The sequence below is a fragment of the Bemisia tabaci genome, chromosome 3 (assembly GCF_918797505.1).
Source record: "Bemisia tabaci chromosome 3, PGI_BMITA_v3".
In the NCBI taxonomy this organism is placed as follows: domain Eukaryota; kingdom Metazoa; phylum Arthropoda; class Insecta; order Hemiptera; family Aleyrodidae; genus Bemisia; species Bemisia tabaci.
Window position 1 is genome coordinate 7,742,266 of NC_092795.1, and position 121,026 is coordinate 7,863,291.

The following is a 121,026-nucleotide window of genomic DNA, read 5'->3' on the forward strand; positions in this document are numbered from 1 at the left end:
TCAAGTATTATCACCGAAAATTATCCTATCCACGAATTTACGATCATTGTTAGAACGTTCAAGCAGCTATAGGTAAATTAACATTTGGTTGGATTTTGTTCAACGGGACAACGGACAACAATCAAAGGGCAAGTGTACCTGAAACTCGATGCATGTTTAAATATCAAAATTGTATGTACAGAGCCTTCAGAAATATAACACCGTTCAGCAAGCTCGAAACGACCATTTTCGAGACTTTTGCCCGCACTTCTTCCACGTGACAAATGTTAGTTGCCGTTGATGGTCGATTCCCATGCTCCTCATCTTCAACGAACTCCTGACCAGTTTTGAATCGTTTAACCCACTCAAAATAGTGAGAACAACTCATATAATGATCTTGGTAGACTTTACTTAGCATACCAAAAGTTTCGGTACAAGGTATACCGAGCTTTAAACAAAATTTAATGTTAAATCTTTGCTCTGTCAGTGATCGCATGATGAAAATCGCAGAACCCACCTGACTTCATCGTATTCAAGATGACACAGAATAAACACAGATCAAAATAAACAAAATTTGTGAACGTAGCGTTCTTTAATACGTTATCAGCTATCAGAAAAGTCCAAGAAAACCTAATTCGGACGCACATTAAGCTAGTTATGACCAAAATCCGGTTTCTAATCTAACAGACCTCGTAGTTGCAAAATGCAGTCCCATGCAAGTCTCTGCAGAGTGGAGAGTAATTCCCGAAAGTGTCGTGCTTTCACTCGGAAGTTTACGATTGTTACGCTACTCTAAAAGATCGGCCCTTTACTTGCCACTTTCCCCCGCTCCTCCTCTTTTCCAGTTGGAACGTGGTGTCAATGCCTTCCAAGTTTCCACTTTTAGAATTTCAGTAGAATCTTAATGAGATATGTTACCCCACTTCTTATATTTTCAAGAGAAATTTTAAATTTAAATTAAGATCCGCTTCTTTTTTCGCCCATTTTTTTATAGAATGGATTTAAACTTGTTATTCTGCCACGCTACGGCAGAACGCAATATGAGCACTCGAATGCTGCCTAACTTCCTCTCAGAAAATATTTATTTTTGAAGAAAGTCATGAAAATTTTTCCAAGAAATTTTTAGACTCTTTAGATCAAATTACGAACAGAATTCTCCGAAAAATCTGAAGAAAAATCCCTACAAATTTACTGAAAATTCGAGATTTTTCGAAGAAAATTTAGCAACGTCTAAGGACTCATATATCGTTCTTCCTTAGCACAGCAGTATCGGGGGCTATATTAGTGTTTGGGTCCAATTTGTGACGCCACACAATAGCTGCCGTTGAACGTACTTTACTTCTAAAAAATAAACAGCTCGATTCGAGTCACACCATAGATTTAAATAATCTATTAAAATGCAAATTTTTTTTTTTTTAAAAAAAATTTGCATTTTTTTCAGCGTCTGGCTGAAAGTCCAGCGTTCACGTGACGCGCGGTTTAAACCAGTGGCGGGGCGTGAATGATCGATTATCGATATCGCCCCGTTTGAAGCTGATGTAAAAAATCGATTATTAAGGTGTTTACCGCAAACACCTAGTTTACCGATCCTTTTCCATCATTTTAAATGGCAGATCAATCGATAAGTTGCAAAGCAGCCTTTTCCCCGGCTTCGCGGCGCGCGGCGGTGGCTTCAGCGCGGTGCGGCGCGCTCAAGGTTTTCCAAACCCGATCGAACTTCCTGTGTGTTTATTTTATTTCCACGCGACTTTTACGTATAAAACGCTCGGCGTGTTAATTGATGCAGAGTTCAGCACTCGCCACGATCAGAAAAACATCCTCGTCTCCCTTTACTTTTCACTTTCAGTGCGGTCCGTTTTTCCAACCCTTTCGCGATGTCCGAATCTACGCGGCACTACGGGCAAATAGCCCTTATCATTTTAGGTTACGTTTTGTGTTCCTGTGTCCCTGCCGATGCGGCCGTCTCAAAATACAGTGAGTACACCCTTGCATTATTTTCGTGAAGGAAAAAATCGAAAGTTAAAGTCAAAGAAAATGTTTGTCGGTTGGCATGTCTCTAAATCCCCGCTGTTGCTTTTCATTTTTTCAAAGAAAAATCAATGAGCATCATTTTTTTAAAAAAATTTCAGTGAATATGCCGCATAACGTGTACCTCGGTTGAAATGTGTCAGAATATCCACTATTCTCGTAGTTTTTTGTATGGTTTAAAAAAAAAAAAAAAAAAAAATCGATAGGAATCTTTGTTTAAAAATCTCACAAAATATTCTTTGCAAGACAAACAAAATTCAGTAAATATTACGGATAACAAGTAACTTGATTGCTACGTCTAAATACCTCCAATGTTTTTTCTCTTCCTTTTTTGTAAAAAAATACCGATGAAATTTCTTTTTAGAATTATCATAGAGTATCTCACATAATATGAAAAACACTTAACGAATATGCCAAGAAATGGGGGTCGTCGGTTTTCTTTTGAAAAATAAATGTTGTAAACAAAGCCGCAAAGTCACAAATCGAGATGCCTGTTTCGCCTTTTTTCCCATCAAAATGTATACCCGTCCTCAGAAACAGAGACATGCGAAGCCTGCGGAAAACGAAATTTTCAGTGGTAATTTTTGGCGCTCATCAGAATTCGAGAATTTGATGGAAGACTTTGACATTTCTATGCTAAATTGAACTATGTAAACATTAAATTTGATTAAAATTTAAAGAAACAATGAACGACGCAAATCCTATGCACATAGTTCTTTATGATCTAATCCATGTTCAAATAGTGCCTTTTGGCATAAATATGTCCATTTAGTTACGAGTGGTTTAGTCTTTTTGTGTGGCAATATGGGACAAACAATTATTGAGGGGCTTGGAGGACGAGGCACATGAGTGCAGTTTTTGCTCTTTCGAGAAATACGTGTCTAAAGTTTCGAAATTTCATGGATCCTTGTGGCGAAAAGAAAGTTCAAACTGACTTTTTGATGCTAAAAATTTGGAATTTGGAAGCAAATTTTTCACAGAATATGCATTCTGACTAGTTTTACTTGAAATCTTTACGATCTGAAATTTTTCAAAAACTGCACTCATCCGCCTTTTCCTCCACACCCCTCAATTGCAATGTAATTGGACTATTCCGAACTTTCTAATAACACAGTTTCTATAACCAAACTACCTAACCCTTGCATTTATCAAAAATACTTTGTATCTGCTTGCTTTGCGGTTAAAAAGAAGGCTAAAATTCTTATTCTAAACGCCACATGGAGCTAATACCAAATAAATTTTGCTTTTGAATCCGAAAACGACCTCTTTTAATTTACTTTAAACTGACCACGGGTTCTTTAGAGACTCAAATTTTTCAAAAAACGTTTTTTCCGGAAAGGACCCTTGAGAGTTTTTAGGGGCGTCGAGACCTCTATATGTTGACGAAATGCAAAATCTTTCTACAGCGTTTGCTTTTAAATAATTTGTACCGTTTTGGTGGAAGGCCTCCTTAATTTCGAACTACATCAGTTTTGTTTATTGAATTTAGACGCGCCCTTTAAGGCTTACCTAACAATGACCTAACGTATATTTTCTTTTTTTTCAGGCGAGTACATTGCTCCATGTCCCGTAAACGACCAGGCCTTCGGGCAATGTGTCAAATCCGCATGGCAACAAATTTTCAACCTGATGAGGACAGGTAAATACGTAACACAGCCTTTTACTGGAAGAAGATTCCTAATAATTAATTTAAAAGTGAAGAGAAAAACACACACACACTCACCCTATCTTATTCAAGTAGACTTTCAAAAACTGTTGTCCCTTTTTTACCATCTTCGGGTGGAAAGATAGCTGAAGATGGAACAAAAAATTTGCTAAGATTTACGAGAGAAAAAATGATCATGTACCTGTAACCATGACTTTCATGTAACAGTTCGCGATGTTTTTTTAGCTTGAGAGAAAAATTGATGAATGAAGTCTGGTTTGAGCGAGCGAGAGATCATAAAAAAGGAGCTAAAAAAATTATGGTCACCCAAGCAAGCTCGCCTGGCACAATTGAAGAGTGACAAAGCTTTTTAGTCGGACACGAACCTCGAAAAAAATTATCTTTTTTGTTTCTTTTGTTATGCAAATGATGAATTTTGACGGTATTGTGCGGTACTTTTTTATCTGAATCCCTCTAAAGATCAAATCATATCGTCAAAATTATTTTCCGATCGAGTGTGAACTTCTTATCGATAAAAACACAAAGACAATTTTTGGTAAAACCACACTCACTTGCGTAAAAAATTGTTTTCAAAATAACGGGACGCGTTCCGCTCAGTCGCGGCTGATTATGAGAGCTAAGGCCCCGAAACGCGTCCCGTTATTTTAAAAACAATTTTTTATGCATGTGAGTGTGGTTTTACCAAAAATTGTCTTTGTGTCTTCAAGGAACTTTAACTTGTGTAGGCCCCTAACGGTATTCAAAGTTCTTGTCGATAATCTCACTCTTAGAACCTTTAAGAACTCTTAGAAGCTCCTCAGAAAAATTAATCGTTTTTCACAGGCGAGCCTTGCTTAAAATATATGTAGATTTGCTCCTACTGATGCTATGCATTTTGAAATCATTGATTCATCATAGATTCTTCTCCAAAATTAAAGTGGGATTGTGACAATTTTTTTGCGAAACTTGTTACGTTTGATCTATTCTTTACTTTCAGGAGAGTTAATCAACCTGCTAAGATTGTTTAGCTTTAAATGTGAAATATTTTCAGTAAACCAAGTGAATGAGAGCATTCATGAGAGGTACAAGAGTAAGTTACAAGAATTAGCATACATCCTACGTTCTCAGCGAAGAAATTTAAATTTGAAATACAATTTTTCGGTGTGGCATTGATTAGGTCTAGTATAAAAGGTTTTTTAATTTTGACTCTGTGTTTTTTCCAATTGAAAATAAACTAAAAAGTTAATTTTTTTAAACAACAATCGCAGTCATTAAAAACATAAGCTAATTATATGACTTTTCTTAATTTTAGGAGTCAAAGAAGTAGGTATTACTAAAATTGACCCGATGTACGTTGAAAAAATGACCATGAATCAGGGCAGAGACGGTGATGCAATGTCCCTGAGACTCACTTTAATCAACGCCACTCACACAGGAATGAGTTACGCCAAAGTTACCAATGTTGAGTAAGTAGTTTTACTGCATTGCATGTAGATTTCCATTTTTAAAAGAACTTAAAAACGGTCTTAAGCCTTCTCCGACCATGACGATACTTACATCGTGATAAAAAAAAAAAAAAAATATTAAAATTATGCTCACAACAAATTCATTGATCGGTAATGAAATTGTAGGTAACCGAAGGCTTCTATTTGGTTTTACCATATGTTATAAGGGAGATACTTCTATGTAATAGATAATAAACATGGTCGAATGGTGTCTTAAAGCTTTCGGTCGCTGAAAACTTGCCATTTTCCTATTCTAATTTGGTGATCCCTGCAAAACTTGTTGAAGGAAGCGTAAGACTTCATTTCATAATTGAAGGTGCTATGTAATATCTACGTTAAAAGTAACCTAAAAAAGACCAAAAAAAAAAAAAAAACTCATCCTTTTTGACGCTTCATAAGTACAAGCGTCATTATAGACGTTGTATCGCGTAGTAAGTTAACTCAGAGACAGCCCTTTCCTGGACACATCAAAACGCCTTCAAACTTCTGTTTATGCAACAAATACAATCGCTGAGCACGAATAGTTGCATTCGACTATTTGGACTATTGTTTACATTAAGAAAACTAATCCTTTTTTTCTATAATCCACATAGAATGGTTTTCATACCCCCTTAAAATTACGAGACTTTAACGTAAAAATTCTTGTAGCTAAAAACGCAAAAATATGCAGGTTTTTAAAAAATTGCAAATTGAGAAATGCATTTTTTTTCATCCGCAATCGACACCGTTTGATCAGCTTAACTAACTTTCTTCTCTCATTTACACGATGATTAAAGAGTGAATTTCACTTATATTACAGTGTGGTTCCTGAGAAGTACAAGTTCAACATAACTTTCACCATCCCGCATTACGAAATCGATGGGCAGTACGATGTGAACGGTAAAATTGTCATGATTCCGGTCATGGGTAAAGGTCACGGACATGCTAATCTGAGTAAGTTGCTTTGCTCGTTGAATACCCACCTAACAGGAGGGCTCATGTCTTAAGACACCCAAATTTGTTTCAAGTGTCATGTTTAAATATAACTTTAAATGAATAAATCTATCTGTAAACGTTTTGAATGACGGATGGGGTTACAAATCAGAGTTTTATGAGTAATTATGCTATAGATTGATACGTGCGATACATATTTCGCTGTCTTAAATGAAAATATAAAGGTGATATGTATGATATATCATGCTGAAATCTCAGTATGTGAGCAAACACACTGACAAAGATGTTAACAATCTGAACCAGTAGTATGGCTTTCTCCATCCAGATCAAATCGACGTTATACACAACTAGTTGGTACTTTTCATTTACGTAAACCTCGCCAATTATTGTTGATGGCTTGGTGATAGTTGATGTACAGCATCAACTGAGGTTATATAGCTAGGTCAATATTTCACCTCATACAGCATCCTTACCTCGGTTCTAATATCAGCTCTGAACTTGGGTATGGGTTTGAAATAATTTGATTTAGAGAGACTTGATCATATCGATAACTGCAATGATTCGTACCTCGGTTTATAGCGTTGCAAACTTCCTGTCATCCTTCATTTCATGAAATCCCCCAAACATTACTTCTTGAAAACTTTGAGGATCAGAAGAACATTCTGTGACAAGTCTAAGTCATGATGTCGGTTGGGTCTACATTTTTTTAAAACTTAGAACGAAGATTTTGAAACACAGGAAACGAGATACGCATTTTGCAGCTTCACCGTCGATCTGAAGTTCATATGCGTCATTACTGAGAAAGATTTATCATCATCCCCTCTTAGCCGACGCTAATACATGTCAGTTTTCATTTACAAATTGAATGCATTATTTACAATTCATTTGTTAAGTTTGTTTATAATTTAAAATTGAGCCAATTTTATGAAAACTGCACAACGCTTTTGATTAAACTGACCGCTTCGCAGTCACCTCTCGAAGCGCTTCGCGCTTCACGCGTTATGCGTTATGCGTTATATTATAGAATGGACCACTAGACAAGGTACGAATTTAAGCATTCTGATACATGTATTTTAACCAGAATTTCACGTAGAACACGATTCGCGCAACGAAAATTACTGAGACCAACTCCTAACGAAGCTATTAACATTTTTTTTCACATTGGTTACGAGGAATTTGAACTGCCCGCTCTCAAGAAACTCAAAGCTCTACGTGAGTCAAATCGCGCACTACAACGGTTTCAGCAATCTTCTCAATCGAGCAATGTTCATTTCCCACCATGTGTTTTTCAAACTCTAAGCAATTTGCTATAGCTGAGCCAAAGCGTCAAGTTTGAGGTTGCCAGATGTTTTCATCGCAGAGATGTTCATGATAACGTTTGCGAGCGATGTGAATCACGTAGAGCATTGAGTTTTCATGAGCGGGTGGTTTGAATTCACGCACCAAGAATCGTTAATAACTTTGGAAGGAATTGATTTCGGTAATATTCGTTGTGCGCATCGTGTTCTACGTGAAATTTTGGTGAAGAAACATGTATCAGAATGTTGAAATTCGTACCTTGTCTAGTGGTCCATTGGATATTTGTATTTATTGTTTTGTGGAGGCTGCAATTCCTAAATTTGCTCTCTTCTTTGGTTACATTTTAGCTGATGTCAAAGTCACCTGGAGGATTCAAGGCGAAAAGGCAGTCGACAAGGTAGGCAACCGATTCCTGAAATTGACCAAATTCGGGATGGATCTTAAGCCCCGTAGACTTCACTTCCAGTTTGACAACTTATTCAATGGAAACAAGGAACTTGGTGAGTTTGAAAACATAAGAACCTCTAAGTTTATGCTCCAAAATTGGACGTATTTCTACTAAACGGAACCGGAGACAGGTGGGAAACATGGGGTGTGCTCGTGGTGAGCTGCATAAGAAACAATGTAAAAGTGGGCGAGATTCCCTTTGGGGAAATGGAAAAGCGGGATTTTACATTAAGTCAAATGGTACTAAGCGCCAACTGTATGCTAACTCATGAGCCACGGTCATGTCCCAACAGCGTTGTGGACAGGGCTCATGAGTTAAAGAGCCCCGATCTCGATCCCGACGATCTCCTCGTCGCCGCTGACGTCACTGGCGCATTGTAGTTCCCATTCACTCCTACGACCTTCAACTAACGAGCACACCCCTGCTTTCCCACATGTCTCCGGTTCCGTGTAGCAGAATTACGTCATATTGAGAACTTTCTCGCGTATCTAACACGTACTTAGATTGGTCTTCCGGTCATTTTTAAAGATTTGATTTGCTTTGATTGCAAAACTGGAGTCTTCATACATTTGATTGAAATTGAGGAAAGTAGAAGGTGAGGAAAAACAAGTTAAAAAAGCTAAATAGATAAAGGAGGTTACAAAGTTTAGTTTTTCGGGAACCACAGGGGAACAATAACACTCTCCTCATCGTTGTCCTGGAGTAATGTCATGGCACCATCACTGCCGTGCTAAGGAAGAGCGCCGTAAGAGCCATAAGCCGTTGCCTTTTCATTCATAAAATATGAATTTTCAGAAAAAATTCACGTTTACTTTTCTCCTAATTTTTCAGATTATTTTATTGGCGATCATATCTTAAGTATCTGTTAATTTCAGGAGAAACTATTCATACATACAATTTCTTTCAAAGAAACATTTTATCGGAGGAGATTTGGCAACTCTCGAATGTTTATACGGCGTTTTTCCTTAGCACGGTAGACCTCTCGTGCAGATCGGTGTCCGCCTTCCATTGACTGTTTCGCAAAAAATAGATCATACGCGTCAAAGGAATGGAACCAGTGCCGTGGCGTGAATGATCGATCATCGATATATTTGAAGCTATGGTGAAGAATCGATTATTAAGGTGTTCGCTGCGAACACCCTGTTTATCGATTCTTTTCCATAGGTTTGAATGACGGATCCATCGATATATCGCAAAGCACGCCACGCCACTGAATGAAGGACCTGAAAGTCACCGTAACCACTGTAAGAGCAATGACTATTCTCTCTCTGTGGCTGTCTGTTGGTCCACTGTCTCGTCTCTGCAGATTGACAGGCACGCTTTACTCGCCGTGTTTTGGAGAGCAGTTGCTTCCGTCAGATTTATTTCAAGGGATATCTTTGTAATTAGATATCGAACCGCAGCAAGTAGAAGATCTTTCTCATAATGATAATGATTAATGGTAATCAATGATTGATGGGAGGAGGGGGGGGGGGGGGGGGCTAAGTATGCCCTTTGAAGAAACGTAAGCAGGAAAATTGGCGACAACCGCGCAATCAATCAACCGACGACATCGCGTCAAGTCAGGACTGTCAAGTAAACGCATTAAACTAGAAACAATCTAACTACATTAGACATTGCCAAATTTTTTCTCATCTTTCATTTTTTCCCTGAGCGAAGACCAAACAACAAACTTAATTACATTTTTGTGTCTATTTTCTCTAAAATCCGAGGTAAATTCATCAAAAGTTTCAATGCAGCATTTTGTTCAATTTATTGCCCCAAAAAATATAAAAAGGGATTAGGTGGTAAAAAATGGACTACATTTTGCGATGAGGAACTTCTATTTCGGGCTTATTCGAGAAACACCACATGCACCATTGGTTTCTCTATGCAGATAAGTGCCTTTATGTTTGAGCCAGAAATGGTCCAAAATTTAGTCCAAATGTAATTAGGCTGTCTTGAATCAATCCAAATGTTGTTAGAGACTTTTTCCTAGTACTATGCCTTACGAACTCAAATTGACAGTACACGTTCGTTAGTCGTGCATGCTTCAGTTTAAGTGAAAAAAAAATTGCGAATTAACTTTGACTTGACAACATTTTCCTCGTCTATAATCAAACTAGAGTGAATTGTCTCATGTATGCAACAAATTGACGAGGGGGTAAATTACTTAGATGATTTTCCTCGTTTGATTTCGATCTACTTTTTCATCCATCAAAGTTTTCACAGATTTCCTCTTGCGTTTAATATTTCTGGTTCTTGCTCGTGCGTTAAAGCCAATCTATCACTGCGTCTCATTTCCAGTTGCAGAGTAATATTTAAATTAATGGGCCTGTTGCAAACTTTTGCTAGAGCAAAAATGGACTGAGTTAAGCAGAAAGGAACCAACCCACATTTTGGAAAAAATTGAGTTATGAGTGGTTTTGAACTCAACCACTGCTCTACTATCTATCGCCAAAAATTCAAAGTTTTTGTTGGAGCAAATTTTGCAGAAATTGAACTTGAAGTTTAACTTTTACATTGAGTCTTATGCAGGAGCTAAACTTTAAGCCTCTTTTTCTCGGTTCGATCCCGATGTGGCTTGGTTCCTTTCTGTTTAACTCCGTCCAAATATGAGTTGTTTCTTATATAGATAATGCCTCAAAAATCACGATGAGCGCATCGGCAAAGTCTGAAATGCACTCATAACTTCACAATCTGCGTAAGAAATTTGCGTTTTTTTAAGCTTCCCGCTTCAAAAACGATACTACGGCACAGGTGAACATTTTGTTAGAGGAGTCGCTCCATCGTCGGCGATATTCATCATGGCCGACACTTGCGCGCAGTTCCGCGCGTAATTCGAGGAGAGTTCAAGGTCAATCAATTCGGGCGTGGAAAACATGAACGTTAAAACACGCCGATTGTTATCTGGTCCAACCCAGTTCAGGTATTATCTCGTCCCATCACACGTGTTTTGGCGGATTGGCGTCGGCCATGATGAGTATTGCCGACGATGGAACGACTCCTCTTACAAAATGTTCACCTGTGCCGTAGTATCGCTTTTGAAGCGGGAAGCTCAAAAAACCGCAAATTTCTTACGCAGACTGTGAAGTTATGAGTGCATTTCAGACTTTGCCGATGCGCTCATCGTGATTTTTGAGGCATTATCTATAAGAAACAACTCTTATTTTAGCTCTAGCAAAAGTTTGCAACAGGCCCATTTACTCTCTTCTCAAAAATGTTTCACACTTCATTCGGAACGGTAACAAAGAAGTCTTGCGATATTTAGACTGATCTGCCATTTGGAAAAGGATCGATAAACAGGGTGTTCGCAACGGACACTTAAATAATCGATTATTTACCACAGCTTCAAATGGAAACTTATCGATAATCGATCATTCACGCCTCGCCACTGAGAGGTAATCCTTCAAATCTTAGGTGTCATGCAAATGTAATGCAAGATAATTTCGTTAGGTACCCACAATAGGCACTCGGTTCTACTTTGAAAATTGCAGGACGAAATTTTCAATGCGACCAAAACTCATTGATATGACGTGACTTACCACAACATTGTTGTATTTAAAAATATAAAACGGAAAAATTCATAATTTTCATTTGTAAAGTAAGTATTCCAATTTAAAAAGCCTCCAAACTAATAACAAAATAAGCCAGTCTAAAACAAATAAGTCTGATAAGCGAAATATTACTAAAGTTCGGCGTTTCCCTCGCAAAAGAACGTAACTTTATCTGAGTATTGCCAAACTTCCTCTTGCAAACTGCATATTTACCAGGAGATTCTTGGGAATTTCCAACTGAAAATTTTACTGATTTTTATTTCAATTTCATGTAAAAAAACAAAACAAAATGGAACAAAAATTGCACAAGTAGGTATATTCTTGTAAAATATTGTATTGTTTGCGTCAATTTTGCAGCCTTGGAATTAATTTACGTTATTTCCTTCGGGGAACGAAGAGTTATAAACCATAATGATTGATAATGCCTCCTATTCAGAAAATCGCTAAACTTCATGAAATATTGCTTAAGGACGTATAATAAAAACTTATTTACAACAAAATAAAAATTCCCATCGGAACTAAGAGCCCGCATCGTATTGGTAGAAAATAAGTTCCATAGTGCTCCACACGCTTTATGACTGGATTTCCGGAAATCACGTTTGACGTTCAATCCACGATCAGGGAGAGGTTTTGTACTCCTCGGAAAAAAAATCAGTAGGGAAGTTCACACGTGGAATGAGAGATACTATCAAGCGGGCGTGAATGTTTTATGGAATATTCACGAATCCAGCAAGGAATTAAAGTGACCAGAGAGGAGGATTGAGGGTGCTGCCCGGAACAAAGCTTAGAGCATGGGTTCAAGTTCCGGAATGCCACCAGATAGCGCAGATTGCTTCCGGCTTGTAGCGCCGCAGCTTCTGAAGCTGGATTCCCTGCGGCAAGATTCCGGTATTGGTCGGAAACGTTTCCATCGACCACGATCATATTGGCGCCGGGTTCTATTCAGTGCAGTGTTGCCGCATTGACTTATATGATGAACGCGATGTGAGGAAATCAGCGCCCATTAACATAATTTTACAGAGAGGAAAATTATCCATTGATTGGATTTTGTTCTATTATTCTAATTACTGTTAAACTATGCGAGTATATTATTGATACGAATCAAGATAAATCAGCTCAAATGTGGATAAATTGCATCCAAAGAGAGATGAAGAGATGCCAGCATCTGGGAAATCTCTACCTTGACAGATTCCGGTGGCGGTTAAGTGTTGCAGAGCGCCCTAGTGCTCTTTAAAAGCGACTAAACTCGAAGTATCCGTTCGAAGCAACAGACGATCCCTATCCAAAAAAAAGAAGAAAAAAAATAGATTCAAATGATTTTATTTTGTTTCTTCTATCGTTCTGAAAATTCTACTTTCTTTCTGTCACGACAAAAATGGTATGGATTTTGGTCCAGGAATTTTTTTCAAAGCATTAGCTGAAAAGGTAATCATATCCCTCTAAACGGATTACTTAATGCACCATGAACAATTCAAAAATTTTCTTGTAAGTTTTTGTTTTCGTACGTAATCTATTTTCCGAGTTTTCAGATTACGAGTTTTCTCTAGCATTTCACTTGAAAATTTTCGTTACATATATTCTGCAAAAAATGTGACGAAGTCCTTAATAGCAGGTGTCGCTGTGTGCACAGATTTCAAGTGAAAATTTTCCAATTATTTTTTTCTCTTCCTTTTCTTTTGCGTTAATTTACTGATTAAGCTGAACAATAGAAAAACTCGTTGAGAAGCTCGTCTAAGAAGTAAGAACATTCCCTTCTAAAATACCCAAAATATCCGAATTTGAACAGAATCTGACAACCCGGCTGGGGAGGCTGGATGCAGCACGAGATTTCAAGGTTTACCTCGTGAGCTTCATTGAGCAAGTTTATTGCACTTAACTGCTCTTTGCAAGTATCTTCAGCATGGATTTCGTCGGTGAGACCGAAAAATCAACATCCACAAATTCTTAAACTTCCCCCTTCCCGGGAAGTCCTGAGAAGCTCATGAGGAAGTTCTCAAGAGTTCATAAAAAGTTTTGAGGAATGCTGAGTCCGTTCGCCGGTGACTAGTAAAAAAAAACATGAATATGGAGCAAAAAATTTTCAAATCCAGATAAAACGGAACTTTTTCTTTGCTAAGCCTTATATACTCCTGCGGGCTGATTATTCATATTGGTAGTCAAAGAGGACAAAGGGAGTACTAAGCGATGCTATTGGATGAAACGAGTGCTTCTTACAGACTAAAGGGGAAAATGATGGACCAACCGTAGGGTCTCTTGACAGTTGCCGATAGTTAGTCTATTACTTTCCTCCTTTGTCCATTGCAACTATCTGCCTCCACCAATGGGATCCCTCCATATCCATTCTTTCTTCTTTGTCTATAGCTTTGTCTATAAATTGTAATAATCAGCCCGCAGCAGATAACACGAAGACGTAAGCTTGGATTAAAACGCTCCGAAAGAAATGCAAGTAGTCTAAATATACGTTCTCTTGCGCTTCACTTTAATATTGACATTAGGGAAAACGCGTAAATTTAGCCGAAAGAGGAATAAAAAATAAAAAAAACCCATTTATTCTTTAAATCTATTCGCACTTCTACAAAAAAAATTATACCTACCTGAAAAAGGGCTAAGAATTATCATTATTCTATTTCAGTAAGCAAGCCAAACGTTATTCTTGCGAACGATAAATATCTGGCACGTGTTACCTATTGAATCAAAATGATGTTATTGACATCGCCGTTTAATCAGAAAAGCAGCTTGGAAAATCATGTGCCGAAAACAGAGAAAAAAAGAAATGGAAATAAGGAAAAAATAAAAAAAAAAAAAAAACACCACCAACCACCCCTGATGTATATATAAAGCGAGATCACTAGATTCAAAATGAAAGTGTAGCACTGAAAGTGATGAATAATTAATGTAGGACCAAAAAAACAAAAATATGAGAAAAACCAACACAGCAACCAAGTAACCATCCAGTAAAGTGGTCGGCTCTGTACGTTTGTCTGAATTGGACGTATTTCTGTCAAACAGAATTATGTGAATTAAGACATGAGCCCTGAGACCCATAAGAATATATGTATAACAGAGCTTACGTCATAATGCACATAGTTCCGTTTGACAGAAATACGTCCAATTATGCATGGCGTTTTGCATTTAATGGAAATTTCAGCGAGGCGATGCAAAGATGAAGAAATCTAGTGTGTGTTTGACTATTGGGCGTAACCCAACGTAGAACCTATTGGCAAGGATCCTTTATGGGTAAACAAGGTGAATTCGTATCCGGAGTTTTTGACCCTACTTATACTCTACCTTACTCCATTTTGCTTCCTCTACTCTATAGGATCTTCGTCCTTCAAGTCCTTGATACTTATAACTTTCTCATTGTCTGTTGAGCAACGCGACGTGTTAGGAGATCTTTTTGGCAAACAAGTGAATTTGTATACGGACGTTAGCTTGATTTGCACTGACCTCAGCCTTTTTTGACACTATCTTGAGTGTTATCAGGCCCGCATCATCATGAGATCGTCCAAAAGGCCGTTTTTACCAGGGTGATTGCCCCCCCTCTGACCCCCCCCTCTGACCTCCCCCCCTCTGACCCCCCTGACCCCCCCTTACAAATATAATATTGCAAATAGAAGTAGAAAGTAAGATAGTATTTAACGCCGAGACCAAAACAGATAGTCTGGTACGGTCGTGATAACAGGATGACAGAAGGGAGACTGCGAAACAAAATGCTTTATTTGATTATTCTTAGGAGTAAACGGGACGACCACCATAGTGAAAGATGAAAGCAGGGGATTTTACACGGATGAGGGAATGTAGACTACTGAAGGGGCATTAAGAGGATAGGAGACTAGGGCCGGATTAGAGCTCAGGGGCCCGCCGGGGTACTTGCAGTTAAAGGGTCATTGCAGGTTGTATACTCCCTAAATTGAAGGCGGTCCAAGTTTCTCCGAAAATAAAGGTTCCTGGATGATCCCGCTTTAAATTTCGGAACCTGCCTTTTATTTCGCTCGATTACATTGGCTGGTTCGTTATTGCAGGATCTATAAAATGTATCGACGGCGTAAGACCCCAACCACGTATCTCGTTTGCGATGTTTGAAAATCTCCGCCTCTACATTCTTTTTTTTTTTCTGAAGGAGAATAAATTGACACCATGCCTTGAAGTTTTTGCAGAATTTTCTTCACCAAGAGAAGAAAAATCACGACAGTTTTAGAGAATTGCCGTTGAGTAGTTTTCCGTTTAAAAAATGAAGTATGACAGGAAGTCTACGACGTCGCAAACCGAGATCCGTAGTTGCGGACTTACACCGTCGATATATTGTATCTTTATGTATGTGTTACAGGCAAATGTCGAAATCTGAGCACATCGTGATCTGCCCTGGCTGATCGCGATGCTAAAATAAAAAAGCGCTCCATGTTGGCTAAGCGTTTAAAAAATTGAGATTTTCCCATCACACTTAAAAAAAACACATTGGATCTAAAGTCCAGACTCTTGAAAACATTGACAAGAAAAAATACTCCTGATTCAATCAGATTTAAGCTTCCTCCAAAGTGAAAAGGAAATTTGCTCAAATTAAGTCTCTTGGTTCTTGATTTAAGCTTAAATCCTATTGAATCAAGAGTATTTTTTCTTGTCGATGTTTTTAAGAGTCTGGACTCTAGATCCAATGTGTTTTTTTTCCACTGCATTTTTCTACGCGTAAAAGCGTGGCATCCGAAATTGGCTTGCATCTAAGGAAGGGAATTTGAGATTGTGGGTAGGACGCGGCAAAAGCGGATTCTGATGTATCTTAAGATCTGGTTTTTGCGCCCTTGGTCGGGGCCTTGGCAGTGAACACGGCTCGTAAGTCCCGCGATAAACGCAGCTGTTGGTCCGATCAATCCACGCCCGAGGTCGTGGGCCGGCCGCGGTGACGGGAGACTCTACCAACCAGGCTACAGCTTCAGGTTGAGACAAAAGCTGAAACAGTTGCTCTTACACACGGGTTGCCTGAGTTGCGCGCGCAGCGCACTGCGCACGCACTTCTCCCTATGCGACTCTGTAATCTGACGCCAAACCCAACGGTACACATTCATTCTGAGCACATTTCCACTTCTTTTTTATCAAATATCTCCTAATGGCGCAAGGATGCGCACCCAAACTATGGATTATCGTATTCTTGATAGTATGACGAGTAACTGGATATAAATATGTCGGTGGATCCGAGTGGATCTCGAAAGATACAGTCCATAGAAGTTTGAATTTGGTACTATTTTGGAGCCTAACTTTAAAAAATTGCTGTAAGTTAAAAAAGTGGATTTCAGAAAAGAAAATGGTATCCATACTTTTAGAAAGGTCAGCCATTGCCAAAAAAAATTAAAAATAATTACATGACGCTTTTTAATAAACACAGGAGGCCATTGAATGTAAACATTCAGAGGCGGTCTTCCATCAGCACCGCGCTACCCGGTGCGTTTCTGATGATTATCGCTGATAAGGTCGACCTTATGAAGAAAAAAATGACTGATTCTTGATCAGTAGATCCTCAGGAACACGTGCATACCAATTTTGGTCATTTTCATTGATGCCGATTTTCCGACTTTTTCGGCGCTAGATCGGCTGTTTTTCCCACTGTGCGCCGGTCGCGCGCCGCGCGCACGCAACTCGCAAACTAACACATATTTTACCGCCACACGCGCCGCGTCCAAGTAGTAAAAGGAAAATGTATGAAAAAATAATATTACTTAACCCGTTGCAAGCTTCGGCCGGAGTGAAGAAAATCTTTGTCTCAGGAGTATAATATTGCTCAAAAATCACGAATACGGGGCTGATTCAAGATCAGTAGTTACTGAAATTGATAGACAAAGCGATAGACAAAAAAGACAGAGAGAAATTGGAGTGATCTCATTGCATAGGCGTACTTAGGTCATTTTGTTTGGGGGTCCATTTGGACGCATTTTGAGGCTTCCTGCTTGACGCAAATTTTCCATGAATTCCTGCTGAATTTTTTTTCTTTTTTCACTTTCAGCACAAGATACTTGTGGATTTTTGCATGAAACACGTCTGGAGAATTTTTGAAATTTCAACTCTATTTGGACGCATTTTGAGGCTTCTGTTATGAAAATTTTAGAAAATACTAACTGATTGGAGACGGTGTTTTCATTTAAGTCTCTACCTTACAAGAGATAATCATCCTCGACGAAGGTGTTTCCCACCATCCAGAGTCTTGGGGGGGGGGGGGGATAATACAATTTTTAATTCTTAGGGGGGCAGGCCCTCCATGTCCCCCTCCCCACTCCTCTCCATGCGCCCATGTCTCATTGGTTGAAATGGGCAGTTGGTAAAGTTTTAGGGGGATAATGATACACCAACTAAAGGTCCTCTCTTTAGTCTATTACTTACGTCCATTCATAGTCGATTGCAACCACGAGCCTCCACCAGTAGAATCGCTCCGTTTTACCTACGTACTTTTTGTCTATGGGTTTATGTACTAATTTCAATAATCAGTCCGCAGAGACGTCATTTTGGCCTAATTTTAGGGGGGGGGGGGCAAAAGTTGTTTGAATGAGGAAAGTTTGTCAGGGAGGTCAAAACGTACCAAAAATTCCAAATATGCCCTTGATTTGATTTAAATTTGATCCAAGGTAGGTCAACTCTTAAATGAAAGGGGAGGGAGGGGGAGGCAAAAGCCCCCTCCAGTTGTCCTCGTTAAAATGTAAGTAAAATCATTTCAGGTGTTTGTTTGGCTATCTGACGATGAAATTATTTGTTTACAGGACGAATGACCAACAACGTTTTGAATGATCAGGCTGAGGAAATATTTAAGCAGATGAAACCACTCATGGAAAAGCAAAGTAACCAGCTGATGTTCGGCGTCGTTAAGCGATTCTTCGACAAAAATCCTTACAACGACATCTTCCCTGGAGTCAAAGTTTAATACGGAGATACTTTTCTGTTCAGAGCGTGAGCAAAACTTTCATGAACCCAGGATAATGAGACCACCTCTAACAGAATGAATTATTTTCCAAAACTGTAATTTTTTCTCTGATTAGATCAAAAATGACAGCACGCAAAAAACATTTCGGCAGCCTTGAGATTATGAATCGAAACTGACCCCTCGTTAACTTCATGACTACTGAATCTATCTATTGATTAACCAATCAATTAATTGAGTCATTAATTTATTTATTTGTATCGACAAATGTAATTTATTCCGAGAACACGTCCTTATTTTATACATGTTACGCTATTGAGTGTCCTTAACTTCGTAGTTCTGCCCTGAATCATGTCAAAACTCACTATACGTATTATACAGAGTCGAACAATAACTCCTTCAGGCATATCGTAACCAGCAAAATAAAGGTAAATTTTCTAGGTATTAAAGAAAAACCTTCAGATATTGTGACTATGACATGATTTTGGCGATTTTATTTTTTTAAACTATTCCTACTTGTGATACCCACTCATGCTGCGCATTGCTAAGTCTAGTTCGGAGCAAATCTACGTGAGATTAAAATTTTGACGTTGAACGAAATAATTTGCGTAACACCAAGTTGAATTTTCAAGAAAATTCGCAATTATGAAATTGCTTTCTAAGACGCAAATTATCAAGTAAAATAGCTATGCAATGTGCGTGAGCAAGGGAATTTTCAAAAATGCTGTGATTTAATTAGTTTATAAGTGTGAGTGTGTGAATGCGTGAATTTTATTTGTAGTGTGATGCTAATGTATTTATTCCAAGAAGATAATAATCTCAATTTGGAATATATTTGTATATGAGTGAATTGCTACTCTGTGCCTGCAATGGAAATTACTTAATTTACCTTATCAGACCACCCAATTTTATTTTACTTCGTGTGTAACGATGTTTGATACTCGAACCGCTTTACATATCAATGTGCGTAGATAATTCAAATTTATTTTTATGGTCACCCCACCATAAAACGGTGGTCAGCGAATGGAACGCGCTAATCATGTTGTGACCTTCCCCATGTTCCCATATTTTGTCTCTCAATTTCATTCAGAAAACAGGAGTTAGTTCTTCTGTTTTTAAATTCATTAAAATTCATCCTGATACGATCATACTTTTGGAAGTCTGAGAAATTCTTTTGAATAATTGTCAAATGTTTTAATTAATTTTCTCAGTGCATCTAATTTTTTTTCCATTTCTTTCTCAATTACTAGAATTTACAAATGTAGAAAGTTCTAATGGCCCTCTCCTATTTCACTGTAGTGTATGACTACTTTTTAATTCGGTATAAGCAACCTATCATTTAAGATGTGTTATAACGTATATTCCTTAATTTATTTGTAATACTCCAAATTTTGTTTAGGGACTTCAAAATCCAAACGGATTTTAACATGATCCACAAACTGTCTCATTCTTTTAATTAAATTAATCTCGAATTAAACATCGACTTATGTTTTTTTTTGGTCCCTAAAAACTCCTGTAACATCACATTTCAAGCTACTCTCAAATGGTTTCTTCTAATTTAAAGTGCGGGGCCTACATTTGATGGAATAAAAGGACAATTTTTGACCATTAAGAGGCAAGAAACTGAGCTCAGCCACTTGCAACTTGTCTTTTGAAAAATCGAAAAAAAATTCTGATAAGTATCGAAATTCCAGTCTTTCGACTCAACTTAAGAATTAACCGGACTCGTCATAAATGTGCCTTGTACTCATAAATGTCCTTCACCCCTGAGTAGTTAAATACCAAACTTTGACAGGGTATAAAGTTTGTTTTCGAAATTTTGACCGGCATTTCTTCATGAAAATAGGAAAAATAAACATTGAGACAGAAAGTTTATAACATTTCACATCGAGATGCATCTCCAGTCTTGACATCGACAGTTTAGTCAAAAGTTCAGCGTGATGTACAGTTGGACTACATTTTGCAATTTGGACCTATAGATTCTAGCCTGGTTTAAAAACAACGTATGTGCCATTACTTTCCCTAGGCACATAAGTGTTTTTTCCAGAAGAGCCAGAATGTGTAGTTTCAAATTGCAAAATGCAGTCCAGTTGACCCCTTCCTTTTTTTCTATGTCTTTTTTTATCATTCCCTTCCCTATCCAATTAAAAGAACGTCTTAAAATGTCACAACTCTACCCTCGAGGGACCTCTGTAAGGCTCCCTGAACTATCGAAACTTACATGGGCTTCGCGATCAATAGAAGTGGACTGATTGGACTTTACGGAAGACGGCGACGCAGAATTTCGTCGCTCTGCCGACAGAACGGCGTATCACCCCTCGAAAACGAACCCTTTATAAGCATATAATTCCATACTCTTCACGTCTCGAGTAAAAATAGAGGTACGTCTTTTTGTCACCTGAGCGGTGAATTCAACGTTTGGCATCACCTCTTCGGGGGTCTATTTTCAGTTTTAGACCTTGGTTCCACGTTGCCAACCGTCCCTTAAAACATCCGCGCTTCTATCTGATATGGATATATCTATCCCGAAAGATGACAACCTCGCTTTGGCATGCTCAGAAACTGCGATTGTCAAGCAACGGTAAGTCCGCGCGGGCCCACATACGTTAAATCTCCAGAAACAAGTAAGTGTTTTAGCGACATTAAGTGACTGAACTTTTCGTGACAGTGTTTTTGACCCCGATCAATGCCAGTGACCGCCAGACGCGAGAGTTATCAAAATGTTTTCGTTTTCGCGGTGTTTTAGTATGAGGAGCCTTCCGTGAGACCTCCCGATGCAAGGTTCTCGAAAAAGTGCGTTTGATTAAACGGATTTCGGAGATTTTGAGATTTCCATTCAGTTTACATGGACTATCAATGATTTATAGCTCGATTTTGTCGGAAAATCCTGCGCAAAAATAATCTAATATTATGATACATGGAAAAATAATTCAGTCAAAGCACCGTTTGTTTGGATTAGTCAGTAAATTTCTAAATTAATTCATGATGACACATGTGCTTTTTGTACGGATATGTTCTAACATGTGGAATAGACTCGAAACTCATCAGTGATGATAGTTAGTTAATTTATTGCGACGACCAGCAACTGGGCTATTTACGTCGAAGACCAGGAATTTACTTCAAATTTTTAAATTTACTTCTTTAAAGAGCTTTAAAATATCGGTTATTACTTTTGGATCACCAGAGTTTAAGGGATGGATGTTTGGAGGGAGGTATTTTTAATTTTGATGTGTGAAGTATAGGTTTTTGGGCAAGATAGCACAAGATGGTCGACTGCAAGGGACAAATGTTGACATAGAGAGCAAAATGGAACTGGAGATTTTGAAATTAAATTAGAATGAGAGGAAAAAGATTAGTCGATTCGTAATACCTATTGCAATTTGGACTGCACATGTGCGGTGTCTGTCGAGGGAGGTATTATCATACGTATTCATAGTTACTTTAGAAAATAGGAGTAAGTAATGCAAGCTAACAGCGCTTCGGCAAAAATATGTTTTTAATTTTTATTTTAATGATTCTACATAACGCTTATACTTTTCATTAATCAATTTTTAAAGACAAAATTTCACGCTCAAATTTTAAAATCGAAAAACGATGAAAAATTAAACTACATCACGTGCCTTACCCCCGTATTTTGAAGATTTGTAATCATTCTATTACACGCTTTTTTTTTTTGCCAAGCGAGAAATTCGATTAAGTAAATCTCTCATGGAACCACCATGCAATTCCTTTTCACTTGATAATGTTTTATCTAATATTTTATCTAAGATTGTTTTTTCACAAACATTTTTTAGATACTCTTTCTAAAAATTGAAATGTCGATTATATTTTTAAAACCCGCGATTTAGACACACAACTTTAGGAACCGAATATCTCTCGTGCGCACTTGAAATGCATTCCGTTTCTGTAAACTTGATTACCATCGCAAAATTTCAGAAATTTCCAATCGAATTAAATTAACATGTTATGGCATGTCTAAAGTATGGCATTTGCTGAAGAGAGTGCAAAAGTTGCAACAAGAGGAGCAAGTGTGTGATCACGCAAGGTAGTCTCAGATCAAAGGCCGGTTAGCACCTTTTTCAACGCCTGAAACAATTTCAATATCCTCAGCTTAACAGGGATGAATAAATCACTGATTTTTCTCGACTCCTGAGAAGTGGCTAGACATCGCACAGTTGAACGACTCAATGAGAGAGGTTGGACATTAAGTCGAAACTTTAAAAACTTATATCTGGTTTGATTTGAAAGGAGGTCTCAAAGTGGTACCATTGGTTTTCTCAAGTTTCCTTCCAGAATCTCTCCTTAAAATTAATGTGTGACAATATAAACAGGAAAATTGGTAATTTTTGACTTGAATTTCCTGTCTGATCTCTCTTGATGGTCCGTTCCATTGAGCGTCGGGGGAACCACGTGGCTTGTCGTCTCCAAAGTTCCGGTTTCTTGTTTACTCTTTCACTCTCAGTGGCGTGGTGTGAATTGCGATCCATCGATTGTTATGCCATTTAAACCTATGGTGAAAAATCGATTATTAAGGTGTTCGCTGCGAACACCCTGTTTATCGATCCTTTTCCATGGGTTTAAATGACATAACAATCGATATATCGCAAAGCACACCACGCCACCGTTCACTCTATAGGATATATAAACGGATCAAAGGTATTTAAGATACATTTTCTGTTCCCGGATTCAAATCTTACACTGATCTTATACAATTCTGTTGGTAATGTCAACACTGTTCTCTGCACATACACCATAGAAGCATTGATTTCCTTTTGAGAGTGATTTATTATTAAATTATAAGTTTTTTATCATAAAGCCATAAATAGATGAACAGAACGGGCATCAGAATCGATGGATAAAGTGTAACATAATTTAAGTTAAGGCAAGATTTTTAGACAATGTGCGACAGGAATCTAGGAGAAAATAACTGTTGCTGCGCGGGGGACGCTTTCTGGCCTACTTTGAAAATCGAAAGCGAAATAGAAACGCATATGACTAAATTATGCCCTCGGCATGTTCATTCTGCCTACTCTAAATTTTCAGTCGGGATATGTTACTGGTTGTACTGGTACATGATAGTCCGGGTTTGGGAAGTAAACGAAATTTTTTAACACAGAATTTATATATGTAAAGCTTGGTTTTTTTTTTTAAAAAAAGTGCAAGTACCGTCCCCTTTATTGTAAGATACTGGTATGAGTGCATACCATAGGCCGCACGCATTGTCGTTCCTGAAATAGTTATTTCCCTTCGGAAGTCCGTGCATGGATTAAAGTATGATTAAGAAGACTTGTAATGAAAATGAAATTTTTACAAGACTTAAGTAAATCTACAAATTCACTTTGGGGGAAAAATCCTTGCGAGGGGTTAAAATGACTTAGCACTGCGAGAAATTTTGAAATGAAAAAAAGAATATTGTGAATTTTCAGAATTTCCAGTTGGGTCCGAACCTATTTAAAGCTTCCTAAGATCGTAAATACTATGTAGTGTCAAATCACTGTGATTCTTCACAAGAATTTATTCCCCAAGTATTCTGTAAAATCGTACTCGAGACTCGTAAGAAATTTTCCTCTTAGTAACGATGTTTTGGAGGCCTTTTTAATTACATTGTAAACAGTATACGGCCTTCCAAAGGAAGGTCTACATGAATACGGCCCTTAGTCTTGTTAAAAATTGCTGAATCTTGGCTCTCCACTTATCTTGTTCGTGGAAACGTCACTTTCGCAGCGTAAGAAAACCTCCTAACCTAGCAAAATAAACGACACACATATCTTTGAAAACAAATGTCGTGTCCGTGCGGAAGTCTCAGATGCAGCTAGAACATAGGTCGAGGCTTGTAAATAAATTTAAATTTCCGAGATATTCGAGTAAACAAGCTATCAGAATTGTCATTTCAAGCGGCAGGGCTCTCATTCCAGTGACATCTCTAGCAGTGCTAACATCTCCACGAGCTATAAAATTTGGCACTCGTTCATAAATTACTCATCTTGTATTCTAGACTCTCCCCCTCTCCCCTTCCCTGTTGCCTCGTCCCCCCGCAACACCCGCCCTCTCATTCACAAAAAGCTGTCCCTCTCCCATTTCCTCCTTCCTCTCCCCCCGTCTTTCCTAACTCGTTGCTTATTTGGAGTATTCTCTATCACGAGAAAAACAAATTCGATTTTAAGGCAGAAACTTGCGTAGGCTTAGAGGAAAATTGCACGTTTTGTGTTGACGCGTGGGAACTAGGTCCAATAATGACATTGTATCATCACCTTTTGGCGAAAGTATCACAAGCGCCATGCGACGTTTAAAAATTCCCACCGCCATTTCATTTTTTTACAGAGAAATTGTTGGTTGAATTTGTTCGAAAAATTCACTGAATTTTATCGGCAGCACAGAAAAATTAAGTGAAATTTTCGGACAGCTTCGTTGAATAATTTCTCCGTAATAAGATGAAATGAGGGCGGAAATTTTTAAACGTCGCATGGCGCTTTTGATACTTTGGCCGGAAAGTAACGATATCTCGTTCTTGTATTACACACGGTATTATTGTATTACACTGTATTGTACACTGTACACTGTACACTGTACTATTGTATTTACATTGTATTACACACGGATTTTAAATATTAGAGAATTTGATTCAGATTGCTTTAAGCTCACCGAATAATATGACACTAAAAGGAGTAAAAACCCCCTACTCTCATTCTACACTTACGCACAAGCAGGGAGGAAAGGAATTTGGGAACGAGTCGATCAAAGATTACGAAAAACGTTCAGACTGTGTAGTCTTTTTTCCCGTCTGTGACATCCTTGAGTTGACTTGTCTCAACTCTTTTTTTAGGGGAACGTCCATAAATTACGTCACCTATCCAGGAAGGGGGGGGGGGTCTGGAGGGAGGTGGCATGTGGGTGACAAAGGGGGAGGGCAAACAAAAGTGACGTCACCGCATTATAGTGAGAAAAGGAGTAGATTTTATACTTTTCCTATAAGCTCTATGAGGGTTCCGAGTAATTTTAATATGAAAATCAGTGCGTGATACACCTGCGGCAAAAGTATGCTACAACCCCACGCCTTTACGCAATAAGTGGATACGCTTAAAATACCGTATTTTTTAGGGGGGGGGCGTCTGGAGGTGAGTGACATATAGGTGACAAAAGGGGTCAAAAAGTCGTAAAAAATGGGTGACGCAATTTGGACCGCGTTAAACAGAAAGGAACCAAGTCACATCAGCCATTGCCAAATTTAATCGGGCAATTTAATTTTTTTACATGAAAACGGTTGTGCGGATTTTTGTGCAAATTTCTATGAATTTTCTCCATAATACAAAGCAAATTCCTTAAAATTTTCAAAGGAATCCGCACGAACGTTCTCTCGTAAAAAATCAAATTCCCCTGTTAAATTTGACAACAGCTGATGTGGCTTGGTTCCTTTCTGTTTAACGCGGTCCATTTATGGATGGCCCCTGGCGAGTCTCTGGGGAAAGCTAATTGTGTTTTTGCTTGATCAGTGCTGCGGGAGCAGGTGATCGGATGCGTGCTGGCCGTACTCTTAGGGCCGGGGGTCCTGGGGACGCTGGTCAAGGAGGCGGCCGTTGGGGAGGTGGCCGTGCTTCCGTGCCCCAGCAACGACTCGGAACACCGCTTCCAGTTCTGGCAGATCAACGAGGACCTCATAATCGGCCCCGGAAACGCTCTCGACCACCACAAGTACAAGTACGATGTCCTCACCGGAACCCTCACGATCAAGGTAAATCCCTGAGGTAAATCCCCTCTTCCTTCAGTTTTGTTTAAACAGCATTACTTCCATACTTATGGCACAACCAAGCAGCACAATACAACGAAAATATTGAAATTAAATGGACCACTAGACAAGGTACGAATTTTAGCAATCTGATACATGTTTCTTAACCAGAATTTCACGTAGAACACGATTCACATAACGAAAATTACTGAAACCAACTCCTAACGAAGATGTTAACGTTTTCATTTCACCTTGAATACGAGGAATTTGAACTGTCCGCTCACAAGAAACTCAAAGCTCTACGTGGAATAAAATCGCGCACTACAACGGTTTCAGCAAGCTTCTCAATCGAGCAATGTTCATTTCCCACCATTTGTTGTTCAAACTATCAGCGATTTGCTATAGCTGAGCCGAAGCGGCAAGATTGAGGTTGCCAGATTAATATATCGTAGAGACTATCATGATAACGTTTAGCGCGCGATGTGAATCACGTAGAGCATTGAGTTTTCATGAGTGGGTGGTTTCAATTTAAGCACCAAGAATCATTAAATATCTTCGAAAGGAGTTGATTTCGGTAATTTTCGTTGGGCGCATCGTGTTCTGCATAAAATTTTAGCAATGAAACATGTATCAGAATGCTGACATTCGTACCTTGTCTAGTGGTCCATTGCAATTTGATTTCAATAAAATTGTAATTTTTTTACCATTAAATTGCAATATTTTTACATCATTTATTCGATTTATGCCGATTTTAAACAATCAACAAAATGAGCTCCATGTGTCAGACAGATACGCAATATGCAATGCAATGAAAAATTGCAACTTATTTCAATTTTATTGTAATAAGTTTCAAGAAATGAGGCCCCTTCAAATATGAGCTAGGCAACATCCACAACACTCGGTGTAATTGCAATATTTTTACCATGCAATTGCCACTTATTGCAATCTGTGCTACTTGAGCTGTAAAGCCTGAGGGAAGAATTCTTCATAGATAAGAAAAAGGAGGTTGTCGCATTTCGGGCATCTTGGATTTTATTAACAACGTAGGCTCTCGTGCTAAGGAAGAACAACGTATGAGCATCCGAGAGTGCCAAATTTCCTTCGATAAAATGTTTATTTTTGAAAAAATGTATAAATATTTAATTTCTTCGTTGAAATTTTCAGGAGTTTCAGGTGAAATTGCGTACAAAATTATCTGAGAAATTGGAGGAAAAATATTCCTAAGTTTACCAAGAAATTTGTGTTTTATTGATGGAAATTTGGCAACGCCTGAATGTTCATATGTCATTTTTCCTTAGCACGGCAGTACGCACGTACAGAGCTTTTGTCATAGATTTCCTCAAAAATGGTCTAGTTCATGAAAAACTTCATTACATCTAAAGTGTTGGAAATTATATTTTAAGTTGAACTAAAAATGAGCAAAAAAGCGGGAGTTACGATCCGTTTTTCATACTATGAATTTCTGATTTCGGCGACCACCTCATTTTTTCTCTTTCGTATTCACGGTTGTTTCTTAAACAAAGCCTTCCCTTAGGAGGTCAAGTATGGTTTAATTGTTATTAACGAATACAACGAGACGAATCCAATCCTGATTTTCATAGTCTTGTGACTACGATGAGGGATAGTCTCTGGATACCCTGGTAAAAATTGGCGGTAGGAGCTGCGTTTCAAAATACCGTAGGAGTTCTTATAGCCGACTGAAGAAGGCGATAGAAAAACATATAGCTGGCTATAGAAAGTGGAAAAAAAACTTACGGCCGGGCTACACGAAGCGATAAAAAATTATACAGCCGGGCTATAGTTCCTATCGCCGGGCTTTGCACTATATCGCCTGGCAGTTGCTTTTTCGCTATCGGGTATAAAAGGCTATAAGAAATTGTGTAGAAATTCGTGTGCTTTGTAAATCCTCAAGTTTGTACGGAATCACCTTAATATTTACAAAACGCACATTATATTTTCCTTTACTACATATTTTTTTTCATCAATTAAAATTAGATTAATCCATACAGAGTGTGTAAACATTTCAAAGTTATGAGTTGAAAAAGTCTGACTTCACGAGATTAAATATTAGAGCCTAACACAAGGCGGAGCGGCGCGGCGGTGCACTGGCGCCTACAAACCTAACAGGGATACTTCACGCATTGCGCAATGCGTGAAGTATCCCTGTTAGGTTTGTAGGAACCAATGCGTGTTTCGCGTTGGCTGCCCGCCTGCCATGGCGCTTGAATCAACTATTTCACACCAGAGGTATTGCACAGTATCATACGAAACTGAAAGCGCTCTAATATATTAGTAATGGCAGGCATCCATCAAAAGTACGGAGCTTTCCTCGCAAAATAAATCAAGATACTACGGCTCAAAAAGAGAGCGGTAGTCGAAAAACTCACCAGGTCCTAGCATCCGTAATTAGTAACGTTTAGCATACACTTTGTCGCCGGGCTGTTGCTTAATCGCCATCGGCTATAAAAGGCTTTAAGAAATTGTGTTGCCGCCTATATAGAAGCTATTGGAAATCTAACAGCCGGCTGTAGGTCTATGATATTTTGGAACACAGATTCTACTGCCAATTTTTACCAGGGAAGCTTGCTCTATGTAGATTAACCAGAAGGCCTAGTTTCGTTCTATTATCCTAGGATCTTGCTCATCATTTTTCTAAATACTTGCATCGCACACAATATCTTCAAGATGTTTGCACATTAAGTTTCAATTTTATATGAATGATTTTTATTTCATCTTTGATCATCGTAACTCCATAATTGATTATATTTTCAGGGTGTTTCATCCCGGGAAAATGGAGTGTACACTTGCGTATGCAAAAAGCTGGGAAGCAACTCATCCGAGCCGATTCAAGGGTCTCTTTTCAGATCAAAATCTATCGAGCTTGTCGTTAAGAAGGATTGGGAGGTTGTCTACGAGACTGACCATATGGTAAATTATACTCATACCTAGACACACCTTCAAGCTATTCTTTTCAGATGATATATATTTTTCCCATGATCTTGGAAACTATTTGAAAGTGCCACCGACGCGAAATTTTCAACATAACCGCAAGGTCAACCCGAGGGCACATTGTGGGTGGATGGTGCGTGCCATTGATGGTGTAGAACCATTCTGTGAAGTGTGGACAGTGACATGTTCGAATTATTGAATACCTCTCAATGCAGAATTCTCGCACAAAATTTTTTCATGTCTTCTTTCCTCTCTCTATTTTATTTCTAGAAAGGTAAATTAAGAATCATGCATATTCAATGATCAAGGGCTTGTACTACCTGAGTAGTACATTGAAATGAAAATATTGAAATACACTTGCGATCTATTGCAATAGAATTCCCATTTTTCACGATGATTTTGCAATACTTTGACATCATTCGGATCAATAAATGCCGACCTCCTGATCAACCAGATGAGTTCTATGTGTTAAAAAGATAGGCTATTTGAAATACAATGAAAAATTGCAACATATCCCGATGGTTTTGCAATAAATTTCAAAAATAAAAGTTCCTTCAATCACTAGATAAGCAACATACACAACACTCCGATTCCGTAGAAATAATTTTACTATGTAATTGCAATTTACTGTAATCTGTGCTGCTTGGGTAGAAGGTTTAGGTCCCCGAGGACCAGACCCCAGAAGACTGGTGCTTTTTCCCTTCCGAAAAATATTAACCATATTGCTTCTCAATAGCATCAGATTCTAGTGAGGGATAATGGGCCTGTAGTTTCCTCCTCTCGTGAAATCTCTAATTACGCTCATATGCTCTGAGTAAAAAAGCTGACATTGAATTTTTGAAAATTAAGAATCACCGCGGGCTTGTATAGGACACATAAGTATATGTGAAATGAAAAGCGACAGACCAGTTGAGAAAATCAGGTTTTTCATTCGTAGCACGCAAATTCGTATCTAAAGGGGCCCAACCTTCTTTCCCCTTTTCGTCCCCCGCTCTGTTTTGGCGCAATTATATTTTGTAAAAATACTCGGGCATCACGAACACGGCTCTAAGTCCGTAAAGAGTTCAACATTCCGAGCACGGATTTAATATGCTCATAAAAGTTGTTTTTACAAAGCCTCCCTTTCGAGAACCACCAAAGCCGTCGGATTTCAAGGCGTTTGCCATCTAATTTGGGGAGGACTCGATTTTCATACTGCCACATTGCCATTTATAAGTGTTTCCATCCACGGAGACAGGGATCTCCGCGGAAATTTTCAGCGAAGCTATTTTTAAAGAGCTGGGTCGAAAAAAATGGATTTTGAGATTTTGACGAAAAAGTCCCTGATGTCATGAAAAATCAGTTTCGAGCAGCTTGGTTGGTGTTTATTCCATTAGAGGGCGAGAGGGAACATTTTAATTACCGGTAATTCTATGCCCTGAACAAGGAAGATTAGAATTTCAAATAATTTGTTCTCGAACCTTCATTTTTCAAATCGCAAAGTAATAATATCCATTATTCTAGTTTGTTCCGATATTTTTGTGTTTTTTTTTGTATAGCAAAATATCCATGAAACTCTCCATCTCTCTATGCTTTGGTATCAACAAGCCAATTTTGAGGCTTTGTACACGGAGCGACCCTTCACCTTGGACAGTCACATTACTCACATCATTCTGTGCTCTTACCCTCCTTATTTGAACATGAGTCTTACACTGAGCCTAATTAAGCCTGTAGTCCTACTCGTTAGGATAGCAGTATGCTCAATTTTCAAGGGCGGATTATAATAACGATCACCAAATCCGACAGCCCTGCTGAAGCCGAACCGCTTTTCCAGTTTTTCTCTTCGTCCATGTTCCCCGCATTAACTTTCATTAGCTCCAAATGCGATAAGGACTGCCCGTTCACCATTAATTTACCTTTCAGTTTTCCTCAATTTATTAGCACTTGTGCGTCCTCTTTTTTGGCCCGTTCTGTTTTTTTTACTCCGACTCAAATTGGACGCATTTATGAAACAAAAGTCGAACTACATGAGGTTTCCGCTGCAGATAGACGCCTTTTGCATAAAATGCGTTCAATTTTTTGTGCTCTCATTTGGACGTCTTTAAATTAAAAGGCACTACCTCCAATGTGTGATGTACCATTAGACCCATGAAGATACATGCATGATAGGGTCCATGTCGCAATGCATGATAGTTCCTTCTGAATTCGATGAGTCCATTTAAGTACCGCGCTTGTTTAATGGCACCATTATCAAAAGGATGGAGTTGCGCGTCAAGTTTTCCTCTTATACCGAAACAGAATAAATTATTGGAAAAACAGCATAAGTTTTATGGAGTATCTATGTCGTTTACGGCCTTCCTTGAAAAGGCCATTCGACAATGGATGGCCGTTCACGTGTCTCGTCATTCATTTGCGTGCTTTCGGTTTCCCGTGCAAAAATTGACTGGTATCTCAAGGACACTCGCAGAGGCTTTTGGTCAGATAATTAATGATACTAACTGTCATAAGTAGTCCTTAATTTATTCGTAGTGAGTTTAAAAAGAAAGCGAAGAATGATCCCAAGGGAAGCTTATTTGTAAAAATAGTGCGAGGGAGTTTTGCAATACCATCTTGTTGTTGGCGACGGTGATTGAATCCCGAAGATTTTCCGAAATCCGATATGGCACCGTGATTTGTTATGTACCAAAGTAATACAGTGGTCTTGAAGCAAAGACTAAAAATGCGACAAAAATTCACCCAAAAACGGTTTGCAGGAGGTGAGTCTATGAGTGGACTTAAAATCGCAAAAAATCAAAATCTTGGGTGATGTTAATTTCAAAGTATCACAATTTAAAATTTTCATAGTATATGCAAGTTTTCTTCTGATTTTGATCCGCTGTTTTACTTATTTGCCCATTGAATCGGTGTTGTTCGGTTCACGTTTTTATTTTCCGTTCGATTCATGTCGATCGAATACACTCTCTTTCGCCTTCTGCTGCGTCTGCAGCAATTGTTGTTACGAATATGTTGTGCGTGCTGATTTCAGCTCAATACATACTTGACTCTCTGAAGGCGTTTTATGTGCGAAAGCGATTCGCCTTCAGTTTCGTCTGTAGCAATTGTTGTTACGAATATGTTGTGCGTGCTGATTTCAGTGCATTACATACTCGACTCTCTGAAGGCGTTTTATGTGCGCCAGTAGCGCAATCTGTCGGAGAATAAACGAAGTAGGGATTGATCGATTCATTTAATCTCACTTCTGTTGTTCTCCAACAGAGTGCTCTACTCTCGCATATTGAACGCCTTCAGAAAGTCGAGTATGTAAAGGTCTGAAATTAGCACGCACATCATATTCGTAACAACAATTGCTGCAAATGCAACAGAAGGCGAAAGAGAGTGTATTCGATCGACATGAATCGAACGAAAAATAAAAACGTGAACCGATCAACACCGATTCAATGGACAAATAAATAAAAAAAAAAGCGGATCAAAATCTGTGGGAAAGTTGCATTTACCACGGAAATTTCAGATTGCAATATCTCGAAATTAGGATCAGCCAAGATTTTGATTTTTCGCGGATATAAGTTCACACATATCATGGATTCACCCTCTGCAAACCTGCATTTTCCTTTTTTCCCCTTATTTTTCTTGCTTCAAGATCACTGTGGTAAATTATGAGAGGGGTCGGAACGGGCGAAAATTACAAAATAAATGTTGAACCTCCACTAGTAGCCTTAATTATTAGTTTTCTCGGCTAGAAATGCCTATTATTGTGGTTTCATAGAAAACTTGTTGGGACCCATAAGCTGATTGGAAAAATCTGAATATTCGACGCAGTTCAGTTCAATTGGCCTACTTTGGCGAGGAGGTACGGCTTCTATCGAGTGACGCAGCACTGGTAATACGCGGTTCTGCATTTCCGTTTTTGGTTTCCGTATGCCTGCACTTAAGAAAGTTTGTGGCGCGTGCAAGGTGCAGTATATCTTTAAGGTTAGACGTCCTCGGATAAGAGGTGCCACTAAATGCGTCTTCAAGCGAGGATCGGAAATGGTAACGCAGGATTACACTCCAGAGGTGTTGCGTCTAGAAACTCGAATGTGCTCTATGGGTATGTTAGGGTTCAGACTTCTTAAAAGAAAAGGCCTTTAGATAATATTTATTATTTAAGCATGCACAGTTTGACAACTGGCTATTTTCGTTACTCCAGTTGCACATTTGTCAGTTGCTTTAACACATATATGAACGTCGCTAAGCCAGTGTACTTCTCTAAGCTAGAGCCTGAATGCTGAAACCAAAAAATCAGCAACTGAACTAGTGAAAGCACTTCACTGATGGTACATGGAAAAAAATCGTTGGCGCTTATATCCAGATAGTAGGTGACATTTACCACCTTGGATTCCCAGATTCGACTCTTGAGAACAATTTTGCCACGAGCTCAAATGTATGATGGTTAGAAACCTCAAACCGCGATCAGGTAGGCGTTGACAACAAAGATGGTAATTCGCACCAACACTGCTGGGCGGGCGCGCCGTCCTCCGTAGACGTCCCGCACAACGTTGCTGAGATAGACCTTCAAATATGGTAAACTGACCCATCCGGACGTTTGGTGTATCAATCATGAAAGCAAGGAGAACCTAATATTTTGTGTTTTTAGCCATAAAGAGGAGTATTTTCTTGGGAAACGTACAGCTAAAAAAATTGAATACAAAGGTGTGCAATGTCGGGGTTCGCAGCTAGGGGATGGTGGAAAAGGGTTAATCGCGTAAATAAATTTCGAAATCGAGTAAAATGAGACTACAGTACTTATTGTGAGGTGCTGTAGTCGTATCCGACCTATCAAATTTTTTTGCCTACCGTGGATATTGAACCTGGGACTTATCTAACCCTAGCCGAAGACCCTAACGATTGAGCTACAGTATGATGAGAATCTTGACCGAAAAACCTGTACATAGCTTCGATTTGAACGGAAAACCAGGATATTCAATCCACATACTTCTAGATTGGTTCGTTCATTTTTCTAATTTTTGTATTTCATTTTATTTTTTAACGCTATTTCAGTTTTTTACTTTATTTTATTTCGTTACTTCATTTTAAATTTTTTACTTTATTTTTTTTCTTTACGTAATTTTTCTTTGATTATTTCTTTTTTATTTATTTACTTTATTTTAATTTTTTCCCTTTGTTCCTTTACTTAATTTTAATGTTTTACTTTATTGTTTTTTCTTTACTTAATATTATTTTTCTTTGATTATTTATTCTTTATTTCTTCCCTGTATTTTACCGTTCCTTACTTTATTTTATTTGTTGCAATTTTTTATTTTTCTACTTTAATGCAGTCACTTCATTTTAATTTTTATACTTCATTAAATATCTCTTCGTTGTTATTTATAACTGCATTTTATTTATGTATTTTTTCTTTTTTTCTTTTCATGTCGGGAATCAATTCAAAATTTTCAAACTAGGAGTATTTTTATGATTGGCTAAAGTGCTTCTAACATTGGACAAATAAGCCCAGGCTACTTACTTGAACGAGTGAGATTATGTAGAATAGAAAATAAAAAATTACCCCTCTAAAGTACTGAAGCCTTGACGTGGTGTTAAATATAGTGCATGCCTAGCCTACTGGTAAACCTGGGACGTTTAGCTTAACGACAGCATACAATTGACAAGAAACATTGTTAAAACAGTAGTAACAATTGATAAATTTCTGCCATTTCCTTGGAATTTTGAATGTAGAAAAAAATTGATTTTGAAAACTATTATTAGTACCAGGGGCCTTTGGCCGCTACGCTGCCCACAACCAATGCGGAAGAAAGCAACATACGTAAAAAGTCGTAGAACAACCGTGTTCAAGTTATCTCGGAGATTAATGGATTCAAAAACTGTCAATGTTTTATTTTTGATCAATGTTTTTAAAAGAATACACACTGTTATTCTAATGAGTTTCCGAAAATTTTCCTGAGTGATTCAAAATAGATAAAAGAAAATTTGACTTAAAACGCATAATATCCAAAATCTAAGCTCAGATTCGGCTTCCTCGTGAAAAATCGATGCAATTTCATGTATCATATGTCACCATATCATGAAGGAAAGAGATTAACGTAGGCGTGTGGATTCTAACATATCAGTCCGACGTGGCAACATGGGTGATTCGGAGTGGGTCAGCGGTCAGCTGATGAGTAAGAAGAAGTTTGTTTTCTCAGAAACGGAGGAACCAAATGCTTGACGCCGGCGCCTGGCGGCGTAGCTCAAACGTTTGAATTCTGTGCCTACTTCCGCATACCGGCCGGCTTTGATAGAATCTTTACGCCTACGATTACCCTCTTTTCTTTATGCTATGGTAACATATGATACATGAAATAGCATCGATTTTTCACGAGGAAGCCGAATTTGAGCTTAGATTTTGGGTATGATGCGTTTCAAGTTGAATTTTCTGAATTTGAAACTTTAAGACGGCGGACGTAGCCTAAATTGATACATCGGCTCACATTTGGACTGCATTTTGCAATTTGGAACTATAAATTCTGGCTCACCTGAAAAAACACTTATATGCATAGGGAAACTAATGCCACATACGTTGTTTTTGAACCGGGCTGGAATTTATAGTTCCAAATTGCAAAATGTAGTCCATTTCATCGATTAAATTCGAATTTTCAGTCTAATTTCGAAAATTCGAAAAACCAAGGTGGCGGGCGTGGCCTAAAACGCTATCTCGGTTCCTGATCGTCGGATTTTCGTAAAACTTGGTGCCAAGGAGAGGGGGGAGGAAAGAAATTTTCAAACACTGCAATCGATATGTCGCAGGCAAATAGTAAAATTAGACATTTTGTCAAATGCCTAGGCAAATAGTCAAATACTAGGGGGCTATGCCCCCTGACCGCTACGCGGTCCAACCCCCTGAAGGCGCTCCGCGCCATCAATGGGCCGCTTCGCAGCCCTATTTTTACCTCCTATCAGTGTTAGTTTTATTTTTCCCCTCGAAAATTACGATATGAGGTATACTTTACTTTTAGAATGAAATAATTTTTGGTTTTGATGAATATTTTAGTTCGTTTTAATCCGTTATTTTTAAATCAGTGAAAAATTTAACATCGTCGGAGTTTCTGAATTGTTGTAATAAATGCCCTTTAATTATCATTAAAACCGAGCAGAGTCAAAAATAATTAATTGCGCGAAGTCATATAGTTTTGCGGCGACTTTACCGTCGCCCGAGCCAGGGACGGGAAAAGGAGTACGCTCCACGAACATATTATTACACGCTTATCAGTCATACAAGTTGGGTTGAATATGAATTATGAATTCTTGAAAAATCAACATACTTTCTCTAATCAGCCCATATCTGATTGCTTTCTTTGGTGACTCAATGTTGGTTAAGCGTAAAAAATTGACGGGGCAGACTACTAACAAAATACTTTAATTGAGTTATCTGAGATGGACGATATAAGGTATACTTTACTTTTAGAATGAAATAATTTTTGGTTTTGATGAATATTTGAAAACTTTATTTTCCTTTTGCAGACAAATGTGTTCCGTGTCATCATAGTATTAAGTGTGCTGATCATTCTGGCGGCTCTAGGCTACATTATCCACACGATGAAAAGAAACAGCGGACCCAGATTTAGAGGTGAAGTGTTTTAAAATGGTATTTAGAACTGATATAACACAATATGGACAGTGTAAGTCCGCAATCACGTATCTCCTTAGCGATGTTCGAAAATGTCCGCTTCTATTGTTTTATTTTTTTTAAAGAAGAACAAATCGACATCATTCCTTAAAGTTTTCGCAGAATTTTCTTTATACAGAGAGGAGAAATCACGGCAGTTTTTAAGAATTGCAGTTGAGTAATTTGTCTTCTAAAAAATACAGTGTGACAGGAAGTCTGCGAAGTCGCAAATCGAGATATGTCATTGCAGACTTTCACCGCCGAGAAGCACAGATGATATATGCGACCCTTTTAAAAAAAAAAATTGTCAATTATTTTTCTCATATGCGTAATAATAGCTTTAATTAATCCTCCACTCACGCAGTCGGAAACTTTTCGAAACTTTGTCACTTGAATGTAAGTTAAGGCTGTTCAAAGCGCCTTCAGTTCTGAAAATATGTCAATTTTATCATTCTGTCTTCCCGAGAAAAAATGGATCGTTCAAGCTCATTCAGGATCGTTCGATTTTCAATGATCCTGAATGAGTTTGAATGATTCTTCAATGAGCATCAATGATCCCGAATGAGCTTGAATGCGCTGACTCGTTGGATCATTCAACTTGAATGATCCGGATCGTTCAAGTCGAACGATCCGGATCTTTGACCCAATGCGCTTGAATACGCTGGCCCATTGGATCATTCAACTTGAATGTGCCAACTTGTTGGATCGTTCAATTTGAATGTGCCGACTTGTTGGATCGTTCAACTTGTATGATCAGGATCATTCAATTTGAATGATTCAATTAATCGGCTTATTCAAACTCATTGGGCCAATGATCAGGCTTATCGTAGCTGAATCATTAAGAGCATTAAAATTGAACGGCCCAACATGCTAGCTCATTCAAGCTTATTAGGTCAACGATCCAGATTATTAAAGTTGAATAAGCCACTACTATGCCAGCGTCTGATTGGGTCACTTGGATAATTTTTACCTCCCACTATTCTACATTAATATAATTTTGCTATGTAACTTTAATAATACTCAATCGGGTCAAACTCTGGGACCTACCACAATGATATGATCACTTCAGCAGATTCGGATATTCAAGTATCGGTCTGATGAGAATCTATTATAAAGAAATTGTAAGAAGTATAGACGCAAATGCACATGGGTAGCCATTTTCACTTCGCAGTTTTTCTTCGACAGAAAAATGAAGGAATAAGGGAAAAGTTCAAAAACACTGACTCGCCAGAAATTTCATCAAATTCCTTTTGAAGTAAGCTCATCATCCGCTCTATTAGAGTAACAGTGTGAATGTACCTTCAATAAAAGTAGATATTTTTGCTACAAACTATCTCCCACATGCTGTCAAGAATTCAAACCACAAAACAGTCATGATGGGAGAGGCTCGTAGCTTTGCCACCAAGTTGCAAAGCTGCTCTGCCGTGCTAAGAAAGAACGCCATATTAGCCTTCAGACGTTGCTAAGTTTCCTCCGATAAAAACCAAATTTACTGGGAAAATTGCGAATATTACTTTCCAAAATTTTTAGACAATTTTGTACGCAATTTAATCTAAAATATCTGAACTTTTCTAGAAAAAAAAATACATGAATATTTTCAAAAATACATGCTTTATCAAGGGAAATTTGGCAACTCTCGGATGTTCATCCGGCGTTCTTCCTTAGCACGGCAATGCTGCAGGGATACTTTCCATCGACAACTGAAGAATTTAACTAGAAAGAAACATATAAAAATAACAGCATAACCAAAAAAATGTTGAATTGAAGAATAAACCGCGCGTTTAGAATTGCATGAGCGATGTCACTGTTACTCTGATTTAAAAGAAAGATACCAGCAAAAATTATATTGGGATACAGGGGTATAAAATTGGCTTTGTCTCTGAAATAATTAATTTACCTTAGATTGTGCTTTGAAGTGATACAAGGCAGTAGGTAATTACAAATTTGTGCTTGAGTGTTTGTTCAAATGAAGTGTCATCGATGGAGAGAATTTTATTGAAGTAAAATTGTGTCCTCGGACCATAAAGTAGTGCATTTGATGACTGGAGCACAACTCACAGGTATAAGGTAACATCATACTGATAACTTGTTAAACGGTCAAGGGAAAAAACAATAAATAGAATTTAAAGCGACATAGAAGAGAAATTACAGAACAGAGGATTTCAATTTTCGAGGAAAGTAGGGCCTCTCTCACTAGCTTTTCTGAAAATTCTTAAGATTAGCCTTATGACAGTAAAAAAAATGAGCCTTACATGATAATATAAAAAAAAGAGACGATAAATTGACATAATCATAGCAATCCTTAAGACAGGAGGATGGGAAAATATTTCAGCAATGTGGCAACGCCGTTACTTCCCCGCCTCCCACAACTCGTTTGCTGCGTGAAGAAAACAAAAGAAGATGACCGTTGAGCCAAGGAAGATGGAAATTCCACCCCCGAACCTGTAAAGGCCGAGGGGTCGCGGTATTCGCCACTTGGTCTGATCAGTCTTGCTGCCTGCGTATCATTAGCGTGTCGCCGCTCAGGTTTTTCGTCTGTGTTGCTTTAAATTCTATGTATTTATTGTTTTTTTCGCTGGACTGTTTAACAAGTTATCAGTATAAACTTACCTTGTACCTGTGAGTTGTGCTCCAGCCATCGAATGCACTGCTTTGTGTTCCGAGGACACAATTTTACTTCAATATTTTCTCCATCGATAACGCTTCATTTGAACAAACACGCAAGCACAAAATTGTAAGTACTATTGCCTTATTTCACTTCAAAGCACAATCTAAGGTAAATTAATTATTTCAGAGACAAAGCCAATTTTATACCCCTGTATCCCAATGTAATTTTTGCTTGTTTCTTTCTTTTAAATCAGAGTAAAACAGCGACATCGCTTATGTAATTCTAAACGCGCGGTTAATTCTTCAATTCAACATTTTTCTGGTTATGCTGTTAATTTAATATGTTCCATTTTAGTTAAATTTTTCAGTTGTCGATGGAAAGAATCCCCGCAGCAGCTCTGCAACTCGGCGGCAAAGCTACGAGCCTCTCCCACAATGACTGTTGTGTGGTTTGAATTCTTGACAGCGTGTGGGAGATGGTTTGTAGCAAAAATTTTCACCTTCAAACTACTTTTATTATAGTACCTACATTCACACTGTTGCTGTAATAGGGCGGAGGATGAGCTTACTTCTGGAGGAATTGGATAAACTTCTGGTGAGTCTGTGTTTTCTTAACTTTTCCTATCATCATATGTTTTTTTGGTTTTTTCCCCTTCATTTTTCTGTTGAAAAAAAACTGCAAAGTGAGAATGGATACCCATGTACTTTTGCTTCTATACTATTTACAATCTTTTTATAATAGATTCTCATCAGACCGAGACCTTGACTCACTGGAAATCAACGATCAGGAGAATTCAAGCTGGCTGGGATTCAACGATCAGGATCATTCAAGCTAGTTGGGATTCAACGATCAGGATCATTCAAGCTCGTTGAAATTCAACGATCAGGATCATTCAAGCTCGTTGAAATTCAACGATCAGGATCATTCAAACTCGTTGGAATTCAATGATCACGATCATTCAAGCTCATTGGAATCCAATGATCCGGATCATTCAAGCTCGTTGAAATCCAATGATCCGGATCATTCAAGCTCGTTGAAATCCAATGATCCGGATCATTCAAGCTCGTTGAAATCCAATGATCCGGATCATTCAAGCTCGTTGAAATCCAATGATCCGGATCATTCAAGCTCGTTGAAATCCAATGATCCGGATCATTCAAGCTCGTTGAAATCCAATGATCCGGATCATTCAAGCTCGTTGAAATCCAATGATCCGGATCATTCAAGCTCGTTCAAATCCAATGATCCGGATCATTCAAGCTCGCTGAAATCCAATGATCCGGATCATTCAAGCTCGTTCAAATCCAATGATCCGGATCATTCAAGCTCATTGAAATTCAATGATCAGGATCATTCAAGCTCATTCGGGCGCATTAAAATTCAATGATCAAGTGAACGATCTGGATCATTCAAATTTGAATGAGCTGACGAAAAACTCATTCAAATTGAATGATCCGGATCGTTCATTTTTCAATGAGCTTGAATGATCCATTTTTTCTCGGGTTGTATGTTGCATTGGTCAAATTTGAAGGCGCTTGAAGATGTAAAGTTTCTTACGTAGATGTTGCGGGAGTTATTGTGCATATCCATAGTATAAGTCTTAAAGCTCGCATCTCGACTATGGTGTTGCAAAATCTCCGATGTTGTTCAATTCTTTCATAGAAAAATCAAAAGCCCAATATTGTTTAAAATGTTCACAAAATACTTTTTCTTTGAATGAAGGAAAATCAATGAAAATTGTAACACATATATCCGTCGGTTGAACTCTGGAATAATATTAAATGATGAGAAATCTGCAACATCGCAAATTAAGTTACACATTTTGTAACTTTCATTATCTGTACACTTGAACCAAGATTAACGATGAATGAAAATGGTACTTGTCCAATCGGTGCATATCTATTATCAATTGCCAAAGTGCAAAACCACGTATCTTCATTACGGCGTTTCAGAATTTCCGTTCCGTTCCGCCGAGAAACAAGTCAAAAATATAGCTTGAATTTCTACGAGATGTTCTGCTAACAGTGAAGAAAAACCAAGGAAGTTTTCAAGAAATTAAGTTGGTGGTTTTCCAATGAAAAAATAATGCTTGACAGGAAGTCTACAACGTCGAAACGGAGATATGTGATTTCGCACTTAGACCATCTATATAGTCTCTTACACTACGAACCGGTTAATATTACGACCTACTATCATGCACACACAGTAGGTCTGCCGATTTTCAATCATTAATTATGTGCATTCGATGAATGGGCTGTAATTGAGGGACTTAGAGGACGATACGCATGAGAGCAGTTTTTGAAAAAAAATTATACACACTTGAACTCAACTAAAACTAGTTTGAAGGTATATTCTGAGAAAAATTCACAGCTAAAATCCAACTTTATTGCATCAAAAAGTGAGTTCAAACTTCCTTTCCACCGTACGGCTCCATATAATTTTGAAACTTTAAACGCGTATTTCTTGAAATAGCAACACAATGAACTAATGCGCCTTGTCCTCCAAGCCCCTCAATTCATCGCGTCTTTGGCGAAAGGGCATATCGATCTCTGAGCCCCAGAAGCATGGATTTATACGTAAAACAGGGCTTACATAGAAATTGAGATACGCCCTTACGTCAGAGAGGTGATGGATTGGACATTTTGAGCAGCACAATAAAAGGGACATTTATCAGATACTTTATTTTAAATGGTGATAGGTGGAAATGTCCAATACAAAATGTCTAATACGAAATTTCCAATTACCAAAAATGTTTACAACGAAATGCTGAAACATAGTTTGTCCAACACAAAATTTCCATAAACAGCAATGTCCAATTGAGAAAATCAATTTTTAATTTGTTTTACTTATAAAATGTCTACTAATTGTCCAAAAAAGTAAAAAAAATTATTAGATAATATGAAAGATTTTTGTGACTTGACCGAAAAAATTTAAGAAATGATTAGGTGGAAGTTCCGAATTTTCATTTCCTTGTAACGAAACGGACACATTTTCTCTTAAAGCATGTTTTTTGCAGGGTATTTTTCAGTCAAGACAGTAATTTCTTATGGACTTTTTTAACCGTGGACATTTTTTTGGACATTTTCTACTGGACATTTCCACTGAGCACCTTTTACATTTCTCAGTTGATGGACACGATATGTCTCCTTTGTTTTCCAGCCTTTTTGGAAGATGCCGATGCCGAAGAAGAGCTGATCACCAATCGAACAGCTTCTCCGTATAAAACGACGGTTATTCCCACTTCCAGTTTGGACACATCTGGTGCCGTCGACACGGACTTCCCAAAAGAATTCACAGTCTCAGTTCACTCGCCTCATGACGGACGATAACGTAGGACAGAAGACGCTAAATATTAAATTGGGCTACATTTTGCAACTAGGACTACAATTTCTGACTCATCGGTAAAAACAATTACGTGCATAGGGATACTAATGGCACATACGTTGTCTTCATACTGAGCCCGAAATTGTAGTTCCAAATTGCAAAATAATGTCCAATCGAGAGGCTTGGAGAACAAGGCGCATAAGTGCAGTTTTTGAAAAAAATCGAGATATTAATGCTTTCAAGTAGAACTAGTCTAAATGCATACTTTGTGAAAAAGTTGTTCCCGAATTCCAATTTTTAAGCATCAAAAAGTCAGTTTGAACTCTCTTTCCGCCATAAGAATCCATGTAATTTCGAAACTTCAAACTCGTATTTCTCGAAATATCAAATACTGCACTTATGCGCCTTTTTCGCCAAGCCCCTCAATTGTGCTTGCATCTTATGGGAAACACCGACTAAGCCAAGTAAAGAGTGATTTTAATACAAAAAAGGAGAGTGAAAAAAAAATAAAATGCTTTGCAGTGCATGCACAGTCCAAACCTCATTTTACAAATAATGGAAGCAAGAGAATTGCAATGCTATTCGAAGTTGTGCAATTGCTTGTATTTTGCGATTAAAATTAAATTGTTTTTCTATCCTATCTGCACACTTAAAAAAATCGCCCGGTGGATTTGATTTTTTCACCTACTTTTCGTTAAATCTTTATAGAAATTTAAATTTCACAAGCTCAGCAACATTTCAGAACTCTCGGTTCCCTCTTTCAAAAAGTAGTCCAATAATAATAGTGGGTAAACAAAAGAGAGCGTGTCAGTAAGTGGAATTTTGATTATTGAATTACGCTTTGCTTGATTGTAGCATCAGCCAGAGCCCGGTTTTAGGCAGAATTATTTACATCTCATAGATCTATTTACATTTTCTATTTACATCGCGAGGGTGTAACAAATTTATCAAAGTTATCTATTGATGAAGTTTTATTTTTTACATTCTTAAGAGAGGGTTCACTCCATAAGTGCTGATACTATTCGCTGTGAACTACAGAATTGCAACATGCGTTTTCGATTTTATTGTTTTTAACAGTATATTTTTCTCTGAAATACTTTCTTGATACTTTCCAGTGATATTTAAAAATATGTCATGTATGCTAATGTATATGTTAAATTCTAGTGAAAAAAGGAGGGATTTTTGTTTGTAATTATGTTTAACTTTTTTGTGAATGTTGATTTGGATACGTGTACAACTTATGTGCACATTTTCAGAATTATTAGATTATTGTAACTGTATCAGATGAGTCGACTGCAAGTTGATAGACACACATTATAATATTTTTTTTATCTATCATTGTTAAAAGTAAAACCAATGTCTGGTTACTTTTTCATTTTGAATTCTTTTAATAGATAAAATTTTTATTTATTATTTGCGGTGCATCTCACTACATTACTCTGTAATCCTGTATTCACCAATGACTACGAAAAAATGCTAAGAGAAATAGTGAAAGGCCAAATGGAAGGGCATTGGCGTTGTCCGCAACATACTCGTACTTATTAGAGACCCACGTCTCTTAAATACTGACCATCTGATGAGTACTTAATAATTATATTCATTGAGAGTTTTGTGATCATTTTTTTAGAATCCACTGTAAAATACTTGCTTTAAAAGAGGATCTGCTTTCCAGCGAGAGAGAGAACTCAGGCACTCTGAGACAATGGCACAGCGCACATCTGTCGGGCTGCGAAGAAAAGTCAGCCGAGCGTCTTCATTTTTTGGGTTTGCATCACGCACATCATTTGAGCACGAATAGTTGCATCAAGACGCTACTATTATCTTAGCACGGCCCATTTCATATTCTCGTTGCGTTGTATGTGTACTCAGTTGTTGAAAATCGATATCCAAAAAATAGAAAGTGTAGGAGAATTAAAGTCTGTTTATTATACTTAAAATTTTTTGTACAAAATTTTACTTAATAATGATCACTGAAATGACAAAATGATCGTCAACAAGGAACTCGTACACAATGATATAAATAATAAGCCACTAAAATAGTATTAATTTGAGGTGCGAGCAAGAATGTCGGTAATTTTTGACGCGCACGCATAAAAAAATAAAAAAAATCATGGAGTGAAATCCTTATAACCACATTGAATGATGATGACATGTGAGAAATGTAACTTAAATATGCTGTATGTCAAGCAATTTAAAAAAAAATCGCCTTTGAAGCTTAACTAGCGCTAATCACATATTTACAAATTTACAATGAAATTTAGACCCCAATATCCTCTTATCCAATTAGTTAAAAAGTAGGGAAGCTATACAAAATAAATCTATCGCCTGATATGAGAAGGAGCCCCTGGAAATGACTGTCCGAATAGGGATTCCCAATCTATTTGTTTGAAGAGTTGATTGAACAGCATGGTCTTGGCTTTGTCTGATATTTCATACGCGAAGCCTTGGAAGAAAGGATATCCTAGTCTCCAAAAGCGTCTCATCAAATTGTTGATTACTTTTTCTGAAACAAGTATCAAAAATATGAACACCATGTTCTGTGTGATTCTAAATGCTGGAAGTGAAACACTAGGAACAAAAATCCAAACATGTAAATCATTAAGAGTAAAATCTCGGCATTGGCAAACGAGTGTCGTTTTTTCGAGATTTTTTTTTTTTTTTTTTTTTTTTTTTTTTTTTTTTTTTTGTCGCATTTGGTGGTTTTGAAATTTCCAAGGAAACGCCCAGATCCGTAGAAACATTTTGCAACAAAAATGCACAAGAAAAATTTGGAAGTCTGGAAGAGCTTAGGGAAACTAGAAAAAATTATTATTGAATGACGAAGACGTGCTCATACAAGCACAGTACACTTACCTACGAATTCGTCGTGAAGGAGACCTCGAGATGCCAAAGCCATATCGTTGAAACTAAGAATGGCCAAATTCACCTTAAGTTGCCCGTTTGGTTGCATCTGGATCGTGAACTTTTGCTTCACTCCAACTAATATTTGGAAAAAAAGAAGAAAAGACAAACTTGATTATTTCGATAAATTTGTATATGTTGTTTGAATATATCTAGGACAAAATATCTTAGTCGGTTTCAAATTTTCACATTTTAAAATTGAACATTCTTCAGATAGCAAGATTAACTACGGCCTCATACGAGGGTCATTCCACGCCTAGGTAGTCCGGGGGGTATTTTTTTTCCCCCCTCCAAATGACCCAACAATATTTATTTTTTGACTCCTTAATACTCCTAGTTTTTGGAAATATATGGGGTTTACATCCGTTTTGTTTTTTTTCTCGCAATTTTCACGTGTTTTGTAACCCCATTGGTTAGCTTCATCCTACTGTAAAAAGAGTGACAGTTTGGTAGCAATATTTTCTGGTGTTCCCGCCAAAACCAAGTATCAGTTTATGTTTGCAGTTGTCAAGAAACTGATTCAATGTGCTCCTGCAAAGTTTCAATTTTTAAAAGTAATTACTGTGTATTATATGTAACTTTTAAAACTTAGTGTACTAACTGTCACACCCGTTACGCAAAACATGGGTTTTTTAATGTAACTATTTTAATTCATGTTATTTTGAGATGCTAATTTTTTCCGCACGTCTTCAAGTCAAGTACAGCTTTGGAGTATTTTTTCCAAATTTTTATTTCAACAATTGATAGGCAAAACTGCGTAACGGGTGTGACACGTTACGGGTGTGACCAATGAGAAGAGGCTTCAATTATGCAGATGTTGCCTCACTTCTCACCATTTTTTCTATGGTTATCACAAGAAATACACTCATATGCACAATTAGAGGTATGTATACATCTAATAAGAGAGAGATAGCCAACTTTTTTGCCATATTTCAGTATTTAAAGTGAATACACCTATCTCAAAAGGACTTCAAATAGAACTCGTTGAACTCTCTCCGATTGGATTGAAATATTTTCACTTTACTATAGGCCTAGATCTACCGTACCAGGATTTTTTTTTTGGTTAATTTGGATCATGCGAGGTCCAAGACCGCGGGGACGAAAGGAGAATCCTGGGCTACCCGAAGAAAAGCCCTGGGACGGTAGGTCTGGGCCACCCTGTGGAAAAATGTAGTTTTGGCATGTTCTACATTAAAATGCGTCAAATTACTGATTGATTTACTGCTTAGGATTGCCTAAAATAAGAGTATGAAAAGAAAAGTAAGTTTTTTAACTTTTAATTTCTCTCAGAAATGATGGACCTCAGAGAGACAATCTGTCACACCCGTTACGTCACACCCGTAACGCAAACGGTAGGTCTGGGCCACCTTGTAGAAAAATGTAGTTTTGGCATGTTCTACATTAAAATGCGTCAAATTGCTGATTGATTTACTGCTTAGGATTGCCTGCGATAAGAGTATGAGAAGAAAAGTAAGTTTTTTAACTTTTAAACTCTCTCAGAAATGATGGACCTCAGAGAGACAATCTGTCACACCCGTTACGTCACACCCGTTACGCAAACTCTCCCATTTTTCAAGGAAAGAAAAAAAGATAATCGAAAACGGATCATCGGCAGATGAAGCAAAAACCCTTGGCTTCATCATATAATTTAATCAGATTTTTAAATTCATAAAATTCGCTGAGTTTCCACTTTACACTCACTGAGGAAAAACTCACTTCCAAAATCGGTCACGCCCGTTACGCAGCATTTTAATTTTTTCCTGAGGAATGGAACAAAGTAAAAACAATTTCTGATAAACTAAAATGATCTATAAAAAAAGTTCTTTCTGCTACTGCAGATAATTTTTTAATTAAACCCCAAGAAAGAGTTCAAATTCTTGTTTAAAGTTAAATTGTTGTCACACCCGTTACAATGGAATGACCCACGAGTGTATGAAATTTTTTTCAATTGAGGCTTCATTTTTCAGAATATGTGTCTCCATAATATTGAAATTCCAAATATCTATGATGTAACTAAATTAGTGTTTAACTAATTAAATATCTGTCGCAGGCAATTTTCAAGCCAGTTGTAAATAAATGTAGAAAATCATAAAATTCAAAAACAAAATAATAAGATTAGAGTGCTAATTATTTTGTCTATAATGTGAATATGCACTTTTCCCACCGTAAAAATATAGTAGAAATAGGCACTCTCAGAAGAGCGTGCAGTGAACTCCGTGACATTAGTTGGGGTTGAGATCGGATAGGCAACTAAACTAACTTAATGACAAAGCGTGGAGTATCACAAAAATTGAAGGCGCTCCAAGGCGAGCGGATGCTCTTGAAGACCATAATCCTTAAAAATTTTATTATGTCGATGCGCATCATTGCGAGTTATTGAAACAACATGTGAACTCCTTACAAATTGCCGGCGATTGCTAATTGCCTGCGACAAATCTATCAGACAAAGCACCGAAAAAATAATTTGTGAGAGTAGTCCCGTGATCGTTTTACACGCATAATTCATGCATAATCCTTAAAATATCACTTACTCATATCGAGAACAGCTTCTCCCTTCCTGTGGAAGAAAGGGACGCCCAAGATCTCACCACTGCCAATAACATCGGATTTCACATGCTTCAGCGGTACGGTCTGGTAAATTTGCACCATTTTACGTTTGAAGTCGGTCCTACATGAACAAAAACATTCGATGATACTTTCTATACGAGTCGACTGATTTATTACCAAAGATTTTGCATGTGACGCAAGAAGAATGACCTAATTTTTTTTTTTTCTTTCAGCAAAGTTTATTAAAGAGCAGATTTAGCAGCATTGAAATATAATTGACGAAATCCGAAGATTAATCGGTTTCTCCCTGCTCTGCCTGCAAGTTTCCTTGTTTCGAGAGCTAATGAATGAAATCCTAATATATATGTACATTACGATTATTTGTGAGGAATGAGCATGAATCAATAAAGATTTTTTCTGCTCTATTTATTCTGAAATCGGATCTTAATCTGAAGATTCAACTGTGTTTTCACGTTGAATTCGTTATGTGAGCCAATCTGTGCAAAGATCTAATAATTGGAAAGTCTAGTTGGTTTGAAAAAGAATTCATCTTCAATATTTTTTCCAGTATTTCGGTGTTTTTTTAAACCTTTCTGAATGAATCCGTGAAAGTGGTTTTGAAGTTTTTGTTGTAAACTTTCTGAAGGGTGAATTAGAAACTAATTGGTGTAAAGAGTCAAAAATTTACGATCCCCAAGAGAAGTGACACTTTTTATTACTGACTGCATCACTATTTGTGTCGAAAATCGAATTTAAAGGACAAATCTGCTCCTCTAAATTGAATTGCGCACCCTAATAAAGAAGATTTCTTACTTGTCAGAGACATTTGAAATATCGTAGTTGCATTTCAATTACGATATTTCATTATTTCAAAAATGGTGGAAATTAAGAAACAATTGCGTTTCCCTTTCAGCATTGAAATGAGATGTTAGAATTTAATTAGGTACTTTTCACGACTCACTTTACAATTAAGTCAGGTAATTACAAATATGTGCTAATAACTTAGTAAATGAGGAAACGCAGAGCTCTCCTTCTTTAAACAGGTTCAACAGAAAATTTGATCCTCAATATTGATTTAAATGATATCGTAGAGTAGATCAAGAGAATTCTCACTTGACTTTAGTGTAAGTCGAATTGGACCACGCCCATTCAGTTAAATTTGGAAGTATGAGTTTGCAATCGAATAAATTGCCGTAGCGCATGGTTGTTGTCACCGGTTCCCCAATCGCGTCACCATATCTGATTGGATCAAAAGATGGAATCCCCAATGAGGTATCACCTGAAAGAAACAAATAGAAAAGCACTAATACTAATACAAGAAAATAGTACCACGTGTATTATTTTGATATCTAATAAATTATAAAACGTAAAAAATCAGGACTAGATTTTCAAAAAAATCGATGACGGTAGAATTCAAAAAGTATTTAATAAACCATTTTGAGATACGTACCGTGAGAATAACAGTGCTTCACTCTGTTCAATTGGTTTACCAAGCATCCATCGAAGGAAGGTGAATCCTTCTTACATTTTGAAAAGAATTCTCCTAGAAAATAGAAAGCAATGATGAAACGAGAAGGTGAAAGTCAATAATAGATCAAAAGTCAGTATAACTGAGTGTTGACTAAGGTTTGATCGGTATATCCGGGTACATTAACTATCCTAGTAAGAGCTAAGCCGAAGTATGCCCGAAGTACGCCCGAAGTATGGGCAAAAAGTAAATAACAGAATCGGATTTTTTTATCTGAGAACACATGCAGCATGATATCTTTGTTAAAAGTTCAAGTGATCCTGAGCTATTTTTACGTTGTAGAAGCTCGATCACTTGTTTACCTGTGTGATGCAGGCGGCTTGGCTTGGGAAACAACCGAATAACTTTGCATTATTCAGATTTTAACGGTCAGCTTACCCGGGAGAATCATGAATCTGCCCGGAATATTTCCAACCCGTGCGTTCAAGTCGCTGACTACACGTTGTATTAAAGTTACAATTATGTGCATTTTCTGCCGTTAAATAAACAAAATTCAAACTCTGGAAGTAAGGTATTACATTGGAAAAATTCAGAAACCACGAATTTATATTTTATGATGATTTATAACTATAAGAGGAGAAAATAACACCGATTTGCAACAACCGTGGCAATGCATAATGTGCCCATCGGAACCAAATTATACCACGAACATTACTGATGGAACGAGAAACCATTTTTTGGTATAATTCCGCGAATTATTCGGAACTTGAAGATTCAAACAGGTGCTGAGTTTGGTTCTCTGTCATTTAAATAGATGGATAACACTGCTGGTGCGGACAAATGGAGGAGAGAAGGAGAAATGAACGGGAAGTCCCCAGCTGCGTAAAAAAGAGTTTCGAACCAAAAGAGTTTTTTTAAAATTTTGTCTAGAGTTTATGTATGTGTTAGTGTTTATTTGATAAGGTGGTTTTACAGAGAGACTCTCAAAATCAGCGGAAATGAGTCTGTAAATATTTTTAATGGGCGGGGGGGGGGGGTACTTGAGAAAAATTGTTATGTATTGCAAAGAAGATATGCACGATATAGATATTTTTTTAGCATCAGAGCTAAATTTTTAAAAGTTCTTTTTTCTTTTAGATTTGTAAAGCCAGAGCTCATAATCTACAGATATGAAGTAAAAAATTCTCTATTTTGTAGGCTTGTCACATGATATTGATAAGTCGAACGTGAATTTATAGAATCACGGATTTCTTCCAAGGTATCATCTGAGATTATCATCAAAGAATTCTCTATTTTGAAATAAAAATAAAAATTCTCTATTTTGAAGGCTTATCACATGATATTGATATGTCGAACGTGAATTTATAGAATCACGGATTTCTTCCAAGGTATCATCTGAAATCGTCATCAAAGAAATCTGAGGAAACAGGCTACTTTTATAAATAATCATATTTCTCTCCTCACAGACTGAAGCTGAAGGTCTTTGAACCTGTGACGAACGATATGTCCTCGCATACTGTAACTATACTTCTAAAACTTGCATCTTTTTTCCAGTGTTACAACACACAGGTCTAAAGGCCAGTTCTAAAAGGTTGCTTAGGAGCTGTAATAAGAGCACTTTAGGAAATCTCCGATGATGATTACAGCTGAACATCATCTCTGGGAATACACAAATATTATGGACCATTTCGAGTGGAATTCCTGATAATTTTAATGAGTCGAAAAACACACAGGAAATTTGGAGACTTAAACACAGCGTTATTAAAGTAAGCCATTTTCATGAAGTAATGATTCACTCTTCGTTTAGTCTAGTTTGCTATAACAGCCATGGTGAAAAATATTCTCTCTGCCAACACCTTAATGAGTCCGGAAACACACAGGATAGCCAGGAGACTTAAACGCAGCGCTAGAAAAGTAAACCGTTTAATGCGGTGGCGATTCCCCATTTGCCCAGTCCAGCTAACTATAATAGCAATGGTGAAAAATATTTTCTCTTCCAGCACCTTTATGTCTAATGAGTCGGGAAACATACAGAAACACGGAAAAAAAAATTGCTGATTCAACAATTCAATTGCTAAAAACAGTGAGTGGAAAGTTTCAACGCAGATTTCACAACAAAAAAATGCTACTTTAACCACATTGTAAACTAATTTAACCACGGGGGTGGTTAAAGTAGCATTTTTTGTTGTAAAATCTGCGTTGAAACATTGCACTCACTGTTTTTAGCAATTGAATTGTTGAATCAGCAATTTTTTTTTTCCGTGAAAGCTTTTGAAGACTTATACGCAGCGTAAGAACAGTTAACCATTTCATTACGTGACAACTTTCTTTCGTGACAATTTTCGCAATACCTTTAAGAGTCATTTATGGCGTTTAAAGGTATGATGACCAGTCCGTCGTGATGGGGAAGTACGAATATACGAGAGTTGCCAAATTTCCTCCGATATAATTTTAATTTTTTAGGAGAGTTCAAATATTTTTTCTGAAACATTTTCAACATTGTAGATAAAGTCGTGAGTGAAATTCTGTGAAAAGTTGGGACATAAATATCCACAAGTTTTTCAGCAAATTCGCGTTTTATCGAAACAAATTTGGCAACACCTGGAGGCTCATTCGGCGATTTTCCTTAGCGCGGCAGCGTTCAGCGGTGCCTTTTCGAATTTCGCGCGCTTAAGCGTGGGAATTCCCCGCTCTCGTCGCTTCGCACGCAGTGGCGTGGCGTGAATTGTGATATATCGATTGTTATATGCCATTTAAACCTATGGAAAAGGATCGATAAACAGGGTGTTCGCAGCGAACACCTTAATAATCGATTCTTTACCATAGCTTTAAATGGCATAGCAATCGATATATCGCAAAGCACGCCACGCCACTGTCGCGCAGTGTGTGAGCATGCGTGGTGGATATTTCGCTGAATGGATAAGCGCAGAGCTACGGAACTGATTGTATTTATCAAATTTTGAAAGACCACTTTTAAAAAAGGACATGTCAGCAACAGGCACTATAGGGGGCCGCATAGGATTTCCGCGCACCATTATAGTTCCTTTTAGCATATGATTAATCCAATTTGCTTTGAGTAAAATCAACCGAACAACATCAAACATTGTTATATTCTCATAATTAATTTTTTCCATATGAAAACCAAGCAATATCCAGACTAAAAATTTTTTGCGTATGTTCTTGATGTTCTAGGCTCAATTTACATAGAGGAAGGCTGCACTTCCTGACCGCTGTACGGTTCAGTTCCTTGAGGTGCCATTACGCATTTCTCGTCACTCTTAAAAATTTATACAACGTGACAACGCGGCAACGTGAGATGTAGGTAGGCTGACTCTGTTTAATGCCGTCGACCTATCTATCGTAAAAGTGAGAGTTAAATGCCTATTATTGGACTAATGAAGAGGGCAGCAATTTAGAAAGATTGTAAACAAGTCAGAATACCGATGGTTAAATGCAGGAAATGCGTACTTTAACTGTGTAGTTCAAAAATCTGCGATCATGGTTCGTTTTTTTCGAGTCAAACCAATCAAAATATTTTTCGCGATTCCGAGGGAATTTTTTAGAACAAACAGAGAAAGTTCACAAAAAATTTCAATAGAAACTTTTGTTGGGTTTTCTTTTTAAAAAAAGTAAAAAAATAGCGGAGTTTCACAACGTCGCAATCTGAGGTACGCATTTTTTTAACTTTAGCCATCGATGCATAGATTTTATTTTAAAAAATATATATACAAATTAAATTAATGAATAAATAAATAAATAAACACATAAAGGAAGTCCAAGCGCACATTTGGGAAAGTATAAGATTTTGCGCCTGCATGATCAAAGACTTTGTGTTTCAAGATTGTTTACACTTTCTCCTCTTAAAAAATAAATTAATTAGTAAACTTACTGAAAGAAGGGCAGTTCGCCGCTGTGGAGGCAAAAATTACTGCTGCAAAAACCACACCCTCCGGCCAGATTCCTGCTAAAGAGGTCCTCATTTTGAAGACTCGCTCTATGAAAAAACTGTATCGAAATCTTTGAATCGATATTCGAATAATATAAACGAATGAAAAATTGTGGGATTCGAACAGGCCCGCGATACTTAAATACAAAAGGAGTCACGAAATTACTCGCCCTGTGGAGGCACACTTCCTACTTCTCAAGAACTGCAACAGCTAGGTACAATTGTGGTAGTTACGGAGGGGCTGCTTCGATCACGGCAGCTCAAAAGTTAATGGTCCGTTCTCCGAGGATTCCTACAAGTGTATTAGAGTATTGTGTGACTGGGGAAGCCCTTTCATCGCACGAAATTCATAACTTTCTGCTCATAATCTCCTGACAGTCAATACTGAATAATCACGGAATACGTTAACCTCCCCCCCCCCTCCCGCCCGTTCAACAATTGTCCACCCTCCGCGTCTTCCTCCGCACCATTGGACTAGGTCAGGAATCGAATGCGAAAGATCAGGACTTCATACATTGCCGTGATGAGGAGAAACGACGTATGAGCATTTGGGTGTTGCCAAATTCCCCCAAGTAAAAAATTTATTGTGAAGGAAATGTTTGCAAATATTTCTTTGAAATTTTCGGATATTTTAGACACAGTGACGAACAAAATTACCTGGAAAATTGGAAAAAAAAATGTTTACATCTTCACATAGAATTCATATTTTATCAAAGGAAATTTGGCAACGTCTAAAGGTTCATTCGTCGTTTCTGTAGCACGCGGCAGGACGATGAAGAATGAGATATCTCTCTCGTCACAGAACAAACAACATGTGCGCCAAGAGAGGATTCAGGACCTTGTCCAAAAACCTTGAAGAAAGAGATCAAGTTTTCCGGAAAATTTTGCCATATTTGAAGATAACATAGGATGAAAATATGAAAATTTAAGGGGGATTTCTAGACTTCCGGGAAATGACCCTACAGTTTAAAGAAATGGATATTTTTTTAAAGTTTAGGACATTTTTTGAAAATTCACGATATTCTCATCACTTTGTGGTAAGATATGTATTCAGACACAACATTTGGCAGAGGGACACTCAAAAATAACTCCTTCATTATTATGTCACGAGTAAATATTCAAATTCATTTTGTCTGTCGATTAATACGGATTAATTAATTGCTTCTCTCCTGTGCGAGTTTTAGCGAATCATTATCATTTATTAAACTTTCAATATTTCACGTCAATGAACTTTTCACTCGACCGAAAATTCAAAATTCTGATAATTTTACTCGTTGTGCGCCGAGTGAAATAATTATCAATGTATATATTTTCCAAAATTCTCTTGGAAAAATTGATTTTGTTTTTCAAGTATCGTATGTTTCAAGAACCTGCCTTACCGTCAGTTTAGTTATAAGGTCTTATACGGTCATACTTAAGTGTCTGAAGTATGAATTTATACTTGTACTGGAATATTGCGCGTAAGCTTTTACAGAGCTTTGCCTAAATAAATAGGGGCTAATATTTTCACAGCGCAGATAGCTAAAGTCTTCAAGTTGGCAACTCGAGAGGTCTAAAAGGAAGCCGAATGTCTATTTGATCGAATTAAAAAGGGTCAATGATTGTCATGAGTTTAATGCTCTATTCCAGCTATCAAATTAGCAAGCGGATTTTTGGATGATATCGGCGCATTTGGAGGGTTGCCAAATCAGAACTGCACTGCTCAAATTTCACTCTCGATTGAGGATGAATTGTCAAATAATTTTATGATTTGGCAACTAAATACCAATACCGCTTATTCGATGGCTATTTTCGATATCCTCCACTCACACAACAAAGACACGACACGCAGTGAATTGATTCAGTTAGAGAGGTCGGACATGAAATTTTTGTCTTTAACTGCAAATTTCTATGCTTATTTCGACACAATTTAAATTTTGAGGGGTGATTAAACAAGAAAATTTCACGAGGAAACCAATGAAGCTACTTTTAAAATCTCAAAATTGTGTATGAACGGAGTTATAGTTTAGAGTTTAAAGTTTCCGAATTTTGTCCGACCTCTCCCCTGGTAAAAATTGAATCGACCCCAGAATCGGACTGGACTGCCGTGCTAACGAAAAACGTCATATGAACCTTCAGGCGTTGCCAAATTTCCTTTGATAAAATACAAATTTCTTGGTAAATTTATGAATATTTTTCTTCAATTTGTCTACATAATTTGATTCTCTAGTAAAAATTGGCAGTAGAATCTGTGTTCCAAAATACCATAGACCTACAGCCGGCTGTAAGATTTCCAATAGCTTCTATAGCCGGCTACACAATTTCTTATAGCCTTTTATAGCCGATGGCGATTAAGCAACAGCCAGGCGCTAAAGTGTATGCTAAACGTTACTAATTATGGATGCTAGGAGTTAGTGAGGTTTTGGAATACTGCTCTCTTTTTGGGCCGTAGTATCTTGATTTATTTTGCGAGGAAAGCTCCGTACTTTTGATGGATGCCTGCCATTACTAATATACTAGAGCGCCTTCAGTTTCGTATGATACTGTGCAATACCTCTGGTGTGAAATAGTTGCTTCAAGCGCCGTGGAACGCTGCGATGGGCAGGCGGGCAGCCAGCGCGAAACGCGCATTGGCGCCTACAAACCTAACAGGGATACTTCCCGCGTTGTACAATGCGTGAAGTATCCCTGTTAGGTTTGTAGGCGCCAGCGCGTCGCCGCTCCGCTTTGTGTTACGCTCTAATATTTAATCTGGCGGAGTAAGCGTTATTCAACTCATGATTTTGAAATGTTTGCACATCCTGCATGATTATTCTCGTTTTAATTGATGAAGAAAAATATGTATTAAAGGAAAATATAACGTGTGTTTTGTAAGTATTAAGGTGGTTCCGTATCAAACTCAATGATTTCCAAAGCACACGAATTTCTACACAATTTCTTATAGCCTTTTATAATCGATGGCGAAAAAGGAACAGCCAGGCGATAAAGTGTAAAGCCCGGCGACAGGAACTATAGCTCGGCTGTATAATTCTTTATCGCTTCATGTAGCCCGGCCGTATGATTTTTCCACTTTCTACAGCCAGCTAAATGATTTGCTGTAGCCTTCTTTAGCCGGCTATAAGAATCCCTATGGTATTTTGAAACACAGTATCGCCAATTTTTACCAGGGTCCTATTGACTCAATCCTCTGTGCGAAATGACAACGGGAAATCAGCGATTATCTCACATAGAGCGGCAAGGCTGGAAATATTTATCAGACGTTCTTTTTGATCCAAATGATTTTTTTTTAAATTGAACTATTTCCGCCAAACGGAACTATGTGCATTAAGACATGAGCCCTGAAACCCTTAAGAATATATGCATGCATTACAGGGCTCACGTCACAATGCACATAGTTCCGTTTGGTAGAAAATCGTCCAATTGTCATTCCAATGCGCCAAAATTTTATCAAGTTAAAAGTTTTTTCTAAAGTTCCTCGCAAGGTCTTTACTCTATCGAACTGAGGAGGGAGAGGGGCCGGTGCGACGGAGTGAGGGTAGGGCAGCGTTGAGAAGATATGAGCCGGAGAAATATTATAATAATGGAAATAAAAATTACAATGGTATAATTTGATTTATATTCAGTTATACGAGTTTATCCTTCGACGCAAAATGACAGGTGAAATATTCCGATTCCGAAACCAGCTGAAACGATGGAGGCAAACAATAACAAGGGTATTTCCCTTCCTCGCCCGAAAGCAAAATGTCAGTAAAATACAAAATTACAATTTTATTCAATCGCGTGGTATGGGCGTCGGAAATTCCGCATCTGCGTGTTACCTAAAATATGGCATTATTCGCGAAATATAATAACTTGGCGTACTCTAGACATGAATTATTATTCCGTTCAACAGTCACTTTAGGTGATGAATTTTCACCGATCTTCTAGAGACTACTAATAGCTATTAATCGTCATTTTGTAACGTTAAAGGCTTAGAAATATATAAGATAATCCGCATCTCTTATCATCACATATCGATTGTACGCCTCAAAAACACATATCTCGATTGTGATGTTGAAGAAACTCTGTGATGTTTTGCTTTCATGAAGAATGACCAGTCATATTCCTGCACAAAATTTCTCGTTTTTTTTTTTTTTTTTTTTTTTTTTTTTTTTTTTTTTTAATGTATTCTTTCTTTCACATTCAAGAATATTCAAAATTCTATGCCAAAGAAATGTTCTTAAGAAAAATAGAAGTAAAAGAAGTTTGGTTTCATGTTCCAACTCGAGCACGAGTATAGGAGGGATTGGAATCGCCCTCAAAGTCTTTGCACGCAACACGCACTACGTTCATGAGATGACGGAGACCACCCGGCGTTATGACTGTCATCGGTGGCGTCGCCGGTGACGGTGGTCATCACCATAGAGATCGTCAACCATTCTGCCGTGCTACTGTTATGGAAGAACGCCATATGGATCTTCAAGCGGTGCAAAATTTCCTTCGATGAAACAGAATTTTCTCACAAACTTATGAACAGTTTTCTTCCAATTTTATAGACAATTTTGTTCGCAATTTTTCTAGAGTTTCTGAAAATTTTTCAGACGAATATTCAAAACTTCCCTCAAAAATAAACAACTCTCTACTCTATGATTTTCCACTCGTTGAAACTCTATTTTTTGGGAATGTATCATGATTTGGTCATTTTCAGTTTATTATCAGGTCTACAACTGTATCTGAAATTGACCTAAACATGGGTTTGAGGGCCGATCTCGACGAAATGTGGATTTTCCGGCATTAATTTGATCGCAAACCCGCGCAAACCAAAGGCAATATTGGCCCTCAGGCTCATGTTTAGGCTAGTAGCAGCCAGAGAGACCAAAAATGACTAAATTCTGATGCATTCAGTAAAATATGGACCGTCAATGAGGAAAATATTGCAGTGTTGAGGATTTTCAGAGTATGGGCCTAAAAATGACCCCTATCATCACCCTTTCTTTCAGGAGAACATTTTCATCAAATTTTAAAAACTGTAACAATATAAGATGAAATTTGGCGGCATTGGCACCCCTAGATTTGCGTGGGAGACGTACTACAGGCCTCAGCAACGGCTGTTCCTAGCGCCAAGGGGACGGTCTTCTCCTGCAGTGTTTTCCCTTAAGAAAGCAGTTTCATCAACTTTTAAAAAAAATTAGCAACATAAGATGGAATTTGGCAGCATTCAGATACCCCTGCAGTGTTTTCCCTCAAGGAAGCATTTTTATCAAATTTTAAAAAAGAAATTAACAACATAAGATGAAATTTGGCAGCATTCGGATACCCCTGCGGTTTTTTCCCTCAACAAAGAGGCATCATGATGCATAATTTTTTTCTTACTTTCACGATGGACGCTTGGCAACACGGCCGCGAGAGAAGCGCGAGGGGAGCCGGGGCCTTTACACTTATCTATCATCATTTGTCAACTCATATCTGGTGAACTTAGACCTCGATGCGAGCAAAGCGCTCCACGCGGGTCCCCTGCTCTCTTTTCGACCCCGACTCACTTGCACTTCGTTCCGACTCCCACTTCCGTTCCCACAACCCAAGCTCCGTTTTTTACCAAACCCCCACGCCTTGCTCCTCGGTGCCCCCGGTTTTTTTTTAAATTTTCGGGTTTTTTTTTTAATTTTGTGGAAAAATTTTGGTGTCACTATGTTCGACTTTGGGCCGGAAGATCGGAAGTTCCTCCGGCAGCTCGCCCTTGTGGTCCTTTTCTTCCCCATATCCTACTATTTTGCGCTCATGGCCTTGTAGTGCGTGTGGTATCGCGGGGCTTTGCAATTTTTTTTAAGGAAACTTACTGTTTGCGTGTAAATCTTGAGCCCTTTCGAAAATCGTTTAACCTACGAGCAACGCCACTTCCGTGGCGAGTGTTCTAGTGTGAAAGCCGCAACACCGGATCTCACGTTGATAGATCATATTTTCAGCTTCTGTTAAAAGTTAGTCTTTTGCGTTTTTTCCCCTTTTGTAGCAAAAATCCCAAAAATTGCTTCTTTTTGGTCACTCAGTCCCAGGGATCTATGGAATGAGACTATAATGACTCCTGGACCGCGTTTAGCGGAAAAGAACCAAGCCACATGAGCTATTGCCAAATTTAAATGGGCAATTAAATATTTTACAAGAGAGCGTTTGTGCAGATTCCATTGAAATTTTTAAGAAATTTGCTTCGTACTATGTGGAAAATCCACTAAAATTTGCAAAAAAATCCGCAGAGCTATTTTCATGTAAAAATACAATTGCCCGGTTAAATTTGGCAATTGATGATGTGGCTTGGTTCCTTTCTGCTTAACGCGGTCTCTCTTGCGGTGAGGAGGCCTTTGTTATTCATTGCGGTTATGCATAAAAGACACCGTTGTTTTTTACCATCGGTGTATTTTTATTACCTTTGGTGCAGATTTTTATTGTTTCTAGACGTCCATTTCTAACGCGAGGCTCGGATCGAAAATCGAAAGACTGCAAAAATCTGCACCGAGAGTAATCAAAAGCACATCAGTGACTGTACAGATTAGCTTCGGTTCAAAGCTGGTTTTGTCGATACAGCAATGCAACGTTCACATTTATGGCACATGTACAGGACACATGTATTTCAATGCCAAAGTGTGAAATTTGCTATACTTGATCACGAAAACAATGGTTGATCTCAGGTTAAACATTTCACCTGAGGTGTATATCATTCTAAAGTATCATTTTAGCCGAATGTTACCAACGTCCTCAAGTTTCCCATAAAGAGGCCAAAAAATCCCTTTCAAGAGGCTTGTTTTTTGATGTGGTCAAAGCCGAGTAGATAAAATTAGCCAATAACAGCTAATGTTTTACCTCCTGCACTGTAAAATGCATGCACTCGTTTCATTCTCTCCTTTCTGTGCGTGTTTCCGTTTTAGCGTATTTCTGAAACCCATAAAATTAACAATTTTCCCAGTAATAATCCATCAACGGAAATTAAACCAGCCATTTTTTTAAAATCTGCAGGCACCTGATTTTACTAAGTTGAGAAGAGAATGGGTAAAATTTCTGGAAATTCGGTAAAATAATCGAGAATTTCCAGTGATCGATAACAATAGAGAAAGTTGTTGACATTACTGTGGGTTTAATTCTCCACGTAGATTGACAGTATTAGAGTTTGTGATAGGTAAAGGTGCTAAGAAAAAAGAAGAAAGGGTGCATAGGAAATTTCCTTATCACACTACACAGATAACACGTAATCACAGACTGCAAAGAAATTGTACACGTGGTGTGCCGCGCCGTATCAGTATGTAGCGAAAAATGTTTTTTGAGAAAATTTACGTGGTAGCTCGAAGTTTAAAGGCCTTATGAAGACTTTCACGGAGTATACACTCCTGATTCCTAAAAATACTAGACTACCTTTTTGGTCAATCACCTCTCATGCTTTATGTTTTTGATAGAATACTGGGTGTTTTTCTAAGTTTACATTTTGTGAATTTATTCTTAATGATCAATGGGTAATTCACAAAAAGTTTGAAGGCATTATTTGATCTAGTTTTTGTTGAAAAAAAAAAGAAAATTGGAGAGAAAATAGGGTAGCGTTCAATGGAGTCAGGCTGATTCCGCTTCAGTTAGTCCAATTCAATCAATTGGTGTATACCTTTAAGGAGAGACCAAAAAGTGTCAGATTTTGTGTAAAGCTTCGACAGATTCTGAGCTTTTTAGGAAGATTTTATCCCTCAAGACTCAGTCTCTATTATAACCTTTTTTGCATTTAACAGTTGTAGGCAGGACCCGGATGGTATTGGCTATGTCCAAGAGGTGGTCCCAGCGTCCGGCATTTGAAGGATTCAGTCTCTTGGTTCCTTGCGTTCAAGACCGTGTTCGATATTCACGCCTTCTAGCGGGAGTTTGTGCGAAACCGTGTTGTGACCAACTAAACATTCACAAACCCAGGTCGTCAATGACACCTTGCTGTGACCTCAAATTCAACTAATACCGCAGCACCATAGTTCCCAGCTCCTGTCCATGATCATATGATACGGTAAGCCAGTAGATCTGCAATGTTATTTTTTGAAAAGAGGTCATTCCTTTATCTAATGAGGATATTAATTAATATGCACGGAGAAAAAAACTTCGTGCGTCGGACCCGAAGTTTAGGTCATATGGATCTCTGAAGTTTCCGGATTGAGCATCTGAACACTTTAGGTCCAGCTGCTGAGGTTTGGATTACACATCTGAAACTTCAGCTCTTACATCTGAAGTACTTCGGTTTTCACGTCCGAAAAACTTCGGTTCTCACAACCGAAAAACTTCGGTACTTCAGATGTAAGAACTGAAGTTTCAGATGTGTGATCCGAACCTCGGCAGCTAGACCTAAAGTGTTCAGATGCTCAATCCGAAAACTTCAGAGATCCATATGACCTGAACTTCGGGTCTCACGCACGAGATTTTTTTTCTCCGTGCGCAAATAGTGAAAAAGGATGACGGTTAGGCGAATCCATAGAGAAATAGTCCACCCAGGGGGAGGGGGGTTGGTGTCCTCTTCTTAAAAGAACTGAAATGGGGGAAGCAAAACTTAAAGAAATACCTTATCTAAATCTTGTATTCTCGTACATAAGAGGAAATTTGATTAATCGACGGTTTTCTGCCTGTTCGTCATTCTAATAATTGTGGCAATCTACAATCGCCTTCAATATTATTGGAAGAAATCCCAATGAAATTTATGTCTTTCTCTTGATTCTTCTTCTTGTAGGGGGTTTAATGATAATCACGGTCCCGGGTCTTTGCTTCCTTCGATAGTGAAAGTTGAAAGTTTCGAAAGGGTGGGCCCTAAAATCTCTGCACAGAGTTTACACAATCTTACAAGAGTTTGAACATACCAGAAAGTAAACATATTAAGACTCTTCTGAATAAGCCAAAAAAATTGAGAGTATAATCAAAGAAGAAAAATCTATGTCTCTGTTCCAATGAAGTACTCCTGATGTGAAAATGCAGAACTTCTTTACCGCGAAAATCAAGGGCATGGTGAACAAGTTCTATGCAAAAATAGAACTTTAGACGGAGCACGGTTCAAAGGGAGAGAAAATAAATATTGCATTACGCGGGGAATGAGTGACACCCCAGATGGAGGCTCATTACTTCAGAAATTAGACAGACCTGCATTGATGTTGCGTGTGACACCATGCCCCTTCCCTGTTCCCCCATTCTTCATGCCCATCATCCTTAGTCTGCTAATCAAACCAACTCGCCCTCACACGGTTTCAGCGCTCCCTGCTCTACGATACATCATACAATAAAATTAATAGGAACTAAATTCTCGGGGACTGCAGCAAAGTTCATACAGGGTGATCCAACGGTTCTGCACCACCCCTGTAACTCCTGGGGTTTTTGCCCCATGCCAGGGTAATCCCCGTAATTTATTTTGTTTTTTTAATGGGGGGGGGGTATACTAAAAGTCACTCCATTCAACCTAGGATTACTCTTAAAATTTCGAGTCTCTGAATCAATTTGTTCAAAGGTTACTCGGGAAATACCCGAGGCGGATGGGGCGGACTTTTGGATCACCCTGTATTATAGCTGCATGGAAGACGAGGGCCTACACGAATGGTCATAAAAAAAATGCAAGCGATGTCTATAGATAAGCTAAATTGAATAATTTCAATGTTTTTCTTCTGTATATCGATAGCCCAAGTGCGAAATCAGGTATCTTCGTTTGCGACATTGCAGACTCCCTATCATACTTATTTTCTTTTTCTTTGGAATACATGTCATAATGTCTAAAATTTGATTTTTAAATGCAAATTGAGAACGGCATGGAATTTATTTCTGGTTCGATGCTGCGATGGCGTCCAGAATCACTATCAAAACAAATGTATTTACATAAAATTTGTGAAAGAACGATGTTTGACGTCGTGTAAATAATGCTATTCACGTCAGACGCCTCAATTACAAATCTCTGATAAGTTATCAGAAGATGTGAGAAAAAATTTCATCGATTGTCATTCATAGCAAGTGACTAGAGCTTTTTTATGATACATTATGAATGTGTAGAAAAATATTTTCGTAAGAATCCAATTTAGGAGCACCACTTTTTTTTCTTCTTTCAAAAGAATACTCAAACCAAGGTTGAAAAGCGAATTTAAATTTAAGAATAACAACATTTTTGAGTTACTGCACAGCACATCTATAAAGATGAATTGACCCTCACATTTGATTGTTCATAAACTAAAGATGTTACGATTAAACGAGGGTGTCACTAAGAGTAAAATTGTAATTTCAGGTTAAGAAAGTTAATTGATATTAAGTAATACTTTACACCTCAGTCCTCATTATCCCAAAAGAAATAACTTCCTTAAATTTTTTTAAGTTTTTATATCAATTTTAAAAGATCCCCCTTATTTCCTCAAAAGCTGACAGAATTTACGCGTGCAAATCAGGCTGAAGGGTTGACGAACAAAATCGAAGTGCGCCTTCAATTTTTCGTGTAAGCAACACAGACATCCCGAAAGCACGAATAGTTGCATCAAGGCCACTGAAAATAATGTTCTGTCCGATGAACTGAGCGTTCGGTGTTCCATAACACTCGGACTATTCGATTTGTCAACACGAACTGTGGCAGTTCAGTGAAGTGATGAGCATAGTCAGTCATATGAACCGATTTTTCGGTTTGTAGGTTACAAAATTCGGTTTGATGAACCAAATAGATGGGGTGATATGGAACACCGAACATTCGGTTCATAAGACTGAACTTTGTTTTCCTATGGAGATTTATAAATTAAGTACACTTTGAATTTGTGAATTTATAACTTCAAACATAATATGGGTTAGTTTAAACCTTCACTTTAACGTGTCACTATAAAATCATCTATTTCTCTGTTTTCCTTTAGGAAATAATGGGTGTGTTAAGTGACAAAGAGATATTATGGATCATCGGGCACGAAGACGCTTTAATTGAAGATGAACCTATCGTGTAAGTTGACCATCTTAAATGTTTGAGCTTTAATTTCTTTAGTAAAAGCTACTTAAAATGTCACCGATCATATTAATTAATAAAAGTACAGCAAATGTATAATATATGAAACATCATTTTTCCAAAAGATAGTACGAGGAAGACACTACCAATACTAGAGTTTCCAAAATTGCGATGATAGGGTTGGAATCAGTAAGAATTATTTGTAAATAAGTGATATTTTTTAAACCTAAAAAAGTTGCATTCAACTGAAAAGAGTGTTGAGTCTTGGGTGTTTAAGTTCGCCTTCATCTGAGGAAGTATGCAACGCGCGTTCACCGGTGGCAAAATATCGGTATTATGTGCATAAATATTACAGTCGACGAGACCTTGATCCTCGAGCTATTCTAAAAGGGTACTTTCTGAATTGCGCTGTACTCTATACGCAAGTTAAATTTGACCTCGATGACTTGGTGTTCTCTGATTGTTCAGGTTTTCGAAGACGGTTCTAAATGTTGCAGCTGCAGTGACTGGTGTCATAATGGTGGCAGGGATCATCGGCAATGCTCTCACCATTTTGGCATTCTGCAAAACACAAAGGGCAAACAACGTCACGACAGTCTTCATTGTATGGTTTGTTGAAAAGTTTACGCCTTATCTGTAGACGTTAAAATCCGAAGATTCGGAATTTGGTCAATTTTAAATCGGAGGGTTTTATTTGAATAGAGATTAAGATTGCACGACACTGCGTTTTCTTAACAATCCAGGTTTTTAAAGTCGTAGCGAATTAAAAACTTGTTATATTTATACTTATAAGATTTCAAAATTTCAGTCCTCTCAGGCGCGATGGCTTGGTGATGTTTCTTCCTTTGACTCGTTGAGAGTTACTTAGAACTTAAATCAATGAGTCCAAAACTAATCTCTCAAAGCTAAAAAGGAATATCTTTTAGTTATTTTTGAATCAAATCATGTCTTCTCTGGCCTCAATTTTAAAAGCGTTGACCAAACGCCGGTGTATAAAGTTGCTAAGACCTGCGTATTCCCCTTACACCTGTAAAACAATGTATAATTCTTGCCGGCGAGTATTCAAACTGCATTGTGCATGTGCAGCACTGTCGTAATTGATTCACGATTCGAGCATTTGAATCGGCACGGTGAGGCTTGATACGTGCACTGCCGTGCTAAGGAAGAACGCCGTATGAGCCTTCAGACGTTGCCATGTTTCCTTCAATAGAAAAAGAATTGTTTAGGAAAATTGAAGACATTTTTCTTCAAAATTTTCAGACAATTTTGTACGCAATTGATTCTGAAATATCTGAAAATTCCAAGGAAAAATATGTATGGATGTTATCAAAAATACATGTCTTATCTACTGAAATTTGACAACTCTCGAATGTTCATACGGCGTATTTCCTTAGCAAGGCAGTACAGTTCCCCTTTCCTCAGACAAAAAAATCACGTAAAAAGTTGATTGCTCCTACTTAGGTATGTATGTTTTTTTTGCAAATATGTGGTTTTTTTCTCTTGAATGCAGTTTGTGTGCGGCGGATCTGCTGTTTTGTATGACGGTGCTACCTTTCAACTTGGTGCGATTCACTGGCGGTGCTGGAAGTCTCAGAGAGGAGGGCCTTGCTTGTAAGCTCCTACCCTTCCTGCAATACGGCAATGTCGGCGTGTCCCTTCTTTTCATCGCAATGATAACCATTAATAGGTATAAATTCGCTTATTTTGTCGACTGATTCTAATTTCTTGGGCTAATAGTCTCTGTCACTCTCGTAACTTCAACCCAAGTAGCGGTGATCGCGATACATTGCAATTTTATCGTTTGCTTATCGCGATTATATCGGTGGCAATATATCGAGATATTATCGCATTAAAAATTGCGATATACGGCGATTAAATCGCTACAAATCGCAATTTTTGGTTTGATAAAATCATGATCAATTTTCGTCGTTAAATCGAGATTAAATCGCCGTTTATCGCGATTTTTATTTCGAAAATTTGGCGATAAATTGTCGGGCGATGAAAGCGCGATTTTATCGCGATAAGATCGAGGATAATCGCTCGGACGTTGATGATCCCAGCGATTTTATCGCCGATAAGTCGCAATATTTATCGATCTTTCCGTTGAAAAATGCTATTTGGGACTGTCTAGTTGGACCTACTTATTTATGATTGAGACCCAAACAGACCTTGAACAGGCTTCGAAATGAAGGTCCGATTAGGGTTCAATAGAACTACCGGACCACGTAGCTCGGTTTGCGACGTTGCAGACTTTCTGTCATACCTACTTTATTTTTTCAATGAAAAATTACTCAACGTCAAGTCTAGAACTTTTCGGTTATTTTTATTTTCCGTGCGCGGTAAACTCTGTAAAAATTTCAAGGAATGATACTGATTTGCTCTCCTTCAAATAAATAAAATGAGAGTGGAACTTTTTAAACACTACTTACGAGGTATACGTGGTCTGATCTCGCCGTCGTTATATTTTTACTAAGGTCTGAGGAGCCTCCATACATCAATCGATATCTTTTCAAATTATTTTCACTATATTATTTACTATATACTCACATTAATATCTCTATCCTAGAGCTTATTTGTGTAACTCTTCAATTGTCTTTATCATTATAGGGGGAAGAACCGTCTTCTTCATCTCCTTGACAGAGCTACCCCTATTTGTGCACAATTTATCGCGCTTTTTCCAATGCCTGCTTTCTAATTTTGTTTAATTTCTTGTATTCATTTAATTTAGGTACATAATGATCACACACTATGCGGTCTACAAGAAAATATACCGAACGCCATTCATTGTAGCCATGATACTTTTTTGCTGGATTTTCAGCTTTGGAATGCAAATCCCAACCCTCCTTGGGAAATGGGGTAAGTCACACTCTTTCACGATTAAACGCGCAGTCGATGCTTTTGGTTTAAGTGTCTAAAAAATCTGAAAAATCAACCAATCATCTCTCGGGACATATTCAATGACCAAAAATATCAGGTTTCCCTTAACTTACTAGCTGTACTTTAGGCTCCACGTTTGATGACTGGGAAATCTCTAAATCTGTAAATGTTCCGGAAACTCAGAGATGATGTATGCGAACAGTTACGAAAAATAGCACTATTATAAACCACTCAAGGCTCCATTAAACTCTATGGCATCTCAGGTGAATTTAATCTCTCTGTAGGTTGGAAATAAAACTAGACTCTGCATCTGTACGAAACTGATGTCAGCAGACGCTAGTGATCATAAGTAGTCTGGCTTAAATGTCGTTATTCCATTATTTCGGTCATTGACGGATCCAGCACGTAGGCAAAATTGTCTTTTCTCCATTTAAACATATGGAAATGTATCGATTCTTGGAGGGGCCAGATGCTCCGAAAGGAATCGATTATTTAGCATAAGTTAAATGGAAGAAATCATGTGTTGCCAAATTGCAGGATCTACCTTTGATTTCGGTGCATTAAATGGAACAATACAAAAATATTGTCATTAACTGTTGATATAATTTGATCGCCTTTTTTTTGTCGGCAGGAACTTACGCTTATGACAGTCGTTTGCAGTCTTGTACCATCATGCCAGACGCCAACGGACGTTCGGCCAAATCAGCACTTTTCTTCGTTGGTTTCGTCATTCCTTGTCTAGTCATTATATTTTGTTATACTCGCATCTACATGGTCGTCCGCAGGTACTTAAAACATTCAATTTCAAGACAATGTATTAAAAAAATTCACACGACTACAATGGAGATACGTCCTGAAAATGTCTAAAATGTTCACATTGGGCTTTTACCATAACGTTTCGTTTTCGATGAAATTTCAAAGTTCGTAGAAAAGGAATAAAATAAAATCCTCTTTGGTAGGCTCTTTGGCGGAGAAGAGATGATTCTTTCTAACCTTCAAAAAAATAAAATACGGCACGGTATCTTCAACGGTGCAAACTGAATTTCATGGATTCCTAGTTTTACAATCAAAAGCTTCCATACAGGCAGGACATATGCGTGAATCAAGGGATTCCGGCGGGCCACATGGGTGACACGGCTCTGGTCCCTGCCATAGACCCTTGCGTGCCGCGCCGCGCCGGCATGGTCGTCCAGTGTAAAATTGCCTCGCCGCCTCGTTATTGATATGATTTTTTTTTTTTTTTTTTTTTTTTTTTTTTTTTTTTTTTTTTTTTTTTTTTTTTTTTTTTTTAACGACCTTTATTAGAAAATACAAGAAAATATAAATGACCTGCAACAAATGCAGTATATGTATGTAAGTGTGATAATAATAGATAGGTTCAGAGAAAGAAAGAAATTAACAATGCAATATATAACAAAAGGTAATAGAAAAGTATTAATGGATTATGTGACTCCTTGAGTCAAGGTCGCGCCGGAATTACATCTATGTATACCATCGGCGGGGGGGGTTTGGGACATATGGTTGTTTTTGCACCTAATAACTTGTTCTACAAAAGACGAGATGCAGTTCCAGTTCTCTTGGGATGATAATAAGAGGTCTTGAGTGTTAAAAAGGGTGAAATTCGAGCCAAGCTTAGCTTCAAGAAGGATTCTATCGGTGGAAAAAAAAGGGCAGTGGAAGAAAGTGTGTTCAGGCGAGTCGGGTAAGTTGCATCCTGGGAGAGGGCAGAGATTATTGTTAAGAATTTTGAATCTGAATAAATAGTCGCAAAAGCTGCCATGACCGCCAAAGAACTGAGTCATGTAGAAATTAGTGTCGCCGAAGGGTCTATGAAGGAAGCTTCTCAGGTCAGGGATTAAAGATTTAAACCAGATGTCTGACTCAGGTTCACTGTCAAGCCTAGAGACCCACCTCTCAATAATATCCGCCCTCACTTGGGGTTTAGGTTCGCCGCTAAATTGCCTGCATCTGGACTCAACATACAAATCGGTTGGGGGGATGCCACTAAGTATATCCAAAATGTTATTGGAGACTGTGCGATATGCGGCGCAAATGCTACGTTTGAGCGGTCTGCAAGTTTTAGTTATTATTGCACAGTATTTGGATATCTTAGTGACATCGGCCCATAAAGGGACGCCATAAAAGAGGGAAGAGTAGACTGCGTTTAGAATGAGTTTTCTTTTTTTGAAGGAGGGACCCCGTATGTTAGGAAGTAAGGGAATTAACGATCTATGTACTTTAAGGGCCTTTTCACATGCTTTAATTACGTGGTTTCTGAAACTAAGTCTTTTATCAAGCCAAATTCCTAAATACTTGATGGAGGGGGAGGGCCTGATAAGACAGCCAAGAACTCGGAAGGATGCCTTCTTCCATTTGCCCCCACCTCCCAGGAAGCAAGCTTCAGTCTTGTCCGGTTCAAGGCTCAATTTCTTGGGTGACATTTCCTCTCTGATCTCAAGGGAAATTACTTGGGCACTCTGGCGCAGCTCAGATGGTGTTTCAGCCTCGATGATGACCGAGAGGTCATCTGCGTACCCGATTTTCTCGCACTTTTTGGTATGAATTTTTTTAAGGACCGAATCATAACAGGTGTTAAAGAGAAAAGGGCCAAGGATAGAGCCCTGAGGGACTCCAGATGTGACAGGGAAGGAGTGGGTGCCGTAAGTAATTGTGCGGTCTGAAAGATAGCTCTTGATTAGATTGATTAAATAGGCAGGAGCATTTTTCCTTTCTAGAGATGTTACTATATCTAGCCACGAAAGCGAGTTGAATGCATTTTTTACATCTAACATTAGGATTGCGAGGGCTTTTTTCCCCTTGACATCATATTTTTTAGCTACAATGTCTCTTACTGTGTTTATTGCATCAAGGGTTGAACGGCCAGCCCTGAAGCCGAATTGCCTTTCTGAAAGGGGGTCAACTGATGAGGAAAGTCTGAATAATATGAGATGTTCGAAAATTTTGCCTAGTCCATTAAGGAGGCAGATGGGCCTGTATTTTTTTATGCCAGCTTTTTTTGGCTTAGGCAAGAGACAGAGAATAGCTTGCTTCCATTCGATAGGAAAGTTACCTGACAATAGGTAGCTGTTAAACATGTCAGTGCAAGGAGAAATGTTGGAGTTGACGAAAGTTTTGACGATCTCGGGAGGAATTCTATCAGGGCCGGGTGCTTTTTTGGCTCTGAGGCGGGAGCATGCGCGTTTAACTTCTTCCTGCGAGAATGGGATTATCTCTTCATCTACGTACGTTCTCTCCCATGAGATGATGGGGTGTAGAGGAAAAAGTTCAGAAACTACTTTCCTGAGCTCAAACTCAGTTAGCGACTCATTGTCATGAGATTTGGGTGATTTAAATTTATTACGCATAATTTTATAAGCCCTACCCCAGCAGTCAAATTCGAGTTCTTCGATTAAATTCTCCCATCTTTGATTTTTGGATTTAAAAATAGCGTCATTTAGTAGTTTGCGGGAGTTGGAAAACTCTAAGTAGGCCTGGTCATTTTCAGTGGATGATTTGCCTTTCATTTTGTAGAGGCGTCTACGTGACTGAAGGCATGACTTACGGAGGGACGCTATTTCAGGGGTCCACCAATATGAGGGTTTTTTCTTTGATGACGGATCTTTAACATCAAAATTTCTGTTGAGTGAGTGAGTAAGAGTTGCTTGGCAACTTTGTGCTGTAAGTACTGTGGTCGCGGCCAGGATTAAGATGACATAACGGGATACCATGGATACAAAGGATGGGGTGCGCTCCTTGGAAATCCACCACCCGGTGGGAACCGAGGGCCTTACCGGAGGGGAAGATTCAGTTAGCATATCAAACTCGATAGCATGGTGATCACTATGGTTTTCGAAGTTGCTTAGTACTCTAAGATGTGAAAAAAGAGGGAGAGAGGAAATTGAAACAGCGACAACATCTACTGAAGATTCTCCGTTATGATTTTTAAAGGTGGGATTGAAAGAAGTGGAGTCATTTAAGGTAGCCAAGGAATTGGCTGTAAACCATTCTGAGAGAATTTCACCTCTGGGATCGGTAAGTTTGTCACCCCAGGTGAGGGAACGGCTATTGAGGTCACCCATTATGACTATGGGGAGAGATTGTTGGGTGATGGAAAGTTCTAATCTAAGCAGAAAATTATTAAAGTCATCAATGGTAAAAGCAGGAGGAAAATGAGGGGGAATATAGCAGATGTAAAAAACAGTATTGTTCCATGTGAAATGGACGAAGCCATCTTCTTTGGTCCAATTTGAGGTAGAACCTGCTAGGGAGTTTGTTGTTTTAACTGCAACTCTAGATGAAAGATCAATAAAAAACCCTTGATCTTTCGCTTTAGGGATGTTTGGTTCTGTTAACGCTATTATTCCAGCCCCTGTGTCAAAGGCTCTAGAGACAATGGCTTCATGAGAAAGGGAATGTTTTTTACAGTTTGACAATAGTAATTTAAGACACGGCTTATTTTTATGAGATAGAGATAACGGGGTGGGGGGGCCGGCGCGACCTTGACTCAAAGGTTTGGAGGAATTCTGATTACGGCGGTCAAAAATCTTTAGTGACGGACTTTGTGTTTGATAACTCTACTACTTGTGATGAGAGGGCATCTGAGTTAGCGGCTATAGGAGGGAGGGATGGCTGACTCGGTTGGTTCTGATTCTGTTGATTAATTTCCGGGACGGGAAGCGCAGAGGGAGCAGGGTTAGTGAGTATATCACTCTGAAGAGGGGCAGGATGATCGAACCAGCCGTAATCAGTTTCCCTGATAATTGATTCCATAGCACGGATTTTAGAAGGACAATTAAAGTCTGTGTGATTATGACCATGATAATCATTTCTCTCATAAGCGAAGCAGGTAACACACTTTGGAGGAGAATTGCCCGATGGTGGGTTAGGGCAGGCTTTGTCCTTGGTGGGTGAGTGAGCTCCTAAGCAGGATGAGCAGAGGGGGTCGCTATCACAGAACCTGGATCCGTGACCATATCTGTTGCACCGATAGCATCTTAAAGGGTCCAGCCAGTCTATGCAGTGTGATTCGAGAGAGTTGATGAAGATAGAGCCATGGAGGATGATTGAGTTACGAACAGCCGGGGAGCATCGGGCGATGACTGTCTTGTTGTTGTTTTTGAGGTCTTTCTTTGTTCGAAAGGATTTAACAACTTCAAAGTTTTGGTGAAAAGATGATTGTCATTGATGATTGACGTCATCTGGCGGCATTTCCCATTTAAACACATGTATTTTAGCGGAATCGGTTATTTTGTCATATCTCCTCTAATAATTGCTCAATTTATGAATCAAGGGTATCTTCGTGTTCAGTTTACTCAGAGGATTCCACTTAAACAGGAAATTCATCAAATTTCAGATCCTTGCAAATTCTCCATTGGCCTACCCGTCTTTCGTCTCTGACGCAAACATATATTTGGCTTATTACTATGCCGGCAGGCTATATTATAATTCCCTCTGACATTCTGGAATTCCTAGAAATTATACACCCAGTCAGCCTAATAGACACTACCATTCTGTTTATCATTCTCTTAACCAGAAAATCAAAAAAAATGATTCGATCTCCTCATAGGTCCCGTTTCAGGCAGGTTTACTTTCTTTATCTGCTCAAACAAGTACTGTAACTGGATAGCATTTTGCAAAAAGGAAGCAGGAGCACCCTTATGTTGCTAGGATTGCGCATCTTACACTCTTCGCAAAAACTTACTAAAATAATGCAAAAAAATGAATTTACTAAAGAAATTTTCGTCTTGAATTTATAGTTTATTGGGAGTACAGATAAAACTTGTTTGGATTATCAATTTATACTTGAAAGGTAAATAAGTTTCCCAATCTTAACAACATTGGAATTCTCTCGGTTCTTTTTTGCAAAATGCAATCCAACTCATGTGTGCATGAGCGGATGAAAAAGTCAGACATATCTATAGGAGGATCTACGATCTGCCACAGGATAGGGACAGTGGCGTGGCGTAAATTTCGACATATCGATTGTTATGCCGTTTAAACCTATGGAAAAGGATCGATTATTAAGGTGTTCGCTGCGAACACCCTATTTATCGATCCTTTTCCATAGGTTTAAACGGCATAACAATCGATATGTCGAAATTTACGCCACGGTACTGGACAGGGAGTGATTTATTTACATTATGCCACGCGCATCCTCCAAAATTTTGCATGAAAATCAGTCACTCGGTGGAACCTCCAGCAATGAACACCCGGGTAAAATAATGAATGTTTCAGTTTTTTGGTTTGTCAGTTTAAACGCCCATTAAAAACTCAGACCCCCTCTCCTTAGTGGTTCAGTAAGTTTCTTTTGTGTGGTTCGGTCCTCAAATCGAGGACTGTTTTGCTGAGTCTACACTAAAAACGAAGGACCGCGATTACAATGTAAAGCAAGTAGAATTCGCTAGCATGATTCTTGTCCCTCATTGGGGTCATACACACATTGTTCCGAGGAGTTTCATATCCCTCGCTCCCTAATTACACCGAGGCCTCAAACTTCATGAATAGAGTGAGGGTCTCCCATGTTTATTAGAACGAGTGGGGCTCGAAGTTTTATGATGAAGGGCAGAGGAGCAGCCTGAGTGCTGTCTACACGGCGTATGAATTGGTCAATTCAGGAACGTAATATGTGAAGTTTCTGATGGGCTTTGACATGTAAGCATTCTTATGGACGCTAGGTCACAGTGGTCTTGAAGTAAAAAACAAATGTGACATAAATGTACCCAAAAACGGTTCGCAGGAGATGAGTCAACGGTACTTGTTAACCTTAAAATAGTGAAAAAGCAAAATCTTGCCTGGTTCTAATTTCGAGATCAATTTGAAATTTAACATAGTAAATACAAGTTTTCTACAAATTTTGATCCGCTTTTTTATTTATTTGTCCATTGAATCGGTGTTGATCGGTTCACGTTTTTATTTTTCGTTTGATTCGTGTCGATCGGATACATACCCTCTCGATACATGCAGACTACCTACCATACTCTTTTTTTCGTAACTGAGCAATTCGCCTTCTGCTGCGTCTACAGCAATTGTTGTTACGAATATGTTGTGCGTCCTGATTTCAGTGCATTACATACTCGACTCTATGAAGGCGTTTCATGTGCGAAAGCGATTCGCCTTCAGTTTCGTCTGCAGCAATTGTTGTTACGAATATGTTGTGCGTGCTGATTTCAGCGCATTACATACTCGACTCTCTGAAGGCGTTTTATGTGCGCAAGTAGCGCAATCTGTCGGAGAACGAACGAAGTAGGAATCGAGCGCTTCATTCAATCTCACTTTTGTTGCTCTCCAACAGGGTGCTCTACTTTCGCACATGAAACGCCTTCAGAGAGTCAAGTATGTAATATGCTGAAATCAGCACGCACAACATATTCGTAACAACAATTGCTATAGACGCATCAGAAGGCGAATTGTTCCGTTAAAAACAAATAAAGAGTATGATAGGTAGCCTGCATGTAACGAGAGGGTATGTATGATCGACATGAGTCGAACGAAAAATAAAAACATGAACCGATCAACGCCGATTCAATGGACAAATGGATAAAAAGCGGAACAAAATCTGTGGAAAACTTGCATTCACCATGGAAATTTCAAATTGCGATACCTCGAAATTAGGATCAGCCAAAATTTTCTCTGAAAAAAAAGTGAAGTTGATTTAACATTCTGGTTGTAAAAAAAGTGTGCAAGAACTTACAAAATGCTGAATTAACTGCCATAGCAGATACTTCAGCAATGTCAAGATGTAAAACTAACTGCAGTAGCGAGTATTAATTTAGCATTTTGTGAATTTTCGCACAATTTCTTTACATCCAGAATGTTAAATCAACTTCACTTTTTTTTCGGTGTTGATTTTTCGCCATTTTAAATCCACACGTATCATAGACTCACACCCTGCAAACCGTTTTTGGGTACATTTTTGTCGCATTTCTTTGCTTCAAGACCGGTGTGAGGTGCGGTTCGGTACACCTGAGGCTTGCCTCATTACAGAAGGAAAGCATAAATCATTATTTAAAAGTTTGAATATAGCGAGAGAACATGCGACGCGACGGTCCTCAGGGAGAGTGACGGAAAAGGTGCTTGTTATGTGTTCTGTGGAAAAGGTGAGCCCACGAAGATAAAATGTTCACGGTTTGGTTGAATTTGGTCGAAAACTGAGAGTTTGAGATTTTAGCATGAAGCATTTAAAATCCTGAAAATAAGTTTACTTTTTAGTTAATAGAGGGTGTAAAGCTGCCGTATGATCTAGCAATTTCCTACCCTGAATACAGCAGACAATAATTTTAATTACGCATTTGAACCATAGAATCCACATCGTCATAATCCCTGTTTGTTTTGACAATTGTTCGCGTTCCCCCCCCCAAAAAAAAATTTAGAACACTCCTCCATGCCCTAGTATCAATTGGGTACTGAATTTTGAGTTTATAGGGGCGAAGGTCCCTTTTACCGTAGGCGCGGTCATATACGATATGGAGATTATTAACCTGCCGTTTGCAAAAATTCATGGAAATTGGCCCGACATATCTCTTTGACTCAGCTCAAAAGTCATAGTAATTTTGATAGCGCATTATTACTAAAAATAAAATCAATGTTTGCATGAGCCCATTCACTTTCAAAATCATTAGCCTGTTTTAGAGAGAGCATTGCCGCATTTCATCTTGTATTGAGTCAATAGATAATAAAGCGTCTGCAATTTTGGCTAACTGACACTGATCAGCAATAAACTTCATGGGTATCATTCAATCTCTTTACGGTCATTGTTGCAGATCTGACACGAGAATGCGGAGACATGCGGCTACTAATACAAAACTGTCTCGAAAAGGAAAAGAGCAGAAAGAAGTGAAGTTGAAACGAAATGAATGGCGGATTACAAAAATGGTGTTAACGATTTTCCTCTCGTTCCTAGTCTGCTACCTTCCAATTACCATCATTAAAATCGCCGACAGTAAAATATTTTATCCAAGTAAGTATCAGCATGATTAGCTGATCGCTATAGTGTAGCCATGGAGTTAGTTTTTGCATGAACGGCAGAATGAAGGCGTACACCACATTCTGAAACAAGACTTGGTTCTATGTGAATAGCAAATGGGCGGCATTAGCTGAGAATTGCAGGGTTGTAAGATGGTTTTTCATAGTGAAATTTTGCGAAAAAACTAAAAAATTCATTAAAATGTGCATAAAATTATTTACTAGGGGGAGAAATAGGTCATCAAAAGCGAACAGTCAAGTTGACGCAGCAAGGTGATGCCCGAAGCTGAATTGGATTACATTTTGCAATAAGGAACCACTATTTCTAGCCCATTTTAGAAACAACATACATGCCATTGCATGCCCTAGATGCCCAGATATGTGATTTTATGGGAGAGTCAGAGATAGTGGTTCCTTATTGCAAAATGTAATTCAATTCACAATCAGCAAACTCCGTCTATCCCACTTAACTACGTCATTAGAGCCCACCAAATAAATTGTTATAAACAGATTACATTGTCGGCATTTTCAAAACGAGATTTCTTTGTCATTCAGGATTACCCCCCCCCCCCCCCCAAAAAAAAAATCTGGAAAACATCCTAAAAGCTTATACTACTCCGTACTTTTAGAATATGAATTCAAAGAAATGGAAGCCATTGACCTATCGCGGATAGCCTTCTTTAAACCATTAGGGAATATCTAATTTTACGGGTCAAAATAGTTTCATCATTGTCTGTATCTTCACCAGTGGTGAGGCGTTAATGATCAATTATCGATTTTTCCCCATTTGAAACTGTAGTACGGAATTGACTATTATTGTTTATCGATCCATTTCCATGGGTTTAAATGGACAAAATCGATACATCGTAAAGCACGCCACGCAACTGTTCTTCACATTATCGCGAGACTTTAAATTTAGATCAAGTAAAGGCCAAATAGGTGGGCTTTGCTTTAAAAAATATTAGACAGTAGTGGGATGATCGAAATGTACCAAACATAGAGTGTTGGAGTCAAACTCTTCATAAAATTATGTTGTCCTCATTTTAATTGTAGATATTTCAGTTTATCATACGATTAGCGGCACTATCAATTTATTGATAGAAAAGATGCACCGTAATTTCCTAGCGTTGTTGTCAGATGTATATACGTCGCAGGCAGTTAGCAATCACAGGGAATTTGCAAGCGGCTTACATATAGTTTCAGTATTGGGCATCGGTATCATGAAGGTTTGGTGGGGATAGCGAATGGCCTTCGGGGGCACTATCTCGGCTTGGAGCGCCTTCAATTTTCGTGATACTCCACGCTTTGTCACGGAGTTAGTTTAGTTGCCTATCCGATCCAAATTCAATGCGGATCATGGTTTGTACTACACGTTCTCCTCAATTTACCTGATACCGTATTTTACAGAGAAAAAAGTGTATATTCTTATTAAAAGCAAACCAATTATTACTTTAATCGTGTGACTTTGTTTCGGAATTTTAGGATTTTCTATTTGTCCAACGGAGGCTTGCAAATTGCATGCGAATGCTAATTTCCTACGACTAACAGAAGATGTGTTTATGTTTTCTGTTTTTTGCGGCTTTGTGAGATGCTGATAAACAAAGTATAGTGAATAAGAGGTACAGAATGTGAAAATATGCGATACACTCACTTACAAATTCTCTGTCTAGGTTACCATATTTTAACTTACCTGCTGCTGTACATGTCGGCGTGCATAAATCCGATAATTTATGTGATCATGAACAAACAGTACCGGCAGGCGTACAAAGCTTTGCTCACTTGTCACAAAATGCCTCAGATGTTATCTCTTCAAGGACGGAATACTAGTCTGGCAGGTATGTTATTTGAAGATTTATATTCTCAGATGTTAATTATTCTTTTGAATTCTGTTCACATTACTGGAGCTCTCGTGATTTCCTACACTGAGGAAAGGTTATGGGCTATGTAGATATACCGTCCGTTTCGGGCTCAGAGGCCGAAAGTTCCGGGTGCTGGAGCTGTAGCTTCGACTGCTACGGGTGCTACACCTTTCAACTACAACTTTCGGCCTCTGAGCCCGAAACAGACGGTAAGTCTATACTGCCCATAAGTACGGCTTCCATGGCCAAAGTTTTTGTCTTTTTCAGTGTTTGAAACCAATGTTTATGTATCAAAAGTACATATCACAATTCATGGCGGAATTTGGACGATGAAAGGGGATGAGGTGACTCCTGCAACCAAACATACACCTCAGTCCCCCACTATGAAGGATATTTTTGCGAGAACTATTTAAGGTGTAAACTCCCGAGATGTTGCGGTGTCAGTTGCCCGAGAACCTCTGGGAAGACAGGCATATGTGGCGTTTGGGTGTCGTAGAACGCCAAAGTGCGTTGTAAAGCGACTATATATATATAACTCCCGTTTACGGCTCCGTGTTTCCTCATAAGTTTTCAAAGATTTTATTTTGCAGCTATCCTATGAATTCGTTCGTTTGTGATAATGTGAACTTTTAACCACACACAGTCAATATTCAGCCGTTGTATTTTTAGCCACAAGTCACTTTATGAATAACTTCATGTGACGACAAAAATTAGGCATAAATTGCTTACAACAGAGAAAGGATAAATGAATGAAAACATCTGAGAGGATATTTCAACACCAACTTAGTAATCTGATGTATTTATAAATGAATTCGAGCAATGGCTACCTTGCCTTACAAGTTAAGACTTTTTTAAGTACCTGAATGCGGAAAAAATTTGCGATTGCGATAGGATCCAAATGCTAATATTAATCATAGAAATTATATTTCTCGACAATGTGTTCCCGTTCCTCAAGGTTCTATCCCCACAGAGGCATGTAGAATCAAATCCCGGATCTTGCACGGAACTATCTCAAAGCTGTCTGTGATTTTCTGAGCAACCAATCAATGTTTTGTAAAATTTTCTCAATCATGAATGTTAAAAATGTTGGTTTTGTGTTTACCAGGCTCATGATACCTGTTTTACGTGACGTCCTTAGGCCATGGCTATGAACTTCGAAAAACAAGTTAACCATATAAAAAACAAAAATTCCAAAGACTGTGATCTCAAAAACCTCGGACGCATTTCTACTCTCAAGACTTTGTGGGCTTTGGGGATTCCTGACACTTATGCATGACTGTTTTTACTTCCTTTTTACTTTGTTTGTCTATGAATGATCTGTATGTATACATGTATTCCATGTTAAGTGCCGTGTTTGTTTATTTGCGTTTACTATAAGTAAGATGTAGTTTATCCAATGACAGTGACAGAAATGTTGTTCTTTGTTCATATCATTTTTTTCCTTATATTTACCACACGGAGGAAGAAACTTCGTGCAAGGGACCCGAAGTTGAAGTCATATGGATCTCTGAAGCTTTCGGATCACATATCTTAAAACTTGAGGTCCAGCGGCCGAAGTTCGGGTCAGACATCTGAAGTACTTCGATATAAATCGAAGGGTTCGGGTCACACATCTGAAGTACTCCGGTGCATATAGAAGTGCCTCGATGTCTGACCCGAACTTCGGCGGCTAGACCTCAACTTTTCGGATGTGTGATCAGAAAACTGTCCGCGCACCTGTTTTTTCCAGTAATTTACGTCCATGCGTTTTTTCGGCACGGGAGTTTTGGTCCACGTGCCAGTTGAGACCCAAAGTTAATTGGCCAACATGTAAATACAAACGACAATTGCTCACGACGTTTTTGGATGAAAATGTAAAATGTCTTGGAAGAATGAGGGTTTACTTGTTTTTTTTTTTGTTTTGTCTCTTTGGTCCAACGGAGAATAATATATAGTAGAGAGTTTTGGTAAAAATAGGGGAGCGTCAATTCCATGAGACAAAATTCACTAAAACTCTCTACACATCTTTGGTGTAACAGGACTTAATTATCTTCCAAGATTTCCCTACCTTATTATACCTGAACCGGATAAACCCTCTATATTTGCCTCAGCTAAAGGCTCTTAGATTTTTCCAGTGTACGATAAGTATCTTGATTTATTCTGCGAGGAAAGATCTGTACTTTTAAAGGATGCCTGTTATTCTTAATACGTTCAATTTCGTATAATACTGTGCAACACCTCTGTTGTGAAATAGTTGATTCAGGCGACGCTGCACGGTGGGCGGGCGGCCAGCGCGAAATGCGCATTGGCGCCTACAAACCTAAGTAGATACTTCAAGCATTGTGCAATGCGTGAAGTATCCACTTAGGTTTGTAGGCGCCAGTGAGCCTCTCGCGCTGGCAGCACGCGCCGCTCCGCTCTCTTAGGCTTTACTATTTATACTCGCATAGTCAGCGTTTTTTAACTCAGGATTTTGAAATGTTTGCACACTCTGCATTGATTATTCTCATTTAAATTGGTGGGAAAAAAATATGTCTCAATTTATCAAAGGAGAATAATAATATAATGTGTGTCTTTTAAATATTGGTGGTTCCGTGTGAAATTTAATGATTTCCAAAGCACTTTAATTTTTTCTTTAACATTTTGTGCTTTTATTGTGCTGCAGCTAGGTGTACGTGCAACCAAACGCTCAAAATTTGACGTATTTGACTCTAAAAGATCGATGCACAAATGGGTTAAAACTAAAGACTGCGTGCTTCTTGGTTTTTTTCCTCTTTTATTCATTTTTGCAGTTTTTGTCGGCACAACTGCGACTGATTGAGATTAATGTCGCTTGGAAAAGGTTTTACAAATATTTGTCACGTTTTAAAAATATAAATGTTTTCAAAATGAAGTAATAATTTCGTAAAGAAAAAATTAAAAAAATAAAGGAAAAGTACCTATACATATATAAGGTATGTTGTATATCGAATATTTTAAGGATAGAAATAAAACCAAATATTCACCAATGACAATTTAAAAAGATGATTCAAAAGGAGAAAGCAATAACATCTTATTTAGAAAATGAGGAACCATAACAATACCTCCTTCTCTCTCAATTTCTCATTTCCATATTGTCAATATAATTTTATATACCCACCAATATAACGCTTGAACCAAGTCACCGTTGCTTATTGTACGTGTGGGCGTAAACTACTGGACAAAAAAGGTGCGCGGACAAAAAATCGTTGACAAAATGTCCTGAAACCAATTTTTCTCGCAATTCCACCAAAAAGTCCTGAAAATATCAAGGGAAAATATTCATAACTTGCCTCGCAAAAGAATATTTTATCGAGGGAAATTTGACAGCTCTCGAATGTTCATACGGTGTTCTTCCTTAGCACGACAGCATACAACTCGATCGAAACGTTACTCGAGTGCTATGGGTAAAATTTTTGATATAATCGAATTCATTTGTGAATTTGGGCATAACTTAGGCGCCATTAACATCAAATATTGATCGACTCTTATGCAAAGAAGATACAACTTTCGTTAGAAAATTTATTTTATCGTTTACTTACTCTCCATTTTCCCTCCAGACGCCAAAAAACGACTTATTGAGTAAAATCAGTTTCAAAGAGGTTCCTATAAACCTAAAAAAATAGTCGCGGTACCCGAAGATTTGAGATCATATCGAAGCAAGATCCCGGTTAGAACAAATCTCACCGGGTGAGTGACTTTTGATAGCATCAACATTTTCCAGAACGATTTTTGAAACACCTTTACACTCATTGGTCAGCATTGTGAGCATTCAATGGGGGGTTTACGTGACTTTTATCTGCAATTTACATTGAATGTGCAGAACAGCCCATCCCCTGGCTCTTTGATTAAAGGGGGCTATCATTTAAACTGAACAACTGTTTCCATTTTTTCAGAATCCAAAAAAAACCTACTTTCGGATTGGAGTATCAGACGATCCGCACCGAATCAATTTTGGCAATCTGTTATTTTGACGGGACCAAAGCATCAAAAATATCACTCGGGCACACTGAATGTGGGACAAGTTTTTGACGATTGCACTGCAAAATATGCACAGTCAGAGGAGTATCTGGTGCCTGGAAGACCAAAACCTGAAAAAATTAATGAGTTTTGGATGCCCAAAACTTGCGTTTTCCCGGATCCTTTAGACGACGAGTTTTCAGCGGACCTTAACACGAAAAAGTATGAAAATGGCTGGACTTACACCAACCAATCTCAAGAACCTTCAAATTGGAGTGGGTTTGGGAATTATTGCGGGGACCTAGAGGAATCATTAGACGAGGATGAATGGAGACCACGTGATTGTCAATCTTTCGGTGACTACCACACATCCCACGAGATGGATCTTCAATCGGAATCGATTGAGGAAGAATCTCCAGACTGGCAAGGGTTCGGAGACTACGATTCGAGCCTAGAGACTATGCACGATGATGATGAGTGTGACATTTACATACCTCTAGAATGGGTATGCGGATGCCTCGGCGATTACCACACAATCCATCTAAATCTAGGTGATGTCTACAATCAGGGTGATGCTGAGAATCGACCCCAGGAGTATTCGAGCTGGCTAGGCTTTGGAAATTATTGTGGAGATGTAGAAGAAGCACACGAGGATGATGAGTGGAAACCATGTGAGTGTCAATCTTTTGGAGACTACCGTTTATCCCACGAGTTAGACCCAGAATTGGAGTTCAGTGAGGAGGATCCTTCAGACTGGGAGGGGTGCGGGGCCTCCTGTTCAAGCCTTGAGATCCTGCATGACGACGATGAGTGCGACAGCAACGGACCATTAGATTGGGAACGCCTCGACCGTTATTATAAAGCCCAAGAGGATAGAAATTCAGTTGATTTAAATAAACAAGGGGTTGCTAAGTGCAATAATACGGACATTTTGAAAGAGAGGTCGGTGCAATGTGACTTCATTTCCAAAAAAGTCCTTTTACGTGGGTCTAGACATCCAAGCCTTGTGAGTTCATTTGGACCGTCGGACGATATGAAAGGAGGCGGTAGTATTTTAGAGCGAGAGAAGAAAGGGGCAAAATCGGATACAGCTATAGCAGGCGCAGGAGTGTTGGAATTAATGAACGATCCAGCTGTTGCTCAAGAGTTTCCATCGGAGGACCTGAGAGCCATGATCCATGCCCTCATGTTCAAGTTCCAAGCCCTGCCGCGGACGAAGCCGATCGACGCGGACGCTTTTTTACGGTTCTGCGCCGAGAGCATGACCCCGAGCATCTGCCAAGAGATGGAGAAAGAGACTCGAAACCAGGGTGAGAGCTCACTCTGGTTCAAGCTTAAATTCGGCCGCATCACCGCATCGAACCTTTACGCTGTCGCCAACTGTCGCACGCCATCCGGCTACCTGACCAAGAGCATCGTTGGGCTCAATTCCTGGTTTTCCGGAAACGAAGCCACCATGCGCGGTCATCGCCTCGAAGAACAGGTATGATCAATTGCTGTCATGCAGAGTTGTATGTTGGAAGAACACGAGGAACACTGAAAAAAGTTACGGGCTACATAGACATTTCGTCCGTCCCGGGCTCAGAAGCCGAAAGTTCCGGGTGCTGGAGCTGTAAGTTCGATTGCTCCGGGTGCTACGCCCGGAACTTTTGGCCTCTGAACCCGGAACGCGAACGGTATGTCTATACATGTATGGTCCGTAAGCACGGCTTCCACGGCCGGAATTCTGTTTTTTTCGGTGTATGTATAATAACTACCAGGAAAAATTGTAATCATGGAAACAAGAGGGTGGTGTTTGATCCATCTCTGGTGTTACTTTAAAGGTAAGAGGGTCTCTGGTGTCTTATGGTACATCTGGTACCAGTAAGAAGAGGCAAAGAATTTTGAGAGGAAAGATGAGGTTAGCTTATCATTGGAGACAGGAGAGAGAGAGAAGGTCCGCGGCAATTTGCCCTCAAAAAAGGTCATTTGCTATGATTTTCAGAAATGTTTTACCTTCAGCTCTCTTCCCTTCATAAAAAATGTTGGACCATACATCTCCAATGGAAAACTTTTTAAAACGTAATTGCGACTCGATAGAGGCTAAAAATAAAATCTCTCGTTACATTTTTGTGGTTATTATCAAAGTGAGGGAGTGGAAACCGTTATTTACTGGCTTCGGTAAATGTCAATGTCTCTAAAAGTGGAAGGCAGGGAAAGTAGTGCCAACTTATTTTTGACAAGGATAGAGAGAAAAAATCCAATCAAAAAGTTCCTCGTCTAAAATGAGACGTTACGAACTTTCCGTGAGATGAAAATGCCTCACTCCTGTCATCTCTTTGAAATATTTTTCAGGGATTTTCAGCCGCATTCAGCCATTTTATACTTTTTTATGTACGTATTATGACTAGAAGGATCTCAGAAAAGACCAGAAGAAAATATAATTCCTAAATTTTTTGGCAGGTGGTAGAACTGGTGGAGAATAAAATGAAGATGCCTTTTAAAAAGTGTGGATTGTTTTTATCTGGGGCTTACCCGATTTTGGGAGCCTCGCCAGACGGCATCAATGACACTCACGTGCTCGAAATCAAGTCTCCATTCAGTGAAAAATCTTACAAGGAATACCTTGACAAAGACAACAAGGTAACAAAAGCTAAATTCGATTGCATGTTCGGTACTTTCAATTCTTCCAATGGAGAAACTTACCCTATTTTTCCACTAGAAAAAGGTTAAACGTTAAGCAGGGCCGGATTTAGGGGGTGCCCTCGTGGGCCGCGGGCCATGGCGGCAAATTCAGGGGGCGGCAAATTTTGCATTTTTTTTAAATGCAGGTATAAAAAAATTACATACGAGAAGAGGCGACAAAATCTTTCATTTCCTGAGAGTATAGTAATTTCTAATTTTGTCTTTTAGCGGTGGTACAAGAGATAGCACCTTTAATTAGTCGAGTTATTAGAGAGATCAAACACGCAATTTGGCCTGTAGCGGCGCGGCGCAAATAGCAATGATGAAGAGGACTTGAGATGAAAAGGAGAAGCCCTCGGCGTGGCTGGTCTCGGCATGTAACACATATTAGCGCCTACAAGACTGCATGAATACTTCACGCATAGCGTCAAAGACAGTGCGGTCGGCAGCGGTTGGCGTGAAACGCATAGCGCCTACAAGACTGTAGAAATACTTCACGCATTGTCCCAAACATAGTGCGATCAGCGCTGCGCGGCGGTGGAAGTTTAAATTATTAAGCCACATTTATGTTTGTTCTGTCATTATTTTTTCGTTCATTTCTTATAAATGGGAGGCCTTGTCCACACAGAGATAGGTTTACGGAACTTAACTTTCGCGCCAAGTTCCGTGAATTTTTGCTAGTAGTGTTGACAGGGCTTTCGCAAAAAATGTGTCCAACACAGGTAAACGCGTCTTATACACCCCTTCCCTTCCGGCGCGTTCACTTGATGGTTTTTATAGATGTTTCAAAGCGAATGAGAAGGGGGCGGCAAAATACAGGTGGCCCATGGACGGCAAGTAGGTAAATCCGGCCCTGACGTTAAGACAGCTTTTCGCCTTAAAATAACGTTTGACAAAAGTCAGCTCCCTGAAATTTTGTATCGACGGCTAAACTTGGAGACCAGATACCTCAGGTTGCAGTGTTGCAGACTGAAAAAGTGTTTTTCGAGTTTATAGAAATCTATATGCAGGCGGCAAGTTTAAAAAAAAATACTACAAATTAATGATAGTTGACAAAGTTAGAGGGTGCAAAATGCTGTTTCAGAACAAAAAGTCACATTATTTTTTGGCTCACTTAAAGACTATGCTGGACGTCAAAAGTAATTTTGCAAACGAAGACAGAGGGGAAGGAGGCGATAAAAACCATCAAATATTGCTCAAATTAAGAAATATCTAACTGCTTATTATTTACGACGCGTCATAACATAAATTTTAAAGTACTTGGCTCGAAATCAAAGTCAGTAGTCGGCTCGAACTTGACCTAATGTTTAAATTTCAATGTTTGTCATTTTGTTCAGGGTCAAATCAGGGCCCCTGCTACAGTTTTCAAGTCCCAAAGGCGCTAGGGAGCTGCTCGGGTGGACCCTTCTTAAGTTAAAAAACTATCAATTTTTTTAATTTTCTTATCTATGGAAACTGTTTTAGTCTCGCGCTTTTTATTGAAGAATAATTTTTGAAGGTTTTTTAAGAATTGTTATCCTGTTTGTATACTGCGGCCTTGTATAGGAGCTGTCAACAAGAAAAGAGCAAAAATTATGGGGGGGGGGGGGGGGTTATTGAGGGCTCCAGGAAGGAATGGAAGATCGAGAGACTTCTTTCTTCCTATAGATATCACATTCCGGAGGCACTTCAAGAATTACCCTTGGTATACAATTTTCTAGGGAAGTATTACTCCTTTGGGGTGTGCAGAATGAGCACTAAATCACGTTTTGCATACACATCAATTTCACCGTTAATCCGACGGCTCTATCCTCAATCTTCATCAAAGAGGAACTAAGGCATAAATCACAAGTCTTGGTTGATATTTAAGTCTTTCACTAAGATTTTTTTGGTAGCCAATTGGATTGCATTTTGCGATTTGGAACTATAAATCTGGCTCATCTGAAAAAACACTTATGTGCACGGGGAAACTAATGGCACATACGTTGTTTTTAAACCGAGCCAGGATTTATAGTTCCACATTGCAAAATGCAGTCCAATTGATCATGATTATATTGGTGATCCAATGGTTTCAATCAGGTAAAGAAGCGGTATTTGGCCCAGATCCAGTTGCAGATGTACATGACGGGACGGAAGAAAGGGCTCTTCTGCGTGAGCGCACCCGATTTCGAGACTTCTCGACGCGTGGAGATCATCCCCGTGGAATTCGACAAAGACTTCACCGAGGATCTCGTCGAACGGGCTACGAAGTTTTGGAAAGCCAACGTTTTCCCCCTTCTCACCGCCATCAAGGGAGGCAACCAGGGTGGTGACGCTGAAGCCCTTAATATTCGTCCGCTGAGTTGCTAAATATGCTTCAACCTCTCTGGAGAAAAAAACTTCGTGCGTTTGCCCCGAAGCTCAAGTCAAATGGATCTCTGAAGTTTTCGGATCGCACATTCGAAAACTTGAGGTTCAGCTGCTGAAGCTCGGGTCACATATCGGAAGTACTTCGGCACTTCGGTTGAAACGTCTATTAAGTCAACCGAAGTACTGAAGTACTTCAGATGTGCGGTCCGAACTTCGGCAGCTGGACATCAAGTTCTCAGATACACGATTCGAAAATTTCAGAGATCCATGTGACTAGAACTTCAAGTCCCACTTGGAAGTTTTGTACTCGTGGTGGATTCAAATTTTCCATCAAGTCAATTGTTTACCAGGTGAAAAAACGTAACTGCATCTTAAGGTTGTAAAATTGACTCAAATATTATATATATATATATATATATATATATATATATATATATATATATATATATATATATTCAAGGATGTGACCCTGTGGTTTCTACTCAAAATGTTGCTGATTTTTGCAAGTAGTTCGAAAAGAATCGGTGAAATTTTCGATTAGAAGTGCCCAACGGTTTCTTGCCAAAAATATGTATAATTTGTGAGGGGAAATTATGGAACGTTGAAATATAGTTACGTTATTTTGACTAGAAAACAAAAAAAATGCTGTGTCGTCACGATTTTATGGATTCAGTTCGGCTGATTGCCGAGTTATTTCGCCGATTGCTTTATGAATCAATTGTAATATCAATAGTTTAGAGCAGAAGGGTCGTAACTATATTTTTCCGTTTTATATACGAGGAAACTGCCCAGTGGTCCTAAAAATCCCCTCGCGATTTACTATTTCTGAAATTCCGCATCTCTTGTCTGGCGTTAGATATCATTTCCAAATTTTTTCACCCGTATTGAACCTCTTCTGAACCAATGAGGAATAAAAATGACTCAATTTGTCCAAAAATGTAACTTACAAATACAACCTTTTTGCTCCAAGTCACCGATATTTTCATGCTAGGTTTAAGTTTTATCTACCTATCCCAGAAATTGCGTGGATTTTTCCGAAATGTCTTCCCAGAACTAGACTTTTTGCATGGACATGTTATAGGGATATTTGGAAACATATGAAAATACAAGCCTAATAAGCTCTTCAAACACTTATAAGTTTGCTAATTTGAATACCCTAATAAAGAAATACGATAAAAATGTAACACTTTATTTCGTTCAGCTTTTTTACAAGTATTTACAAGATACTTACCTTATGACTTTAAATTAAAACAGGAACACTGGGAAAAAAATGTTTGGCTTACTAGTCGTATAATAATTTTAAAAATTTCAACAAACGAGTCTGATTTTATAAGCGTCTTTTAGGTAACCTTTCAGGAACCTGAGGCGGTTCTTTCATTGAGGCACTCCAAGCTCCATAATCACAAGCTTTATAATATAGGGCGTAAAATAGCACCTGGTCAAGAAATCCGTATTTAAAGTTTATTTTTGATTATGGATACATCATTCAATCCGGATTCATTGGTCGGAGTCGTTGCTCCGACTAATAAACCTGAAGCTATAGCTCTTAAATACAGAATTCATTATCTCTGATTCCAGAATGGGCGGTCTACCGTCTGTATGTGCAACCCAAGATCATGACTTCTCATTGCCAAATCTGCGGGCCGATTATTGAAACTGATGGACAAAGCGATAGACAAAGAAGACATAGGGATTATGGAGCGATCCTATTGGTTGACATGGTTGGTTCTCATAGACTAAGAAAGAAAATGATGGACTAACTGTCGGGTTTTTAGTAGGTTGCCGTTAGTTAGTCCATTACCTACCTCCCATGTCCATTGCCACCACCTGCTTCCACCAATAGGATCCCTCCAAATCCCTTTTGTCGTCTTTGTCTATAGCTTTAACTATAAGTTTCAATAATCGGCCCGCTGATTAGGATTATTTTCGATTAGGATTGCCCTCCATTGTGACATTAGGGTGGCTCATCGTGACGTCCCTTGAAATGTGAGTGCAAAGTCTCAGCTATATACGGGATGATCCGAGATCAAATCCCCAGACCGCAGACCCCCCTGAATTTTCGCAACGGCAATGCACCGAGTCTCATGAAAGTGGGTATCCATCCTTGCCATTCGATTCGCTGATTTGGTTAGTGGCATTAGAAAATCGATATCTTAGACTTGGAAAGGCCGATAACCCGGTTTTTTTCGTATGAAGATAGTATTTTGTGGACCCCTCGAAAATCTAGTTTTAACTGAGATTTCGATTTTTTCAATGTCACTAATGAATTCAGGTTATCAAATTATGGTAACGTATCAATTTCCATGAGATTTGGTGCATGGCCATGGCCAAAATGCAGTAGGAACGATTTAAGTCCCGGCATTTCGTGAGAAGGGGGGCTGTAGCCCTGGGAGCATCACCAATAAATAAAATTTCACAGGTAAAAGTGTTATGTTATTTTGATCCACAGGACACGCTCTTGTTTCGTGGCGGGTTAACCTAGAATCACCGTGCGCATTGTTTCTGACTGTAATTCCCTAAGAGAAGGAAACTGGACCACTCGTTTTTTCATCGGGGTTGACCTAGGTTAGGGGTACTGCTCGAAGTCGCAATTGGTGCGTTTGCTGCGTCGCTTGTTCCATTGGATGGCGGCTTCGACGACGCCCGTGCTCCGGAGGAAATCCACGGCGACGATGTTGCAGGTGCGACCCCAACTTCCGCGGAACCACATCGTCACGGCCCCGTTCACCGTGTGCGCCATCTTCCGCAGACCGTCCAACCGATTCAGGATCACGTCCATCGTTCGCGGTGTCATCTGCGCCATCGCCGCCCATTGGTACGCTGGACGACTGCGCAACGAACAAAAGATTCAGATTAATTGGACATATTTCTGTCAAACGGACGTAAGCGCCATAGGGCGAGGAAGGTAGAGGGGGGCTTGGATTGGCGGCGGAATTGGGCGTCCGGCTTATTCTGTCCTATACTCGCAATGATTTTCCATGGCGCTTAGGTCCGTTTGACGGAACGCGCTAACCGGCATTCTAAATTCCTCAAAAGGAACTCAAATTGGCCCTCAGTTCCGTTTGATAGAAATACGTCCAATTGGACTACATTCGGACGTACTCCTGCCAAACGGAACTATGTGCATTATGACGTGAGTCCTGTTATTTTTTTTGGGAGGGGGGGTCAATTTTTTAGGGGGAGTTTTTTTTAGGATTGGGCCAGGGTGGCTACCGCCACCTAGAATAAGGAACTAGGCAAGTGTTGGTGATTTTGCCGATGTGCGTTAAATTCAGTACACGACTGAAATTCTCATCGTAACTAGTCTTGCACTAAACAGCATTTTTCTCCAGGAGGGGCTATCATGCTCAAATGCGCGAGCTGTTTTCTCTGAATGAGAATGGAGAATTTGCAGGTGCCTGAATTGGTAATGTAGCATCGCGTCCATGATATTGGACTCCATGATCACCTATATAATGTCCGGTTGCTCATCACGTCCAAGATCTTGGACTCCATGCTCACTTTAATGAGGGATAATTTTTTAGAAAAATCGAAGTGAGCATAGCGTCCAAAATTGTGGGATGTAGGTATTCTCTGACAACACAAGAGCATATGGTCCAAAAATTTATTCAGACAATTTTTGTGAAATAAAGACGTAAAAAAGTGTTTTCGTAAAAAATTGTGCATTGGTTAGGTTAGGTAGGTTAGGTTAGGTTAGGTTAGGTTAGGTTAGATTAGGTTGGGTTCAAGTTAGATTAGATAAGAGAGGTATACGATTTTCGATCATGATGAACTATAAAACTAAAAAAGGTCTACTTGCTATTGGACTCCATGCTCAAGCAAAGAAGTGAGAAGTTTAGCGATGAGCATGGAGTCCAAAATCTTGGACGAGATGAGCAGGCAAATATATCAAAAATGATCTAATCTGCTGAAATACATGTGTTTAAATCGGAATTGCCACTAGATGACGTCACTAAGCGGTGCATTTCCTCACTTTTACATTTATTTTCAGACTATTCCCCATATTGGAAAGTAATTATAAAAAATACGGAAAAATCAGCTCTTCAAACACTCTTAGATGAATCAATAAAAAATGTGTGTGCAAATTCTCTATTTTAATTTTTACTGAATTTAACGCGCATTATCAAAATCACCGACACTTGTCTGAAAAACGATGCACTATCCGCATTTTCTTCATAATAAGGAACTAATATTTTTGGCCCGTTCCGGAAAGCATCTATCTGCGTAGGTAGTATCAAAGTGGGGAAGGAAGAGCGGAAGGACATAGAAGGTGATCAAAGAGGAGAGGTGACGGAAATAAAAGGAGGGAGAAGAAATATAAGGAGAAGGAGGAAAAAAAGAGGCTGTAGAATAGAATGAAGAAGAGGAAGGAAAAGGGAAAGGAGAATGTGAAGGAGTAAAAGAGGAGGGAGAGAAAATATATGTAGAGGAGGAAGGAGAGGGAGAAGGATTAGATTACTGTTTACTTTCACCACTGATCCTGGCATCGCCGTCTAATTTCGTTGGATACGACTATTTTAACATCTAGGAACGCGTGTTGCATACCTCCTCAGTTGAGGGCGAAACATACCGTTGACAATCAAGCGTATACTCATCAAAGACTCCCAAGCCAGAGAACATGGCTCCCATGAGTGTTTCCTCTCTTCTCTCCTTATTTAAGACTCAAATATCATAATCCTATTCGACTGCCTAGCCCCTAAGTCCAGAGCTCCGTTCCTCAATTGAAACATTTCCAATTTTTTTTTCGACATGCTAGGATTTCAAAATGATAAAAATCAGCATTATGGCTCGAATTGTTTTTGTTTTTTCCTTGCCGGTTTATGGTCACCTTCAAAAATTTAAAGTCATGATTTTGATGTGTTTGTGCCCTGAATATCAAAGTATACACAGAAATGTTCGAACTAACTTTAACTCAATAAGTTTAAGAAGCCCATAAAAACTAGAGTTTATCGACGGCTGAAGAAAAATACGGATCTCTGGTACAGTGATTAAAATCTTTGACAATGTTTAATTTTTTGAAATATGAAACTAACCACAGTACCCACTAGTAATTATCTGCGGTAATCTTTTCAATTGGTCGTAACGAATCAATTCCAAAGTAATAGTGCGAAACTTTCCTCTCTGCAGGAAAAAGTGAATATTCCATGGGGGAGAGGGGCAAGATTTGACATTTGACATTTCCTCTCTAATAGCATCTTTCGCAATTAACCTTCGTATTTTATGACACCACAGGAAGACGGAATTTTGTAATAAAGAATAACAGTTTCTACCTCATTTTAGAAACAACATATGTACTCTGAATTTTTCTACGCAGGTGGATGCTTCTTCTTCTCTCCCTCCTCTTCCTCTTTTTCTTCTTCTTCCTCTTCTTCCTCTTCTTTTTCTTCTTCTCCTTCTTCTCCACCTTCTTTGTCTGCGTTCTCCCTCCTAACTCCCCCTTCTATTTTTTTCCCTCTTCTTTCCCGTCTTTATGCCTCTTTTTCTTCCTCTTTCTTCCCCATTTTAACACTCCCCATGCGGATAGGTGTTTCCAGGCATGAACCAAAAATATCAGTTCCTTATCGAAAAACGGGGCGGGAGAAGAGTGCTAGGTCCACTTTATTCTGCGGGCAAAACAAGGCCAAAAAAAATTACAAAAATTTCAATCAGAGTCAAAAGTTTGAGTTCTCATTTCTGGCAATATTCTTGACCTTGTTTTTTAGCAGACTATTGTGGACCCAGCAGTCTTCTTTTATCCCCTTACATGCAGTTCGGGTCGAAGTTTTAGTCTTATTCTCCTTCATATTGACAAATGCAGTCCAGTAGCCCGGGTAACAATTGGCGATAAGAGCTGCGTTTCAAAATACCATAGGAATTCTTATAGCCGGCTAAAGAAGGCTACAGAAAATCATATAGCTGGCTGTAGAATGCCGAAAAAATCTTACGGCCGAGCTATACGAAGCGATAAAAAATTATGCAGCCGGGCTATAGTTCCTATCGCCGGGCTTTACACTTCATAGCCTGGCTGTTGCTTTTTCGCCATCGATCATAAAAGGCTATAAGAAATTGTGTAGAAATTCGTGTGCTTTGTAAATCGTCAAGTTTGTACGGAACCATCTTCATATTTACAAAACACACATTATATTTTCCTTTATTACATATTTTTTTTTATCAATTAAAATGAGAATAATCCATACAGGATGGGCAAACATTTCAAAGTCATGAGTTAAATAACGCTGACTCCGCCAGATTAAATATTAGAGCCTAACACAAAACGAAGCAGCGGCGCACTGGCGCCTACAAACCTAACAGGGATACTTCACGCATTGCGCAACGCGTGAAGTATCCCTGTTAGGTTTGTAGGTGCCAATGCGCATTTCCCGCTGGCTGCCCGCCCGCCGCGCCGCAGCGTACCACGGCGCTTGAAGCAACTATTTCACACCAAAGGTATTGCACAGTATCATACGAAATTGAAGGCGCTCCAACATATTAGGAATGGCAGGCATCCTTCAAACGTACGGAGCTTTCCTCGCAAAATAAATCAAGATACAATGGCCCAAAAAGAGAGCGGTAGTCCAAAAATTCACCAGGTCCTAGCATCCGTAATTAGTAACGTTTAGCAAACGCTTTATCGCCTGGCTGTTGCTTAATCGCCATCGGCTATAAAAGGCTATAAGAAATTGTGTTGCCGGCTATAGAAGCTATTGGAAATCTTACAGCCGGCTGTAAGTCTATGGTATTTTGGAACACAGATTCTACTGCCAATTTTTACCAGGGAGGCTTTACCTCTTGACGACGAGATCGAGGTAGTTCTTGAGGAAGTCAAAATTTGAGCTTTGACATTTCCTCTCTAATATCATCTTTGGAGTTTAACCATCGTACTTTATAACACCATAGGAGGACGGCATTTTGCAATGAGGGATTACTGTTCCTAGCTCATTTTAAAAACAACATATGTGCTCTTAATTTTTCTCCGCAGAGCGATGCATTTTCCTTTGTTTGACCCTGTTTTGCAGTTCAGGTCGAATTTTCGTCTTATTCTCCTGCATATTGAAAAATGCAGTCCAGTAGGCTTTACCTCTTGACGACGAGATCGAGGTAGTTCTTGAGGAAGTCAAAATTTGAGCTTTGACATTTCCTCTCTAATATCATCTTTGGAGTTTAACCATCGTACTTTATAACACCATAGGAGGACGGCATTTTGCAATAAGGGATTACTGTTCCTAGCTCATTTTAAAAACAACATATGTGCCCTTAATTTTTCTCCGCAGAGCGATGCATTTTCCTTTGTTTGACCCTGTTTTGCAGTTGGGATCGAATTTTTAGTCTTATTATCCTGCTAATTGCGAAATGTAGTTGAGTTGCCTTTACCTCTTGACGACGAGATCGAGGTAGTTCTTGAGGTTGTCGAGGTTCTGGACGTTGCCCCACTTCTGGTGGACGGGGAGCCAGAGGGAGTCGCCGTAGCGGTCGACGACGTCCTCGTCGTTGTAGGAGATGATGAGCCGCCGCCCGGAGTTCCAGATGTCGCCCACGCTCGCCGCCCAACTCACCGAAGCCGGCACCAGGTAATCCCGGAAGTGAGCCAGCAGGTACTTCACCAGGCTATCGTGCGGCAAGTTCTTCTTCGACTTGAACCCTGCAAATAAGTTCCACGCAATTAGTCGTACTAAAAATAAGCATTGAACCTTATATTTTCTTCAGTTAAGTATAACGACGGAGTAAGTCCGCAATCACATATCTCGTTTGCGGTGTCTGAGAATCTCCGCCTCTATATTATTTTTTTAAAGGAGAACAATTTGACATCATTCCGTGAAGTTCATGCAGAATTTTATTCGCACAGAGAAGAAAAATCACGGCAGTTTTAAAGAAATGCCGTTGAGTAATTTTCCATTTAAAAAATAAAGTATGATAGGAAGTCTGCGACGTCGCAAACCGAGTTATGTGATTGCCGACTGACACCGTCGATAAACGAGAAATATATCTGCCGACCTCTTTTCCTCGGTTCGATCTTTATGTGATTATGTTCTAATGTTGCGGATTTTTAATCGATTTTCTTGAAAAATCTATTTTCCAAACGAAAAAATCACTTAAATCGCATCTATTTCATTGGGTACGATTAATTGTGTCAATCGTTCTTAGCAACAAACGATTATACAAACTTTTCGATCCCAACGAAGCAACAAAAAAGGCAGACATTTTTAGTATTTCTTACCTTCCACCTCTTGCAGCTCATATACCTTAACCGGCAGATTTAGGATGCTACAGAGTTTAGTTTGGGTAACGTTTTTCGCCCTATCTGTCGTGTGTCTCTGACATACACTCTTTTAATCGTATTTTTTTCTCCACCGGCATATAGCACAGAGACTAATCTCTCATTAAACTCACCGACTGGAAACTCGTGGAAATCCAATAGGATGATTTCTTGTGTGTTATCCAGGAACTGTTTGATATCATGAATGACCTCCCTCAAAGGATGAGTCCTACTGAGTCCGTGGTTGACCCACCAGGTGTCGCTGGAGGATCGGTTGTAATTACCAACTCGCAAATCGAAGTACCGGGCACCGTAAATCATCTGTCCTAAGATTGTTTCGTCCTTTAAAAAAATACGAGAAAAGGAAATAAAATGTTCCTACCTTGTTAAAAAGAAAATATTTCACAGTTAAACATCGGCGGAAGAGTAGATGTGCATACAATGCGAATAAAGAGACCTTGATGCAACGATAAAGAGTTCCTCTAGGCGTGTTCTCAATTACTCTCATGTGTTTTGCACCTCTTCCCATCCTGGAATGGGCCTGTTGCATGCAAGAGATACAGCCGCGTGAATAGACTTTTCAGAGGTTAAATGACACGAAAATTATATATCCAACGCAATCCTTCTACATTTCATTTCACGATGTCACGAGCTCCGATTTTTAGGTTATGTTGTCAGTTTTAGTTGACCGGAAATAGCCGCGAGTTGCCGTTAATTGTTTCCGTTAGAAAACTGCCCCCAGACGCGGGAAATTTGAAAAAGCGCGTTCCTAACAACACAAATTGCGCAGTAAGGAGTGTATTTCAGACTTTTTTAATGTGACCATCGTAATTTTCGTGTCATTTAACCTCTGAAACGTCTATTCGCACGGCTGTATCTCTTGCATGCAACAGGCCCATTCAAAGTGAGAGGACTCTACATCGTTTCCCAGACAAGAGGATGTAGCAACATTTGAACATTGCGAGTATTCTTCCAGAGCCCACATTTTAACTAGACATTTAAGGCAACCACTAGGCATTTCATACAGAAAATCTCACAGATTATTCTTCGGACGACAAGAAAAAATCAGCAAAATTTTGGACAGAAATTGCAGGGTCACATTTTTGTAAAATATCCATATTTTTAGTCAACTATGTGCCCTTGGAATGGAATTACCTACGTCTCTTTCTTCGGGAAACGACTCCTTGTCCCCGCCACTTTTTGAAAAAGATGGTAAGAAAATTAGTTCTGATCTTCAAATTTAACTTTCCCTCACCGATTACATTCCTTTAATCCAGTGGCGTGGCGTGAATTGCGATGTATCGATTGTTATGCCCTTTAAACCTATGGTGAAGAATCGATTATAAGGTGTTCGCTGCGAACACCCTGTTTATTGATCCTTTTCCATAGATTTAAATGGCATAACAATCGATACATCGCAAAGCACGCCACGCCACTGATACGTCTCTCTCATGACTCAGATATTTTTGAAAAGAAAAGCAACCAAAAGTCTCTACTGGATATTTATTGATTTTCCTCGCTCATTTTAAAAATCCAACAAATTTGCATAGAAGCACTTCGATAACATATCCACGAGGAAACTAAAACATAATTGGAGATTTTAAAACGTTGCAATGGAGACGTGCATTTTTCATGTTTATGGTCAGTCATCGATGAAGTCTCTGCTTGCATGTCCTCCCCGGAAGGAGCCAGTATGAGATTAACTGCACTGGGCGACTTCTGTCGATCAGCGGGTCAATTCTTGAATCGTTATCGAATGAATTGGGTCGATAAATCCCTATATTCACAGTGCTGTATATCGATCAAGGCCATTCGATAAAGATTCAATAATCGACTCGCAGTAGTTGAGTTGTTGAGTGTTTGCGTGCTATGATGAAGTCACACTGAACTACTCTATTGATATGATTAATCTTCACGAAGGTGAAGCACGGCTCCTCACTGGCGTGGTGTACTTAGCGATACATCGATTGATTTGCCATTTAAAACCATGGGAAAGGATCGATAGGCAGGGTGTTTGCAGCGAACACCTTAATAATCGATTCTTTACCATAACTTCAAATGGAGAAATATCGATAATCGATCATTCACGCTTTGCCACTGCGGCTCCTGTCATAGACGTATAGCAGTCAATTAACTTGACTGCCGTTCTTACCAATTTCACACTGCAACATCTTAGACCTGCACTGCCGCGCTAAGGAAGAACGTAGTATGACCTTTCGGACGTTGCGGAATTTCATACGATAGAGTATGAATTTTTAGGGAGATTCGTGAATATTTTTCTTTGATTTTGTCAAATATTTTATTCGCAACCAGATCTACATTATCTGAGAATTTCCAGAGAAAATATGCATAACCCTCCTAAAAAATAGACATTTTACTCGCGGAAATTTGGCAACTCTCGAATGTTCATACGACGTTTTTCCTCAGCACGGCAGTGCAAGTCTACGTGCTCGATTGTGCTTCCCGGTGATCTCAGTCAGACGGAGCATGGCGTCTTTATCTTTCCCCTAAAAGAACCAGTGCCGTGGCGAGCTTTGCGATACATCGATTGATCTGCCATTTAAACCAATGGAAAATAATCGAAAAACGAGGTGTTCGCCAGCGAACACTTTAATTATCGATTTTTTACCACATATTCAAATGGGGAGATATCGATAGTCGTTCATTCACGCCTCGCCACTGGATAAAAACATCATAAATAAGAGGATCCCTTTAAAACAAACTCGCTCTTATTGGTGAATTCCGTATTGGAATTACTGTCACTTAGTTCCGGGTGCACTTATTGGACTTACCTGGGTGTAGACATATTTCTGGTAGAGGTTTTCGCCGGTAAGAGGGTCGTACTCGGTATATGCACCGGAATCATGGGTGCCTGGCAAGAACGTATTCCTCAATTGCATTCCCGAAAGCGATGACTTCATCTCCTCCATCCATCGTGGATTTGTGTGTAAGCAGTTTGTTGCTTCCGCTGCCATTGAAAAGATAATAAAACATAAGAGTGACAGCAATGGAACTTAACGATAAGGTCAATTCTTGAAATCTGTCGTGTTTTTTCTTCTCAATGCGAAGAAAACTCTAAAAACAAAAAATTATATTGATTTGTGCTCTTTTAAAAAAATAAAATGTGAGCGGAGATTTTTAAACACCGCAAACAAAATACGTGGTTTATGTAGTAGTTTCACCGTCGAAATGCAATTCAAATTGAAAAGAAACAAACTTAAAAAAAAATGAACAACTGAACTCTTTGAGATGGAAACATGAACCCTAACGTTAAATTTTCATCGCACAGTGTACTCTGCGGCAGATTAAATTTGAAATGACTGATTTTACACTTGTTTCATCAAAAATCGCACTTGGAACCCTCATCTGTAGTAACTCCCATGCATTGCTTTCTGATGTCATTGCTCATGGGTTTAAGCACTAGTAGTATTGCTTTTGCATTCTTGGCCATGTAGGGTTTTAGAAAAAGTACCAGAGATCAGTCCCGCTGGGCACTGACTTGACACTTATCAAAACTATAACGTTCGCGTTTTTCAAATGACGTCGAGGGTCCATTGCAAATGACCTAAATATTATTTGCGACTGACCTCACAATCAGTGTCATGCCTGTATCTGAAAGGTAAATCAATAGCTCAATCCGAAAACATTGTATCTCATGGGTTGTGGTCATAAGGCAAGGCATACCACATTCTTTAATTAAAAAACTAACACCAACGTGATTTCTTAAAAAAAAAAAGTCTGTGACCTTTTTTCTGTTTAAAATTTATTTTTTCTCAATTGATAAACTTGCCTATACTCCCTCAAAATGTAAAATGAAAGTGAAGTCGGAAATGCCGCAATTTAAGTATGCACGGGGTTTCCGAGTTTTTAAATTAAGTACTTCTTGCCATTCATACCAAGAGAAGCTTATCAGTGGATGGCAGAGCTAGTTTAGTCGGAGTGCCATGCCGGTGTGCTGCTCCTCAGGCCCCCCTCAGCAATTTTTTACCCTCATTCTAGATCCTCTACGGGTCTTTAGAGTCTAAAAGACGACTTTAGAGAGCCCTTAAGACTGGAATTTTTGGCGTCATGGGGCCGAAAATTCCGGGTGCTGGAGCCGTAGCGTCGATTGCTCCGGGTTCAGAGGCCGAAGCTACGGCTCCGGCAGCCGGAATTTTCGGCCTTTGAGCCCGGAACGGACGGTATGTCTATATAGCCCGTAATTGCGGCTCCCACGGCCGGCGTTTTTTTTTTTCAGTGAATGCAATCACCCGCTCCCACCGGAAAGATCCTTCCAATTATTTTTTGTCCTCTTTGTCTATAGCTTTGTCTATCAATTTCAACAAATCAGCTTGCGGGCCCCTGAGCGCTAATCCGGCCGTGAGTGGAATTACCTGTGTCGTTGTTGCCAGCGCGGTAGTAAGCGACCCAGTATCCGAGGCATTTCTTGTGGTAGCCAAGTTGGTCGGGTTCGGTGTGGTTCTCGGTGAAGACGGTGCGGTGCCATCCGAGGGGTTCATCCACGGGGACACCGATGAGAAGGTGTGGGGGAGCGTCGAGGGGGTGTCCGAAGTAGAAGCCCACCCAGTCGCCCGGCGTGACTGTCTCCGTCTCCCAGAAGAACTGGAGCTCCCGGACGGCGGACTTGCTCACAAGTGGCGACACCACGATCTCCACGTGCGTCCGTCGACATCCTATTGTGAAACATAGGATAAGAGACAGATTAGACACAATGCAAGTACGTAGCCGAATAAGTTTAGTTGCTAGAAATGGACCACTAGACAAGGTACGAATTTCAGCATTCTGATACATCGTCATCTTCCGGCCAAAGTATCACAAGCGCCATGCGACGTTTCAAAATTTCCGCCGCGATTTTATTTTTTTACAGAGGAATTGTTGGTTGAATCTATTTGAGAATTCCACTGAATTTTATCGGCAGTGCAAAGAAAATTCAGTGAAATTTCGAACAGCTTCGTTGAACAATTTCTCTGTAAAAAAATAAAATGATGGTGGAAATTTTAAAACGTCGCATGGCGCTTGTGATACTTTGACCGGAAGGTGACGACATGTTCCTTAACCAAAATTTCACGTAAAACACGATGCGCACAACGAAAATTACCGAACTCAACTCCTTACGAAGATATTTAATGATTCTTGATGCGTAAATTCAAACCACCCGCTCATGAAAACTCTATACTCTACGTGATTTACATCGCGCGCTAAACGTGACAGTATCATCACAGACAGTATCATGACAGTATCTGCGATTTAAAAATCTGGCAACCTCAATTTTGACGCTTTGGCTCAGCTATAGCAAATTGCTTATAGTTTGAACAACACATGGTGGGAAATGAACATTGCTCGTTTGAGAAGCTTGCTGAAACCGTTGTAGTGCGCGATTTGACTCACGTACCCTGGTAAAAATTGGCGTTAGGAGCTACGTTTCAAAATACCATAGGAGTTCGTATGGCCGACTGAAAAAGGCGATAGAAAATCATTTAGCTGGCTGTAGAAAGTGGAAAAAATCTTACGGCCGGGCTACACGAAGCGATAAAAAATTATACAACCGGGCTATAGTTCTTATCGCCGCCGGGCTTTACACTTTATCGCCTGGCAGTTGCTTTTTCGCCATCGGCTATAAAAGGCTATAAGAAATTGTGTAGAAATTCGTGTGCTTTGTAAATCCTTAAGTTTGTACGGAATCACCTTAATATTTACAAAACGCACATTATATTTTCCTTTACTACATATTTTTTTTCATCAATTAAAATGAGAATAATCCACACAGGATGTGCAAACATTTCAAAATCATGAGTTGAATAACGCTGACTCCGCCAGATTAAATATTAGAGCCTAACACAAAGCGGAGCGGCGACGCACTGGCGCCTACAAACCTAACAGGGATACTTCACGCATTACGCAAAGGTTTGTAGGCGCCAATGCGCGTTTCGCGCTAGCTGCCCGCCCGCCGCACTTTTTGCTATATCAAAAAATACGTGTTTTAAGTTTCAGAATCACATGGAGCCCTGTACCAAAAAAAAAGTTCAAACTCCACTACTTGATGCTTAAAGATTTTATTTTAGTGAGGAATTTTTCACGGGGTACATATATATTTTAAGACTAGTTTCAGTTGAAATCGTTAAGGTGATATGACGGACACCATATTTTGTGTCAGAACGGCATGTGATATATCGCATCAATTGGTTCTATTTTTTCAGCTACTCGTCATTTTTCTCGAATTTTGAGATCGCAATTCTGTTGTCAGGAGACTAAAGCACTCACTTACGAATTTTAACAAAGAAATTCAACGTAATAAAGGCGTGGTTTTCTTAGAGAGAAAACATCGCATTCGATACTGATATCGAAACTGCACTCGAATGCGATATTTTCTCTCTAAAAAAACCACGACTTTATTACGATGAATTTCTTTGTGAAAATTGGTAAGTGCGTGCTTTACTATCCTGACAACAGAATTGCGATCTCAAAATTCGAGAAAAATAACGAGTAGCTGAAAAAATGGAACCGATTGATGCGATATATCGCATGCCGTTCTGACACAAAATATGTCGTCCATCGAATCACCTTAAAATCTCAACTTTCATCAAAAACTGCTCTTGTGCGCCCTGTCCTCAAGTGGTGTCAGAGGGGCCCAACTCGAAGTGGATGAGTCGATGACTAAACTCGTGTGGACGAAAACGAGATCATTATCTAATAATTGCAATGCGGGATCATGCGGGCGGAGAGCAGGGAACGGCATGCGGCAGCGTCCTCTTCCTTACCCTGCTCCGGCATAGCCTCCCTGCGGGGCGATTATTGAAATTTTTTGTTTGTCGGATCGACATAGATGACATAGGTTAAATCGCGGAGCGTGATTGGTCGGCTATGTCTTATCGCTGCTTTATCGTGCCTTTGTCAGGTGGAATGATCGACAAGCTAACGGCACCTCTTAAGTTTCCGACAGTATGTCGATCATTCCACCTGACAAAGGCACGACAAAGCAGCGATGAGACATAGCCGACCAATCACGCTCCGCCTTTTAACCTATGTCATCTATGTCGATCCGACAAACAAAACATTTCAATAATCGCCCCGCTGCTGTTGGTAGATGATGCACTCTATGCTGCCGTGCTAAAGGGGAGCGCCGTATGAACGTTCGATAGTTGTCAAATTTCCTTCGATAAAATGTTTATTTTTGAGATAGGGCTTTGTTGCGTCGAAGGCTTATTTTTTTTAGCATTTTTCCTTGAAATTGTCTAGAACTTTAGGTGAAATCGCAAACAAAATTATCTGTAAAATTGGAGGAAAATAACCATACGTTTATCAGAAAATTCGTGTTTTATCAAAGGAAATTTGGCAACGCCTGGGGGTTCATGCGGCGTTTTTTCTTAGCACGGCAGTGTGCATCTGGATTTGACAGCGGCAGACGCGTCGACGCCAACCCTCGCCGCGTCGCACTGTCATCGATGCGTGGGGCATTTCGGGATTTGCGCGCACTATCCTGCCGTGCGAAGAAAAAAAGCCGTATAAGCCCGGAGATGTTGCCAAATTTTCCTCGACACATCTAAAATTGTTAGTATTTGTTGATACTTTTCTTCCGAGTTTCCAGAAAATGTTGTTCTAAATTTATTTGATTTAAAGTGTCTGGAAGTCGCGAGGATCATCACAACTTCTGCGATGGCCTCAGTGCTTATATGCTATGGAACGCACGGTAAAATCTGAACTCTGAAGCTTTAAAGAAAAAAAATCTACTTTTTTTATCGAATTCTTGAGTAATTGTTGCCGGTTGCATGCGCAGCTCTTGTTAAATCGTTGAAATTCAATAGAAAAAGGAAAATTGAGGGGCTTCGAAGGAACGTGCATGGGACAAGTGCTGTTTATTTTTTTATTTTATTTTTTTTAAATTGAGATATTAATGAATCCAACTAAAACTAATCTTAAATAATCTGTAAAAAATTCACTACTAAAATCCAATTTTTAAGCATCAAAAAGTAAGTTTGAACCTTCCTTCCGCCATAAAGTTTCATGTAATTAAAGAACTTCAAACACGTATGTCTCGAAATAGCAGAGACTGCACTTATTCCACGTGTCCCTCAAACCCCTCACTTTTTGGAAGCGAGACCTTAGTGGCTTGCATAGTTCCACCCATGTGCTCGTCAGCACCGAGCCAACTATAATCTGCCATGCTAAAGACCTCCATACACACGGCGTTTAATCGCTGCGAGTGAAAGACGAAAGCCAATGCAGAGCCTTGATTTCGATTTATCGACGTCAATGGATCGAAATCAAGGCTCTCCATTGGCTTCCATCTTACATCCGCGGCGATTAATCGCCGTGTATCTAGGCCGTAAGGAAGAACGTCGTATGAATAATGGAGAGTTGTCATATTTCCTTCTATGAAATGTTTATTTTTGGGGGAGGTCATGAATATTTTTCCTTGAAATTTTCAGGAATTTTAGGTGAAAGTGTAAGGAAAATTATCTGAAAAATTGGAAGAAAAATATTCATAAGTTTACCTGAAAAATCATGTTTTATCACAGTAAGTTTGGCAACGCTGAATGTTCATACGGCGTTTTTCCTTAGGACGGCAGTAATCTCGTCAATCTAAGTGGCATACTGCCGTGCGGCCGAAAGGACGCCGTATGAACATTCGAGAGTTGCCAAATTGCCCCGTATAAAACTTGTAATTTTGAGAGCGATTGTGCGTATTTTTCCATGAAATGATACACGGGGAAAAAATGCTGATTCAACAATTCAATTGCTAAAAACAGTGAGTGCAATGTTTCAACGCAGATTTTACAACAAAAAATTGCTACTTTAACCACATTGTAAACTAATTTAACCACGGGGGTGGTTAAAGTAGCATTTTTTTGTTGTAAAATATGCGTTGAAACATTGCTTTCACTGTTTTTAGTGAGTGTTTTTGTGTTTTTGTGACTGTTTGTTTTTCCGTGTACTATATGTATTGGGAGAAAAGATAAAACCATCGTTTAAATGATCAGTTTATATTTGCAATGTAAAGATGCACAATCTTAGCGACATTGGAATGCTCTTGGCTCCTTTTTGCAAAAAACAATACATTTTCCCCTAAAATTTACATATATTTTAGATTAAATCGCGAACAAAATTGTGCAAAAAAAATTGAAGAAAAAAATTCACGATCTTCCCAGTAAATTAGGTTTTTATTGAAGGAAATGTGGAAACGTCTGAAGGTTCATACGGCGTTCTTCCTTAGCAGGGCCGCATGCATGTGCAATCCGTAGATGCGATATCCGACGCAGACGGAGAGTTGGCTCGTGCAGTGACACGGATCAGTGGCGTGGCGTGAATGATCGATTATCGATACTTCTCAATTTGAAGCTATGGTAAAGAATCGATTATTAAGGCGTTCGCATGGAACTCTCTGTTTATCGATCCTTTTTCATGGGTTTAAATAGCAGATGAATCGATAAATCGCAAAGCACGCCGCGCCGCTGGTACAGTGACACGGATGGACGAGGACCCGACGCGGGCGATTAGTCCATCAGGTTTCCGGCCGCGACTGGCGGGAGGGGGCGGGGGTACAGACGCGTCGCCAATTACCAATCAGCATAAATAAACAATGAATCTGGGCCAATGGACGGCCGCGGCGAGTCGCTACCGGATTCGATTGAGCCGAGCGACATCAAAGCGCTTCGCTCTAGATTGCATAATGTCCCACAGCCGGATGGCAACATCTCCCGCTAATCCGCCATCCTAAATCCCTGAATTGCCGTCCTAAGGAAAAACGCATAAATGACGTTCCGATGCCGCCAAGTTTCTCATCATCATAACACTCTACCGACGAATTATAATGGAGATGTTGCATGTGTGAGGAATTTGCGATTTGACTGTTGATTCTTACGTACAAGTTCGCGAGAAACACGATGGTGCCACTGGTTTTCCCTGAAATTAACTCCTAAGCTCAAAAAAAGCTCTCAAGTTGAGGCCAAAATGGAAGGGATATCTCACGCTATCCTGAGAGTCCACCTCTAAATCAGGACAAACTCTCCATGCAAAGATAGGAGCAAATGCATTGACAGGGTTGCTGTGATTTCAGTTTTAGAGTCCCCAAATACGGTGGCAGCCCTGTCAATCAGGCTAGGATTGGCCATAAGGTCAATCTGCCATTGGCAGATACGCCCCCTTGGCACGCCGAAAACGCGCCTCTCTGACAGATAGCAAAATCAGAAGAGAGAAAAAATTACGACCGAGAATAAATGCGAAAAACTTCTTAAATGAAGGAAGAAGAGAGAGTTAGGAGTAAAGAATGGCATAGAGAAAAAAAAGGAGGTGTTTGCATTTCGGGCATCTTGGAAGTTTTTGATGACTTGATGACGTAGGTGGGTACAGCTGGGTACAGCGACGTCCCCTTCACGCTGTACCCACCTACGTCATCAAGTCATCAAAAAATTCAAAGATGCCCGAAATGTAAACACCTCCTTTTTTTTCTCTATGAAAGAATGGTGCTTTTTCGCATGATACTGGTGAACAGAGGTCCAAGAACTACTTTCTGAAGCGTAAACACTTATCTGTGAAATTTTCACCTTTTTGTTGGCATACAGGCGCTTTATCGTCCTCCTCCTTCATTCGCTACGTGTGACTCCCTTCGGAGCGATAGTCGGCTCGATTTTTACACATACGCACACTTTATAGACTCTCGAGAGACCTTTAAACATATTTCTTCCTTTTCAAAATGACTGTCGATTTGGACATACCATAGCATATCTCGGGCAAACTTTACCTTAATTTATCTCAAAATTCAAAAATAAAAGAAGTCCAAAGTGTAAACGCGATACAACTTTTAGCGCAAGATGGATGTCCACATTGCATATGAAAAATGTAAAACGCGACGGTGTGAGTCGTGAACTCGCAATGCTCTGCTCTATGCTACTAGTTTGAAGCACCTTTACGAATAAGACAAACGCAAACAAAAACAGTATGGAAATAGAGGGAGGGAAAGGATGTGCGTTTACGACGGCGCAGAGATACAACTATTCGTACTTGACGGACGTCTGTGCTGCGTCTGAAAAATTGAAGGCGCGATGAGCTCTCTATGCTCTGCTATATGCTGTCAATGAGTTGTCGCTCAGATTCGGCAGAAAAGTTAAAAAATAGGCCCGAATACGTCTTTCCTGTCTTCGGCTGTGTTGCTACTCGTTATTTCTTCTTTTTTCAGGTTCTTGTCTAATTATTTTTAAGGATGGATTTGCAGTCCCACGTCTTAAGCTCGCAGCAAGCTCGGTTCTTTTGGAAATAATGGTGCTTGCGTGCCTTGGATGCGTCTAGTGACTTTAATTCTTCATGTTTTCTCTGATTTCAGAAGTCTGTCTGCTACTTCAATTCAATTTTTGCAATTTTTACTCTGTACGATTAACAAACTTTAAACCTGAAAATAGCGTAGAACATGTGCTGCTTTGCCAAAATTTGCTGAACCCCTCTCCACGTAGGGGTTGCCTTTAACATTACGCCCCTTCAACCAGCCAAGGGTCTACGCCCTCAGATGCGAGTCAGTCCGACCCTGTTGTCAATGTATTTGCTCCCTATCTTTGCATGGAGAGTTTGTCTTGATGTAAAAGAGGACTCTCAGGACAGCGCGGGATATCCCCTCCATTTTGGCCTCAACTTGAGAGCTTTTTTTGAGCTTGGGAGTTGATTTCAGAGAAAACCAGTGGCACCATCGTGTTTCTTCCGAATCTTTACATAAGAATCAATAGTCAAATTGCAAATTCCTCACACATGTAACATCTCCATTGAGGAGTTCTTTGGAACAATAACGTATAAGACTTGCAATGCTGCTCACATTGTGCAACTTGGCGCATCGATTCTAGTTGGACAGTTTGAAAGCCCTGCTAGGATTTTTTTCTGAAAAAAAAATCTTAAAATTTTGATTTATTTTTCTGTGAAAATAATTACATGTATATGTAACTTGGTTCGCGGCAAATTGTATACAAAGTCGCACGATCTTAGCAGCATTGCAAGTCTTATGCGTTCCGAAGAACTCCTCCATTAAGAGTGATCTAAAATTTCCGCACCGCCGCTATAAACTTTAGGGTTTTAGCCCCTCCTCAGGAAAGTTACCCTAACATTTTAGGGGCAGTTCCAAAATACGTTTCCTGACCCAAGAGCACTCACAAAATCGCAAGTCTCTCTGACTAAATTTGTACAAAAGTCACGCGGGATGTGCCTGGCGATAGTTGTACGAGACTTTTGGATCACCCTGTAAATAGCATTGACTGCTTAAATAATTCAAATAAATTAGATAAATTCGTAAATATTTTCGAGGAAAAATTCCTTGAAGGAGGAGGAAACAAGTTAAAATATGTACGAGTCAGGAAACTACTCTGAGTTTTTAATACGTAAAATACCATCTTGCCTTCTCAAAAGTGTTTTATCACTCGTATTCTTTTGATCAAAAATTTACGTATATTTGTAATTTTACACTTAGTATTATTGCATTTTCCTTCGCGTTTCGCATCAACAGAAATTATTCACGTAATATGACAGAATGTTGATGCTAACTTTTTTCAAGACTTTTTTTCAGAAAACACACATCAAAAACGGGTTCTTAATCCGTACATCGATACAATTCTTTTAAAAATTCAAATTCAATCCGAAATGCTACCATGTAGCTTCTTGAATTATTTTCTTTGAATTTTTCCGAGAATTTTATTCGCAATTTATAATTCAGGGTATCCGAAAATTTTCAAGGGACAATACTCATTAATATCGCAACTACGTCGGGGGACACCACAAGTTAAATGTGATAAAAAATAAAATTTTCTGGTATTCACTTGCGGTGCTTTTTTTACTTATACGAGACGCGTTTCGGAACTTAAAGTTCCATCCTCCGTGTTCGTTGCCGACAGAGGATGGAACTTTAAGTTCCAAAACGTGTCTCGTATATGTAAAACTATCACCGCAAATGAGTACCGGATGATTATATTTTTTATCCCTTATAAATATGTTCAATGATGAGGATTTTTACTGAAAAGGAAGTATCACGATCTCAACTATACTTCCAGCTGATTTTGGCGCTAGCCATAAGAGTAGTTGCACTATAATTATATAATATATCGCACTTACAGCTAGAAATGTATGAAGGCACCAGCCAGCGGTATAGTCAATCCAACCACACTTATGCTGACAGTGAGGTACCAGCTAGAGACATGGTTTATCCAACCACACTTTCAGCTGACTTAACCATACCTTTGGCGAGTACAACTACTCTGATATCTGACGCCAAAATCAGCTAAGAGTATAATTAGGATTGTGATACATTTTTCCGTGTTATCAGAGAAAATGTGGCAACATTCATTCAATTCATATGGCGCTTGAGCGTAGCACGGTAGTAAACGAGAGTCATTGAAAGTAATACCAGCGCAGGTAAACGTGACAACTTTGCGCTGATCCATGGATGCGATTTGCGACCGGCCACTGGGATGCACAAATGACGCTCAACTGCATTACACCTGATAACGACCTAAATCACCGCGGCTGAACCGGCTCAATGACTCTAAAGCCCAGCCCTTCGACTCTCGTTGCATGGAACGGCCGGAAACGGGTCAGTAGCGCGTGTCAATTGTGAGAAAACCAGGAGATGTTGGCCGATTAGGATTTTGCGATCGTTTCGGGCGTCATTTGATGACGTCAGTAGTTACGACATGATATAATTTGCGATTTTTGGAGGGAGAATTGAAGAAATAAAATAGAGGGGAAAAAACTTTGTTCAGCACATGTATGCTGCCGTGGTAAGGAAAAACGCCGTATGAACATTCCAGAGTTGCCAAATTTTCTCCAATGCAGTGTTTATTCTTGAGGAGAGTTATGAATATTTTCTCTTGAAATTTTCAGATAGTTTATATTTAATTACGAAGAAAATTCCCCGAAAAATTGAACGGGAAATATTCACTGGTTTCACTGAAGATTCGTATTTAACCAAAGGAAATTTTGCAACTGGCAAAGATTCATGTGGCGTTTTTCCTCAGTACAGTAATATGAGGCCGGCGCACCGCCAGCTGTGTTATACGGGGCAGAATTTTGTTGGTCTTTCCCCCGTGCTTAAATATGCTTAGTACGAGTCACAACTGCACTTAAGTCTGGCTCAGCAGTTCTGATTGGCCGGTGGGCGATGGTGCGGTTTTGAGCCATCGATGCATGTTGCACTCTATGTGAAAGGACCTACAAAGTTCGGCCCCAGAAAAATTTTGGACCATAACAAGCGTTAAGGCAATAGTCGTTATAAACAGAGTTCTTACAAAATTCTTTGAGCTAATTATATGGATGATTGGAGGATTTATGCTACAGGGAAACAGATTGAGCTGCCCTAGGGTGGACGAAAACTTTGCCAGCAAAAAATGTAATTTAAAAAAGTAGGGAAATAGATCGCAACGAAAAAATCACGTGGTAAGTTTTTTTTTAAAAAATAAAAATAGTATTACATAAAAATACGATTCGATCTTCCATCACGTAAAACTTTCAAACCTGTTAAATCACTGTTTCAAATTGATTTTTACAAGTTATTTTACTAGCTGTGCTACCAAGATACTCAATGTTACATTTTTGGGGGTGTTTATGACCTTTGTTGCGTTCATTTTTCTGAAGTTATCGCTATCGGTGCAATAATTAAGTAATTAACTGAGAATGTGACTAGTCCAGCTCGGGGATCGCGACCGACCTGTCGAAGGCGACTTTTTTTCGCGTGTGACAGCTGAGAATTGAACCCTGTTAATGACTCCTAATTCCCCTCTCAAAATTAATCTGTAACTTGTGATGAGACTGTTCAAAATTTGATGGCGAAGGTAAAATTACCGAACCACATATATCGATTTGCGACGTTACCAATCTCCTGTCAAATTTCACTGTCCAAAAAAGGCCTAATTACCGTATTTGCTTAACATATTGTTCGTTTTTCTTCGTTTTTTTTTTCGGTATGTAATAAAATTTTTGCGCAAAAAAATCAGGAAGTATTTCCATGAAAAAATTGTTAAGAAGTGAAAATTGTCAAACCGAAAAATTTATCACTCTAGAAGTCTGCGATTTGGTGTTTTCGCCACCGCTGTGATTTTTAAGCACCTGCGCGGCGTGCAATGCAACATGTGTATTGCTCGTTTCGGTGCGAGCAAGAAAACCCAGAGCGCCTTCAATTTTTTTCCATGCAACATGCGCATCCATAGAGCACGTATAGTTGCATCCAGGCGCCGTGTTTAATTTTGTCTCCCCTCGGGCATCCATCGAATGCAAAACTTAGGGAAACGGAGAACAGTTCGATGGTGGAGGTGAAATTACCAAACCACCCACCTCAATTTGCGACGTTACAAATCTCCTGTCGAATTTCACTATCCAAAGAGGTCCGTGATTTGGTGTTTTCGCCAGCGCTGTGGTTATTAAGTACCAGGAGCGCGCAGCACAACATGCGCATTGCACGCAACTCGGTTTGGCCCTTCAGCGCATCCATCGGCTGAAAAACTAATGAAAACGAAGAACAAAAATTTTGAATCACAGGACATCACGAGATTTGAGATTTGTGATTAAATCGAAAGTTTGACGATTCCGAGAAATACCTTGATTTCTTCGAAAAATGCCATATTGTTTGCAGAGTTGCGTGCAGAAATTTTGCAAGATCTATTTCATGCATATCGAATGGGTTATCAGGAAAAAGTTAGTCTTGCGAGAAGAACACATAGAGGTCTCGGTTCTACTTTTCACAAAAATATGTACTTAGTATAGGTATTCGTGTAAAAATCGTGGCTCTTGCAAATTGTAGGTACAAGATTTCGATTGAAAATGACAATGGTAAGCAATTTTTAACTAGAATAATGGTGTTGTAGATGAACAGTTACCCATTCGGAAGTAGTGCTAGTTGAAGATGTGTCATCAACATGCTATGATCACTTCTTTACAGTACGTCATAATTACGAAGCACGCAATGGTAATATCTCTGACCATAAAACGATGTTGATGTACGGTTATTATCATGTGCCGGGACGTACCGAAGCGATGCTGCCAAATTTTCATATTTGAATTTCGTCGATAATCTCCTCACTTGCAGTGTCAGGTGACTTTACACTCCTTTGTGTATGTATGCACATATGCACAAAGTCCTTCGAATGTGCATGCATGCACAATCTTCTTAAGGCGGGCACTGTAATCGCCCAACAATCATTCGAAAAAAAGGAATTTGGAAAAACATTTAACGTTTAATTTTACAGTTGTCGGGTTACAGTGCAACTTAAGCCTTCTTCTATTGCAAATTGAACGGAATTGCTCGCAACGTATCCGTATTTATGCGGGGACTGGCGAGGGTTCGTCATCAAAAGGTATAATTCAGAAATATACGTTACTCAATCAGAATTGTTACGAGTACTTCCTTTGCGTTTCTTAATTCCTGTGCGTGTGACTATCTCTCTTAATATTGACATGTACATAAAAAAAATCGAATGTTTCTCGATCGAGTTCCCAACACTACGCGATACTGTCTTGCTAAGGGAAAACGCCGTATGAAAATTCGGGATTTGCCAAATTTCCTCTCAGAAAATAGTTATTTTTGAAAAAAGTTATGAATATTCTTCCTTGAAATTTTCGGGAACTTTAAGTGAAATTGCGAACAAAATTATCTGAAAAATTGGAAGAAAAATATTTACAAATTTTCCCGAAAATTCGTGATTTATCAAAGGAAATTTGACAAAGCCTGAGCGTTCATACGGCGTTCTTCCTTAGCACGGGAGAGAAGTGTTAAACGAGGGAAGTCACACTTTGTACCGGCGATAAAATGTGAGAGCATGTACGCAGCTTGACACTTGATTAGTAAAATGAAATCAATGTCGTCTTTTCATTGAAAAAATCCCAATTATTTGTACAAGCGAATAAAATAAAATAAATAAAAAATGAGCGATTATTGAATGATTTAGCAACAGGTTGAATGACGACGCTGACAAAAGATGCTGCGATGCAACACGTTTGAGATCAAAGGTCCCCATGGTGGATGATTGAGTGATAGACTGATTGACTGATTGGTTCACTAGGCTAGGGCACCGGGTCAAATGCTCCGCATATTAAAAGTTACACCGACCACCGATCGGACCTTTAACAGCAAATTGCACCGTGTCAACTCGTTGATTTTCCACACCATAAAATTGATTTAGAGTAAGAACACTGTACACAGAAAGGGGCTTCGTAATTATTCTCTACCTGTGCCCTAATTACGAAGCCCCTTTCTCTAGATTATGGATCAGGCGTTAAACCACCCCACGCACCGAAGATCGTAGAACCGAAGTTTCAGTGCTCTACATCCATCGAACTACTCGGTTTGTCAAACCAAACTTTCGAATCGTCGATCCAAATGTGCAGGTCACATGATCAAATTGTGAGCCAAACTCGTTAAAGAGACTAGTGTTCAAGAATCAAACATTCGGTTAAACGAATCGCGAAGTTCAGTTTGACAAACCTGTTACATCGATCGATACAGAACACTTAACCTTGGCTCATATTATCCAGCTAGATTGAAGCGACGCGACCTGTAAAAAATAAATTTGGTCATACGAATCGAGAGTTTGATCTAACGAATAGAATAATTCACTTTACGTAGAATACCGATGTTCGGTTCGTATAACATCGCTCTTCTGACGCAAGAGCGTTGCTCAAAGCCCACGTGAGCCCTGATTTGCACGAAATTCCATGTTTTCTGGGGTTCATGCGGAAATCGAGATACGACGTTGCGTCAAGGGAGCGACACTGATCAAACTTCTTTTCCAGTGCGGAAGGAGATTGACCACTGATAATGACCTGGATATGATCGTCAACGGAGCAACGAGGAGCGAACAAGATGCAATGGAGAAAATCCGTTTTACATAAGCGTCATTAAGTCGAGAGGGCCAAGGTTCCGCGGGCACACCAGCCCGAAAGAATGCCCTTGCCTTCGCTGTAGTGGTATCGTCTTGGGGATTTTGGATAGATTTTTTAACAAAAAACATCGAAGTTTTCCCTCAAAATCAACATTTCCGAATTTTGCGAATATATTTAAGCGGCTCGTGAGCCGATTTTTGGACCAATATTCAATGAAACTCCCTGGAAATTTTCATTCGAATAATTTTTTTTTTTTTTTTTTTTTTTAATGAAAAGAGAGCTAATTTTCAGCCCTCGTAATTTCCCATTTTTTGGAAAATCTATTTCTTGGTCACGATTTCAATCAATGAAATAGGATTCCGGAGGAAAATCGAATCGATTCCATAAATCGATTTTATCGAAATCATCCCCAACACTAGGTTAAACTGCCGTCCCAAGGGAGGAGAGGAACAGTGAGCGCGGCGCGGCGCCGTCCTGAAACGGACGGTGGAACGGAATCACTGGATGCTGAGTAAGAACACCGTAAGAACATCCAGGCGTTGCCAAATCTCCAAACGAATCAAATGATCTCGATGATCTACGCATATCTGTATTCTGCGCTTGAATTTGTCCATAATATAATGCAGGGCCGGATTTACCTACTTGCCGCCCATGGGCCGCCTGTATTTTGCCGCCCCCTTCTCATTCGTTTTGAAACATTAATAAAAACCATCAAGTGCCGGAGGGGGAAGGGTGCATAAGACGCGTTTACCTACTCATGCTGGATACATTTTTTGCGAAAGCCCTGTCAACACTACTAGTAAAATTTCACGGAACTTTGGGCGAAAGTTAAGTTCCGTAAACCTGTCTCTGTGTGGACAAGGTCCTCCATTTATAAAAAATGAACCAAAAAATTATGAAAGAACAAACATAAATGTGGTTGAATAATTTTAACTTATTCCGCCGCCGCGCTGATCGCACTGTGTTTGGCGCAATGCGTGAAGTATTCCTGCAGTATTGTAGGCGCTATGCGTTTCACGGCAACCGCTCGCCTGACCGAGCGCACTGTGTTTGACGCAATGGGTGAAGTATTCATGCAGTCTTGTAGGCGCTAATATGTGTTACATGCCGACCGCCGTGCCGCGCCGAGGGCTTGTCCTTTTCATTTCAAGTCCTCGTCATTCCTCTCTGCGCTAAGCTCCAGGCCAAATTGCGTGTTTAGTTCCTCTCTTAACTCGACTAATTAAAGATGCTGTCTCTTGTTCCACAGAAAAACGACAAAATTCGAAATTACTGTACTCTCAGGAAAGAGAGATTTTGTTCCCTTTTCTCATTGATAATTTTTTGTCTGAATCCGATTTTTTTTTTTATACCTACATTCAAGAAAATTGCAAAATTTGCCGCCATGGGCCGCGGCCCATGTGGCCACCCTCTTAATCCGGCCCTGATGTAATGCAAAATTTAACCTAGCATATTGATGTCTGAAAAGTGAAACCACGTCAGTGGCGTAGCTAGGTATTCTTTAAAGGGGGAGGGGGCGGGGCTATTAACATTATTTTGTGTACGTCCCTGATAATATTTTATGTCTGCCCTCCAAAAGTAAAAAAAGGTACAAATAATGAGGCTAAGGGAGGCTTAACAGGGATATACCCCTGGCCTGCCCTGGGCCTGCTATACTTGATTTTTTCTTTGGAAAACCAGTAGACGTCATTTGTTGGATAAAATCCTTGATTTTTCTTTTCTGTAGGCAGAATTTTCTCCATAAAGTTCAAGCTGTGAAATTGGCTTGTTGCCTCAAAAAGATAAAATAGGAGCGGCAATTTTGAAACACCGCAATGAAAATGCATGGTTTCGCCCTTCGGCCATCGATATCCGAAAATCAAAGAGGAAAATATTCATTAATTTTCTTGAAAATAATCATTTTCTGGAAGGGAATTTGGCAGCCTGTTAATTCTCATACGGTGTTTTTCCTTGGGACGGTGGAGTTACTGGGTGCTGGCTGCCAAAAATGCCCTCTTCTCCGATCCGACTCGGTCTTGGCTGCGGCTTACGAAATGGAAACAGTAATGACGACTCCCCGGTTGTGCAATCGTGAAATTCGGTTACGTCTGTCAGGGTGTACGTGTCCATCTTCGATGTGTGCGTGCGTAGCCGCAGTCCCACCGCGCGGCTGCTTATTATGCGCCGTAAAGCCGTAAGCCGTAAGTTGTCCGAGACGGCACTCGGATAAGACTGTCTCTTTCGATCACGCTTCCGTTTGGTGCGAGGAGTCGATTGAAATTTTTAGACGATTCCATTCGATTACCTTGAGAAAAAACCGGTAAAATCACCTGTTACCCGACAATTACCAGCTTTGAACTGAATACTTCCAGTGGTTTTACCAGTGGCGTGGCGTGCTTTGCGAACTATCGATATTTCCCCATTTGAAGCTGTGGTAAATAATCGATTTATAAGGTGTTCGCTGCGAACACCCTGTTTATCGATACTTTTCCATAGGTTTAAATGGCGGATCAATCGATACATCGCAAAGCACGCCACGCCACTGGTTTTACCGTTTTCTGATAATTATACCATTTTTTCAGCGCTTTTGCGCTAGAGACAAGAGACCCTCCACTAATATCTTGGCCATTGTGGAAGCTTTTACTTTCGGGACCTCAGCATTCTACTGTTGACTTACCTACATGGTTGATGTTCAACAACGTGTTGGCAGTTTCGCTTTGCAAACAAGCCGAAAATGGCCGACGTTTGGGAAACTTGTTTGGCTCATGACGTCATCCGAAACTCTTCATCGACCATGTAGGTAAGTCAACAGCCGAAACTAGGGTGATGACTGTTGCTCCCTAATAATTGTCCATAAGGAATTGTTGAAACCCCGAAAGTAAAAGCTTCCACCTGTCGCTAGGAGGCCAGTGGAGGGTCTCTTGTCTCTGTTTTGCGCGTACTACTGGTGAATGTACCATGTTCAGTGTGATAATTGGTAAATTTGGCGGGAATTCTCACGGATCGGTAACAACTTATCGTAAATTTCCGGTAATTAAATTGGTTTCATGATGCTTCCTTATCTTCTTCTTGCCCTTATTTTTTTTCTTCTTATTATTAGTCTTCTTCATCTTTCATTCCTTCCTTTTCTACCATTTCTCAAATGGTAATCAAGGTAAACTTGAGTATTCGATAACGGCTCACGACAGTGATTCTCGCATAACCGAATGCTCTTTAAACTCCTTCATTTCATCGGATATGCAATTTGATCTCCCCGGAGTTAAAATAGTTGCTGAAGATCAAAGCGAAGGCAATTTCCCTTTTCGGCGCAAATTACCCTTTTTGGCGCGCCGGAGTAGCCCTTTTCGGCTCACGTCTGCCGCGACCCTCCTAACCCTTTTCGGCGCATGGAGAAGGAAAAAACGACCCTTTTCGGCTCACGCCCAATTTTGCACAAATGAGCTTGGAAGTTGAAAGCTACAAAAAAATATGAACAAACATTATTTTAGTGGCACAAAGCGATGTCCCATGCTCCGCAAGAATTGCAGTCGAGAAATGGTGCCAGAAGAATACCGCTCATACAGCTTCAAAACGTAGGCCTCTCTATCCACATTTTCTTTTTGCCTCAGCGCTGGTTTCTTTTGGATAGCTGCTTGTATTTTCAGGCTTACTAAAGACTGGTTTTCTATCAGGTAGGAAATGACCGTGAAGAGTGGAGGGTGCGGATGGTAAAATTCGTCGCTGAGTTTGCTATGGAAATTTTCAGCTGAATTTGTGGTTGCGACGTCTAAAGCATTGAGAGCTCCTGCCTACTAATAGGAGGAAAGCGCACTGTAAAAACGTGATTGTCACGAATGTATTTGGCAAACTCAAAATAATCTACATCAATTGGTATGTCTTTTATCAATTCATCGAACGCGAGAGAAACCTCCTCGAAAGTTAAATATGATAGACCAAAAAACCGACCTTTCATACTGACAGTTACTTACGGCTGCGAGCCGAATCGTCCTATATTCCTGAGCCGAAACTTACCTTTTTAATTTTCATCATGAAATTTCGCCCGAGCCGAAAACGCCCATTTTTCGGGACTTTCCGGCACAGGCCGCGCCGAAAAGGGTTACGGCCCAACGCGAACTGCTGACAACCACCTTCATCAGTAATCATCAACCTCGAATTCTTGAATTTTGTCGATTTAAGTTTTCCTCATAATTGAACATGCTGTATTTTGCAAAACAAATTTTAAATAACACATATATCATGTAGAATGACCCAGTGATAGAATGACCCCATGTGGATTGACCCAATGGCGTGGCATGCTCTGCTATATATCGATTTTCATGTCATTTAAAACTATGGAAAAGGATCGATAAACAGGGTGTTCGCAGGGAACACCTTAATAATCGATTCTTTATCATAGGTTTAAATGGCATAACAATCGATTTATCGCAATTCAAAGCCACGCCAATGTTTTGACCGCCATCTCTTGTGGTCCTGGCTAGAACTATCCAGAAAGAGCTTTGATTGGGGGCACTTACGCGTGATTCCGGCTGGACTGGAGCTGACGTTACGTTCAGGCCGTTGGCAGAGCACCGGGGTCAGGACGGGGACGGTGAACGAAACGATTACAACTCTGAGCAGAAACACTAAACTTACGAGACGGCACTCACCCCAAGCCAAAGCACTTGTCGCCAGAGCCAGCTTCATTTCCGCACACCGAACCGAGCTCAAAAGCTCAAAGGCCGGGCTTGGTAAACACGCTCACAGCTGCCCGAACCAGGCGCACAATGAAAAGTTCGCTCAGTCACAAAGCTAGTCTGACGCTACGTCTGTTCCGCGACTTTTTCGAGCTTTGATAACTCCTGTTACGCACTCCCGCCGGGGCGTTGCGTCGCGCAGAATTTTCGGGAATCGCGAACCGGTTTTTCCGGGAAAATTTACCGCGGCCGCAACGCCCTAACTTCGTGGTAGCCCTCTTGTTGCTTCGGGTGGTCGAGCAGCTGTACACTTGGAAGCTCACCAGACACGGATGCTTTTGACTCACTTCTTTTGCACTTGCTGCGTTTTAAATGGCATTACGGTAGATTGCAGTTCGATCGCAGGAAAATATCCGGCTTGAGAAATTTGCTCGCACTCACTTTTTTGCGATTTTATTCTCGCCAGTTTTCACAAAACAAATACGACCTATATTTCGAAGGTAATGAACTGCTTTGATCGGATTGATTTTATCAGATAAGATTAGACTCTGGGTGTCAGATATAAAGCCCAAAGCACGGAAACCACGCGGGGAGTGTTACGTCAATAGAGACATGGACAGTTTATAGTTGAGGCACAGTAGAGTCGTCCGGAACACTCTTCCCTCTGACCATATAAATTGTATAAACCGAGGTGTTTATTCTCTCGTGTCGAATTTTTTAAATCCTTACTCTTCAAAAAACTTAATGAGACTTGTGGTGCGCTTCAGGAAAGTCCAATTCATTCATCGAAAATGTTATGGAAATCACAAAAATTCTACCGCGTTAGGTTGCATAGCGTTTCAATTGAAGGCGCGAACACTTCCGTTACAAGATCTTGCACGGCACACCGGACTAACATTTAGGTCAGAAAACGGTGGACGCACGGAAAAGCGCGGGAACAGCGCGGCACGGCGCGGAGGTGTCTCGGTCCTGGCAGGCCTGACCACTTTCACTGATTCACTGATTCTGAATCCAGATTCACTGAAGTGGTGTGGTACGCCGCACCGCTCCGCTCCGCGCCGCGCCATGCCAGCCGCCAGAGACGTGACTTGAGGCGATGACGTCACTAGATCACGATGGGCGGGGGGGGGGGTTGCTCTGAGAGCTTTCCCGCCTCTTCTTTGTCGATTAGCGGTCCGATTATTGAATCTATGTCGATACGACAAAAAAAGACGAAACAGTATCTTACCCATGCAATATATCGCATTTCGATGTCTTATCATGCTTCTTCAAACTTTCAACAATCGGCTCACAGATGCGCCTATAGGTAAAATTCGCCGACGATTGTATTTCGATGTCTTATCATGCTTCTTCAAACTTTCAACAATCGGCTCACGGAAACGCCTAGGTAAAATTCGCCGACAATGCGATGGGTATGCAACCCCATGATCACGGTGATCAATGAGTTATTGCACCAGGCGGAGGCCATTCTCCTAGTTTCCTGCAATAATTTAAAAAACGAATACTCTTTTTTTGCAGTCCAAACTCCTCTCATACAAACATGGTTGCAATTTTTCATGGAAATTAAAATCTCGGAGTTTCGTGTGAAATGTTTCATGAAATTGCAGAAGCATCAAGAATGTGAAAGAAACTGAATAGTATTTTTCGAAATTAAATTTAAAATTAAATGAAAGGGAGATGGTTCTTGCATTATGGTGTTCTTTAGAGCGTGGTACAGACTCAGCTCTAGAAAACATGGATATGGCCAACGTCCAAAACCAAGCATTTCCATTTCGGTGTTTCAAAATTTCCTCTTCTATTTTCTATATTCGAAGACAAACAAGCCAACTTTATAGCTTAAAATTTCTAAGAAATAATCCGCTAACCAAGAAAAAAATCGAGAAAGTTGTCAAGAAATTACATCGACTAGTTTTCTAAATAAAAAATAAAGAATGAGTCTGCAACGTTACCCTGCGTAAAAATTGGCAGTAGAGTCTGTGTTCCAAAATACCATAGACTTACAGCCGGCTGTTAGATTTCCAATAGCTTCTATAGGCGGCAACACAATTTCTCATAGCCTTTTATAGCCGATGGCGATTAAGCAACAGCCCGGCGATAAAGTGTATGCTAAACGTTATTAATTACGGATGCTAGGACTTGGTGAGTTTTTGGACTACCGCTCTCTTTTTGGGCCGTAGTATCTTGATTTATTTTGCGAGTAAAGCTCCGTACTTTTGAAGGATGCCTGCCATTCCTAATATGTTGGAGCGCCTTCAATTTCGTATGATACTGTGCAATACCTCTGGTGTGAAATAGTTGCTTCAAGCGCCGTGGTACGCTGCGGCGCGGCGCGACGGGCGGGCAGCCAGCGCGAAACGCGCATTCGCGCCTACAAACCTAACGGGGATACTTCACGCATTGCGCAATGCGTGAAGTATCCCTGTTAGGTTTGTAGGCGCCAGTGCATCCGACGCCGCCTTTCTTCTAATGCCAGCTATATGATTTTCTATCGCCTTCTTCAGTCGGCTATAAGAACTCTTACGGTATTTTGAAACGCAGCTCCTATCGCCAATTTTAACCAGGGTACACGTGGAGATACGTGGTTTCACTGGTTGGCCGTCGATGTGTTTCATAATTTTAATGGATACTTTTCACAGCCTTGTGAAACTTCATGAAATACGATATTTCACGGGAGTTTCCAATCTTTCATATTTCCCAGTTCACTTTTGCAATCCTGCATGCAGAGCGGAATCATCTCTCTTTGCGGAGTAAGCTTCGGTTTTAACATTGATTTTACTCCTCATTCGAATCACTAGATTTTGCTCATGGCCTCAGAGTGAGATGCACCCCTGATTTTGCTCGGTGATCTTTAGCAATATATGGATAAGTAAGCTAAAACGACCCACCGTGGTTCATACAGAGGCCGTTTAGTTTTACAGTTATCTAAATCAAGATTTAACTCGATTATAGGTGGGATAATTTCCGATGAGAAACGCGAAACCGTTGCGGTTCGTTGGACGATCGGTTGCATCCGCGTAACGAGGACTCTAGACTTAAAAATCATCCATCGATCAATCGACCACATCGAATCATTTTTATCGGTACTGTACATCCACCTTAAAATTTTGATATGTTTGATCAACTGCCCACACCGTGCAATCGTCGCTCATAGTTCTGCCGTGCTAAGGAAGAACGCCGTATGTACATTCGAGAGTTGCCAGACTTCCTTCGATAAAATTTTTATTTTTGCGGAACGTTATGAATTATTTTCCTTGAAATTTGCAGGTACAATTGCGAACAAAATTGTTTGAAAAATTCGAAGAAAAATATTCATAAGTTTACCGGGAAATTCGTGTTTTAGCGAGAGGAATTTGGCAACGCCTGAAGGTTCATACGGCGTTTTTCCTT

The 121,026-nt window shown here is 39.3% G+C and overlaps 5 protein-coding genes across 9 annotated transcripts; 3 read left to right on the forward strand and 2 right to left on the reverse strand.

Annotated features, from left to right (window-relative positions):
* The first annotated feature begins 1,740 nt into the window (after window positions 1-1,740).
* Window positions 1,741-19,748, forward strand: LOC109030829 (protein takeout). The gene is made up of 6 exons (XM_019042007.2): window positions 1,741-1,953; window positions 3,554-3,646; window positions 4,965-5,118; window positions 5,957-6,090; window positions 7,737-7,889; window positions 18,114-19,748. The coding sequence occupies exons 1-6, from the start codon at window positions 1,854-1,856 to the stop codon at window positions 18,272-18,274; spliced, it is 795 nt and encodes a 264-aa protein (XP_018897552.2). The 5' UTR covers window positions 1,741-1,853; the 3' UTR covers window positions 18,275-19,748.
* Window positions 19,749-20,793: 1,045 nt separating this feature from the next.
* LOC109030777 (uncharacterized) lies at window positions 20,794-43,909 on the forward strand. 4 transcript variants are annotated; one of them, XM_072297695.1, is made up of 5 exons: window positions 20,794-20,895; window positions 25,762-26,000; window positions 28,767-28,922; window positions 36,420-36,525; window positions 42,332-43,909. In XM_072297695.1, exons 1-5 carry the CDS (start codon window positions 20,823-20,825, stop codon window positions 42,499-42,501), a joined length of 744 nt encoding a protein of 247 aa, XP_072153796.1. In that variant the 5' UTR covers window positions 20,794-20,822; the 3' UTR covers window positions 42,502-43,909. The 4 variants fall into 4 exon arrangements, with proteins under 4 accessions (XP_072153796.1, XP_072153798.1, XP_072153799.1 ...); XM_072297697.1 differs by lacking the exon at window positions 20,794-20,895 and adding an exon at window positions 20,904-21,064; XM_072297698.1 differs by lacking the exon at window positions 20,794-20,895 and adding an exon at window positions 20,908-21,052.
* A 154-nt stretch (window positions 43,910-44,063) lies between these two features.
* Window positions 44,064-53,659, reverse strand: LOC109032240 (uncharacterized). Its single transcript, XM_019044263.2, has 6 exons — window positions 53,302-53,659; window positions 49,395-49,487; window positions 49,058-49,223; window positions 47,929-48,065; window positions 45,350-45,475; window positions 44,064-44,999 (listed from the first exon to the last, which is right to left on the reverse strand). The coding sequence occupies exons 1-6, from the start codon at window positions 53,390-53,392 to the stop codon at window positions 44,815-44,817; spliced, it is 798 nt and encodes a 265-aa protein (XP_018899808.2). The 5' UTR covers window positions 53,393-53,659; the 3' UTR covers window positions 44,064-44,814.
* Window positions 53,660-58,765: 5,106 nt separating this feature from the next.
* LOC109032282 (uncharacterized) lies at window positions 58,766-88,100 on the forward strand. Of its 2 annotated transcripts, none has more exons than XM_072297699.1 (12): window positions 58,766-59,291; window positions 61,077-61,339; window positions 64,185-64,267; window positions 64,768-64,879; window positions 65,781-65,957; window positions 66,999-67,126; window positions 67,779-67,932; window positions 75,907-76,103; window positions 77,779-77,943; window positions 81,861-83,407; window positions 84,367-84,546; window positions 86,647-88,100. In XM_072297699.1, exons 3-12 carry the CDS (start codon window positions 64,255-64,257, stop codon window positions 86,914-86,916), a joined length of 2,943 nt encoding a protein of 980 aa, XP_072153800.1. In that variant the 5' UTR covers window positions 58,766-59,291; window positions 61,077-61,339; window positions 64,185-64,254; the 3' UTR covers window positions 86,917-88,100. The 2 variants fall into 2 exon arrangements, with proteins under 2 accessions (XP_072153800.1, XP_018899885.2); XM_019044340.2 differs by having other exon boundaries at window positions 58,767-59,291; window positions 64,739-64,879.
* On the reverse strand, window positions 87,371-118,643 carry LOC109032283 (PI-PLC X domain-containing protein 1). Its single transcript, XM_072297700.1, has 6 exons — window positions 117,481-118,643; window positions 99,523-99,822; window positions 97,942-98,117; window positions 95,284-95,491; window positions 94,267-94,534; window positions 87,371-89,744 (listed from the first exon to the last, which is right to left on the reverse strand). Exons 1-6 carry the CDS (start codon window positions 117,647-117,649, stop codon window positions 89,483-89,485), a joined length of 1,383 nt encoding a protein of 460 aa, XP_072153801.1. The 5' UTR covers window positions 117,650-118,643; the 3' UTR covers window positions 87,371-89,482.
* Window positions 118,644-121,026: the final 2,383 nt, after the last annotated feature.

What these genes read in the sequence shown, in the direction of transcription:
- LOC109032282 (XM_019044340.2), top strand. Translation starts at nt 64,191, where the DNA reads ATGGGTGTGTTAAGTGACAAAGAGATATTATGGATCATCGGGCACGAA. An exon ending in CAGTAAAATATTTTATCCAA is followed by an intron (nt 76,104 to 77,778) that starts GTAAGTATCAGC and finishes TTCTCTGTCTAG; the next exon opens with GTTACCATATTTTAACTTAC. An exon ending in ACCTTGACAAAGACAACAAG is followed by an intron (nt 84,547 to 86,646) that starts GTAACAAAAGCT and finishes GGTTTCAATCAG; the next exon opens with GTAAAGAAGCGGTATTTGGC.
- LOC109032240 (XM_019044263.2), bottom strand. Translation starts at nt 53,392, where the DNA reads ATGAGGACCTCTTTAGCAGGAATCTGGCCGGAGGGTGTGGTTTTTGCA. An exon ending in GAAGCACTGTTATTCTCACG is followed by an intron (nt 49,224 to 49,394) that starts GTACGTATCTCA and finishes TGTTTCTTTCAG; the next exon opens with GTGATACCTCATTGGGGATT. An exon ending in TCGACTTACACTAAAGTCAA is followed by an intron (nt 48,066 to 49,057) that starts GTGAGAATTCTC and finishes TTGTTCATGTAG; the next exon opens with GACCGACTTCAAACGTAAAA.
- LOC109030777 (XM_072297695.1), top strand. Translation starts at nt 20,823, where the DNA reads ATGCTCAGAAACTGCGATTGTCAAGCAACGGTAAGTCCGCGCGGGCCC. An exon ending in CCGGAACCCTCACGATCAAG is followed by an intron (nt 26,001 to 28,766) that starts GTAAATCCCTGA and finishes TTATATTTTCAG; the next exon opens with GGTGTTTCATCCCGGGAAAA. An exon ending in TCTACGAGACTGACCATATG is followed by an intron (nt 28,923 to 36,419) that starts GTAAATTATACT and finishes TTCCTTTTGCAG; the next exon opens with ACAAATGTGTTCCGTGTCAT.
- LOC109030829 (XM_019042007.2), top strand. Translation starts at nt 1,854, where the DNA reads ATGTCCGAATCTACGCGGCACTACGGGCAAATAGCCCTTATCATTTTA. An exon ending in TTTCAACCTGATGAGGACAG is followed by an intron (nt 3,647 to 4,964) that starts GTAAATACGTAA and finishes TCTTAATTTTAG; the next exon opens with GAGTCAAAGAAGTAGGTATT. An exon ending in CAATGGAAACAAGGAACTTG is followed by an intron (nt 7,890 to 18,113) that starts GTGAGTTTGAAA and finishes ATTTGTTTACAG; the next exon opens with GACGAATGACCAACAACGTT.
- LOC109032283 (XM_072297700.1), bottom strand. Translation starts at nt 117,649, where the DNA reads ATGAAGCTGGCTCTGGCGACAAGTGCTTTGGCTTGGGGTGAGTGCCGT. An exon ending in CGCTGGCAACAACGACACAG is followed by an intron (nt 98,118 to 99,522) that starts GTAATTCCACTC and finishes TTTCAATGGCAG; the next exon opens with CGGAAGCAACAAACTGCTTA. An exon ending in AGAAATATGTCTACACCCAG is followed by an intron (nt 95,492 to 97,941) that starts GTAAGTCCAATA and finishes ATTTTTTTAAAG; the next exon opens with GACGAAACAATCTTAGGACA.